Here is a 144,179-nt window from a genome sequence, read left to right on the forward strand (position 1 = left end):
GAGGTAGGAGGCAGTGAGAAGGAGAAAGAATTATTGAATAGTTTAAATTCTTCAGAAAGAAATTAATCAGGCACTTGAGATTAGTTTGGCATTCAGACTTTTTAACCTAGCTGCTACAATTATACCAGAAAAGAAAGCTACAATATGGTTCTAATGAATTCACTGCAGTTTGCCTTCAAAAGAAAACAAACTTGACCATCTGGGTTAAGTTATGGCAGATTGCTGAGTATTTTTCTTCCTTCAGTCCCACATACATGTATAACAACACCGTATTTGGCACAGCAGTAACTGGCTTCACAGCTCTTTTGAAAGCCTGCTGGTATCTGCTCCCAACTTGTGAAGTCAAATGGTATTCCATTATCGTAAAATACAGTCAAGAACAAGCTAATTTTTTATGTTCTTTTGGTTAAGATAGATGCTACTATTGCTCTTTCTTTTTTTAGTGCCACAAGATATACTTAGCAAGTAGCATCTACAGGCAAAAGAGTCAGTACATCAGATGATTTAGTGTCTAAAATGACTGTTTTACACCAAGCAGAAAAAAAGAAACAACAATAAAGACAAAACGAGTACCTGTCTATCAGATCACCATTATTCCTGAGCCCTTATGAGTGTAAAATATGCATAGTTCAGAAGAATGTCTTTGAATTCATCACACTTTCTCCACTATCAAGACAGACACAGCTGAAAGAAGGAAGAGATGAGCTGTTTCTTTCATATTAGAATTAACAAACAACATCACAGAAATGAACTCTGACAGCATATAAGAAGTGCTAGGTAGGTAAGAAAAACACAAAAGGTTTAACTAGTATCTCACTACTTCAGTCAGTAGAAGGTGTTTTCTCTTCACCAAACTTGATAAAATTACGTAGAACTTAACAGCCAGATCAGACCTATCTCTCTAAATATTCTTTAATTTTCCTTCCTGGAACAGCAGATGGATTTGCTAGCTGCTAAAAGCAGGAATTTTATAAGCAGTACCTTACCCTGTGCTACACAAAGACTTTGAAGCTTCAAACACACTTAATGCAATTTCTCAAGGTTAACAAAAAGAAATCCTGTTTGAAATACAGGCAGTTGAGACTCAAGTTTTGACCAGAGAAGGAATCCCACAGTGGTTTAAAATATCTGAGTCAGCAGAAGGTAAGCAGCAGCACAAAGAATATATTTGTTGCCTTGAGAACACAGCACAGGTCACTCCTACTTTCTGTTTACTGTGCAGTGACCCCTGAAATTTCTGGAGCAATTTGTTCAGCTGTGTCTACAAGTCATATTATACACCATATTTCATTTGGTATCTTGCTGTCAATATCCACACACAGTTTTTAATCAACGGTTGTTACACTGGAAAAACAGCATTTCTGCTTCACAGGAACTTTGTCTTATAATTGATAACTTGCAACTATAATCTATGTATCTCAGTGCTGCAGTAAAGTACATGGTGTCTAACTGGACAAGGACACAGTAAGGATTTTACAAGTGCTGAAGCTACAAGAAGCTGAATAAGGAGCCGGAGAAGAGTAGGTCTCTTAGGATCTTCCATGTTCCTTCACACTGCAGCTGGACGCATGTATGTATCAGACAGCAACAACAGTAGAGTTGAGTACTCTCAGGTCTTTGTAAATATGCAGATTGTAATGAAAAGACTGCTATCTTTTTAAATCCACGTTTTGTATTATAATCACTAGCCAAGCTCATTCCAATTAATTTCTGTGACTGCTCAGGTTATACAAAGAACTTTTAGGACAAGATGAACACAGTTTTAAGACCACATAACAGCTTTCTAGCAGCTTTGCAATTCACCCAAAAGTTCTTCTCTACAAAGTCGGTGCTGCATGTAAATGCTGTACTTGCAGTTAAAGAGAAGTCATCTCAGCTGCTGCATGGGAGGGAGTGATTTATATACAGAAGAGCTTTAACTGCACTCAAGGGTGGAAAATACAATCGTATTTTTAAGGTATGAATTCCTTCTTCATATAATGAAAGGGGAAAAAAACATGACAGGATTTTACATCCCACTCAAGACTGAGTCATACCCATGGCAGAGTTAAATTACCTTTTTTTCCCCACTACAAAAGGCTGTCTTTTCCAGTTTCTCTCATCCCAGCTGGTTATCGCTTCCAGTTCTTTTTCCCTCTGCTGTCTCATCTTCTTTCCTTCTAATTCATCCCATTTGTCTCCCACACACACCAGTCACGATGGGAGATCACACAACTTGCCATCATTAGTGAATGCAAGTTACCACTTGTCCCACGCCAGCAGTTGAGAAACACAGCTGAGCAAGGACAAGTGGAACAACAAAGAAGAGGAAGACAGTATCTCTTCTCTCAAGAGTCCTAGGAAGAAAGAACAACCTACAAATCATTCTGCCCCAAATTATTTCTGCCTGTCAGGACAATGCACAGCTATCTGGACAGCACAGCCAAAGAAGAAGAGGCAGCAATCCTTATTTCAACTGTATGAAAGCTAAAAAAGAAAAAAAGAGTAAAAAAAAAAAAAAAAAGGTCATAATGACAATGCCTAGGCACTAAAATGTGTCATTCAGAAAATGTGTGGTAACTACATACTTGGGAGTCATGCAAAATTCAACTGAATGGGCCCTAAGCTGCCCAACTTTGAATATGGTCACCTTCAGACCTAAATTTTATTTAATGATCCCATGACAGACAGGCTAAGACTTTCCAAACTAAATAAGTAACTTTAGTAGCATAACATGACATCAACACAGAGATGATGTCTCCTCCTTGGTTTTACTGAAGTGGTCATGAATAGGGGTTAGGAACCAAAAACACAAGGATATGAAGTTAAAAGGCCTACACTAACTAAATGGGATAGTTTTATGGGACAAATACAGGAGAAGTGGCTGAAAAATAACTATATTTTAACAAAGGCTGCGTTGATGTATAATTGAGACCTATAGCAGATGTCCATGTGTCATGGTTCCCTGGGTAAAGTAAGTAGAATCATAGAATCAGCCAGGGTTGGAAGCGACCGCAAGGATCATCTGGTTCCAACCCCCCTGCCATGGCCAGGGACATCTCACACTAGATCAGGCTGGCCAGAGCCTCATCCAGCCTGGCCTTAAACACCTCCAGGGATGGGGCCTCAACCAGCTCCCTGGACAACCCATTCCAGGCTCTCACCACTCTCATAGGGAAGAACTTCTTCCTCACTTCCAGCCTGAATCTCCCCACTTTCAGCTTTATTCCATTCCCCCTAGTCCTATCACTACCTGATATCCTAAAAAGTCCCTCCCCAGCTTTCTTCTAGGCTCCCTTCAGATACTGGAAGGCCACAATAAGGTCACCTCGGAGCCTTCTCTTCTCCAGACTGAACAGCCCCAACTCTTTCAGTCTGTCCTCATAGGAGAGGTGCTCCAGCCCTCTGGTCATCCTGGTGGCCCTTCTCTGGACATGTTCCAGCATGTCCATATCCCTCTTGTAATAGGGGCTCTAGAACTGGACGCAGTACTCCAGTAGTCATTTTTGGTTTTGTTATAGGCTGTTTTTCAATAGATTTCCTGCTAGGTGGTTGAATTGTTATTTAGGAGACAACCTCCTCCAACCCTTAGTGGGAAATGAAGCACACACTGGTTGCATAATATGACATTCATTGCAAAAATAACAAAATAGCTCCTTCTTCCAGTACAGCCAGGTACTAAACACTGTAGCCTCGAACTGCCAAAGCCTGAAATGGTATTTAACACTATTTCTAACTAGTTTTATCTAAAGAGGTCAGTCCTGATTTACTAATTCTTATGGAATATTTCAGCAGCCCAACTCGTTGCACTGGTTCCTCAGGAAATGCATATTGTGTTTGTGTGCAATCTCAAGACAAAAAAAAAAATCGAGGGAAAAAAAAGAGCAGAAGAACTACAGATGTTCAGCAGGCTTTTCAAATCCTCCCCATCTCTGATTAGAGACATTCAGAAAGGAAAAAAACTCCTTTAAAAAGCTAAAACTGCAAATAGAAAATAAATTACTGAAAGTAATGTCAAATTAAAATTCTTCTTCAAGAAAAGGAAACTTGATTGCTGTGGGATATTCAGTTGCTCAGAGCTGAACTTGTTCTTATTGTTTAATTTCTGTGTTCTTTCATTTTGCTTTTGTAACATGAGTTTCTTCACATTGGAGTAGCAGCAAGTTACCTCCCAAGAAGCTGGAGAGACAGCCAATAATCAGCAATGTTTTACTTCTGATTGAATGTCTTGCTTGAGGCATATTTTCAGGCTTTGGATGAGAACTTGGAAATTGCTATGATAGGCCTCAGACTTCAAAGTAGTAGTGTGGTGGGGACAACACTTTGCTATGTAGCACATATTGTAGAACATTTCAAAGCAACATGACAGAATACTATTCTGTTCCTGGCAGAAGATGACTTTGTCACTATATATGAGACACACAGAACCCCCACGAATACAAATCCCACCTTTAATGATTTCTACAGTACTAGCCCTAGAAAAATAACATTAATTTTGAATTATACTTGCCATTTTCTATATATTTGCACGTTTGAAAAGATTAGAAGGTGAAGCATTTTTAGTAGGATTGCCAAAGTGATTAAGTAAATGCCATACAATGTTCATTACTTTGTGACGCTGGCCTAGTTCTGAAACCGGAGCTATTAATTTCACATTATAGCTGCCTATGCTGCAAAAAGCAGAAGCTTCACTTGGGCAAATACCTCATCTATTTCCTGCCTTATACCTTGGTTCCAAAGTCTTCAGCATGACTGATCTACATATTTGCCCTGAGAAAAGTTCAGTATTTTCAAGATATTGGGTTCCTGAACAAGAAGGTGAAATTTCTTACAGATAAGATGTTTTCATGGGAACAGAGAGGAGGGCCACTGATGGTACATATATGAAACCTACTTTCATTAGAACAATTCCAAGCTGGCTCAAGTCAGGATGTTTAGGTCCCTGCCAAAAGCACATTATGCTTTAACCACAGTGATTACCCATCACCTAGTAGGCTAAGACCATTTCTCAGGAAATTATCAAGAGTGTAAAAATCAAAGAAGCATTTGCTTGGGTATTTGCTCTTTCACTGTCTTCTTTTCTAAGGGTCCTAATTAAAAATCAGAACAATAGTGTGTTCTGGCTTCGATGTATTTGGTTCAATAATATGTAATATTTTGTAACATGTAGTATTACACCCAGATCTCTTCAATCAAGTACAAAGCCTTGGTTTACCTTTCTGGTGTTATATCTTCATTGCTGCTCAAGTCTGCTATTCCTAATGTATTTCCATTTCCTCTGCAAATGAAAAAGTCTTCCCTGCTGTCAGAAAAATAATATTCCTTTCCAATTCAATCCAAAGTCACCTTTCTTTTCAGTAAACAAGCCCCAGATAAAGCAGTTCTTTGCCCTGGCTAAAGACAGGCAACAGAGCCTAGGTTTGCAATTCCTTCCTCTCAGGTGCTTCCAATCTGCTGCAGAGCAGTTTGCTGCAGGAAGGCAAGGGAGATGACAAATTCAATGTTAATTTAGTGGACATCTCACAAGTGGAAGCAGCCACAAGCAGTCAAACTCTTGACGCCACTCTACAAATCCCATACTGCATTTTTTTTTTCCTTTCACTTGCCTGTGGACCATCTCAAACAAGCCTGGACCCCAAGCAACACCTCATGATGGGGTTGTAAATTCTTTATTCATAAATTTATTAGCTCATCCTACTTCCACAAGAGATTTATTTATATGGTATCTTTTGACCAATATCGAACTGCTTACACCCTACTCCCCCCTAAATTTCCCCCAGCAACCCTTGTCCCAGCACACCTCAAATGCCAGCCCCACCTCCTCAGCTCCTTGCCTGACACTCCAGCATCTTCCTCAGCAGCACTGGGATTGGCTGGGCAAACTGGAAGCCACTACATAGCCCAACATCTTGCATGCATACCACTGCTCTCCCTCCAACCTGAGATTAGTGAGGGTCCACCAGAACACAGCACCTAGACCCCTCCAAACCCTTCCTGGCTCTGTCCTTAAGGCCACTCCCATCTCACAGCTCAGTACTAATGAGAAAATCATGGTTAAGAAGGAGGCTTTGCTCTTCATTTTCTCCTCACCCTTCCTATCTCAACATGACCACAATCCCACTGTAGCATCAAAAGCCCTAAGAAAGGTTGTGGTGGTACTGTATAGCTGCTTAGTCCCTTTTCAGAAAAGGAGAGCTGAAGCTTGAGTATGAGGAAAAGCTTTGGGATATTTCCTACAAAAACAAGCAGGAGAATCAGAAAGATACAATGCAGGAGAAAGGAGATTCAATAAAGCTCAGGAATGGTCAGGTAAAGTGTGTTAAAAAAAATAAACACCCAGTAGAAGCCATTGATAGAGAAGTTGTAATACCTGTGAATTGTTTCAATTAATTATCATGAATATGATTTTGGGTACAATGATCTATTCATAGCTCAAAAAAGTTTCCTGGGGCTAGGAAAAATGACACCGGCAAAACATTTGATAATTAACAAGATGCTGCAGTAAATTCAAACCATTTAAAAACATTTGGAATATTGGAAATGTGAACAAAGATGAGGAAAAACCAACAAAAAAACCCTGTGTTTTCCTACTGCGGCAAGGGAGAAGTGCTACATAGGAAGGTGTCATTAAAAAACCACCAAAGATAAGGCTAATTAAAGAATTCGTATTTAGCTTTTACAGTATGTCATTGACTGTATTACTGGAGTATGAAAAACATGGTCTGACCAAAATCAAGAGCTTAGACTGACAAAAAGTTCTTTGAACAAATTACAACAAAAGAAAGCAAGCGTAGTTTAATGTCCTAGCTTTTGCCGGAACTCATAAGCTGTTACAGGATTAAGGGTGCTACTTACAGCTTGCACATCATCTTTGGTCATTAAGTTTAGCCTGAAAACTGATTTGTCTGAGTTGTTCTCCCCTCACCAATCCTCTCTTAAACCATCAAACTATCCAGAGCAGCATTTGGTGTGTTCCAAATCCCTCACAGCAGGTTTGAATTTTTGTTCTTTCCATAACAAAGCAAGAGCTTACAATTTTGAATTTACGACAAGAAGTTTCTGCTTTGTACAAGAATGATTTGTTACTTCCTTGTTCTCTGCAGAATAATGGGCTTGGCCTCATTAAAAGCCAAAGCAGGCATACAGGTAACAGTCTTCATAATCCCATTAGCCAGGAGAAGTTGATTTTGGGGAGGCCTATCACTCAGTTTAGTTTGTTACAAGAGATGGCAAACTCAGCCAGGACAGATTTTGTGTGTCCTCTGAACAGGGCAGATTTTCTTTGGTTTTTGTTCTCTAAGTGTTCTTTGCTCACTCCAATATAGATATTGCACTATACAATCCCTCTTTGTTTGTTACTAAATGGCAAGGTTTACTTTCAGAATGCAATTAGTATATGATATCTCAGAAGATGAACAGCTACTGTAAATACGAATAAAAGCTCATGCACCAGAGTTCTTCTGTTACTGCTTTGTTTTTACAAGACACATAGCACTAACCTGCATAACTTCCATAGGAGACTCCATGTAAATATAAGGAAAACCTTTTTCTTGTGAGAACACTGGAACAGGCTGCCCAGGGAGGTTGGAAAGTCTGCTTTCTCTGCAGACATTCAAAACCCGCTTGGATGCATTCCTGTGTGACCTACCGTAGGTAATCCTGCTCTGTCAGGGGGGTTGGAATCGATCTTTTGAGGTCCCTTCCAACCCATAACATTCTGATTCTGTGAAAATGTGCCACAAATAATTTAGAAAGACAATGTTTCAACAAATTAGTATTTCTAGTCAATGTATTGTGTATGCATGGTCATGAGAATTCAAAACAGGGGCCTAGAGAGCCCAGTGACATGAAGTGCTTGATCCCCTTCAGCTGTCTTTTGAACTATGAGCAGTACCTGTTTTGCCATGCTGCCTGGTGCTCAGCCCCTCTGCCTCAGCTCTGTAAGTGGAATGGATGATTTTCTCTCAGCTCATTTAGATCAGTGGACACTAATACAACAGGAAATAAAAAAATTGAATTTACTGAGCTCCCTGGGCAGCCACCAGTTACCAAAAGACCTCAGCTGAGTTTGAAAACAGCAATGCTCTTGATTGCAAAATGTTTTTTTTCCTTTCTGCTGCCCTCCACACACTCACATTTGATCAATACATCATTCCAATTCACAAATACACATCTTCCTCAGGAGGCTCTGAACGAACTAAGTACTACTGCAAGCTCAAAGAAAATGTTGGAATTTATTTTTTATGTAGCAAACTATCTATATATTATATATACATAAAACAAAATTCCATATATCCATCTGGATTCACAGGAAAAGTCATCTCTTTTAATAAAAGGTCCTGTAAAACTGAGGTAAGGTACAAGATTAGAGAGGGAGCTCTAGCAGAAATGACAGTGGATGAAATTCATTGCATATCACACTATGAAGAACACATAGGAATTTATTTAAACATGATAGAGGTGCATTTCCTAGCAGCAATGAATTTAATGCCAAAATCTATCAGAACTAATGTGTGCCCCATGACTTTTATACTCAGCAGTTACAGAATGAATCAGCTTCATATCACTGTAGCTGCTTCAAAATCAAACATTTATTAAGCATATTCACATAGAACGAAATAGCCAAACAGCTGTTCCTACTCTGGCCAAGGCTAGATAAAGCAGAGGCAATTATCTTTTTTTTTTTTTTTAAGAGTAGCTTCATAAATTATTTTTCCATTTTGTTACTTCAATTTTCACACGTACTAACATAATTAAAATATGCAGTAACTTTTGCCCATCCATAAAATGGCATTTCTGGGTAAGGCTCCTCTTACATCTCATCTCCCATCTTCTAATGCAAAGGATCTGGGGGCAGCAAAACCAATCACTAATACTTAAGCTTCCTGGAATACACTAGCTACAAACATACCTAGGATAGTAATTTGTATCCTCCTTCAACCACACATAATACAGTCTTTATTTGGCAAATAGCAAAGTTGTTTCACACTATGCCAAAGGTCAGCTTTTGCTGTATTAATAGCTGCACTGGGAGGATCATTGTTGTGCTATCCCACATTTTTTCCAGGGCCTGGAGATGCAATTTCCTACAATCTGCAGGCAATTTCCCACCAATTTTCCTGGGGAGCTAATAGGCTGTGACAGGAGATGGAGCTAGCAAGCAGCAGGCAGCTTTAGAAAAGACAAATTGCATTTCTAACACCTAACTGGGTAATCTAGAAAGACAGAGTTTATAGCTTTGTAGTGTTATTGGGCCCCATGCTAACAGCAAATCATTCAAGCTGCTATCTGAATTTCATAATCTTTCCCTTCTGAATTTTTTAGAACCACGTATCTTTTTGCAGCGCTTTTTCTATAAATGAGAGTTAAACACAGATCATGTCTGATTACTAGTTTAGCTGCCTTTTAACTAGACAAGCCTGAGTGCTATTAACATTCAGAAACAGAAATATTCAGTCTCACCACCAAACATACAGATGTTTTTGATTATTTTCATACCTGTGAAGGTACAAAGCAGATACGTATATAAAAGGATTCATTTGTAAGCTAAATTCAAATGAATCACACAGTGCAAACTATGGGAACATTTAAAACAGCCACTACAGTGAGCATACTACTGTGTTATGACGGTCCTGCTGATGGTATATAGCACAAAATAAAAGCATTTTAATAAAGTCAAATATAACTGGTTAAGTTCTCCTACTCAAGCAGTGCTTAAAACCTACAAAGTTAAACAGAACAGCATACAATCATCTCAAAGTCATCCATATAATCATTTACTAGTTTAAATTTGTAAGGTAAAACTAGTAGAGCTCTAAGAATGGATCGCCATACCCATATTTACAGAAATAAAACTGATTTAAAGCTGTTAATCTCAACCTAAGATATTAAAAAAACCTGATGAATTACAGAACATGATTCAAAGGCACACAAGACTAGTAACTATTGCAAACTGCATCTGTAACTGTATTTCCCCTTATTATTACAACAAACTCAGGGGATAAGTTTTGTAAATACATTGCCTTAGAGAATCCTGTATATCTGTATGTTTTTCTTCAAAATCGAGAGTAAGTTTCTGATAGCATGGAGATCACTACAAAAAGTGAACAGTATTAACGGTTATAATTATCAAGATTTGTAAGGTTATTATTTTTCACACCCTCCCAATAACAACAAATCAGGTAGAGAAAATAATCCATCTAAATTATTGCTGTCCATGGGGAAAATATTAGTACTGATATATACAAAATTTTGCTGTAATTCAACGCTAAGGAATCTTTTAAAATTACTTAATGGGAAAAAAAAGGAAAATTACAGTTAACAAGTCTTGAGCTATTCTAACATGCATTTCAAAACTCTCATGTTTAAACAACTTCTCGTTAATATCCCCATTTCATAACTGTGGTTTTTAGGAAGTTACGGCTTACAACATACACTGGCTAATACTACTTATGCAGCTACCCACCAAAACAATTCAGTCAGATTATCCTGCAGTCTACATAACTGAAAACTTACTAATGCATGAGCTGCAAAGGACACAATCTGTTGTTCAGCTACTGGGAGTGAACTGGGAGACTTGGCAATAAAGAACATGGGCAAAAAAGCCACCAAAACACTGCTCAGATTTGAAAATGAAAACTAGCATCGCTCCCACACCACCAACTCATTTTTTTTGGAATTGCACTCCATGGAAACACAAATCCACCCTCTCAAAAATTAATTAAAAAAATTAATATATCATAAAAGCAGTAACTCCTTTTATTCTGAGATACAGCAAGAAAAAGCTTTGCCCTCTGCAAACAATTTTTAATTTATCCTTATTTCATGTTTGCTTGTTGTATTCAAATTTTAGAGTTTTAAAAAGTTACATAAGAAAAAAAAATCAACATAAAAACCCCACCAAAAAAACATCCACATCCACATGCTTAAAGTGTGTTCAAAGCAGTTTCTGCTGGTTTAGAAAATTGTGCAAGTGATTGTTTGAGCCCTTCTATGTAGATGAGCAAAAATTCTGATTAAGCTTCTCAGAAACTAGATCCACAATGCAGATTTTTAAAGTGTCCATTTTCTGCATACCTGGTTTCCACAGCAAAATCTACCACGTTACACTAAGTACTTAAGATGCAGTGGGACATCTAGGTGTGTGTGCTGAGGAAAACGGGATTATCAACTGCTGGAAAGCTGATTTTAAGTTACAAAAATATTAGGTAATGGGAAATGTTAAAAACTGCCTGCTATTTTAACTTTTTTGCCCCTTAGGATTCGACGACTGCTTACGGATGTCAAAACGCCCAGTTCCAATGAACAGCTCAGGTGTTCTTGAATTACTATGCAGAAATACATGAAAAACTTTGTGGAGAAATAGTGAAAATGCATTCAGGTGAATTTTATAGATTATGTTAGACTATTATTATAATGTCTATGTATGCATGTTCCCATTCTCATTCATCCCTTCATGTATTCCCTGCAATGAAGCCTTTCTTTCATTCTGGTGTTAACCAGACCTTACTCTGCTTTATCTTTATGACTCCATAATAAAAGACCTCTCACTTGATGGACATTATGACTCAAGTCTTGTACAGACCTACATTCCCACATTCTTTCTATGTACTTCATGGAGGGGAAAACCAAAATAAATTAAACCCTTCAAAGAGACAGTACAGCTGAAGCTCGTACAGCTTCTCCAGTGAAGTAGATTAAAGGGTAAATACTTCATCAGTAGTGCAAAATCTGAATTCAATACTCTTTAAGCTGAAAATATTAAAATCCACCCTTCTTAGTCATTATGATGGTGAAAATTCCCCATCAAGTCAACATTGCACCAATATAATAGAAAACACGAATGACTATCCTAACTATATGATCCCAGAGACTCGTAAGTGGGGCAGTCTTTACACACAAAAAGTCCAACCATCAAACAAACAAAAAATTACACACAAAACAAATACATTTATCAATCTGTGTTTGTTACTTCAGCAACTTAGACGCTTCCAAAAATTGTACCTGCATCACAGAAAAATAATCATATATACATGAAAGTGTACATGTGACTAGACAGATTTTACACTGATGTTTATAGTAAAAAATAACACTATTATTTTAGCAGTCTACGAACTTCGTATTAATTTGGTGCTCCCTCTTCCCTTTAAAGGAACAAAATATATTGAAATGCCAAACAAGTTTAAAGGAATTAATGAAGACGAAAATTACCTCCAAAGGACCAGCAGCTTGTGCGTTGATGTGGGGAACTACCTTTGTTTGGAATTAAAACAAAAGAGAGGTACTTTGACTCACTGACAAATGGATTGTGTGGAATAATATCACAGTTTTCTGCACAAATGACTTACAAAAGATTATGCCCAGTGCATGTATAAAAAAAATGCTGTAACTGGTAAAGGATTTTCTTCAGCAGAATTGACTATTACCAAAGATCTCCTCTTCCTCAGTTATCATTAGCACTAACATCCAATATGTAATTTTTAATGACTCCCTGCTTCTATCTAGCACTAGTGTTTGCCAGAGCAGCATTCAGACATCTCTGAACACCAAGCACCACACAGTAAAGAATGTCCCAGAAAGGGAATAATCAATTTTTGTAAATTAAATTGACCAAAAAGAAATACATTTTTAAAAAATCAATTACCCACACCACAGTTGTGGCAGTTTAGGCTGGGTGCCTCCTGTTACTGCCACATAAATTACAGCTCCTCTGTCCCAAGTGTCTAATCCAGTAAAGTGGACACAGGAAACGGCGTATTTCTACCCATAAATCCTGAGCGCTATAAATCCATCTGCAAGGTCATTCTCTTCCGCTTTCTTCCTTCTCAGCTCCCATGGGAGATGCTTCCCTATCAGGTAATGGTGGGGGAGTATCTCAAGGCCACTTAGGCCTGTCTAGTCCTAGTGCCAGGAGGAGAGCAGGGGGGCAGTCTCAAACCTGGCCAACCTGAGCCTAGCCTAGTGGGGGGGGCAGGGAGATGAAAGAGCCCTGGGGGTTTGGGGTATATGCTCAGGTGGGGAGAAGGGAAGAGTTGGAAGGTCTTTGGGTGTTGTATAAGGTCTTGAAAGCAATTTTTGCTATCAAGCGAGACAAGGTGAAAGGACCTGCCAGAGAAATCCAGTTTCTGAGAGTGCAGTGGCAAGATGGTCACCGTCACATTCCAATGGATGTAATAAACAAAGTCTCCACCATGACAAATCCTATCAATAAGGAAGAAACTCTTTGTTTCTTAGGCATAGTGGGATTTCAGAGACTGCACATTCCTGGACACAGTCAGATTGTGAAACCTCTCTACGATGTGACTTGGAAGAGCAACAGTTTCCAGTGGGGTCCTGAGCAACAAGCAGCCTTTCACCAAATAAAGCGAGAAGTAGTCCAAGCAATGGGTCTGGGACCTGTCCGAACTGGTCCAGACATTAAGAACATTCTGTACACAGCCACGAGTGACAATGGTCCAACCTGGTGCTTATGGCAAAGAGCTCCAGGGGAGACATGAGGACGTCCTCTTGGTTTCTGGGGTCTGGCTACAGAGGCTCAGAGGCAAACTACACTCCAACAGAGAAAGAGATTTTAGCTGCTTATGAAGGAGTGAAAGCTGCTTCTGAAGTGATTGGAACTGAATCACAACTTCTTCTAGCTCCTAGATTGCCAGTTCTGAATTGGATGTTCAAAGGCAAAGGTTCTTCACCACATCATGCAACAGATGCTACCTGGTCTAAGTGGATGGCTCTGATAACACAGAGAGCTCGAATGGGAAATCTCGAAAGGCCTGGTTTGGTGGAGGTGATCACAAACTGGCCAGAAGGCACAAGCTGTGCAAAACCTCCAGAGGAGAGAGTAACTCGTGCTGAGGAAGCTCCTCCTTACAGTGATCTGTCTGATAATGAAAAGAAATACGCTTTGTTCACGGTTCCTGTTGTCTTGTTGGAAACAAGTGCAGATGGAAGCCTGCAGTGTGGAGTCCAACACACAGAGTTGGAGAGGCAAGAGATGGAGAAGGAGAATCCAGTCAATTTGCAGAGGTAAAAGCTGTCCAGCTAGCTCTTAACGTAGCTGAACGTGAGAGATGGCCAAAGCTTTATCTCTACACCGACTCATGGATGGTAGCTAATGCCTTGTGGGGTTGGCTGAAAGACTGGAAAAAGAATGGATGGCAGAGAAAAGGAAAGCCTATCTGGGCTGCAGATCTGTGGCAAGACACTTCTGTTCGCATTGAGAGAATCCCAGTGAAAGTGAGACACATTGATGCTCACATTCCGAAGATCAAAGCTACAGAGGAACAACACCACCGCCATCAGGCAGATCTAGCTGCAAGAGTTTCCCAGGTGGACACAAACTCTGATCCTGATCCTGATCTTGACTGGAAACACCGAGGTGAGCTGTTCTTAGCTCGGTGGGCCCATGACTCGTCAGGACATCAAGGCAGAGATGCAACCTACCGATGGGCTCGTGACAGATCCATTGACATTTCCATGGATGCTATCACACAAGTCATCCATGACTGTGACATTTGTGCTGCTATTAAGCAGGCAAAGCAGATCAAGCCCTTGTGGTACGGTGACCGATGGTCCAAGTACAAGTATGGTGAAGCCTGGCAGATTGACTACATCACTCTACCTCGTTCTCCATCTGGTAAGCAGTATGTGCTGACTATGGTAGAGGCAAGCACTGGATGGCTGGAAACTTATCCAGTTCCTCATGCAACTGCACGTAACACCATTCTTGGTCTGGAGAGACAAATCCTGTGGAGACACGGAACTCCAGAGAGGATTGAGTCAGACAAGGAACTCATTTCAAGAACAATCTTGTAAAGAACTGGGCCAAAGAGCACGGCATGGAGTGGATATTCCACATTCCCTACTATGCACCAGCTGCAGGGAAGATCGAACGCTACAACGGTTTGCTGAAAACCACTCTCAAAGCCATGGGGGGTGGATCTTTGAAAAACTGGGAGAAGCATTTAGCAGAAGCAACCTGGTTGGTGAATAGTAGAGGTTCAGTGAATCGAGCTGGACCTGCCCAATCAGATTTGTTGCAAAAGGAAGAAGGTGATAGAGTTCCTGTTATCAGAGAAAAGAATCTGTTAGGCAAAACTGTTTGGGTATTTTCTCCTTAAGGAGAGGCCAAACCTGTCCGAGGGGTGGTTTCTGCTGAAGGTCCTAGGCACACCTATTGAGTGATGCAAGAGAATAGTGAAATTCAGTGTATTCCACAAAGAAATCTAACTTTGGCTGAAGGAGGTTAAATTCAGAGTGTTGTGCAGATACGACATCATGCCCAAGAGGAGAATCCGTGAGATCTATGGTGCACAAACCCTGAGAACCCTGAGAGCCTTGAGTCATCCGAGTGTCCCTGTTCCTTTCTCTGCTCCATCTGTGAGGAAACAAGCTGTTTTCTGTTTTTCCTGTGATTCAAACCTTTTGAATCATCTACATCTGAGATAGCCGAAATGGACTATGATCTTTATTCACTCATTTTTTGCAGACATTGTTTAGATCAGACAAATAGTAGTAGCAGCCAATGGAATTGTTTAGAAGGGGTGGACTGTGATGGTTTTAAAAACTGTCTTTTTAATTTTTCTTCTCAAAGTTCAAGCAGAGAAAGTGAAAGAATGTAAATAAATCACTACTGGGTGTAAGAAAGCAAAATAATGATTGTTCTAAACACTTCCATTGGAGAGATAGAAATGTTTAAGGAACTACTACCAAAAACAAGTACTGGCAGTGGCAGCTTGCTCGGGCAGTCTGCCTGCTTCTTGCTGCTCTTTTCTGGCTGAAGATAACATCCTGACCTTGAGAAGCTAAGTCTAACAGCTTCTCTGCTTCTTGGCTCTCTCTGCCTTCTGCCAGGGAGGTCTGGGGGGAGTCCTTCTGGCTTGGCCCCTTCAGAGGAAGCAAAGGGGGCTTGGTTGTGTTTGTCTGTTGATTGTACATATTTGTAAATCTTGTGAATAGTGTATGTTTGTACATATTCTTTGCATTTCATCATAGAGTATAGTTTTGCCTGCAAATACAGCTTCATTTGTTTCCAGACTGAGCTAGCCTGGTTATTGTTGGTGTGGGAGGGGGATTTCAGCTCTCACACTGCAAAAATAGATCACTTCCAAACGCTAGAAAACTGAGAAAGAAGCTCTTCAAAGATTAGTTTTAACCTGCCAGTTTGTGTAATCCGATTTTTTTGTTCAAAGATATCCTTCAGTTCATTTGTAGTCTCCATTAGTAACAGAAATTCTAACTGAATTACAGAATGTAGGAAATGTATGGCTCCCAGTGGTGCAATAGATAGGTTTGTCTAGCACACAGTGGTAGAACTCTGCCTGAATAAACATAGTTAGAATAAAATGTAGATGTTCTCTCCTCATGCATTTCTTCTGAGCGCACCAAAAAAACCCCAAAACTTCTAGATGCTTAGCTTTGGTAACCAACTGCTCAGCTTGGCTATTCACAGATGCCACACATTGATACAACAGTGGAAAGGATTCAGAGATTGCTCAGAAATGAACACATGGATTCTATAGGCCTACATAAAATGTGGTGCTCAAGAAAATTAATTTCAATTACTTTGTACAGTGGATTAGCTTAAAATATTCCTTTAATATTCTTACAAGAAATCAAATTTAACTTATTTAGGTTAACTCACTTCACTTGCAGCCCTGCAAGTATTTCATATTTTTAAAGTGATCCCCTGTAAAACTCACACTTTTGGTAATTTCATTAGATTTACCTGAGTATCTAAGTATAGATATCTAAGTATAGTCAAAACATTAAGAAGGAAATAGTCATTAATTACCACTTCTCTGTAAAATATGAAAGATGTAGCTTATCTAGTTTTGTTTAATCACAGACATCCTCATTTAATGAATAAAGGCTCTGATGTACTTAGTTGAAATGTAGCTTTGCATGAATAGTGTTCAGCTGGGAGAGAAATGTTAGAGAAGTCACTTCTAGATAATTGACCAAATGATTTATGATCTGGCACATATTACTGTATCTGCCAAAGAACATGTACATGGCACAGCAGAACAAACTTAAATGCACAACTTCATGAAATGTTCAATTTTTATATTTACACTATAATTAGTACAAAATTGTTTTTTAAGTTTTCTGTAGCACAAGACAGTATCTACTAGACTTGATATCCTAATATGTCAAAACAACTACTTTGCAGTATGATAAAGGAATCTAGGAAGAGTTATAAAGAATAAGACACCATTTTCAAACTATACATAGTGTTTGCTTTTGCTTCTAAAAAGGTATTTATATCCCCAAAAGTTTTTTAATTTTAAATAAGCAGGGCAGGCAGGGTGGGGAGGAAGGGAAGACTGGTTGTTGGTACTAAAGCCTTTGCTGTAATAAACTAAACATATTTACAATTTATACAAATGTTTGACTTTCAACAATAATACAAAAACATATCACATGTAAAATCAGGAAACAAGTTAATCTGAGACACCACTGCTCTACACAGGACAGAACGCAACTTGAACTGCAAGGAACAGAAAGGTATTTATCCCCCATATTCAGGCAACAAGAACAATTTGCATGAGGTCACAAAGAAGCAAAAAAATAAAAGGTTCCAACATTCTTCAGTAGACTTGGCTTTAAAAGATACGTCAAAACCCCAGGCTACATCTGTCCATCTGGCTTCTGTGTTCTGTTTGTTCCTCGTAGCCAATATTTAGTTGCTGGATGTTGCCTTCTATTTTGAAAAATCAGAGTAGTTTCATGGCAAAGTCTGGAAACTCAGTATTTTTGATCTTTTTTAAAAGAAAACACCTTTCTACTTCTACAATTAAGAACAATTTTGGCCCAGTCCAACTTCTAAAAGATATATCCCTATCATATTTTTCAGTAGATAACTTCATAGACTGTAGCCTTTTTGTCTCCAGAGCCAGTGACTATGTATTTATCATCCACAGAGATGTCACAGCTAAGTACTGATGAAGATTCTTTGGACTAGAAGAAAAAAAGAAATACATTATATCACCGGCAAAAAAAAGCAAATTTGCAACCCTCATCTTAGCATCCCATTTTGGGCAGATCATACAGGTGAAGATATCCAAGTCCATTCTTGGGATTCTGGATGCTCTGTTTTTTTCTTTACAAGCATCACCATCCTCACCTGGAAGATACTGGCTCCATAAGGAGTTCTCCATGCATTAAGAAGGTTATCTTTCCCAGTGCTCACAAACCATTTACCTAGAATATAAAATAGAAGAGCTATGAAAACATACGAAACAGATATCTAGAAGATTGTGAGTTTTCAATGCACATCGGAGAATTCTGTTAACTAATTAACATTATAACAGCTCTCACCCTAATATACACTACTTTTCCTTCCAATTAACCAACACGTGTTGCATACTAGAAAATCCCTGGAGTGTAAGTAGAAATAGCTTTTTATGCACAAATCAACCCTCAGAGCAGCCTTTAGGAAAATGGATGATTATTCGTAGGTAAGTACATTTGAATTTACAAAGTAGAAACATTTATTCATAACTTAAGAAAATGAGATACTAAGTTTTGATCACCATCATGACCTATGACTGTGCAGTAACTAATCAATGAGGCATGAATTAGAGCCTTGACCTCCAGAACTGTCTTCAGGGCAACTTACCACAGTAGGCAAACTTGAGTGACAATACACAACTCTCATGAAGGTGCAGTTGATACTTGTCTGGTTTATTTACATGTAGCACTTCTACATTGCTGCTCTCCATTCCCACAGCTAGCCATTCACCAGTGGGACAATATCCAAGGGAAAATATCTGTAAATTAAACCACATTTACACTTTATTATTTCCTATGAATTTTTTTTTCCTACAGTGATTAGAACAATTGTGAGAAGGAGAGAGAAAATGTCCAAATAAAATTTACATATTTCAACAGCAAGACTGCTGCTCAAAATTCAAAGGACTGAATGACCCCTGCTCTTACCTATTAACTTAGAAAAACAGGAAAAGAGAGCAGTGTCAGGCTATCATTTTGTTCTGAAAGCTAAAAACACAAAAGCTCCAAAATATCGTGTTCTGAGTAGCAAAAAGGAAGACAATCTGCCAGTTGCACTGGTCTCAGTCTCAGCTTTCACCCTAAATATTTCCTTCTCCCTGCAACTTCCCCTCCCCAAGCTGCAAGAAATCCAGTTACCTGTGAGGTGAAGTCATGCTGTTGTAGCTGTCTCCCTTCTCTCAAGTCCCAGGATCTGACAGTGTTATCCAAACCTCCTGTCCAGAGCTTGGTACCATCATTAGAAATGTCAATACAGCTGGCTCCATCTGTGTGGCCCTGGAATTGCCTGATAAAACAAACCAGATTGAATAATGATTTCCTGCCACAGCTCAAGGTAAACACTGTTGTAGTGTTAGTTTTGGACTCTGTACGTGTGTCTTCTCTTCTGCATCTGCTGATGGGAAGAAAATCAGGCTCTGCCTCTCAAAAACATTTATATAAAAAACATTATATAAACATTTTCTAGGTGCTACAGAAATTAATTGTGTTATGGCTAGCTGAACAAAGACAAATACTTCCTAACAGGTTTTGAAAAGCAAAATAAAAGCTCGTAGAACATTGCAGTACAGTAACTATAGTTAAAAGTACCAGCTACAGTTGAGATTAAAATGAGTGCTGAGTAAAGAAAACTCCTTCAGAAAACAGCTTTTGTGTTTCTCTTTGGCTGCAAGTCAGGATGAAAAATAATAAGCAGAGGTATTACTAGGAAGAGATCCAGGTAGACATCCAAAAAATTAAACATAGGCATTGCTGAGTTAATGAAGTTGCATTTTCCATGGCAGAAGATCACAAAAATCTAAGTTTGGTTTAAAAATCTTCTCATTAGTGATTCTCAGCTTTCGGCAACCAGAAGGTCATCACAAGTTTTCCTTAATTCTTTAGCAAAAGCATTCTGAGGCTTCTGCACTTTTCATTGGCAAGTGTTTTTCGGAAAGTCCTATGCCTCTATGTGAAAGGTGGAGGGCAGGCAGGTAAAGACAAGTAGCTTGTGAATGAAGAGGATGAATCACTAACAGCTGCCACAGAAAGCTCATATAGCACATTTTGTTTTGTCTGGTCCTGAAATTCCACCTGTTATCAAGACCAGTCAGCACATGGTAGGAACACCTACAGCAAATATTCAAAAGGCAAGAAGAGGAAGAGAGAGCACTTCTACTAGGCAAGAACAGGACAAACTGAAGATTTTATGTAACTAAAAACTTTGTGGATCTACAAGTTCAACAGGAAGTAAAATTTGCAGGCACATAAGCTTAGGCTAATTATTGAGATATGGGGCATTTAATTGAAACACAGCCAATTAAGCAGATTCTTCAGAGTTGGTGTTCAGCACTTTTAAAATATCACAGCCTTTCCCAGTTTAGGCTCTTTATTCTCATAATATTGAAAGCCATCACTACTTTGGTAAATAAGGCAAAACAGTTTCTAGCAAATTGCATCACTAGTTGCTAAAAGCCATTGCACACATGGAAGCATCTTCCTTCCTCCATCATATCACTAGTGCCAAATATTGACCTGCCATACACTTCAATCGTCTCCTAATGTATTTATTAATCAAAAGTCTTACAAAAGACCTCAGAATTAATTTACATGACATCTGTTATACTCCTTGCAGCCCATACAGTTTTAGAGAACAAATTCCCCCCAAAACTCAAGTATCTTTCTAATGAATGATGCTTTCCTTCAGAACTGAAGCGACTCACATTTTCAATCACTTTTGTAAGATTAATTTTATTACTTAGCACTAAATAAGAATTAACATTCTCTTTATTACTTAACAAGTCTTAAGACAAAAGGGAAAGTGTGGGGATTGAACAAACCAGAAAGAGTTCCCTAAAAGGAATGCTCAGTCTACATTAACTGCAAACCAGAAATGATGCTTCTATAAATCTGTAGATAAATCCAAGTAACTGAAACCAACTATAACTTTTACAGTGACTGCAGGAGGTTATGGATCAACCCTTTAAGCCCTGAAAGCCCATCTTCCAAGACTAGGTCAAAACTACCAAAACTAGTTTCTGCTCAACTTGGGTGCAAACTGTATTCTTTGGATAAGAAATACTATTTACTTTGGTGTTAGGAACCACTGTTCAGGGAGATAAATATTTTATGTAGGTGTTCAAAAAGTAACTTCTATTAATGTCTTCTGTTAAGAAGTAAAGACTCACCTGACTAGGGTCTGATTGTGCAGATCCCACACTGCAATATTCCCATCACTGCAGCAGGAAAAACACACCTTGGAATCAGGACTGATAGCCAGAGCGTAGCAGGCAGGGGCTGATGATGTCAGCTCTGCTTTTATACGAGGAGTTGGAGCTGCCAGGTCCCATATGGACAATGTGCTGGCTTCCCCACCAACTATTAGGGTGCATCCATCAGGCAGCAATTTACAAGAGCGGATGTAGTTATCTCTGTTCTGTAGAACAAAAATCACCTCAGTAATGTTAACACATCCCTGCCAATAACAACCACTAATTTGTTTCCAATTGCATCCAAGTTTTAAACAATACACTATTTTTTTCATTACCAAAGAACTGAAGAGGAACCAGCAGATCCTAAAAGGTTTCAAACACCTACTTCTCCTCAATAACCAGAGACTGTAGCTGCAGAAATTAAACTGCAGACTCCAGTTGCAACAGTCTACTCTCTTTTAAATGTGATGAATGGCAAGTCTTCCATTTCATTACACAAAACCTAAGCCAAAGACAGCATTTCTGCAAGTGTACTCCATCACCTAAGATCCCTAACAAGAGAAATATTAAAGCAAATGACCTTTCACTTGGCATTTAGGCAACCTTTTATGAAAACGCAGTTCATGTCTCATATCTTTCATGTTTTGGAGTTTTATTTTGAAAACTGTGCATTCACTTTTTAAAATTAAAAACATTTCAGTCTTCAATTAATACAATCTCAACTCCTTAGGTGAATTGGACGTTCACTGTAATAGCTACCAAATTAACATGGTAACAGATCTTTAAGAAATGGAAGAGTTAAGATCTTTAGCTCAAAACATACAAAAAAACCACTGTGAGAAGCAGTCAGCAGCATTCTTACTACTTATTTTAGTAATACACAGCAAAGGACAAGTAACGTAGTGAAAATGTTGGAGTACTTAGCTAACTGCTCCATAACTAAAATGAAGGCACCTAGGACTATGCATCCAGACACAGACCTGCCACAGAACAGAATATATATTCAACCACACATTTACTATTAGTCAACAAACATAAGGGTATCAGTAATAAAAGGTAAAGTCTGAAAAACACCAAACCAAAACAGAACAAAAAAATCACCACATTTAACTGGCTCAACAATAAAGCTTTACTTATTTTCATTCAAAAAATATTACTGTGCTTTACAACATTAAATCTTCTCAGTTAATATTTCATAGATGTCTATGTTACTTCTAATAAGAAGCAACTTTTATTGAGCAAACTTTTAAGTCAGTTTTTAAGCAACCTGTACAACCGCACTCAGTCACTTTTGTATCCTGCAGATCTGAAAACAACCAAAATGTCTAACTTGTGGATCACTAACAAAAGCATAGTAAGACTTAACAGTGACCTTGGTACCCTGTCACATTATTTCATTATGTGACTGATGCCCTCATACAAAAGAAAGAGGTCGTCACTCCTGGATTGAGTGAAACACCTGCGAAGGTTCTGTGCAGCCCTGCATAAGCCCCCTAGGGTTCATTCCTTTTAAACTCCTGTGTGAGTTTAAATGTCAGTGTGGCTAAAAGTGGGGGAGGAAGGGGAGTAAATAAATAAATAAATCAGGTACACTCTCCACTCAAAAATCTTAACTGTTATTTGACATTTAGTGATATTTAACTCTAAGCAAACCAGCACTCTTCTCTGTAACTCCACTTGCTCTGTTTTTTAAAAATATACAGCTAAATATGTAAAGCAGGAAATAGAATTACTTCCTGTTTCCCTGTAATGTGAACAAAATCCAGACTTTACTGAGTCTCAAGGAGGAGCTACCCTTACACACATGTTCCTGTTTACCTACCAGGCAGTCCAGCTGAGAGACAGGGCTCTTGTTGCCAGGCTGACTGATATCCCAGACTTTGACACACCCCTTCCCACCCGTGTACACGTGTCTTGTGGGGTTGCTGATGGTAACTGCACATACAACTTCCCCATGATTCAGAGTGTTGATCTGACGGGCATGGCGAGGGATTCCTGGACCGATGAGGGCATCAGGAGGGAAAGGAACCGGCTGCATCTGACCATCTGCAGTAACGTGAAAGGAGTAGGCTCTTTTGGGAAGGGAAAGAAGAGCGAAAGCAAGACAAAAAAAAAAAGAATCAGCCATTTAGAGTGCTATAATGCAAGAAAACCACAGTACTATTTTATTTCATTTATTTGACAGTCTTTTTCTCATAAAAATCAGAGCTTCAGTGCCCAGGCACATGAAATCTCAGAGGGAGACCAGGATTCACAATAGATATTTTCAGTTTGTCTCACCTAAAGTATTTATGCAGTGGGGAAGGATGTTAAATTCTATCTGTAACTCTGTGGACAACAGTCATAGCTACTACCCAACAGACATCTGGATGATTAAAAGTTCTTTTAGCCCCTGCTTTCTAGCCATTGTTTCCAAGTCTCAGCACCATAAGTCCTGCAGCAGTAATCTCTCACCAGACACGACTCTTTCATCTGCCTTCCATGAGACTTTCACCTGTTGCCCTATGGTAGCATGAAATAAAGTTCAACTTGCTCCCTTTCTGCATCTCATCTTTAACATTAGCACCATATATGCTCACGTGCCTCTCTTTCCAGCTGGTAATTAGCACTTTAAACAGAAAATAGAAGCATGCAAGGAAGTTGCACACACCTTTCATCAGAAAACTGTTATCCTCTCATAATTAAATTTTCTTGAAGAAGTACTTTGGAAGAGCTGAATGGTTCAGTTTTCAAAGAAATGTTGGCATTTCTGTAACATTTTTTATCTGCACTTAAAACTGAGAGTCAAGGAAGTGAATCCTAGCAGTGAATAAAAACACTTCTTGTGAAAAGTATACAAAACAACTTCTTCACGTCCACTGTTAAAGTCAGCTCCACACAAGGACCAAGGCACAAATAGCAGGTTTCAGCTGCAGCATTTTTACTTTTTTTCTTTCAAATAATGAGAAAAACACTGCTGCAGAAGTCTGGCATTTATTACACTCGTGAGCTCCTTGTTTGCTTCTTCTGATTTAAGCACATCTACAGCTCATATTTTTGATGTTGCTGTCACATCAGAAAATTTGCTGATGATACAAAACTGGGGTGGGGAGTGCCTGACACCACATCAGGCTGTGCTGCCATCCAAGGTGAGCTGGACAGGCTGGAGAGCTGGGTGAAGGCAAACTTCATGAAGTTCAATAAGGACAAGAGCAGGATCCTGCATCTGGAGAGGAATAACAGCACACACCAGGTTAGGGGTTGCCCTGCTGGAAAGCAGCTCTATGGAGAAAGACCTTGGAGTCCTAGCAGACAGCAAGTGCTCCATGGAACAACAATGTTCTCTTGTGGCCAACACGGCAAATGGTATCCTGGGGTGTATCAAGAAAAGTGTGTCCAGCGGGTCTAGGGAGGTTCTTCTTCCCCTCTACTCTGCCTTGGTGAGACCACACCTGGAATGCTGTGTCCAGTTTTGTGCTCCCCAATTCAAGAGAGACAGAGAGAATCCAACAGAGAGCCGCAAGGATGGTTTGGGGACTTGAGCATCTTCCCTATGAAGAGAGACTGAGAGACCTGGGGCTGTTTAGTCTCGACAAGAGAAAACTGAGAAGGGATCTGATCAATGTGTACAAATATCTGAGGGGTGAGTGTTAAGTGGAGGGGGCCAGGCTCTTCAGTGGTGCTAAGTAATAAGGAACAATGGATACAAACTTAACATTGAAGGTTTCACCTCAACATGAGGAGAAACTTCTTTACAGTGAGAGTGACAGAACACAGGCTGCCCAGAGGGGTTGTGGAGTCTCCTCTTCTGGATACTTTCAAAACCCACCTGGATACATTCCTGTGTGGACTGCTCTAAATGATCCTTATTTTGGCAAGAAAACTGGACTCGATCTCTGGAGATTCCTTCCAACCTTTAACATTTTGTGATTCTTCAAGAAACCAAAGGGGATACAAAATGGTGAGGTAAGAGTTTTTTTTTTTGTTGTTGTTGTTTAAACTAATGAAATTCCACCTCCCTAGTGGCAATTCCATTTTCCTAATAAATTTTTGTGTTCGAAATTGTCCTTTCTTTTCCAAATGTACCTTCCTCCCCAGGAATCTTCAGTCAATGTAGATCAATTATTAGCATTGCATCCCTCTTCCAAGGACTCAGCAATAGGTAATTCAACTTAGTTTTCTGTTCTGAGCTATGAACTAGTATTTTCAAATTATTTTATCACAAGTTTCCAAGTATTGCACAGTGGAAACAGTCCACTCATGGAATATTGCACCCTTCTCAGAAGGGTGGTTAACAGCAACTGTTACTAGCAAAAAAAAAAAAAATATAGTGCACATACATCCAATTCCTGTACATCATTCATGTTTCACAGCTGGACATGGGAGCTGAAAGCCTGCTCAAAGAATACACAGAAATGGAGAATAAGCGATTGGAAAAGATGAAAAATCTTTTTTTGTCATGGAAATGTCCGAGATGGAAAATGCAAGATAAAGGAAGCACAAAGTTTACTCCCTTTCATTTACACAAGATACACAGTATACCCAGTACACTTCTTCCCATGGGACTCTTTTCTTACATAAAGAATTATAGCAATGACAAAAGCTTAACTAGAAATCCACATAATTTCTGTGAAGTGGAGACAGGTCTACCCCAAAGTAGGTATTCACTAAGGAAAAGGAAGCAGAAGAATGGCAATAAGACTGCTGAAACCTGAAAAACTGCTCAGGTTCAAGTACAGAATCCTGGAGTTATAGCAGTTAAAATGCTGAAAAGCTGGGTCCCTTTCTGAGCTCCAGGATCAAAATCAGTTCCAGAATATCTGGTAGCAGTAAGCACACAAAGAACTGAACAACTCTGAAGTCTCAGCCTGCCCTTGCTTTTAGAGTAGATTTAAGAAAAACAGTTAAGCAAGTATTAAGCAATTTTTTCCCACAGCACGTTCAAGATGAATAATCCACTTGTATCTGATTTTATTATTTTGTTAATGGAAGGTTATGACATAAATAATTGGCCTCTGACCTATTGCTGAGATAGGTTGAAGAAAGGCAAGAAGATTTTAAGTGCTTCATGCATGCTGTAGAAATATGTCTCTTCTGCTCTGAAATTGAGTTACCCACTGTACTCTTTAATCATGTAGAACTTCAACAGAATGCCTGTGTTTAAAGTGCAATTATATAGATCATAAGACTAGTCCCTGTTTTTTACCATTATGAAGAGACATTTGTTCCAGGACTGGTTAGTCAGGACTTGGGATGGTTGAGTTTGAGGGCCTAACAGACGAAGCAGTAGTAGTTTCTTACAAGCAAAGACAGTATTTTCTACAGTGCAAGTTATCAGCAATTCACTGTGTACAGAAATGGCTGCATACTGCCGATTTGTCTGCGCTTGCCAAGACAAGCACACAAAAAAGCAAATTTTCCTGTTTGCTTGAAGATGTGTGGAATACCATGCTGACATCACTAGTCACAGCCTACTTAGATGCATCATTTGCAAGGCTGACACTGCCTAGACAAGGAACACTTTTGTTTCCAGAACACAGTACTGGAGACAGCAGTGCAAGCAACTATTTGCTTCTCGATTATTGATGTTCTTGGCTACCTTAGACCTGAAATCTCAAAGCTGACAAGCATTTCAATTGTCCAGCCTTAAAAGAGTCAGTATTTAGCAAAATTTGGTAAATTCAGGAGTTCACTACAGCTCAAAGTATTTGTTGACAAGCAGCCCTTGCTCAACCACCTTTCTCCTCAACAAATTCCTGTTGATATCTGAATTCTGTAACACTGTAAATATGTGGGTTTTGTCCTTTTAGGATGAACTTTTAGAACTGTCTCTGTATGCCAGAAAGTGCTGTTCAGCTTCGTAACAATTGTGGATTTCTACCTCAATCACAGCATCCTGCATTTTTGAAATGACTAGGTTCCGTGACTATCCATCTTTGGTCAAATGACTTAGCCCTTCCTCATGTTGGCCTAACAAACACAGCAAACACAAAAAGTTGTTAAACTGTAATTGCATTCTATAAGAAGAAATCAATTAATATGTAAATATACACTTGTAATTAGTTGCCTACCATGAAAAGAATAGTTACAGGACAAACTTGCATACCTTCAATTTAGGGAAGTGTTCTGAGAAAATATACTGCTACTTATGAAGATATTCTGAACAACAAAAAAAAAATTAGTCTTCTGCTCTACTGGGTTCAAAGACTTCTCCAACACTAGGAACGTGCAGATTTACAATACATCACTAACACAGTAGATGATACTAATACAATCCAGTTTCTCAATTTCACTTAATAATTACAGTCCTCCAATTTCCAAAGTATATAGTAAGTATCATGACATGGTAAGGAGAGTTCAGAATAATTAACTCACTGCCCAAGAACATGTCAAATCAACTAAACTACCTAACTGCCAGCTACTCAGATTGATATAATACATGCAATTCCTGCCTACTTAAAGTACCATGCCTTCGAGAAAACCAAGAAAAGCTTCTACTTTATCTTTCCAATTAAAATAGATTTCCTTAATTAGCACCAAAATACCCCAAGTGCAAAAATACAAAAGCAGACAGTTCCTTCTACCAATGAGTGCCTTTTTTACTTTCATTTCTTCTTTGTACTCCAGTTTATTTTGTTTGTGGCTGACATAGCAATGATTATTAGTGTTTCATTATATGGAATAAAACACCAAGAGATACTGATAAAAATTTGTACAGAAATAACAAAATCTTTAACTTCATACATGTTATCAGATAATTCCACCCAGAGATATAAGGGATGGAAAACCAAACGGTTACTCTACAATATAATAAAATTAACAGTCCTCTACAATATTGCTCATAGCACATTTAGTGAACAATTGTGAAGATTTTTTATTTTTGCCTTCAGCAATTCCAGAACAGCATACTATTCCCTTCCAAATACACATAAGCTTCTAAATTGAAAGAGTAAACATTTACAACGTGAAATTTCCCTTTCCTACTGAAATGAGAGCTGAAAATAAGCATTTCTTTGTCGTGCCTATGCATAACATATTGTGATTTAATTAAAATCATGTTTGAAAATAATACTGAGAAATACATTTGTCCTTGGTGCTACCACTGATTCACAATTTGGACATCTGGGAAGCAATACTATGAACATAAATCTTACCACTAAGCTTGAAAATCTGTGTTTAGTGCACAATACAACATTAGAAGGTGTGGTTCACATCAAGAAGAAATCCACAAGAACATTAATTTCACAGCCATGTATGGAAGACTAAAAGTTATGTATCTTGCTAGAAACGCTATGCAAAGTAAAACGTGATTACAGCAATACACCAGGAACTATGTGATCTAGGCACAGCTAACTGTATCAAAATGACAAGAGTGCAAGACAAGACACCCAATGTCCATATTGGAAGCCCATTCCCAGCATAAGAATAAAATAATTAGTAAGTGATGGCTCAAGCCTGTCCGTAAGGAAAAAAGAAAAACACAAACCTCACCTCACCCCCCGCCCCCAAGAAAAGACAAAGCCAAAGCCAAAACCAAAGAAAAATAAATCCAAAACAAAACAACAAACAAATATGAAGCAACAAAATTACCAAAACAAACATAAAAAAAACCCAAGAAAATTAGACACACACAAAACCCCCAAAAAAAAACACATAAAAAAACCCAAACAAAACCCAAAACACACAAAACGAAACAAAAAAGCCAAACCAACCAACCAAACAAAAAAACCCCAAAACCAAACACCACCAAAAAAACCAGAAGAGTTGCTAAGAAAAGAATAATCCACTGATGGGAAACGAAGAATACAAAACCTTTTTTTATGCATGTTCATACACACATATGCATATCAAGTCCTCGTCTATAAAATTAACTACTGAACTACAAACACCTGAAGAGTGCAAACAGTATGAAATTACTTGTACACCAAGATATCACAGTAGTAGGAAAACGCTGAAAAGCCTCACAGGAGATAAATTAAAAACAAACAAACAAAAAACTCCAACAACACAACCTGCTACTAAATGCAAAGACTAGCTCATTTGTATAATTAGGAAACTGCTGCAGACACTTCAACTTTCTGGATTGCTACCCAATTTCCCAAGTATTCCCAAGTATGTCTGTAGTACTGTTAACAAGATTAGACTCCGAAGTGCAAAACTGAAAGATTCACGTTCAGAAATATAAAAAGATGGTAGGAAAGACTTACACTTAAAATCATGAAACAAGCCAAAGACAAGCTTTCCAGACAACAGTCCCTTGGTAACAGCTAACAGACAAGTAGGAGCAGGTTCTTAAAAGGCTATTAATTTTTCAAACAATCTAGTCATTGAAAGGTCTCATAATACATAGGAATGAAAGAAAACAGAGTGCTATCAGAAACGGCATTCCTTTGGAAAGAGAAGCATTTAATTTTCTCTTGGAAGAAGAGCTGGATGAAAAAAAAAAAAGTCCATGCAGCTATGAGCACACACATATGGGGATTCAGTAGTTTGAAAATTCTCTTTACCACTTGGATCAAGTGATAAAACTCCTGACCTCATAAAACAAATCCAGCATGGTACCTTAATTGCATTCTAGGAAACAACAGAGCTTGAAAATAACCCAGGAGCACTCCCCTAGTTTTCATGAGCACAGAACCCATGTTCTCTGTAGAGAAAATAAAGGTAACTTGCCCGATATACATAAGAGATACTCAAAGATGTTACAGGTAGCAAATGGCATCTAGCTAGTTGTAGCAAATCAAGACTAAAAGAACAGATTATTCTAAAGCTGTCGATGGAAAGATAACAGATCAGTTAACGGAATTTTAGGCTTGTCTCTTTTGCAATTAAGGTACGTAAAGAAGTCACCCCAGTGAATGACTGGTTTGATGCAAGTAGCACAACAACAAAATCCATTACAGAAGACATCAAATCAAGTGGAGTGTTGGGAACGTATCGAAGTAGGAGACTTACAAAGCAGCATGAATAAAGTGATGAAAACACTAAATAAAGAGATTATTAGAAAGAGATCATTATTATTATTAGAAAACAAACCACGCACACTGTAATTTAGCTAAAAAATAACAGAACACAAACTATAGCAATATACATGTGCTGCATTTTTGCCTTGAATAGTGCAACAACTGGAACTCAGCCACAAAAATTTTCTCACTGAACAAAAACAGGTTTTCATAGCTTATAATATGAAATACTGCCAGGTGTTAGTAATAGAAAAAGTAATTGAAAGCTTATGAATACACTTGTTTGAAAGTAAAAACTTACAGTCACTGGATTATGTGATCTTCAAAAATATTTTGTAAGTATGCCAAATTGTACTAACATCAGCAAGAATGAGTCTGACCCTTAATTTGGGTTTGAGAACAAAGCCTGTTCCTTAACGTACACTAAATTTAAGTATCCCATCATCTGATGCACAACATCAAAAATTACACCATGATAGATTGCTGGAGATGACATTATGTGACAGGAACACCCAACATAAGAGCTGCAAAGTGCTAGTGAGTTTCAAAATTATGTTAAGAATCTTGAAAGAGTGAAACTACCTTAACTGCTTTTCTGTTGAAAAGGAAGACAAAACTGAATGCCAGGCGTGAAGGGACAAAGAACAAGTTCTAACAGAATGCTGAAAAATCTATTACAATTTTCTCTGCTCCACTCTCTCCAAGAACACAGATTAGTCAAAATTGTACTGTATGTTGTTTGTATCTGCATAGGTACAATTTTTCCAGAAATACTTTAAAAATAATCACATTAAGAGGTCCTACACACTTAAGACCCTACTACACATGAATATGCTCAGTCTCAACACTTTAACAAAGCCAAATAACTAAAAATATTGATTTATACCATTTTAGTTAATTTATTATATCAATAAGCCACAGCACCACAGAAGTATTCTGGCTCTATACCCTCTTCACCAACAATTACATTTTTAAATATAAAGAACATGTTGTGAAATTTATACTATATCTGCGCACCACCTGCTGCGCAACTGCTTCATCATCATTTTGCTCTCCAGCTTGCAAACTTACACAGATGATTTGAAAAGTTGCCTACTGCCACCCTAATAAAACAGGTGCCAGACAAGGAGTCTGTGAGTTCACACAACATGTTTATGCTCAGTATAGTATGATATCTAGTTTCAATGTTTTTATCACACATTTTGCCACTGTCTACTGGTCTGTAGCTCCATTAACTTTGCCCAGAATGGAGGAAATAAAAAACAAATGAAAACATAAATTATACCTTCAACAACTTTTCCTTGAAAACAGGTATATGAACACCTGTTTAGGGATATGACAGCTACCATTTCAGAGTTTATATGCTGCACCTCTTACCAGAAGAAATCTAAAACAATCTCTTGGGATTAACCAGACTCCCCTTTGGAATACTTGTTCACTTTTTTTTCTCTCTTGGTATTACACGTTACCAAAATGTTAGAAGCTACTTACGGTTTCCCCCCAGGAATTCCTGCTAGATTTGGAGGAATTCCAGGTACTCTCATGTGAGGAGGAGGATCAAACCCCACCTGGAATGGAGAATGAATTAATCTTTCAGTTTCATTCAGCAAGCCTCTTTTCTTCACCTTCAAGATACTATGCATTTAACTGAAATGTAGCTTTCACCCACAGTATTAGCCAAGTGCATGTTTTCTGTAGGCACACCTCTGCTGAAGTATTCGTATGTGAATACACCAATGCATATCATGCATTCACATCACTGACCTTAACACACACACTCCTGTGCTAGCACAGAGCTAGTCCTGGAATCAGAGGTCGTGTCAGCACACAGCCATGCCTACACTATCCAGCTCTGCAAGAACTAGAGCAGATCCATACAGTCTCAGCAGCTACAGGCCCCAGCTGAAAGCTCCGCTGAACTCTGTGGGCACATCAGCTGAGAGATCACTCATGGAGCTACGCTGCAGGGTGCAGGCCTTTTTTACACACTGCAATTCCACTAAACCTCTATATGCTCAATAAATATGTATATCAAACAGAAATGTAGTTTTTCTTCTGAATGCCATACCTTCTTATTGCTTTAGGAACCACATTTAGAACACATTATTTCCACATTTTCACATGAAAGCCCTGTTTACCAGTTTGAAAGAAAACCCCCAAAACTAAGAAAATAGCCATTCTCTACATATATGAGAAGATATGCTTGAGTCCAATCTTTCACACTTACAACTACATGAATTTCTCTGTACATATAGCTGTCATCAAGCTCATGCTTGCAGAATTGTTACAGCTGCTGTCAAGCAGAATAACCTGCTATGCTCTGTTTACTTACTACACCCTAACAGCATCTGTTCTTAACACACAGTATTACAGAGCTCCAAGTTACCTACCAACCAGCTGATGTTGATTTCCACAAAACACAAGGACAAAGATGTAGACATAAAGACTTCCCCATACTTTGAGATTCATTTGTTATGTCTGTACAGAACACAAAACTGGTTTGGCAAGAGAAAAGCAGATGTTCACCGCACCAATTAAATACTTTGCAGCTACTGAAACTACCTTTTAATTTAAAGCATTAAATAATTTTTGTCACTTATTAAATAGTCAGTGCACTGATGAACCAGAGAAAAAAGGAAAACATACATAAATACAGCAAGATTGTTTTCAAGGTGCAAATTTGTTTCTCCAGCCAAGCAGCAAAGTGAAACAGAGTGAAGCTGTCAAGCCTTTGGTGCTGTTGTAACTTGGGAATTTGACTGTACTAAATGAAGCATGTAGCTCTTCTCAGTGAACCAAAACTCACATAATTGAGACTGCATGCAACTTAATGGCCTACCATAGGAGATCTTCCATAGGCAACCACAGCAGCAGCAGCAGCAGCAGCACTCATCTGAGGTGACATATTGTGTAGACTGGCATAGGCTGCTCCTGGACTGGTTAACTCTCCATTCATGCCAGCATGAGGTACCATTCCAAATGGAGCAGGGTACGGTCCTGGTACTGCCAATGGTGTCCGCAAACCTGCAGCTACATAACAATGACATCAAGTAGTTTTATTTAAGTACTACCACATATGGGGAAGAAAACAGATGTTTTTTGCCCATACAATACTTAATCTTCCCCTGTCATATACACCCCCAAGAAATATTGTCATAATTTATAAAACAAGAAAGATATGGACATGCTGGGATGTGTCCAGAAGGACCATGAGGATGGTCAGAGGGCTGGAGCACCACAGAGGCTAAGAGAGTTGGGGTTGTTCAGTTTGGAGAAGAGAAGGCTCCAAGACAATCTTATTGTGGCCCTCCAGTATCTGAAGGGGGGCTACAAGAAAGCCGGCGAGGGAATTCTTAGGGTGTTGGGTAGTGACCAGCTGATGGGAAATGGATCCAAGCTAGAGGAGGGTAGATTTAGACTAGACATTAGGAAGAAGTTCGTTATCATAAGGGTGGTGAGACACAGGAATAGGTCAGAAACTCCATCCCTGGATGTTTTTAAGATCAGGCTGGATGTGGCTCTGGGCATCCTAATCTAGGGAAGGGTGTCCCTTCCCAAGGCAGAGGCGTTGGAACTAGATAAGCCCTGGGGGTTCCTTCAAACCCTGAGAATTCTGTGAAAACCAATATCTCTTTTCACTCGGTCTAAACAAGCTCTACTGAACTCTGAACTTGCTGTTTACCTCTAAAATCTGTTCTAACATTATCTATTTCCATTTCTGTAACATTTTCCTGTTTATATTCTATCCATTGCCAAATTAAGCAGTAAAGCTGACAGACATGTCTTACACAGCTCATGTCTAAAGCAACTATGCTGTATCAGTCTGAATAGAAAAAGTAAACTTCCTGCTGTATTTGTCAAGATTTACACTGCAGCAGATATTAGTAGACACAGAGGTGATGAAAAGATTGCATTCAGACTAAATACCAGAAATTTCTGAGAAGTCCTTTTATATTGCATTCAGTCTCTGAGTTACTTGCAAAACAGACACACAAAAGTAAACAAAGAAGGATAAGAGTCAGAAAGATATTCAAACTCTTGATAATCCAAATATCTCCTTCTCATTAAGCCCTCTCTTGATACCGAGAACAAAGCAATACATGTAGTTAACATTCATTTAGAAGTAACAACAACAACAAAGTTACTTTTGTAACCACAAAGACACGTGAGGTAATGCATTACCAGCCTGGTTAACCAGAGGGTCAATGGTTGGAGGCTTGCCAAGGCCTGGACGAAGTCCTGGAGTTGCACTAGTGCCTGGGGTTGGCACATCACTTCGAGGAGTTGGTGTGCTGGATTTCAGAACAGGCGTGCTGGCTTTTTCATGCTGGTACCATTAAATAAATTAAATGAGCATTATTTTTAATCCGGGCTGTGTTATACAATTTATCACAACAGCAGCTAGGATGCTGCGCACCTACTACCTATTCAAATCCTCAGCCAATTTTCATAAATTCATGTAATGCTGACAAAAATTAACTTGTGAGAGAAATGCTGACCTTTTTGATTGCTGCCAAAATTAAAATAAAGAAACATTAAAAGTTATTTTTCCTTCTTCCAATGGCATAAAAAAAATTAAATAAAAATGCCAGATCTAATTTTTTTTCAGCACACTGCAGTATGCATCAGCAATTTATTTTAGCTCGAAGTCATTACTGTGTCAATTATTTTTGGATACAGCAAATCTAAGTTTAAAACCGAAATACCACCAAAAAATTGTGACAAAAGGTACACAAAATCTGATCAAATTACTAGTGATGCTGCATGAGAAATTTTCAAACAGTAACAGCTTATTTAGGAGAGTTAAGAAAAGCATGGAGAACTTTTATCTATAGACCCCGTTTAATTGCTCAAGGAAAAATAATGTTTAAACTGCTCTTGTACTTTGTAATAAATTTGCAGCTCATGTAACAGCAATGTAGGAAATTAAAGAAATACAAATTAAGCAGAAAATACTGTCGAAGGGGGAAAGCATTACAGTATTATAAAGGTCTGGAAAAATAGTCTGTTTCAACTTCAAATCTTTAAAGCCATGTGTACTTTTCTGCCACAAGCAGTTGCAGAGTGTACAGTTAGACATTATAAGAAAGAAGAGTATTTATCTAGACAACAAACTGATACCTACAAGACTAATTTCTTTGGATTTAAGGGAAGTGGAACTTCCTGAAGAGGCTGTAGATGCTGGACTGCTCGAGGCGTCTTTCTTCAGCAGGCGGGTTTTATCTATACCATTTTCACGTGGTGAATGAGTGGGACTTGCCCTTGGGGAAGAAGGGTCCTAAAACAGTGGAAAGGGAAGAGCAGCACAGAACTGTGTCATGGATTGCTGCACAAACACCACTAAGGTGTCTATGAGGAAAAAAAAAAGAATTAGAAGAATTTAAGAAGTACATTCAAATGACAAGAGATTTTGTTCCATCTATAGAAAGAGTTGAAATCCCTTCATCAATTTGGAGACACAAGGAAATTCATAAAGCAAGCAATCTGATTCTATTTTACACTACATGCAATCATAAGTTGCCTCCAAGTACAGAGCTTGCAATCTAAGGCAAGTACACACAATACATTAGAGAAAGAAAGACTAACAGTAACTGCAGTTAAGTTTACACTGTTTATTCCATGTATGTTCTTCATGTCTGGCAAGTGACCACAAATATTTCAATAATCTCTTTTAGGCTGCACAAACCTCGCTTGTCTCTGTCTTGAGATGAAGAGAAAAAGATGCATGCTTTATAAGCTATGGTATCTCACTACTTTCTAAATACCATCTGCAATTGCCTTGCTACATAAATCTACAGGAAAAACTGAAATCACCTTTCAGCCTCTATTTCAGAGGCATTCTGTATATTTAGTTCAGCCAATAGCCAGCCCACCAAGCAACAATGCTATCAGAACTCCACAGGTTCCTTCTGCTTCTTTTGCTCATGAGAATAGCAGAAGGGAGGAAGCAGTCCTCACAAGAGGGCACGAACTCTACTGATTGATTATTGAGCAATTTCATTTTAAGTAGGGCTTCTAAAAGGATCACTAAAATCCCTAACTCGTACTTATTTTTTTACTTGGCTGACATAATTTGGCACCTGAAGACAGTTCTTCTGTCAGCTTCTTTCCTATGCTTTTCACAGAGCAGAAGAACCTCATCACTACTTTCAGGCTTTCTAAATCACTTTGTTTTATGAAATAAAAGATGAAGAAAGGTGAAGGCACATCCCTTCACCTTCATGCCATTGACAAATCCCTGAGTTGGAGAGGCAAAAAGGTGTCTACAACCTCTAGAAAATTTGATGAACTCACTGAAGTCAGCTGAAGTTGGAATGAAGTAATTTTAAAAAATAAACTTTTCTAGAAAATGTCTTTAACACAGGATGTTAAAATACAAGTAATTTTTAAGGTACCAAAAATGTTTGGTCCTATTATATGCAAGGTTAGGTAATGTCTTTCTTTTTCAGTTGAATACAGTAATTTGAAAACCTCAGCCCTCAAACTACATTTCACAACTCCCCCCGCTACAGAGCAGCTGTGAAAATGTTGACTGTGGAAGAAACAGACCTGGACAAAGCAGCAGAAGGAAAGCTGAGACAGTAACCAAACAAAGATCAGAGGAAGGCATATTAACTTCAATATAAGCAAAAAGAATTTGTGAATATTTTAACATATCCATAGAGGGGGTATTTTTTCTTCTAAAAATCTGCATGCAATTTGCCTTTAATTTTGGGTGACTGTCAAGACTACAAAGATGAAAAAAGTTACCTCATTGGATACATCTACAACCAAGTTATCGTCACTCTTGTCCCCATCACTGTCCTATTAAAAATAAATAAATAGTGTTCATTTCAATTAGTACATGAAGGGCCCCAATGAGAAAGACTACACATTTTCTCAGACATTTTTGTTTTTCCTAAACAATTAAGTTATTAGCAATAGTAAAAACGATGACCACAAAAAACCACCACCTTATTTCTACTCCAGTAACAAAAATCAAATAAGGCAGAACTATGTGAAAGCTGATGCTCTGACCATCAGTGCAAAATGGTCGAAAACACCTTCTTATTACCATCATAAACAGTTTTATCACTAGTCCTAAAAGAGAAACTAATTCTGTTCATATGCTAATCTTACATGTTCATCTTAAGGAAATGGCTGCTTGTGATACCTAAAACACCCAACAGATATTAGAAAGCTAGAGGTTTTTGGCATTTTGTTGATCAATCAATTTGTCAAGGTGTTAGGACAATTTTTGTTCTTTTCTAGAAAGCAAAATTTAAAATTGAAAGCTCTAGGGAAGGAAAAGCTTCAGAAATTCCAAGGCATTTCAGTATTTGTTTTAAAAAAAACCAAATGTTTTTACATTTCTAAACAGAATGGTTTTATTCTGCCTTGTCAAGCTGCATTCTGACTGTTTCACAAAAATCTGTGTTCACCTGTACTGCCCTTGTGCCTCACAATAGCTGTTACCCAAGCACCTCCTGGCCCCTATCTCCAACATGAGCTGGGATGCCCCAGGAGACACACTCTGTGCTACACAGTGGTCTAGTGACTTCCTCAGAGCAACCAGAGGGTAGTTCAACCAGAAGATGAGTCTTGTCTCAAATCAAAATATGTAAACAAAAAAAATCAAGTGTGTGTCAAAATTTTAGTGTGGGCAGTTTTGACATTTCTAATAACAATACCTTTAGTTAGAAAGTTTCTAGGCAAACAAATCAGACATAAAAGATTGTTCAAACTGTCCCCCATCTCTAGCTTTCAAAGTGTCTGGGCTATCACACTGATACACAGAAAGTAAAACACCAGTTTCTTCGTCTCACTTCAGACCATTTATCAAAAAATAAAACAAACAAACAAACAAAAAACCCCCCAACCAAACCCAAAAACACCCAACACATAATTTCAGTCGTTTCCATCTGTATTAGCAGCTGAGTATTGCTCAAAAAAAATACTGCACACATGCAATGCAAGAGTGTCACTAAAGACAGAATGGTGTCTCTGCTGCTCAGGAAGCTGTCCAACCAAAGAGTGCAAAAGCAGCTACAGCAAAGCTTCAGCCCTGGTTATCTGCTACCTCTGGAAAAGTATGAAGCACCCAGAAAGTAAGAATAGGTTAGGACACATGTTGGGGCACCATAGGCTCTTGTTTACCAGAAATATTGCCCCTGAATAGGGAAAAAAATAGCTGCAAAGCAATGATGAAATAAATGCACACACTCTTGACTTTGCCATCCTATTGGCACCATGAATATCAGAAGATTCTCCTTACTAACAAACTCACAGCTTGAAACCATGCAGGTTCTACCATGAAAATTAATCAGAAGCAAAACATTAAAAAAAACTCAAAACTTAAACAAACTGCATTTTGCACCTTATTTCTAGAAGCATCAATTTCTACAACCCATTTATCTTCTTTCTGACAAAACCAGTACTTCCTTATCCACAAAAGTGTCTTATCTAAAATGAGCTTGAAATCAGAAGCTGTGTATTTGCAGAACAGCAAACCTTTAAAAATAAAGATCATCTTCAGATTAGAATAAATCTGGAACTTTCAAATATCCTTGTTTTGCCCAATTCTTTATTTTGATTCTGCCTTTATCTGCAAAACCCATTTCAAGCGAACAGAAAATAGAACCACGCATTTAAAACACATTGCTTCTATACTGCAATAGCATCCTTCCAATTTCTTGCTGGTAGAAACACAAGAGAAACAAGTGAGGTAAACTTTTTCTTGCTCTGTTGCTTTTTGTTTTGTTTTTTTTTTTTTAATCAAATGTAACTATGCCTGATTTTCTAGTGTTTAAAATGAAAAATTCCCGTACAATCAAACCCTCAAAGCTTAGGGAGTAACATGGGGAAGTTTGCCAAACTGTTCAGCTATCAAAGATTACTTGAAATTGATGGGAATACAATTTGCAAAACTGTAAAAGCACTATACCACCACAATGTACAGAAAGGGGAGAGTAACCCCATCTACTGTCAGCAGCTCCAGGGTTATTCAGTAGCTACTCAAGAGATATTCTGGGTCCACGTGGAGAGAAACTACCCTATCAAATACTGATGAAATAAAGTGGTAACTAAATTTCTTTTGTATCCAGAAAGTAATAATTAGTGATTGGATTCATATAAACCATACTTTTTGTCACATTATTGCTATGTCAAAGATTTAAGTTTTGCTTAATGGTACTCTCTACAGTCTCTAAAGCCTGCTCAAGTATCATCCTGTGATTTGGCTGAGCATTTAGACTCAAAGTCCAAAGCCTATGTGAACCCTCCGTCATATCAAACAAAAGCAGACATGAGTAACTTGGTACAACCTCATAACACAGGCAATTTGCAATGGTAGTTATTACTTAACATGGTAATAGTTTGCATCACAAGAATGTACTAAAGCCTTCCGAAATAAAAAAAAAACCTAAATTTCCAACAAATTTGCAGGTTTTAAAGCAGTCCAGAAAGGATTTTTTGCTCTCAGAAATGTCCCAGAACACTTCTGAATTCCAAAACAGCTACTCCTGACTCATTCTGTATTGAAGAGTAGTACCTGACAACAGCCCCAAACTATTTAGTCACTACTCTTCCCACAACATGAATAATGGTCTTTCTAGCACATATATTCAGGCACTGTATCAGCCACAGAAAACACTTTGCCTTGTTCTTTACCACTCTTTGACTCCTCATACAAGCATAGTATGTGCAAATATATGAATCATTTCTTTGATACAGATTTGCTTACATAATGGCTGGAATCCTTATCATCCACCTTTCTCTTTTTGATGTCGTTGGTATATTCAGGGCCATTCCTGCGTTTATCTGTGTTTCGCAGACTGTCTGGGACCAATAGAGAATTACTCTGAAAAAAAAAAAAAAAGACTTGAAAATTTCTTTCAAGATTCCTTCATACATACTTAAAAACCTCAAATTAGACATGATGGATGCTTTAGAAAAATGATACCTACATAGTCTTGCATTCCATTTAATTCAACTCAACTCAAAGTTGTCCAGGCAAACACATACAGATTCATGCATTCCAAGAAGCTCGGCTTTTCATAGCTCAGCTTACCAAAAGTTTAGTTCACTTGTCATTCACAATCTGTTCACCTACTTCATTCAACTGAATTTATTGTTCAGAAGGCAGGCACGCTGCTTATTCATGAGCTGGTAACAACCACGTATTATTTAAAATATACAGATCCCATATAATGAAAGAGCCTTACTAAATGTAATTCCAATTGATTGCTCTTCTAGACCATCATATATAGATGAGTCTTTGGTATGTCTATACAGGCAGGCATAGAGAGATACATGTTTACTTGCCTTTAAGACTTAAAATAAATGTTTAATAAGGTTATGCAGTAATCATTTGTCAGCTTTGGTAAAATCCCACTGAATATCTTCAACAAATGTATTTAAAATAAAAATCAAGTATTTCTACTGCCAGCATAACATTCACTACTAGTGTGAAATTAAGGCCAAACTGTTGTTTAATTAGACTTGATCTAAAAAAATGAGGCCAATGCACACACATGATAGACAAAAGCAAAGACTAATCTTTTCCTCAAACTACACTAACTGCTTTCATTCATGATAAGGTATGCCAAGTGCAAACTGTTGACCCAAATAGAAAGACATTTTAGACATTTTTCAGACACCTGACAATTTGACATGCCTGTGATGGGATTGCCATTTCCATCTCCCTCCAGCTAAAGCATTAAACGTGTTACAAAGAGTTCTTTTAAGTGCATGATTAGCATATGCAAGAGGGCAATTTGTTCAGCGATGTGTTAATGCTTCGAACAATACTGAATGAGCAGAGAAAAAAAAAATCTCCTTTCACAAAGAGCTGGTAAGTCTGGTTTCTAAAAGACAAATACATGCTTACATATATATTTATGTGAGCATTTATTTAAGTAAATAAATACACATTTACAGACATACACGTCTCTCAAAAAAGCCTAATACTGACATATATATTAAGAGTAAGCCCTCAAAGGAAATAAGATCTATGCAGGAGTCATAGATATTTACTTGTAATATATCATAAATATATAGTAAAATAGCTAGTGAACTGTGCATTGAATAGCTTCCCCTTCAAAACCTGAGAACACCAGGGTAGTTTTGCTCAGACATCAACGTTTAGTCCCAAGAAGGAAAACAAAACAGGATACACAAGGCATTCTGAATCCTCTTTTTCATACTTCAGAAGGCGCACTTTAAAGCCAACTCTAAGCTGTTTTATTCATGACTATTCAAGCTTAACAAATGCCAAGGGGCTTACTTAGAGCATATAGGAGAGTCTAACAAAATTCAGTATAAAGAAGCTCAAAATAATATCTTTACCCCAATATTTTGCAGCTAAAAAGGTGGGCTTGTTGGATTACTGAACTAATTGCCTTGACAAGTACATTCTGAATTTAAACCATCTCCTCCCACATACACACAAACTCAGGAATCCACTAGTTTGAAAAAACATTAAAGCTTATCTTTGACATTTTAATATTGAATTCATCATGTCTCTAGCAGGACAAACACCTTAAGCAGCAAGCTGTCAATTCAAACTTGACTGGAGATTTGAGTACTGCAAATACCTTTTCTTAATGAGCGAAGTCTTTTAGTTAAGAGGTACTTCCCTTAAAAATAATTTTGAAAATCTGTCGTACTACTGAGAACCTTAGAATAAAACATTACAGGCAAACGGAGGAAAGTGAATAAACTGTCTCTCATTTTAAATTGCTAAAATTAAGCATGAATAATGCAAAGATGGCAAAGCAGCAGCAGCTGGGAAAATCCAGCAACCCTGCTATTTGAAGTTAGTACACAGAAGTGTAAGGAACAGCTTGCAAATTTTGGCATCAAATGTGTGTGACCTCAACGGCTTATTTTTTTCCTGGTTCAACGTAAATGCTTTGTAGACAACGTTGACGATATTCTGTGCAGTTTTTCTTGTAGAATTTCAAAACTGTGAAACAGACATAGGAGCTCCTAGTTGCACCTAGCTCCCATTGTGTTTGAAAGCCAAACAAAGGTTTAGATTTGATTTTCCCTCTAAAGACTAATGGCTTGCTTACAATAATAAACTACAGTTCTCACAAGCCTATTCCACAAAATGTCTCCCCTATGATCGTATTTGCACTTCCATTCTCTAATACCATTATACTTTTAAGCACTACTTTCTGGAATCAAAACATCCACATTAGAAGCTGTGGTAGAGCATCTGATTTCACAACAGCTATTTGCAGTTGCAAGTAAGAGCATGCTGTTATTCTGGTAAAATTTACCAGTAAACTCAACAAATAAAAAACTACTGTTTTGTTTCTCTTTGAAATACAAGGAATTGTGATTTAAACCAGGTAAAATACAATTTACAATGAAAAAGTAGCTTGATACTGTAACCTATTACCACAATTTAAATCACTACTTCTGTAAGATTTTACACAACAAGATGAAGATACATATATTTTTAGGAAGCAAATATTGTAGACACAGAACACTAAGGAAAGAAAGGAAATAAATGAAAATAAGAACTGGGAGAGGTCATTATAATCCCTGGAATACTGATATATTTTACCATCATAATGTTAATGTTCACGGAACAGTAAAGACAGCTTACTAAAAGCCATCTTTTTTCCTTACACTTCCAGTAGAGTTCATATTTGCTTTATGTTCACTGTCAAGCCCTTGCCCATAGGAAAACTAATTCCAAATTACAAGTACGTGTGCCAGAGGTACAGGCTGAGTTATAATACAGACAGACAACTCACTAGAAGACACAGCACTGACAATTAACTTTTTGATAATCATTAAAGTAACTTAACAGTATTTACATCACATCTGTGCTCATGGTTCAACTACACTTTATCCCAATTAAGACCACCCCTAGTGCTGGGTTTCGTTATCCCTCTCACTGCCCTTTCCTCCAAGGACACACACACGCTCGTTCCATGCTTGGTCATTCACTGATTCACTGAACATCCAAACCAACTGCAACCACCTGCCATTACAGCTGAAAGCTCATGTTTGCTTTGATCACCAAGTAGTGATGCTGTGTTTACTTAACGACTACTACACTGGATCTGTGCTCCTGCACTATGAGCAAATGCTGCATACAGAGAACCCATGCAGACAGGAACAAATCCCTTGCTAAGTAAGCAAAACAGGATCAAGTCTAATATCTACAACTCAAATATCAGTTGCTCAGCAGTCTGACTACTTGTTGTTAGGACTCAGTGACAGAAATGCAGTGGATGCTGGAAGACAAACTAGCACTTAAACAGCTCCTAGTAAGGTGCAAGAATATTGCAGACAGTTACTCAGCTGCAAAATCACTGGCTTCCATTTGTTGAATATATTTCTTTCGAAAACATGTCAAAAATCCTAAAGCTTACTTATAAATTCAGTAAGTTTTGTTCAAAATTACAGGTGACAGAAAGCTACTGCCTTCATCTTCTTCTTGTCCACCATCTTAAGTTACATTTAGACTAGTATATTCACATTAGAAGCAAGGAAATCTAAAAGGCTACATGGATTTAACACTCACTCTCCACATAATCTGATAATCAGGAGACATCAAGAGGAATAAAGGCCTCTGTTGATTTCAGTATTTTCTAGTTTATGTTTGTCATAATCAAGGTATTCATAACAATTTACACCAGATCACCCCAATCTTCTTTTCCATCATCAGCTTAATCTGCTACAAACTAAACTGCAACACAGCATCTCCCAGCTCTTCTGTGTAAACAATTTGTGGTTTGCATCAAGACTGTTTGCATCAAGATTGTAAAAATCTGAATGTGTTTTTAAGTTGGCAAAGCCAATAAAAAGATAAAACTGACTGAAGAAATTCACTTTTTTCAGTTACAAGCTAAATATTGGAAAAATGATACTTTCTTTGCACTAAAAAGTACCCTTCAATTTTCGTAACTCCTTATATGATTTCCCCCCTCACTTAAAAGCATTAAAGCACAAACCAAACAACTTGCATATAATACCAGCCAAAAAGTAGAAATCAATTGTGCATGCCTTCTCCAAGAGTGGGAGGGGAAGAATAGGACAGATAGCTAAGGACACAAAATACTTTTCTACTGTAAGAAAAGAGCGTTTGCTTTACAAACCAATAGCAACATTTATGCTTAACTATGAAGTAAAAAAAAATTCTTGGAAAATTTATGAGTACCTTCTACTATCTTGGAAAGCAAGCTCAGCATTTTTCATAAAGATAAATAAATATCTTTATGATATAAATCTAAAGATATTTATCTAAAAGATAAATATCAACCTTAATGCAAATTCCAAGCACATAACAAAACCAGGTTTCACTGTATATAAATTATTACTGATAAAATAGAATGCTTCAGAATATCTGCATTTCTGTGCTGTCCAAAGAGGATACTAGAGCAGTGGGAAGCACGATCCTCGCTATCAAATACAGTTTAGGAGATGAGGTGATAGAAAGCAGCCCTGTGGAAAAGGACTTGGGGGTGCTGATGGATAAGAAGCCGGACATGGCTGTGCGCACTTGCAGCCCAGAAGGCGAATCACATCCTGGACTGCATCAAAAGATGCATTGCCAGCAGATCCAGAGAGGTGATTCTGCCACTTTACTCTGTTCTGGTGCCCAGGTCTGGAGCCCTCAATATAGGAAAGGCATGGATCTGATGGAGAGAGTCCAGAGAAGGGCCACAAAAATGATCAGGGGTTGGAGTACCTCTGCTATGGGGACAGGCTGAGGGAGCTGGGGTTGTTCAGCCCGGAGAAGAGGAGGCTGCAAGGAGACCTAATAGCAGCCTTCCAGTACCTGAAGGGAGCCTACAAGAAGGATGGAGATGGACTGTTTACAAATGCCTGCAGTGACAGGACAAGGGACAATGAATTCAAACTACAGAAGAGTAGATTTAGATTGGATGTTACAACAGGTTCTTTATCATGAGGGTAGTGGAACACTGGAACAGGTTGCCCAGGGAGGTGATTGGGGCCCCATCCATGGAGATGTTCAAGGTGAGGCTCAACACAACTCTGGGCAGCCTGATCTAGTTGAGGATGCCCCTGCTTACTGCAGAGGGGGTTGGACTAGATTACCTCTGGAAGTCCCTTCCAACCCAGTCCATTCTATGATTCTAAGATAAATGATAAACTACACCTAAGACAAGTTTGAAAAATGCTGCCAGTATGTTTCCTGGAGGGAAAAAAAAAGTGGACATAAAAATTATTTTCTATTGATGTCTCCAAAACCTTTATTAAGCTTCAAGTGTAGAACTCGCTTATTCCACCTGGCTTCACTACCTACAGTCAGACTATCACAGTATCAGGGGCATCTGCGTGCCACAACATGACCCAGTTTTGGATGGTTAGAGCTGCATCAGCCAAAACTCACCTACCACTAGCTGTATAGTCCTGTAATTTAAATTTGACCAGTAATTTCAGCAGTTCATATATGAAGTATACTGCTATTACTAACTTAAACGTTGTGTGTTTCAGAAATACACATTTACAAAGAAATCCCTCTCCTTTTACTTCCTGAAACTTTAGGTTATATATATATATATATATATATATATATATATATATATATATATATATATAAAATAGAGATAAAAATGTAACCCTTCTCCCTTAGATATAGCAATAGCAAGTAAGTGGGCACTGATGACAATCAAGAATAATTAAATCACTATACCTTTCTATTCCTTTATAAACACATGAATATTACTGCAACATGAATTACTTCTAAACATGCAATACATAAATGCTCATGACTACTTATTTGCCTGAGTATTTTAAAAGCAAACTAGATCTCAATTAAAAAAATTTGCTCAAATAATATGCCATAATATACTTTAGCTCAAAGCTACTTCAAAAAAACCCCAAACAAAAAACAAACAAAAAACCCACAAAACAAAAAAAACACCCAACCAACTAAACAAAAAAAAACAAACCAAAACAAAAAACCAGACCAAACCCTGCCAAACCTCAATAAAAAATAAATAGGCAGGCAGTATAATGTAATCTTCAAACTTGCATATTTAAAGGTATCAGCTTCTACTGATGATACTGGAAGGTCACACTAGACAATTCGTGGAAATTACACTTTAGAACTGCAGTAACAGCAAATATCATGGTTAATTTAGATGACTAGCAGGCAGAATGGGCTTTGGTGTCTTGTATGATGGAAGCAAACTTTTGTCAGGATTGCTGGCAGCACTATCACACTTAAAATGTTACTCTGAAAATCAATTTCTTGTCCCAGATGTTGACCAATCTCCTGGTATGTCTTGTGTACTTGTGACATTTTTTATTTCCCTTAAAAATATTTTTTTTTACATTAGAAAGAAACCCATCAAAAATACAGGAGAATTAGAGAAGTTCAGATCACTCCTAGCTGATCATTTTAGCTGGATGTGAATTTGACTGTCACATGAATTATGATTCTGTCATTGAAGACATCACTTACTGTTAAGTCAAGATTCTAATGCAACATTGTATCTTAAGAGTTTTAAGGTAAATTTTACCTGTATCCAGCTATCAGTTTAATTTAATCACAGAATCATTATGAATCATAGGAAAAGACTTCTTAGATCAACAAGTCCAACTGTCAATGCAATATTACCATATCCACTAAGCCATGTCCCGAAGTGCCATGAGTACACGTTTTCTGAACTCCTCTGGGGATGGCAATTTCACTACTCTCCTAGGCACCATGTTCCTATGCCTGACCACCATTTCAGTAAAGAAACTTTTCTTGATATCCAATAAAAACCTGCCCTAGAGCAACTTGATACTTGTCCTATTGCTAGTTACTTGAGAGAAGAGACCAACACCCCCATCACTGCTACTTCCTTCCAGGTAGTTGTAGAGAGCAAGGAAGTCTCTCCAGAAGCTCTCCCCTCAGGCTTTGCTTCTCCAGACTAAATAATCCCTGTTCCCCCAGCTGTTCCTCGTAAGATTCGTTCTCCAGACCCCTTCACTGGCTTTCTCTGCACCCCCTACAGCATCTCAATGTCTCTATGAGGTGCCCAGAACTGAACACAATACTCAACATGTGGCCTCACCAGGGTCAAGTACAGGGGCATAAATCAATTCCAAGTCCTTCTGGACAGAATGCTTTTGATACAAACCAAGATTTGATTTAATTATTAACTATCAGGTTATGAATTATTATTATTATTACTGTTACTATTACTATTTATCATTACTATACTGAGAGTAATTGATTTTTAAGTCTAAGCTACCTAAGTCCCTTTAAGTCAAGCATAATTATAATGATGTGTTATTATTGTTAGTCATTATTATTACTATTATTTATTATTTTATTTAATTATGAAGTTTTATTCTCCATTGAGAGCAAAAAGGAACTACAGCCACCATAGTATCAAGCTCAATGTATCTACAGAGCAAAGTTCTTTCATTAAATAAAGCTTCAGATTGTTTAAAGGCTACCTGGTGGTAAACCCAACATAAAAAAAGCATACTACAGATAACCAAACAATCACAAGTTACACATATGAAGATACAAGTAACTGCAGAAATAATTTTATGTACTTTACTTAATTTATGACATATATACTAAACTAAGTAAGTGATACTGCAAGTCTCCCACAACACACAAGCTAGGTTTAATTTTTCACAGTTCTTCCACAGGCAAGAACAATACTCAGCTATAAGATGAATTCAGAATCCAAAGTTTGTAACACTGAAGCACCTGATTTTAAACTCAGAAACCTTTTAGCAAAGCATGTGATGGAGCGGGCAGGGGCAGATGGGAAGAGAGCAAGGACAGGAAACAACAGTCAAAGCAAAATACAAAACCATCACTCCCACTTGTGAACATGTGTGTGTACATGAACACAGACACGCACTGCCAAAACTCCTTGGCTCTCCAGAAAAGTTTTTGAGAATCCAGCACCTGACTAGCTTAACTCAAAGAAGTATGTACCACTCTAAAAAAATATGTCCTTAATTTTGAGGATTGAGGAAAACCCAGCTTAAAATTATTTCCACAGTAACACTAATAAGAAACTTGAAATAAAGGTTTATTGCTTAGTAATCTAGAAACAAAAGATCGTAACAACAACAGCAAAACCTCCCGAGTTTCCAGTAAATGATTGCCAAGCCCTCATATTAAAAAGAAGCAGCAATAGAATTCAGATGTTTAGTCTTGTGAATGTATCTGTCAACTTTTCCTAGTTCTCTTTTCTAATTGAGAAAAGGAAATAACACAAAACCCAAATTCATGACATCCACAAGCAGAATTAGGTTTATTACTTGAAATTACTTCGAAGTTGCTCATGCCCCTCTCCAACAGATAAATATACCAATAGCAGAAATGTTGGTACTTACTGTGCCTGGCTCTCTGTCTGTTCCCGCAGTAACCAAGAAATGCACAGACAAGCCCGTTCAGACACAGAGGAAAGAACAGAAATAAAAAAGGGGGAAAAAATTAGAACACAAGCCACAAACAGTTTTAAAATGGCTTTTATTTATATAAGTCATTGCATATTCCTAATACAGTGATTTCCTGAAAATTACAGTATTTTGTAAAACAAGATTTACAGTTTAACCATACACAAAGCCTAGCTGTATTTCATGACAGAATAAATTACTTTCTTTTCAAAAATTAGTCAAGTGCAATTCTGCCAAATATCTGTGTACTAGAATTTAAGTCTATAAACCAAAGTAACAGATGTGATTATCTAAATCTTTTGTTTGAATACATTCACTTCAAAATTTAACTTCTTTTTCCTTTTACCTTCCAACCCACCCATTTCACAATATTACTTTCTTTGAAAGAATTACCCATTATGCAGTTTAACAGTTTTTCACAATATGGTGCAGGCCACTGGTGTTACAACTAAGCGTTTAGGAGGATGTCACAATGCTCTGCAAACTATATGAGGACACATGACACCTAGTGATACCCTTTCAAAATACTGAAAAATTGTAAACTGAATTTTATTTCAGTGCTGTGTATGCAGACATTTTTAAGTTTGCAAACAGTTTTTTTTTGTCATTCTATATACCTCAAATTCACTAAAGATACATATAAGTTGCAGCAACGCACAAATCTGACAAAGTCCTAATCAGGCCTCCCATGCCTCTCACCTCTGTGGTGTTCTGCATCATGGTGCTTCTTGTCATCTTTTATTGCCAAGTGAGACTGCCCACCCAAAGCACTAGAAAGGGCAAGAAGGCCAGCACTGCTTCCAAGTGGAGGAATCCCTGGAGGCTGAAGTCCTGATGGATGTGGTGTTAGAGGCACTGGAGGTCCGTGGCCATGAGAAAGGTGTTGAGCCTGCAACTGCTGCTGCTGTTCCCAGTGGTATCATCATCCCCAGAAGAACAATGTACACAGTTTGGGAAGGAGAAGGGAGAAATTTGGTTAACTATTGAGAATCAACAGTGAATTCTTTCATTTGTTTTAAGTCCAGCATCTCCTCCTTGTCCCAGCAGTCTAAACATGCTGTATTGTATCATGCAGCAGCAAAGGACCCAGAAACTTTTCCCTTTCCGTAGAAGAATTATCTGGGAAATACACCAAGTTTCACTGGCAAGACTCTTTTAAACTCATTTCCCTCTCCTCCTCCAATCTGAAAGAGTAAGAAACTTTGTATTTTCAAACTAAAAAGACACTAAGACACTACTGAAATTCATGTTTAGTGCAACTGCGTTTATATTCATTCTAGCCAAGCCTCTGGGAAAAAAACCCACTGTGTTTAAAAACTAACTTGGAGGTTAAAATCCAGCTATGCCAGATAGTATCAATAAGGTCACGGAATTCCAACAAAGAAACATAGTACTAATTAATTAAAATACCTCCATCTGTTTCAAAAGCAGCTTGCAAGATCAGTACTGTAATGAGCGGACATACAACCCTGTAACCAATCCGGCAAAACAACATGTAAGCAATTTTAGAAACACAATCCTTATAATAAAATTACTTCCTCATATTTTAAATATTAAGATATTCTCCAGTTAAAGCTGTCATGCTTTTATTAGTACTTTGCAAGTTCAGTTAACCACTTTTATTTACTCAAAATGCTCAGCACAGATTTATTACAGAAAATTAAGCTTAAAAATCACCTTTAGCTTAGACATTGCTCCCCTTTAGTCTGCTACAGGTAAACAGACTTTCTGCCTCTTTCTTCTGCAGTTTGCCTAGGCATACAAAGAGAAGACAGAAAAAACCTCTCCACCTTGGTCAGACTCCACATCCCTCTGCTCAAAGCTTGCGGTAGATGAAGCTGCCCTGAGAAAGACCTGACAACAAACCAGGTAAAGCCTTGCCAAAACATGTTAAGGCCCAATATTAGGACTTGATTACACTGTTTCAGGCCCTTTGCCTACATTTGTCATGCACTTGCCCCCAACTAATTAGCATGATCACAGCACAAAGAGACATTCAATCCATTCTCCTTGGAGCAGCAGGTCTGCAGCCAGAGACCTTCCCTGTGGCTCAGGACACTGCCCACGGAAACCTACACACCTAGGCCAAAGGTTACAGTATTCACAAGGTACTCCGAAATAACTCACAAAAAATAAAAATATTTTATTTGCTTCCATAGGTCCCACAGCTCTGCAAGACCAACTGTCAACAATAGCAGGCACAACATCTGCTGGCATATGGAGATCTAAATTTATTACTACTTCATAAACTACTGGACCCCTGCATTTTCATTTCACTTAATTCCATCATGAAACATGCCTTGAGCCATTTATAAATGTATGCAGACACAACTGACAAACACTCAAGAACTCTCAACTAGACAAGCTAATTTTTTACTTTTCAGCTGCCACAACCGTAATACAGCCCTTGTTTACTTCTTTTTGATACAGAAGAAAATCCTTAAAAGTTACCACAATCCTTTCAGTCAATTCCATAAAGCCACAAGTTTCTTCTCATGTGACGTATAAAATACTTCATTAGTCTCACTGTATATATGTACATCTGATCACTATCCTTGCCAACATTTTGATATATTTAAAAAAGATAAGAGAATGGTAGCTCTTTTTCTTCTATTTTAATTTGCTTACAACAACCTAAAGAATAAGTACTATTTTTATTTGAAATAGTTCAAGAACCTCCTACAAAATCAAGTGAGAATTCACTTAACTAAAAAAGTATCAGTAAAGAGCACTGTAAAGTCTGACAGGACTGCAGAGTTTTGGGGATTTTTGTTGTTTTTCTGGTTCAGCCTCCAAAGAACAACAGGACATCTCCCTTCTCACAGACTGTATCAAAACTTTATAGAAGTTTCCAGCATGTTTCCTCAAATCAGGAGATAACCTCATGTGTTGGCAGGCTTCCTCAGAGAGACAGTATCCCTCCTCTGTAGACCAGTTAAAGCCCAGTCAGCCATCTGCATTATAGCCATGAGACCACAAGCATCAGCAGCAGAGTACTGCATTCCTGGCATTGTCCCCAGGTGCACTGTCACACTGGATTATCTAGCTGTGGTGTGCAATTAAGAACACAGTGATTTACATCTTCCAAACTGGTTTTGTGGAGAAAATTTCCTCCCTTCTTCAATATAAGCGTAAGTTAGCTTCTTTTGCAGTCTGGGGCAAGGGAAGGTCAAAATAGGGAAATGACATAAAATTGTTTCCATTCTTGTTCCTGCCCCGTTGTGCAGCCTGTGAAGATTTCCTTTATAATGTCCCTCTTGCTAGGTTTAATTAAGAAACAAGTTAACCAGCATAATTTCTGGAAGCAGAGCTTGAACTGTTAAGGGCATGTTACTTAAAAATTTACCTGGCTCTGCTTTGTAGCCTACATGCTATTTCAAAAGTCCCAGAAAAGAGAAACATTAATCCCCTCTAAGCACAAAACAAGAATGTCTGTCCTGTCTGACAGGACTTTATACAAACAGTGAGGGCCAATGCCCCAGTGTAGGTGTAGAAGGGAGTATGAGAGCTGTAAGTGGGAATGCATCACTCTGAAGAACAGCTGAGCACCTTTGCAAAGAAGTTACTGAGGATAGCAGAGGAAAATGGTCCCCAAAGATTCTTAAGCATTCAACTACACTAAACAGAATTAAGGTTCAAAATCACAGAATTAACCAGGGTGGAAAAGGCCTTAGAGATCATTAAGTCCAACCTATGACCCAACACCATCTAATCAACTAAACCCTGGCACTAAGCGCCTCATCCAGTCTTATTTTAAACACTTCCAGGGACAGTGACTCCACCACCTCCCTGGGCAGTCCATTCCAATATGATCATAGTATTTTAAGCCAACAAAGGCATACTGTGATTTAAGGTTTACTATGAGGCTTACTGCTTTTTAAGTCTGAAACACATTCATGTATTATTTATATATCACCTATTCATCATAAAGTTCTCCTTAACACAAAGGGTCATGCCTTTTTTTTTTAAATTTTAAATACCTGAATTGCTAAAATATATTGTATTCTCTCTAGAAGGGGGAAAGGGAATGTGTTGCACACAAAGGAAGAATTAAAGACCAGGGAGATGGGTAACAGCAGCGCTCTGCAGATGTATTTAGTAGCATGACATTTGCCATAGTAGATCCTAGAAACAATTATGTCATGCATATAATCACTTTCCTGTCATTTCAAAGACACTAATGCCTGCTCTATCACCTTTTAAGAGCTTAGCAGCAGTGAGATATAAAACAGAGTAAGTTGGCAGCAGTATCATGGTCTGCTAGGCATGTTCATTAGCACTTAATTAAAAACTAGACACCAGCCATAAGAAATGTGCTCAAAAAAGGATGAGTAGCAGGTCTGTCTTACTACCAATTACTATCATTACTTGCAGAGAAAGGGCTGTGTTCACTTTCAGAGGAAAGTGGGAATGCAGAGTGCAATGATGCATGTATAAGTGACTGCACTGAGATAATTAGCCATAGCAGTGATTTCAAAAGCATCAGTGGTTCACCGACCATTTTGTTGCAAAAGCAGTTCTTTGTATTTGCAAATGGAGAAAAGGAATAGCAAATTCAGCTCAATGTACTGCCTATATGTAGGTTTTATTGCCATGAATTTTTTTTCCCAGTATCCCCCTAACCGAAATGCAAAAATCGACATATGAAAAACATAGCTCTGGCTTCCCTGCACAAGTGCCTCTTACAAATTTTGAGAGATAGTACATAGTCTTTCACTTCAAGCATCCTAGGCAAGTTCTAGCTATAAAGAGCTCGTTAACTAGGATTTAAAAATTGGAATTATTTTCAATCTCACTTCCAGAGAAAGAGTTAGTAAATCTTGCAATCCCATCTCCCACCTTAAAACTAGCTCTGTGAAGTTCACAAACACCTAGGACTTACTTAAAAATCCAGCTTTTGAATTCCTAGGGTTAAACAGAGCATTCTTACATTCTTAAACAGATGTGTGAAGGACTATTCAGGATTTGATAAAAAGTGTATGAACAGTGGGAAACACACTATACTGAGCTGCAAACTACACTAGCTGCCTTCTCTTGTGCCCAAAGTAAATATCTGGGGGGAAAATTAGCAGCACTGGCACCAATAATATTGTCAACAGGTTCACTTGATCTCCATAGTGGTGTTCTGAAACAAATATCTGACAAGAAGTGATTTAGAGACCTAAAACGTAAAGAGCACTATTTCATGTCAACTCCTGCAAAACTGAAGTAATGGGATTTTGTTGAACTCCAGCAGGCAGAAAGACATGAGAGGAATACGTATTACTGTGTTCAATCAATCTCTTTGTCATATTCTCTACCTTCCAAAAGAGAAACCTTTGGTTTATTTGCTTAAGTATCAGAAGAAAGTGAGACCCTGTATCAAGCATGTATGGTCATCCAACAAAAGAGCCACTGTATGAGCACACACAGCTAGCCAACCAAGCAATAACCTTCTCCCTCGCTCTTTAGAAATATTCTTAAGACTAACACTGAAGATGTAACCCTCTAAGAAAAGAAACAACACATAATGATGGCCCTGTCTCCCTCATTCCAAGAAAAACGAAAAAACAAACAAGCAAGGTTTTAAATTGAAAGAGGGGAGGATTAGGTTGGACATAAAAAAGACATTTTTTACCATTCAGGTGACTAGATAGTGGACCACGTTGCTCAGAGAAACTGGAAGCATTCAAGGTCAGGGTGGACAGGGCTTTGTGCAACCTGATCTACGGAAACATGCTGGGGGATGCCTACTTAGAAAGCAGTTTTGCAGATAAGACTGTGGAGTCCTGGCAGACATCAAGCTGAACCTGAGCCAGGTACATACCCTTGTGGCAAAGCAGGTGTATAGCATCCTGGGCTGCATTAGCCAAAGTACTGTCAGCAAATTACTGCTGCTGAAACCACACCTGGAATACTGTGTTCAGTTCTTTCCAGTACGAAATGGACATGAACATACTGGACAGCATCCAATGATGCACCTAGAGAAGGCTAGCTCCCAGCTCCTCAAATGCAAAATGCTCCAGTCTTTTTAGCCCATGGCTAAATGGTCCAGTGACAGTGCAAGAAGAAACACGTACAGACTGAAACATATGAGGTTTCTCCTGAATATCAGAAAACACTTTTTTACACTGTGATAGTGTAAAACAGGTTAGTCAGGTAGGCTGCAGAGTCTCCATCCTTGGATATACTCAAAAGCCATATAGACATGGCTGTGTACAACTCACTCCAGGTGGTTCTTGAGCAGGAGTTGTGGACCAGACGACCTCCAGGAGTCCCTTCTAACCTCAGACATTCCATGACTCCACAGCTCTTACTGCTTTCTGCTTTCTCTGTTTAAACGTTAAACAAGAGGCAGCTACTACTATAATTACTTGGTTTTATATCTATCTCCTTTGAAACACCTGTATTTATATTGGTTTGTTTGCTTTCCTTACTTCCTTGTGGTGGGTTGAAAATGCCCCCCAGCATTAAATTTGCCAGACCAGCCCATCTAGAAGCAAATGAAGCTGTATTTACAAGCAAAACTGCAATCTACAATGAAATGCAAAGAAATTGTACAAAATATAAAGTATTTACAATTTTTACAGGTATTTACAACTTATAAACAGCACAAGAATCCCCCTGGCCAAAAGCAAGAAGACCTGCTAATAGCTTCCAGCTCCCTGCCCCCCTCCTTACCCCTCTACACACAAAGGGACAAGAGAAAAGAGCGGAGAGTTATCTTGTTAGACTTAGCCAAAACAATGCAGCCAAGGTGAGCAGAAGCACAAAGTTAGTACCCCTCAGAGCAAGGAAACCAAAAGAGAGACAGAAAGTAGAAATCTCTCCAATGGGATTGTTTAGAACTATCATTATTTTCCTTTTCACACCCAACAGTGATTTATTTACATTTTACCATTTTCTGTTCAAGATCCATGGAAAATTTTAAAGGTACAACGTAAAACTACCACATTCCTCTTCTAAATAATAAAGTTTTATTCTGACCATAGGAAGGTACACAATACCACAGTAAAAAATAACTTGGAAGTGTCCATCACTGCATCTCTAGCTAGTGAGCCAAAACCGGAGCCATTTGTACTATCCATTATGTGAATAAGACACAGTGTCTTGGGTGCAGGAAGAGAATGTCCCTTCAGAACACAGAAACAGTGCCTTCAGAAAGCCTCTTCCATCTATAAACAATGTGAAATGTCACTGTACTATAGAGACATAAGTCCACAGAAGGAAGTGTTGTCAAAAGCTATCCAAAGCCCTATATTTCATAAATATGGCATTGCCACACAAATCTCATGATTTTCTAAAGACCCACCTATCTATTGGAAAATATTGTTTATTCTTTAACGCTTTATTACAGAAGATGCATAGAATAAGTGCCTTTGAGTCTTACCATTTATTTTTGACTCACACCAAAACAGTAAAACAGAGAACTAATATCAGCATGAAAATATCAGAGCCAATATAAGATGAAAAAGTTAAGTTTGCTCACTGGTAATATTTCCTTCTGCAGGAACTGGCTTCAAAATAATGTTAAATTTGTGAGCAGAAAGCTCAAACTTCTTCACAGTTCTTATTTCTAGTTTTTCAAACAAGACAAACCACAGCTGACAGTCTCAATTGCTCCTTAATTTTTTGAGGCATTAAGTGCATAAATTGCCTCACATAACTCAGAAAACTGATACTGTAGTGTGAAAAAGGCAAGGTCTCCCTCAAATATACCATCCAAGAAGCCCTCTTCTCACAAATTAATTTTGTCTCCAACATAACTGAAATAAGGCTGAGAAGTTCATCAGTTTGTGTGATTATAAGCACACAAACTAAGCCCTTCTGCCATCTTATCTATTGAAGAAAACAAGCAAACAACAACAACAAAAAACAACCCACACCACAAAACATGGACACAAGACCCAAAGTACTTATGATGCTACTGCAAAAGGACATGAAGTTTATGGGTCTCAATTAGAGTCTTTTATCTGTTTTCCTTTCTTAACTCCTTTTCCACTTGGTCACTTTATCTCTTTCATCCTGCTTTGTTTCCCTCCTTTTCAGAATTCAGTTTCAGTCCTTTGGCAGTTTTAGGCTTATGCCTAGAAAATTTGTCACAGATTGAGTAGAAAGTGATAGAGTGTAAATAGATTACCATTGGATGCAAAAGAAAAATAATGAGGTCTAAATAATCCCATTGATTGGATAACTAACAAAGTTGTATAAAGTAACTGCTCTTCTTGGCTCCTTCACTCTAGCTGATACTAGCTGGTGTTTTTCCTTGACTGTTACTGACCTTGGATGTGCCCTTGTTGTGGCTAAGTACTAACAAGCTACTCTCTGCTTTTCTCTCTCTTTTTCCCTTGTCCAGGAAGAGAGGGGGAAGCTGTTGGTAAACCCTGGTTTTGTCCAGAGGGGTTCTTGTGTTGTTCATAAATTGTAAATACGTGTAAATATTGTATATTCTGTGCATATTCATTGCATTTTATATTTCTAGATTGTAGTTTTGCTTGTAAATATAGCTTCAGTTGCTTCCACTGAGCTAGTCTGGCACTTTAATTTTGGGGGGTAATTTCAACCTACCACATTCTTTAATTGTAGCCCAACATGGGGTATTGCTTGATTGACTGATCAACTAGTGCTCAGTTTAAGGAAGCCAAAATGAAGCTGTGGAATTTGGTTGAAAGCAATGTTTGGAGGTGCTGGTGATTATTGCTTTGGTTTTGTTGGTTATGGGGGATACGGTAACTTTTCTGTACACATTCCACCTGAGTTTGAGTTCACAGTCCCCATAACTAAAAGTTTATTTAAATGATTTGAATTCTATAGCCTGAATTATCTGTCTTTTGTTGCTATAAAAGGATTTGCTGTAGCTTTGTGGAGAGAGAAATGTAAAGGTAGGCAAGTTTTTACCCTTTCTGCAGGCAGCAGCAGGGAGCTTAGTTAACAAAGAAGCAGTTTCAGATCACAGCAGGAGAGGGGGAAGAAGGCAGAAGCACTGATGTAAGAAACCTTTATAAACGGAAAGAAAATGTCCAGATCCCCCCTTTCCCACTGACCCAGAAATCTAGAATCAGCAGGCAATGTGGGTTCCTCTAGTGCCTGATGTAAGACAGCAAAGCAAAAGTGGCAGCAGCACTGGAGAAAAGCCAGTGGGGGGGGCAGCTGCTAATTCAAGCAGTGGCAATGACTCCAGCACCAGCAAGCCCTGTTCAACCAGGAGCTCAGGAGCTAAGCCTGCAGCCCCTGTACAAGTGGTGGCAAGTGCATCTGTGAGCAATGATGCACAAGGTAAAAGTGCTCATCCGGATGAAGTGGAAGAACTGCACTGTATAAAATGTGGTTCCAGCAGTGTATACTGTATAAAGGTGCCAGCAGACCCTGCACAAGCAGCAATGGCAGCAGCAGCAGCAACTCTTCTGGTTCTTCAAGCCACCACAAGTCCCCTATGGGTTTCCCCTTTTGTAGCTAAGTCTTGACTCCTCTTTGGTTCTTCATAAAACTCAACAGGAAAACCAATGTTGTTTCAACTGGCTCATGAAGATTAAAAAAAAAAAAGAAAAAAAGAGTACTTCATACTCTGGTGCCCTCACTACACTTTACCCTGATGCATACATGTTTCGCTGTAAAAATTTATTTCTTCCACAGTTTTGTCATAGAACACTACACCTGGCCAGCTCTGGAGTCAAGGGTTTGTTTTTTTCTTCCTTGCAGTGGAAATTTAACTACATTCTTTAGACTTTCTAAAGTAAGGGAAGTTACCATAAAAACTTTGAAGCATAATTCCAAATATACTTATTTTACAAGGCTACAGATTCTTCCCTATCTAAAGAAAGAAAAAAACTAGCTGCAGTCATGAAGCTGCCACACTAACTTCTGAAATAAAATATACAGATTTGTTTGGCAACACTTATTTTTATTACAAATTCAAATGTAGCCTCTGAGCATGAAAAAGGCTTGGGTTCCTAACAAATTGAATTACATAGCCACTACCAGGCCACCTGCGAGTATATAGAGCAATTTTGTTGAATCACAAGATTCCATTTTAAAATTTTAATACTCTAGTTAACTCTGCAGCTGCAGAATTGAGAAACAGGTCTCCTGTGCTCCAAGACTAACTTACTAAAAATTAGTAAGTTCCCACATTAGTATAAATCACAAAGACTGCAAGGTTTAAAGCAGTACTTTATCTTCTACTTGGTGCTGTGCTGAGCAGCAACTCTGATCTTGCTGTGCCTTTCCACCTCACATTATCAGCTAGGTTTCTCAATCCTTCCTTCTGGCATTTTGGAAGGCAAGCTCAGGCTCCTAAATTGGAAAGACTAAGATGTATTACACTTCAGGACTCAACAAAAAGATTACTCTTGTAGATAGTAATGACAGATATGGATGACCCCACTCAAATGATTTTCCACAGCACCCACTGAATGATCACATCAGCTGCTTTTCCACTAAAGTGATCATCAATTAACTATGTAACAAAAGTTTAGCAATAATTGTTAAATAGTAAGATTTTTAACATTCCATTGACAGAAGGAATAATTACACAGTCCTGTCAGCATGGCTGGCACTTTCACAGGAGTGTCTGCACTAGCAGTCTAGTTACTATGTGGAGTCTCTGTGATGGTCTGAGGTTCCTTCCAACCTAAGCCATTCTATAATTCTGCGAAAATATTTCTTAATATAGAATTAATATAAGCTATGTACACCATATCATACATATTATTCTGTACATATGACATGCTGATTGCTTATACTTCACAAAAGATTAAGAAAGTTAATGCTTGTATGTACAGCTTTTTCATAAAGATATTCTTCTAAAAATATGCATATTAAAGAGCTGTCTGAAGAACAGTCCCTGTCTCAAACAGTTTATAGAAAGAAAAAAGAAATATTCCTGTGCAGGAAAACATCTTCTCCAAAGGATGCCCCAGACTCTTAAAAGAATGTAATAAATTCAAAGCCACATTCTAAAAAACACAGAAGATAACCTTAAATTCTCTTGATCCAGACAAGACAAAGGTTGGTCTGCTGAGGCTAGTTACATTCTTCCTATCATTGTCAGTGTAGGCCAGTTTGAGAACAGTGTTATTTTGATTTTAGACAACTACATATTGCTTTCTCCAAAGACTCAGACATAAGCATTAAGTCTCTGGAAAGAATCTGTCAGCACACACTGCTTCTGGTTTGCAGAAAGTGCCAGCATTTTCTTTTTTTTTTCCTGTGGCATCCATAAATTCCTATTACGCACCTTCTAACTTCAAAGATGCATTTGCCTTTGTACCTACCATTAGCACATCCCTACCATCCAATGACTCTTCAAAAACATACTCCTGCTGCCACAGTAGCCAAAAACAACTAACTCAAGCATGCACCAATTTGAAAATTACTTAATATTACCCCAGGGGGGTTTAATCACTGACATATGATTATTTTTTAAAAATAATCGTATGTTAGGCTCTTTCAGTCTCCAGAAATGTAAACCCTGCTGAACATACAAATAGTAATGAAAGAATAGAAGAACTTTTTGGTACATTAAAATCCAGAAGTTAAATATAGTATTTTATATTATGCTCATCCCTCTTGTACCAGCTACTAACTACAAAAACATTTCAGAGATAATAAAGGATGAAAAAAGTATCATAGTAACAAAAAAATCATTACACTGATTTTTATTTACTGTTCCAAGCCACAGATCAGATTCTTGGAAATTTTCTATATATTCTATAACAACTTACCCCTATCAAATTATGATTACTTCTGAGTGTGTATTTCAACAAACCACTTCTGCCAATCCTTGCTTTTACTACCTCAATAATACTGCTTCAAAGTATATAATTTGAAGAGCTACAGTTAGCCAGCACCTTAAAAATGGATATTCTCAGGAAATACAGTGATACACAAGATAACGACGTTGGTAATTCAGCAAATACTCTGAAGAACAACAATGCAGTTGCCAGACACCAGGAATCCTGTGTTTGATAATCTCTTCAGCATGTTGAAGAGTTACAGCAAAAACTGCTGTAAAAACTGTGTCTTTGCCTTGCCTTTAGTGTTTTCTGAAGTTACTCTAAAAGTCTGCACAAGGAACATAATTCACTATCTCAAAATTTGTCTTGTCCCTTCCCCCATAAAAAGCACACTGGGTTGCTTTTTTCTTGTGTATTTCTAACGTTTAATATTTACAGTACTTGTGTCTTCCCCATATTTTTGTCTAGACGCTGTGCACCTCTCTCTGCACCTTCCTACTCCCACTGACTCCACCTTTGCCAATGTCACCCAGTAACAAGAATCTTCCCTCTGTGGTTCACATCACTCCTGTAAGTGCAATGAGGGGTGACCTCAGTGTATCACAGAATGTTAGGGGTGGAAAGAGACCTTGAAAAATCATCTAGTCCAACCCCTCTCCCAGAGCAGGATCACCTACACCATATCACACAGCAATGCATCCAGGCAGGTTTGGAATATCTCCAGAGAGGAAGACTACCCCGGGGAAGCTTGTTCCAGCATTCTGTCACCCTCACAGTGAAAAATATTTTCCTCCTGTTTCCATGGAACTTCCTATGCCTCAACTTCCACCCATTGCCTGTTGTCCTGTCACTGGGATCAACAAGAAGAGGCGGACTCCATCCTCTTCGCACTCACCCTTCTACATATTTATAAACATTAATGAGGTCACCTCTTAGTCTCCTCTTCCCCAGACTAAATAGCCCCAGCTCCCTCAGTCTGTCCTCATAAGGAGGACGTTCCACTCCCTTAATCATTTTTGTCATTCTGCTCTGGACTTTGTCAAGCACTTCCCTGTCCTTGAAATGAGGGGCCCAAAACTGGACACAACATTCCAGATGCAGCCTCACCAGGGCAGAGTAGAGGTGGAAGAGAACCTCTCTCAACCTACTAACCACACCCCTTCTAACACACCCCAGAACAGCACTGGCCTTCTTGGCCACAAGAGCACATTGCTGTATCAGTATTTGCTTCACAAAAACAGATCTTAGTTCATTTCAGACCTATATACAGTAGGAGGTGCAAAGAATGAAGCAATGTAGCCCAATGTGTAGTCTTTTCTATATTGATACTGATGTTGCAGGACAACTCCAGGATTATGCTTTGCTTCATCTTTACTCATGTAACTTTTTTTTTTTTTAAATTTCACATGATGTGCATTCTCACCCAAATTTCTCTTTTTCCTGGGCCAACTGACTCGTTCTTCCCATCCAGCTCCTTCCTCATCCAAATCAACAATACCTCACTTCTTCCCAGAGAAGCACTGAAGGTCTCATCAAATTTTTAATCTCAGTCTTCTGATTGTTCACCTAGTCCAATTCTTTCGCTTGTCTCACTTCAAGTATGAAAGCAAAGCAGAAATTTTTAAGAGAGAACGTATGCTCTTGTCTTCATTTTGTCGCCTTACACTTCCTTGACAACTTTGGCAAAAAGTGGGTAACATTTAAGAAAAAGTCTTCAAACATGAAAGCTATTCTGCCTGCACATGCTTTAATCAGGCAGTGTTTTGAATCACTCTATAGGAAGTAATCCTTTTCTCTGGAATTAAATAACCTACCCTTCTGTGCCAATGACTTACATTGACAATATTCTGCCATCTTCAAAAGCAAACCCATCTCTAATTCTCATTTTGTCTGTGAGTCTTCTATATGTTCTTTACTACATCTCACTGAATACACATTTTGTAAATTCTTGCCTTGAACTGTACTACTCCAGCATTTTGACCCAATGTTACTCCCTTCCATTTCACCAGAACTATTTCTTCCAAATCCATCTGTTTAACAGAACTATATGGAGCCAAATACACAAAAGAATGAACCATCTCTGGTAGAATAACACTCTCTTCTCTTTCTATTTCACTAACCCTCATTGAAACCACATTTGCCACTGACTTTCCTGGCCCTCTGTTTACCATCACCACATACACAGGGTTTTTCTAATCTTAAAACTTTCTCCCACACCTCTCTCCTGCTGCAAAGGAGAACAACTCAGAGCACTATTCCATTCAACATATACACCCCATATCCCCAACATCTGCTTAGTAGAGAGTAATCTAGCGAGCTGGTACCAACAGTGAGCTGGTACCAACAGTGAGCTGGTACCAACAGTGAGCTGGTACCAATATTCATCTCACCCGTTTATCTCATTAGAATGTACCTGCTCCATGAGTTTGCAGATGTGTATCTTCAAGTCTGAGCTCTAACTAACCACATCTTTTTCTAGTCATCTCCCTTTCACTCCTTTCTTGAAAGGTGCTTAGCTTCACAAATTTGTAAGCATGTTCTGGGTGTCTTACCTTTGGATTTGTAGTATAAATACTAGATGAAGATGTAAGAGCCACCTAAAAATCTTTTCTTTTTGAAAAAGATCCAAGATGCAGCTTTTTCTCTTCACCCATGTGTGAAACCTTGTATGATAAAGGAGGTCTGCCCTGCAAATCCATTACATTTGACTTTTGGATGCAATTTACCCCTCTTCAGAATGACAGAAAAGACCTTCTCCAGAGAATTGTCTCATTCAGACACTACTTTCCTCTATATTATGCTTGGTTTCCCCCGTCAGTCCAGAGTGCAGAGTGGAGTGGGGGAAGGGTGCTGTCAAGTGAAAACCAAGTTGAGTTAACACTGTCTAGTCATTTGCATTTTACACAGCTTCTCCCAGGTTTTCTGGTTCAAGATGGACAAACTAGCAATAAACACTAGTAACGTTTCCATGATTTTCCTCAAAACTCAGTGGCAGATAAAAATCTGAGCATTGTTTAGGGACTGGTATTTTAAGAATATCAATCACCATACTGACAAACACCTTTTAGCTACCTTTATAGACTTAAGACACTTTGTATTCTAAAAGCACCTATCACAACAGAATCCTAGCATATCATTAAGGTTTCTCTGTTTCTTCAAAAAAAGCAAAATGCAAAGAATGACACAGGATGTTATCATGTTGCCGCACAACAACGTCCCTATTGCTAGAGTTTGGTAATTTTGATTTGAGATTAGCTAGTTTGTTAAAAGGGAGGACATAGTGTGTGCCTTACGCTAAATAGATTTAATTACATTTAATTTAAAAGAACTAGGTAATTTCCCCTCCCTCAGTACATAATGCAGATCACTGCTGAGGAGGATCTAAAGTAATGCTACAGCTGCTTAGCTTTTCCCTTGCACTAAATTCTGTGTTCATTTCTGCTCTAGTCTGTATTTCTATTTTATACTGAAGCACACAGCCTGGTTTTCTAAGGATTAACTACACACTCATAAGAATAAGCCCTCAAGAGGTTAACCTCATCCTCTTAAGCTTCACGCACTACAATCCCAGAGATAGATGGCAACCACAGCCTGGAAAGAAAAAATAATCCCACATTTTGCTAATCCTTTAGCCAATCACCTCATGCAACAGAGGAGAGGCCCTTTAAAGGCCTACAAGTGAATCTGTCTCAAGAGCACTGTCAGTCCAAAAAATACACATTCCACAGAAAGATTAGCAACCTACTTCTAAAGGCAAAATAAGACATATCTCCTTACTCATTGCTACACTGAAATTGTGTATCTAAAATGCAGCACTAAAACAGATCTCCATCTGGTGCTTCTATTTCCTGTATTTGCATGTCCTACTCATAAAACAAGCACTTCATTTATTTGTTTGAAAGTAAATCTTTGTTTACAGTTAGATAAGTTTAACTGTCCTTTATACTTAAAGCATGAACTTCATGATTATCTTTGATTTTCCAGCTGGATTGTATCTGAAAATTCTGCCCTCTTCCCCACTCCCACCCTCCACCTCCCCCCCGTCCCCCAAGAAAAAAGCAACAAAGAAACAATCAAACAAAAAAACAAAACAGAAAAAAACCCACACACCAAAAACTCAACAACAAAAGCAAAAAGGAACACCCCAACACACCCACATCTACTGTCTGGGTTATTATGATCTGGATTCTCCATTTACCATAAATGCTGGCACTGCCTGCAGATGCAGCTGTGCCAAGGAGTTAACAGGTGCACTTATCTTTTAAGTCAGATGTTTACTACTTACCTGGCAAAACTGCTACTTCATTCAACTTTAATTACATATTAAATGGTGCACTTTCGAAAAAATGGGCAAAGAGGTTGGTTCAGCCACAGCTGCCCTATGGCTGAAAGTTAAAGCCTTTAAGAAAATGGAGAAAAAGCAGGCCAAGAGGTATGACTGTTAATAACCAAATATCACCCATGGTTCTTTCCTGAGGCGAAAATTCAGTCAAAGGATTAGCACTGCTTACAAGCTCACTGATTCCAACTATATTACACTGTTTTGTGTGTATGTGTAAATTCATTCTCTCTTTTATACATGCTTTAATATACACCAATTACAAAGCCTGGATTTTGACTTTGTAAGTTAAAGCCTCTGAAAAAAATCTCAGTCCCATGAGACTACACATCCCTATCTTCATAGCCTGTACTCCAACAGGTTTCCACCCTTTTACTGGTAAAAAAAAGTATTAAATGAAGATACTTCAAAATCATCTTCTATTTCAAAAAGTTGTTCCCACTAGTTAAAGCCTTTGCTCCCTTCAAGAATTCACATATGGCCCAGGAGCAACAGCAATTGCTCCAACTCAGTCAAGCCAGTTGGGAAACTCTTGAATCAGGAAACAACGGCCTGTAAAGAGGTTGAACCTCAATACAACCATTGATTTTTCATCAAGAGAAACTACCCAAGTGAGTATCAGCTAGAAAAAATAAACTTTACTCCTATCTTCAAAAGCTGTTGTATGTAATTATACTTGATGCCAGAGGCTACTCAATTGCATTTTCTACTGTGACAGATTGCTTTAGCCTATTTACATTCTGAAAAGAAGTTTCGTGATCTTTCATGATCATAATTGATGTCTAAACCGTTAAATTACTATTTCTTTTCCTATTTTGAAAGACACTGAACTTTAACAGCATGGCCTTTACATTGTCCTTTACACTAAGTTGGGTCCCTGAACAATACTGACAGCTGCTATCAAACTGGGCCACGCTCACTCTCAGTGCAGCTGCCGCTTGTAGGAACAGAGAAGCTTCTGACGTGTCCTCCCCTCTAGGGAGAGAGCTTGACATATTGTATACTCAGTGACAGGGGGCAAAGGTCCGCTGAATTGTCAACCCAATTTTATGCTATTCAGATTTTCCAGGATGCACATTGTCCCCTTCAAACAAAATCAAGCATATGTCAGAGCATGAAACTTATTGTGCATTACAAGATAATTATTGATCATGGAAGACAGTAAAAGATCACTGTAACATACATCGAATGTTAGAATTCTCTATTCATGCATCTACATGGTCAAAGAAATTTTGCACCAAACATTAAACTTCCTCACTCACAGGCCTGGATTTTAATAGCATCCTTCAGGACTTTTTCAGAAGACACATGAAAGTATCACTTCTGGTGAAATTTAGGTAATTTAAAAAAAAAAAAAAAAAAAAAGTGGAGGCTTCTACTCCTGCTTCCAAGGAGCTTACCCCTTAAAAAAAACAAGTTTCAGTTGCATATAGTAATATAGATGCTATTGCTTTTAAAAGGCAATATTGTTCAGACTTTAAAAAGTGGTAGATGACATGCCTGAGACAGCCGTATTTGGTTTGGCTAAGTAGCACTATCCTAAGTCCAGCAAGAATGTTTTTACATATATTTTGAAACATTTCCATTTACTACATTAAATACTTTCCAGTTAATTTCAAAAGATTTTTCCATTCCATTTTAATCCTAAATGAGTACATTAAAAAAAAAAGCAAGAAAGTACAGTTCTCCAATCTTTGCTAATCAAATACAACAAATATGTGCTGTATTTCAAAGATCAGATCAGGTATTCATAAAGTAATTCATTATACAAGCAAGGCACAGAGGAGATAGTGACAAATACAGATGTAATTACATGGGTCTCTACGATGTGATTAGCAAATCAACTAATAGTCAAACGAAGGTAAAAAATGTGCTCATTTGAAGGGGGGGCATGTTTATCCAAAGCTAATCTGTCAAGTCTAATAAAGCAGCCTGAATAAAATTTAAGCTGAAAATCCACTGAAGCTTCCCGTTTCAGGGAGGAAAAGCTATTAAAAGGAAATGAAGGTCACCCTCCCAGTTTATTTCACTTAATTGATTGCCAATAGCTTACCACAGGCAAACTGACTGCAAATCTGCAATTGAGAAACTGATTAAAGGAGAGTTTTCAAGCTGAGGCTCATTCTTTTAATCCTCCCTCACTCCTATTTTTCCCCCCATCTCCAGTTGGGATGTAATTTTAAGCACAGATGGATTAACTAGTTCCATTGTCTGTAGACATCATTGGACTATGGCACTGTTAATCCGTACAGCAGCATGTCTAATTATCATTACAAAGTGTCTGAGGAAACTATAAAGACCAGCAGGGCATCTTCTCACAAGCAATTAACATAAATTGATAAATGAGTAATTTGAATCCGCTCAAGGCGCTCATATATGAATAAAATCAGAAAGGACAGGTTCTTGTTTCAGCTACTTCTTTCACTTAGTCTGGAAGGGCAGAAAATATGAGAAATATTCTAGACTTAGTGGCAAAGAAAATGTAGTGGAAGGAATATATGGTTGAGAAAGTTCATTAATACAAAGCAAATGACTTGTGATTGACAACCAGTCACAAGCAAGTAGTATTAACTTATTTCAGCACATTTAGAAGCACATACTTGGTGAAAGGCTATTAGAACTCTGTGTCACACAATTAATACTATTTCAAAAGCAATTCAAAAGTTTCTTGTTGGTAGCTTGGTAATTTAAAATTCATGAAAGATTTACCAGAAAGGGAAAGAAATAAGAATGAATACTTGTATGGGCTCCAAGAACTCAAATGTCACAAATAGCATGAGGCAAAGGTAACTAGATCAACTGACATACAATACCTACAAACAAGCAACTCTCCCTTACCATATTTCTTGCAGGAAAAGTTTTGTTATACACAGTGCGGTTGCATGAAATGGTGTTCTAACAAAGTAAATAACTTTATTCCTGCTTAAAAACATGAAGCAAGACAAACACTTCAGCAACACTGGGCATCAAAAGAGTGTTAGATACCAAAACATTCAACTTATTTTTTAAATAGTAAAGCAGTAAGATATGAAAGCAAGTTATACACACTGTAGGAGGTAGACCTGGAAGGCCACGTACCCCGATGATGGCATTCAGTTCAGCCATGGTCACTTGCTTGGCACGTTCTACAGCTTGGGCCACTTGCTGCTGATGCTGTTAAAAAAATGGGTATAGGGAAGAATTTGTGTTAAGATATTGACCACACCAAATCAAGCCAGGATCACAAACAGCTGAACAACATGTTTGTTTGCAGAAGTCCAGGCTACCTATTGCAAGACATCTTATGCTGGTAAAAGGTAGCAATGGCCTATTTCTCCCTTGTTCAAAAGCAAACTAGAACCCTGAATGCAGCTAGTTTACCTCTTCCTCCCATGCCATTTCAATATGAATTTTCTGGCAAACGAATAATCAGTTTCTAATTGAGTTGAAAGGATGATAATGCCAACTTCACATCAGCATCGATTTTAACATTTATATACTCTGTGCCCACACAGCAAAATGGAAAATTTCAAACTGGATGAAGGGCTCCTCCACTTAACAAGAATTACAAATACTCATTATAACTGTAGAGTTTGAAAAGATATATCCAAAGTAACAGGCTTTAAAATTTACCAGTAGATGCCCACAATATGCTACCATCTGTCATTTACACCAGATACAGGCTGGTAACCTTAAACAGCATTTTGCATCTGAGCTAGCTACTCATCTTTTCTACTAGAATTTCATACATATTATGTAGACAATATAAGAATGCATATTTCACTAGCCTCATATTTGACAACCAAATACCAAATAAGCAATCATCATGATTAGAAATGAAAGCATTTTCCTACATTGGTAATGTTTTAGATTCCCACTCTCCTCAAGAGTTGAATTGAGGCTGAGCCATTGTCACTAGTTTGAACTCAGGTTTGTTAGACCAAATTAGCAGGGGGTTTGCACACTTCAGCTATAACAGATGTTTGCTACACTTGTGTCTTGTTGTTATGCTTGATAAAATTAACATCTTAAAACTAGCTAATTTGCAAACAGAAAAGCAACATAACTGCACTTTAATACCTGAACAGTTTTACTTACTTCCTGAGACAAAAATGGGATGACTTGTGCACAAATTGTATTCAATCTCTTGGCGATTTCTGTCTATGGAGGAAAGGTATTTTGATTAAAAATGTGGTTTAGAATTGTTGACATATTAACTAGTGTACAGGATTATATTAAGTTCACACTGTAAATAAAGTAACAACAAATTCACATCTTCACTCCACTGTAAATGTAAATAGTTTATATATAAACACAGATGAGGATGGAGACTTAGCTACTCTAAGACATCTGCCATGTCTAAAGCACTTAATCTGTATACACACTTATGCACAAATCTGGTCCTTTCACACAGCTCATTAGCAAGTAAAACATTTTTGAAATCCATTAAGTCTGAGATAAAGCTCTTTAAAAGGTAGATTTATTATTACTCCAATTATCAAGCAGCATAACATGAAGGTGACAGGCATGGAAGAAAAATGTTTTTCATGATCAATTTTATATGCCTATTAGAAGGTAAAATTAGTTTTGCTGACAGAAACACACTATGAGAAGTACAAAATACCAAAACAGAAGCAAGGATGAATGGAAGCAAGAAGTACAGACTTCTAGAACATCCATATTGAGAGCAAATCAAGGTAACGCAGGAAAGAAACGTCATAGTCACAGTAAATTAGTGAAACTGAGTAACAGAAGAATAATAAGGCTAACAACCAGCAGAGAACAAAACGATCCTTCACTGTAAGCAGCAGAGCAGACGGCACAACAAAGCGTTCGAGTTCCACTTTGACAGCTTTATGTATCTCCCACTTTCCCATTTCCCACTTTTGGCATGTCACCCTTAACACAGGACTTCTAATAGAGTACAGGGATCTTTTCCTCAAACAACTCAGTCATATCTGTGCTTACGAACTTTTAAGATCTATGTATTTGCCCATCATTATAATTAACCATTATGGTACTTGCACTAGATATTCTCTGACAAACTCTAACTCAGTCACTCTAACTCAGACGCAAAAAACCCCAAAATAAGCACCAGATGTGAACACAGCCTACGTATAAGACACTCTCAAGAGCTTCTGTCATCCTCTATCACTAATCCATATAGATATTTCTTGGAGTTTTTAAGATAAGAAGAAAGAGATCCCTGCTAAGAATTGTTAGGCCTTCCATGAAATGACACACATAAACCTAAGTGAAGAAGTAGCCAGATGAAAACATTGTTAACTCATCTGCAGAGCCTTTCCCTAAGCCTTCAAATCATCCTGAGTTAGTTTTTTTTCAGTTGGGTCTTTTGTGTTTGTTGGGTTTGCTTGTTTGTTATTTGTTTTGGTGGTAGGTTTTGTTTGTTTGTTTTTGGTTTTTCCAGGAAGACTCTGTGATGTGTTGATCTTATGCATCAGTCAAGCAGCAATAAGGACACAAAAGTCACCCTCCACTTTTATGTCGCAGGAGACTGGTGATTTGGGACCCAAATACAATTGCCAAACTTTAACACATCTTTGCCCACCTCTGACAAATAAAGGGAAAACACTTCATAGCACTAGAGACTAGTGAGACACCTTTCTCTCTCTGATGTAAACTGAAGTCCCCACCTGACCAAAGTGTAGCATTTGACACATCTATTCCAAAGTTTTTTGAAGACAAGAGTCTCCAAAGTCATTCTGAAATGGTATCTTCCTAGGACAAAAAGGTTGCCCTGAATAAGGACAATGATACAACAGTGGCTTCACAGCACGGCTTTCTGACCCTGCAACATGAGGATACCTGTTCTCACCAGAAATTTCATACAGTACCACAGTAATCTGTTTCCACTTTGCTTGGGCCATGACCATAAATAACCATCATTGTGCGTCTGGCCTTTAGTACTGGTACCACATAGATAGTAGCGAAGGCTGAGGACACTACCAACATAACAGTTATCAGACAACTATCACAAAATCTGATGGCATTTTCAGTGTCTGCTAACAAGAACAAAAGAGAGGGGAAAAAAAAAGAAAGAAAAAACATAAGATTGAGAGACAACTCTGTACTAAAAAGAGCATTTTTCCACATACCTAGGATGCTGCTCCAGAAAACAAGGTATATAAACTATAGATAGACTGTTACGTATCAATCTGGTTGTTTTAGGTTTAGCTAAAATGTTTGGAGTCAAAGAACTTAACTGCCCTAGGCCAATGGGACTATCTTTGAATTGTCCTAGCTTCTGTCCTGAAAACACAAGAAGATGGTAAGGGGGTAAAATAAGAAGCAAACTTTTGGTCTCATGAAAAGTTCTTTGGCTTGTACGGCCTACACAGAAACCTTCCTTTAATACCAAAATAACTACTCTTATTGTAGCTGTAAGATGTAATTAAAAAAAAAATCTATTCATTTGCAGTAGAGTCTGTAATTCAAGCTGTCCATGCTGCGCAGCTTTCAGATATCTGAGCTTCACTGTAATGACATAGCACACAGGATAGCACGCAGTAAGTCACGATAATGAAACATGCAATAATTACTAGTCCTAAAACAGAATGATTATTTTTTATTATTTTTACTGCTTTTCCAATAAAGTGGGGTGAGGGCATAATCAACATTCCCCCTTTCTCAGTCAATCTTACTTTCAAATTGACTCAACAATATTATACCTGACTTAAGAGACAGCTACACTGAAAGGGAATTGAAAAGATTATCCCACACTTGATAACATTTAAAAGGCAGTTTGCATACTAGCACTATTTCTCCACACACAATGAAGTGCTTCAAATTTTTTATCCATTATGGTATTTCATCCATCCTTATTCACAATTAAAAGTATTTTTGTTCTCTAGCAGGTTGCGAAAATTATATTTTAATGCACAGTTCACCTAATTTTGCCCATCAGGAGTTGCAAGGGATTGTTTACAAAACTGAAGGAACTTTCACTACTTTAAATATAAATCTAGCTGTTAAGACAATATATGTTCACCCTTCAGAGTGAAATATCATTCTGTACATATATATACAAGTGTGCGTCTGTATGTATATAATACTTGAAAAGCAAACTTTTTGAAGAAGTCGAGGAGAGCTTCATTAATGAGGACTAGACAGCATTAATTGGTGGCATTAGAGTAAACCGTATATGCTCATGCATTTGAAAATCTTAAAAGAAAGCTACTTACCAGTTACTTCTAGAGGTCTTTCAATACAACAGCTATTATCTAGCTGCTGATCTTGAGACATAAGGCAATCAGGAGAATGAATAAACAAAAGAAAATGCTGCAGAAAGCTGCTCAAGCATAAGACAAACATGACTAATTGCCTGTGTTCTTTGGCTCCTTGGAAAAGCAGACTGTAGAAGCCCTCCTAGCTCTACAGCTCTTAGTAAAGCATCTGAAGTGCACTTAATTGTGTTCTTAATGCAGAGCCTCTTGAATGTATTCATTTTTAATAGAGGACTTGAGTGTGGGGCCTATCAAAGAACAAAACTACATCATTCACTGTTTCTTGCTCTTGTAATGATTGCCTTTTGATTTATTTGCAAATGACAAGCTTGTCAGACCCCTGAATGAAGTGCTATCGCCCTTGCTCAAGCATCATTAAAAATTAACATGAAGGAATTCAGCTGCATTTTGTAAAATTAAGTTGAGCTGACAGACTTTTTCCTCCCTTCACTCATGTAATTTTTTTCTTCTGTTCCATTGAAGGACTCAAATGTTTTGACCTAACCACTGAAAAACTCAAGTGTCTGTACTTACATTTGTCTCTCACTAAAGTGAACTCTTAACATGACAAAGAGGACAGCTGGACTAGTCACTAAATACAACATTCATTTATAACAGTCATTTTACTAAAGCAGTTAAGAAAGCTTGCATAAACAACCGCAATTTTTTTCCTTCTTCGTTTTTACAAAAATGTATTCAAGTGTTTTCCTCTACAGTATTCTACTCCAGATCATTGTCCATTTTGACAACCAATACTTTCCAAAGCATCATGTATGACATGCTTAAACCAACATGATTTCTCAAATAACTAGAGATTTTTGTTCTGGAATGAAAAGAACTAAGTACTAACACACCTAACACTCATGTTTTTTACCACTGATACTGGAAACGAGTATGACAGGAGCCACCACTCTCACTTCAAAGTGAAGAATACAACCTTCCTCTGAGGAGAACTAATCACCTTGCAGCTTCAGAGATTTCAACAGTAATAATTTTTTGTTCCAGTCCAGTGTCTACCATACATGTGCTTGTACTGCCCTTACCTATACCATTTGTAGTGATCTAAATAAAAAATGTAGTAACAACTGATTGTATTGTGACAATTCCTTCAAGTGCTGAGGCTCCTCAAAGCTGTACAGAAACATTAAAGATGTCTGTTGTACATCAGAAGTTTGCTGTTCTTTCCTGCAAACTACATTTCATACATTACAATGTTATAGGAGTATTTGAAAACACTTATCACCAGATTTATCTATTCTCATTTATGACACTTACATTTACTCAGTTATTTCCATTTTGAGAATCATATTTCTCATTAGATTGGAAAGAACACAGCTTAGGAACATGACTAAAAGTAAAACAAGAAAATCCAAAGTTCTGATGACACCTAAAAGAGCCTGTCCTAATCCATTCTTTTAAGCAAAAGAATCAGAGAACTAGTCTTTAATGCAGAGAAAGAATACTCTGAAATCACATGCAGAAAAAAAATTTAGAAGGCAATTCTTAAGTACTCTACTTCCACTTACACTTTCAACATGTAGAAAGCCAAGTACAGCACTGAATTCCTTCTGGAAGAACAAAACAGACTTCCTGCATGTAACAGTAATCCACTAGGGAGTAAGGTCAATGTTGCACTTTTGGTCATTATTCAGTCAATTATCTGTGGTAGGGATGAGACAAAAATTGAAGGCTATGAGAATGCTGCAAATGGCTTGACCTCAGACCAATTTTCATCTCTATTAGACATATGGATAAAAGCCCTATTTATGGGACTTGTGTGATGATTTTTAAAATTCCTGTTGCAAGGCAGAAATGTTAAATACTGTGTTTCAAAAGTCCTTAGGTAAGAAACTGCATGTGTGCATTTTAGTCCTGAGATGAAGTTTAGTACCCATTTTTTAATTTTTCCAGCAGAATCATTTAAACAAGCAGTACACTCAAGTGATGTAGCTTTAATTTTTTTTTGTAGTTGAGCTCTACGATACAAAAACACACACATTTGCAGAGCAATTGCAAAAAAGAAACATTTCACTGTGCTTAGCCCTCTGCATGCTTTGCTACAGAAAGACTCAAGCACTTCAAAAAAATCTGCTGCTAAGAATTCATGGGGTGAGAGGTATAATTAAACCTCAAAACTTAATATTCAAAAGCCTCAAATGATTATAGCTAGCACTCTGTGAACTTTGCTGTTCATGAGTTATTGAATCCACACTGATATACACATAAACTATTAATGCTCTTTTATTTAAAACTAATACACTACACTCTGTTTCAGCAATGGCTGCAAAACAATAAAAAGTAAAGCCAATATGCCATTCAAAAATTTAGCCCCCCATAGTATATCAATGTCAAACGGTGTGTCAACCAAAGATTCAATTCAGATAAGTGCCACCACCAAATTGTCTTGTTCCCAAACGTGCTTTAAGATTATCTTATTGCTTAAAATTTAATTTGTTCCAACTCACATCTCCATGACAACGTTGCCTAACCCTGCAAATCATTTGGGTAATTGGATATCTTATCTTTCTATTGCTCTCAAATCAAATGATTCTGCTAGAACTGCAGCAGCCAATCAAATTTACAGGCCTCCTGAGTAATAGACTCGCACAAGTAGCCACATTCATCTCCCCTTTACCGCTGTATTAGCCATGCTGCAACAGACTCTGGAAGTTGGCCTTCAAACTGTTTTAAATTATTAACACTGCAATTACCAATAGGAAGGCATGGGAAGGTTTATTCTCAACAGCTGCCTGAAATTCAATCTGACAAGCGGCAATAGGTAGCATTCATTTCAGCAGCTGTAACAAACTCTGTATTTTGAGTGTAAATAGTCAGTTTAACATAACTTATTAACAAATACAGCTTTTCCTCTGCCTCACATTTGTACTACTCATTTTAATTGCAAGGTCAGCCATTATAAGATTACATTAAAAACCCAGAAGACTGGCATGAAAAATCCTTAACTATGAAAAAAAAAAAAAACCAACAACCCACAAACACAAACAAAACCCCACACAAATACCAAAAAACACAACACACCACCATACTGCAAGTCAGAGTGGAAGAAGCAACAGAAATGTTGATAGACTAAAGTCTCAAGATGATAAAGCCACAGAATACCAGACAGCTTCCAATGTGTTTGTTTTTCAAATTTTTTGTTTAGTTTTTTTTTGGGGGGTGGGGGTTTGGTTGGGGTTTTTTGTTTGTTGGTGTTTTTTTTTTTTCTTTTTTAATTCAATACCTAAACTATACTTATCTGAATCCTCTTAGAATTCAGTTTAAATTACTGAGAGGCCATGTTAATTTCAACAAACTACACAGGATGCACAAATCAACCACTACACTTGCCAGACATCTAGTACAGGTTTGAACTTCGTTCAGCCGTAAAGTGAAGTGGCTAAATATATTTCAGATGTTTAATTTCAATGTTTTCTAAAATAATAGAGAGGCTGCTGTGTAGCTCTCAATAAACCACTGTACACAACTGCCCATTACTGTTTGCAGCTGTAAATGCTGCCGAATCCAAGCCAACAGGCAACAAAAAAGCTGTTGTCACACAATGGTAAAGCGTTCCTTTCACAACACCTATGTCAACACTCTTGTTAAACTTGGCTAAACAGGACAGTTACCACATTTCTCCTTTAATCCAACTTTAGCCAATCTTGCTTAAGCACTCACTACTGCAAAAGGTATGCTTATCCAAATTTTAGTTTCACAGCTTATTTTCCATGTCTAAGCTAATCTTCAATACACAGCAAAGTAATTAAAGCTCTGAAGTGAGAGCACAACTTTATTTTACTTTCAAGTTGTTTTCCAGCACACACCTTTTCCACTTACTTAGATTCCATGCAATGTTGAGCAAGTCAGAGGCTGATTCCAAATCTGACAAGGTCTTACCACTTTTGGTTCCAGTGGCAGACTTTCATCCAATCATCCAACCATCTTAAACAACTAGTCAAGCAGAAAACATTACTGAAATAGGAAGGAAAGTACCAGCCTAGCACACCACATCAAGTTAAATGGGCTTCATAGGAGATATCCATCATGCAACAACCCAGAGTACCAGAAGAACCAAGATGAGAGCAGAGGTTTTGGAGAGAAGCAGTTAGCTATATGATGAACTCCCCTCTTCCACAGGACTGCACCCTCATATGCTCTTACGGTACTCTAGAAGAAGCAAAATTATCCAAAATTATTCAAAATTATCCAGCATGCTTTGCATTATTACCCTTAAGGACATTACAAGTGAGCAATATACACTACACAAGAACAAGGAGAAGAAAAAAAAAAAAGAGAAAAAGAGATAAAAAAGTGATATACCTGTAACTGCTACATCTCTGTAATAGAGCCTCATTGCCTTTTCATTTGGTATAGGACATTTTAATGCTGCTTCCAGGTTTTTTTCTCACTTCCAGAAGCCACATCCAAATTTCTGCATATGTCCCTGCCCTGCCACACTCACTCACTTTATTCAGACAGCAGAAGAAAGTAAGATCTCTTGCATAGCTGGAGAAGTGCCTAAAACCATGCAACTTTGAAAAACTAGAGCATAAAGTTCCTCCAACCCAGAACACACATTTACAGCATGCAAGTCAGTATTCAGTCGTAATCAATATTCAAGTAAAACTATAAGAGCTGTAGAATCTGGACTGGACTTGAAGAGTAAGCATGTCATCTGACATTAAAAAAAAGGAGACTCTTCAGAGGGCTTGAAATATTGGGGGGTGGGGAGTATCACATGCTGCATTTCTTAGTACTTTAGAAATAATTACCAAATTAAACTTAACAAGTAAGTCATATGCAGTTTTGCATCCTAAATAAGTTTACCATCTTACAGTACTCAGTATATTCAAAGATCAGTTTCAAAACACTGTGAAGTCAGAAAAACAATTTAAAGCTTCAAGTGCCATCAGGTGACTCACTAATGAATAACACATTAAAAGGACTAAATGTTTGTTAGCAACTAGAACAATGCTCCACCACCAAAGATTATGAAAGAAAGGTGAAAATAATGGAGATTTTTATTACAGGGGAAAAAGTTTGGAAATTTTTCAGCAACACTCTGGGAACGTGTCAGTAACTTCTTTCCCTCCATTTTTTTTTTTTAATATGTATTCTCTTCCTCACAGAATAGAAAAACTAGTAACAATACTATCTAGATTACATTCTAATAGAGAAAAATGATTGAAACTGTTTGGAGAAACTAACTGGAGATTAATAATCATTGCAGAGCTTATCATTGGGACAAGGAAGACTGAAAAAGCAAATAAGACTTTGAGAAAGCAAATGCCAACTGGTAAGATCAAGTTCATAGAACAGGTTACTAGAGGGAGATAAAACAGCATTAAGAAAAGATGCCATTTCCTTTATGAAACAATATTAGGGACATGTTAATACATCTCAGAATGGAAGAAGGGACAGAGAAAAAGGGAAGTAATTGTGCCAACAACCTAAATCCTCGATTTTTAATTGACTTCATATAAAGAGCAAAACATATGGAAAGTAGAAACTAGGTCAGGTGAGGTAGTATGAACATGCACAGCACAAGCATGTATTTTTTAACTGTACCACTAGTAAACAACACTTAAAGCTACGGCTCTACAGATTAGAGTATTTAGAGAAGAACAACAACAACAAAAAGTTCAATCCCCTCAGAGTTCCCTTGATATGGTCACAGCACACTTAGAAAACCAGGAAGGCTATACTTTTTTCCACTTGTCTTAACTATACAAGAATCATTAACAACCACATATATTACTAGTTACATTAAGGTCAACACTGTAGTTTAAACAGAAAAGCAACAGATCAAAGCAAACCAAGTAAAACATCTTCAAACTGACTAGTCCTCATGAAATAAAGAAAGCCCATTAGTGAAGACTGATGGGCTAGTGTACACCCTGCAAATGTCAAGTGGATAGGAAACTATAAAAGGACAGCGCCTAATAGATGGAAAACAGCCTATGAAGGAGCAAAGAGACTCCAGCCTCATTACTATTCCTGAAGTTTAGAATACTAAAAAGCCTCTTATCCATACATTTTTAGGTGAAACAAAAATATAAATCACAACTCTTAAGTATTTTACAGCAGCAAACGTCATCTGAATTATTCAGTGTCCAAAAGAGTAAAGTAACTATGGCTGAGGGGCAGACAATGTTAACATCTTCACTAAGAATTTGACACTTGTAGCAGTGTTAAGAGCAACACAAACAGCACAGCTAAAACTTCTCAGGAGCAAGTATAAAACTGACAATTAAACCATATATGAATAAATCCTTCTCTTCTCCAAATTACTAAGTTCCTCATACATGATGGATCCAGTGTTTTTAAGTCTATCCCACTAACAAACAAAGATCTCTTCCTTTGTCCTAATTCTTAATTTGTAGAGAGCTTCAAGCTGAGAAAGAATATACTGCAGAATAGCTTCAGAACTCACTTTGGACTGAATAGAAAAATAGACTACAAAGGAAAAAGTCCAGGGATAAAAAAGGATAAAGACCCATAGCATGCCTATACAGGAACATAAAGGAAAAGGAAACAATGGGCCAGGAAGGAATCTCTCAGTCACAGGGATCAGAAGCTGAACACAAGTCAATAGCATGGTGTTGCAAAAAAAAAGGCTGCCACCAGAGTAAGCCATGCACCAAGTAAACACTCTATGCTGTTCAGCATAGGCATTTCCTCCCCTGGAGTGATGCACTTTGAGCACTGTACTTCAGTTAGGAGGCATTCAGAGAATTAACACTAGACTGTAGAAGCATGCAAAATGGTTCTAGAAAAACAGAACACTACCTAAGGTGAAAAAAAAAAAAAAAGAGTCAAAGCTCCAATGGGAAAGACTGAAGCTGTAACAGATGAAGTACTTCAACAGTAAGAACAAACACTTTTTGCTACCTAGAGAACTTGCCAGTCACCACCACTGTTGAGACTTTGCTAACAGTTAGGACAAGCACCCTATCAGCAATGACACTGGAAATAGCAAGTCCTGCTATGACACGGGAGGCACTAGGTGCTTTTCAGTGCAGCCATTCTACAGTTCCTACTTTGATTTAAAGAAACAAGCTATGAGTTTTTTATTGGTCTTGTTTGATTTTGTATTTTCTTAGCTGGCAATTTATGTCCACTATTTGACATCACAGACAGTTAGTTGTCTATAAAGCCTGGAAACCTTATAACCAGTTGCAAAAACTCAGAATTACTACACCCTAACTCATACACAAAGAACTGCTTCTTAAAAATTTTGTTGTAAATGCAAATTGTTCTGGCAACACTACAAAAAATGTTTTTCTATTAGTTATTTTTCCGAAGAAATCACAAGGTTTTCATTCTCTCCCCAGCTCTGGGATTTAATTCAAACTTCTACATCTAAAAAAGTTGGAATCATCATAGCACCAAGCAGAGAGCACAGCAATTCTGGGAGCTTTAGAAGACTTACAAATTCCATAAACAGGCAGATCATAAAAATGACCCCGTTTCAGACATCTTTTCATTTTCTTGAACTAACAAAAGGAGGTTTCCTCAGAGACTTACTATCGAATTCAGATGAAGCTGAACAAGTATACCCATTCTTACTCCTCCAAAACTGAGAGCTATCTTTTTGGTTTTGCTTGCTAATCCATAGAAGCCTTTAAAATGGCACAGAGAGGTGGCAGCTTTTTGCACTCTAAATCAATTTTATCCTGAGCCATCAACTGCACGTTCCAGTACAGAGAAAGAACAGTCCTTCCCTTCTAATTCAAAAATCCATACTACCATTGCCCTTGCAAACTGCTAAACAAGCAGTATCGGCAATTCACTTGTGTTCTGTAATGTATTTACTGCAAATCCCAACAGCTTGCCTCCTAATGCAGCTTTGTATTGTGTCTGTTTTCGTCAATACACTGACTGGTCAGCTTACAAGTAAGTTGCTTTGACTAACTGTTTACACAAACATCAAAAAGCTTCAAGAGGAATAAAGAAAGACTGAACAGGGAAAAAAAAAAAAGAGAAAATAACATCCATACTGATAACAGAGAGAGACCAAACAAAAAAACACTACATGCAAAGGCAAATGAACTTCTGATTTGCTATCACATAGCTAAAAAGGCTGGCTAGCTCTTCAGATCACCTAAGAAGTGCAAAGTATTTCCAGACAAGCAGCCCTGAACAGAAGTTTAACTAACACCCCTCAAAGAACTTTAATCTGTAATTTCATCACCTATGTTAATTTGTACACAGCAAAGAACATGCAGAAAAGGTGAGAGCAACTCAGCCAATCCTAGTGGTTGAAGGAAGAGAAGGCAGAAGGGGGAAATATCCAGAAAACAGATGTAATAATATAAATCTCTGGTTCATCTGCACCTGAGGAATTGCATGTGATTCTAGTCCACTCATTTCATAAGCCATGTTAAAATGATCAAGGTTAAGGGAAAAGCAAGGCAGATGATAAAAAAAAAGCCACACAACTATGTATGTTGACTGCCTAACAAGGAGGCAACACAAATGGGTTACAACAGACATAGAAAATTGAGTGCACTGAAAAAGCAGCTAGGAATTAACCACTTAGCTATTTTGAAAGTCATGGATCATCACATGAACACAGTGGAAACCAGGTTCAAAGCAAACAAAGGGTAGTTTTTGTCCTGCACCTGGGACAACCTCCTCCTCATCCCACCACAACCAGGGTTAGAAAGCAGTTCTGCAGGAGGGCACAGGTGCCTGGGGGATAAGTTCAATAGGCATCAGACCCACACCCTTGTGCTGGAAGAAGGCTACATCTCATATTGGGATAACAGCACTACTGTAATCAGCTGGCTGATTCAAATACATTGTTCTCCTTTCTGTTCCCCTTACTAGGCAAAAAGGAAGATATTGCCAAACTGCAGCAAGTCACTAAGTGATGCCAGTAAGATGATTAGAGAATCAGTGTTATGGTAGCAGGAAGAAGTTGCATTTATTTAGTTTCAAGAAGAGGAAGAAAAATGGGACAGGAGAACCCACTACTGACAGAGAGTATTAAGCCACATTCTTCTTAGAGGGGGCACAGCAGAAGAACAGAAGGCAGGCAACAGCAACCAGTGCAGAAATGCAAAGTTTTAGTTAGTGAAGGAAGAAAATTAATCACAATGAAGATAGATCAAATACTGGAAAATGTTGCCCAGAGATGTCACACAAGATTACTTGCACAAAATATTTCAGATGGAAATTTCACACTTGCAAAAGCACAGGCTGAAAGTTCAGGCTGAACAAGAGACCAGCTTTCAAGTACTTCAAGAGCCATTGCCTATAAGAAGCATAAGGGCGGACTGTTAAACTAGCTGTTTTGACAATTATGTTCTGAAACCAGGAATTTTCCCTGTCAGCTGTTGTTTTTCTCCCTTCTAAAAAGAACTATGCGAACAACCACTATTGCTGAGCTACACTCACAGTCTAAGTGTGATGCAAAAGACTAAAATAGTAATGTCTGACATAATTGCCATCAGATATCCCTAAATCTTACCTCAAGTGGAAAAATAAACTCATTAGTTCCACTCAAAGCTGTTATAATTTTCTAAATAACATTACTGTGCAGTCATCTGATAAGCACCAGTTAACCCAAATTTGTTCTTAAAGGCTTTTATTATATGCCAGCCTGCTATCAAACATGTATGACCCTATCATCCATTTTGCACAGAAGACACCATGCAATTTTACCCCTATGCTCTCAGAGCAGGGTAAGAGGAAAGGCAATTCAAATACTCAGCTTGGTTTGATGTAACAACCAGCACAACAAGGAAGAGCGTTAAGCTTTGTCTCTGAAATCTGTTGTGATAGAAGAGCATTGCACAAAGCATTTTCCTTCTTCCCACATCACAAAATAGCAAGATGCTTTTTTTGCTCACTTTAACCAATCCATAAGGCACATCAGAGATTCGTCTGCCTATGTTCCAGCAACGGAAGGTTAAGTTCAACAATGCAGCTGGTAAGAATGCATTTTCTTGCTTCCTCTACAGTTCTGTGGAGAACCTGAAATCTCATAGACGACGTCTAAAATGTTAGTTTATCAGGCAATATTTGACATATGTAGAGTGTTTACACTGTGATATACTTCCACATTAAGTTGTATATGGATATGACATAATAGATGGCATCTAAAATACAGTTATCTAAAAGCTGCATGGAGACGTATTTTGCATAGTGCTCTAAGACTGTCAGCTAATTCCGTCACAGTAATGCTGGCCTCAAGCTTCAATGAGGTCTAAAAGTCAAGAAAGCTGAAATCTAAAGACTGCTCAAGCTGGACACTCTAGTTGTGGTTGAAATGGCTGCACCAGTGATACAACAGTACTAATTTAGAAACCAAGTATTTGTCAAATAAGTATAATTTTGAGTCACGAAAGTATCACATCCATATGAAATTTAACATTTTATTTTTTAAATAAAAGCAGGGTTTGCATGTTCTATGTGGCAGTGCCAGCTGCAGAATGTTCTTGTAACACTCGCTGCACACCACAAATCCTTAAGGATTAAGTTTTCATTCCAATAATTAAAATGCAAGTAGGAAAAGGAGAAAAAAAAATTCATCTTTAAATCTCTTTCAACAGCACAGACATCCTACTCAGGTGTTACAAAGAGCTACCCAAACTACTTAATTCCTTTCTATTTAACCCACTTCTGAAAACTAACATTTCAACAAGGTATCAGCAAAAATTCTGTCCTTTGCCAGAGTATTAGAAATTATTTCACAAAGCAGTCCAAGCTAAAAGAGATATCTAACTCTTGCACAAGCAGTTTGGAAGTTTGTACACTTTTCTTATTAACAACCTGGATGAGGGGATTGATTGTACCCTCAGCAAGTTTGCCAATGACAGAAAACTGGATAGGGGTGGCCTTTACGCTGTGCTCCCATCCAACGAGATCTGTAGCCGTCATGGTAGGGCGAAACAGGCCCAGCACAAAACCCGGAAAGACCCTGATGTATCTAGATATGGTCCCCCTGTCCCCTCTCCTTCCTGCAGAAAGTCAGGGCAACGCGGGAAAAAGAACGAAGGGGACAGGACCACGCACATCTGGTAAACAAGTTTGTTTCTGGGGTAAGAGCAGGTGTACTGGCCACTGCTCCCAGACCAGGCCTTTGTTTCTGCCTTTTATGGCTACAGCCTGGCAGAACCCTTTCCATTGGGTAACTATGCGCTGGCTTCAGTTGCCCTATTGGCCCAAATAGATCTCAGGCAAGATATATATACAGGCCGATTTCTAGTTGCCTTTCCCTTGCTCTTAAACCTTGATCAAGCCTTGCTTGAACCTGCTTGGACCTATCTTTCTTGAAGTTGCCTCGAGTTGCCCTGCCCTGCTTCGAGTGCCCGGTCCAGAGCCTCGGATAAAAGCCATGAGCCTACACTGCAAGCCAGAGAAGCCACAAGCTTAGGAGTCAGAGGAGTCAGAGCCAAGTCTGCTTCCCCTTGCAACCAGAAAATTGCCGTGCCTCAGTTTACCCAGAACAACACAAGTACCCGTCATGAAGAACATGTCGCAAACCACCCACTGTCCACTGAAGCCAAATCAGCTCTGGGACCACGTGGCACCCTTCTTGCCAGCAATCTGCCATGCCTGGCATACAAGAGAGCCCCAAAACCTCATCAGCTAATACACAGCAGCAGCACTCCCCACTTAGGTGGAATCAACTGTAATTAATTCATTGCCTCTTCTTAAAGTTTCTTATCAAGTCTTCACCCCTGCCCCACTGTGATTGAGCACCATTTTCGCTCCCAGGGTTCCTCTCTTTCCATGTTATTTCCTCCCAGTTTGCATAGAATTATCGTTGCATTTGCCTAAAGACAGTACATTCCCATTGTAAATATATATTCCAACTATACAACAAACCTATTTAACGAGTTTTTGGCAATTTTCCATATTAATAAAAAGTTATTAATATTTTAATTAATGTCTGTTTGCCATATTGTGTATTAGTTAAATACAATTCCTTAATATTAGTAGTTCATATAGTCTGCTATAACTGGTTCAGCAGTGTTGAATTTTTCTTTCTTTGGCTGCCTGCCACTGAAAAAAAAGCTAATCTTGCATCTAAACAATCTAGGCATTAAATGCACAGAAAGCCTTATCTTCTCACTTATGACACAAGAGGACAGAGCTGGTGGAAATAAAGAGGTGCTGCCCTCAGCTTTTAACACCCAATCAATTCTACATCTTGGCAGTAGTAGTTGATGCATCCACAGATGTCACAGTGGAGAAAATGTGACTTGGACAGTATAACACACTGGAAAAACATAAGACCACACAAAATATTTTTATTCTGTTTCGACAGATATGAAAACAATATCTGAATGAAAGGCATGCACCCTAAATGAATCCTGAGGTACTTGTTTCTGTTTCAGGTATGCAAATTCTAGGAACTACTTACTTTAAAATAATTTCTCTGAAAACAGTATAAGAATTCACACACAACATCCTCCATAGAACTAACCACTTAAAGTCTTTTTTAAAATACTAAAAAACCCTATGTAGAAACAACAAACAGAAAGAGCTCAACCCACAAGCCAGCCACAAATATGCCAAAACAGATTGTTCCCTGACCACTGCTGGAAAAAAGCAGCAACTCGATTTAAGCACACAGTCATGCAATTAAACACTACAAAGAACCAAAGGTCAAGTTGTGAAGGTATGAAAGAAGCTTTCCCATAGCTCTTTCTGGACTTGTATATGACATATTTAAGTGGAAAGCTCTGTACTACACCTGTTTATGTACGGAAACTCCACCTTGTTTATAATAACAACATTCAAGTCCTGACTAACTCTGTTTTAGTCAAATTATAATAGATCAAATTAAATGAAGAGGGAACTGTTGATGCAACCATAAGAATTCAAGCCTTTCATGTGCAGGCAAAATGCAACCACTTTATTTTATTGAAGAGATCCTACCACACTGCAAAAAGGAACACTGTTTCAGCACATTTTTTTTCCCATCAGCAGACCAAGCACTCAGTCTGAAGAGCTTCACACTGAGTGAGTCCAGCATCCACATAAGAGGCAGGCCTTAAAAACATTACAGTGGAAAGTTTCCCCATCACCACATTTTTCAGTAACAAAGACATTGGCAGAAATGACAATTTTTCCTGTCCTCTGATGATGCCTTGCTAGCAATTGGTTATAAGCCACAAAGCAGGAATAATTTCAGCCTATCAGGAGTTCAGCTAATGCCCAGTTTCCCCCTAGAGAGAATTCCTGTCAAATGTAATGAGAGCGCCAAAGGCCCTCTCGACAATGTAACAAGCGATTAGGCCATACTGGTGATCAGCCAGCAAAAAGCATGAAGATGAGCCTGGCTACACCCTTGGGGCTAAACATCACCAGTTTTAGTAAGAATTATGGTTACCATCTACCAAAAGCTTCCAGTGAACTTATCAGCAGTGAAAATTCAGAAGAATGTCATTGGTACATTTTGTTTCCTGTAACCAAAGACCATCTACATAGCGAACTTAACACCATTATGCATCCTCATTGAAGGCATCTACATGAGTCTTTACATGACGGTGATACTTTTATTAGAAATTAGAATAACTTAAAAAGCATAGTATGAGAGACTCCTATTCAAAGAAATGTATTTGTCTTCAAAAGCTTATTCTTTCCTTGACAGCATAGAGAGAGCATGTTCTACTCTCTCTGGCTAGAACCAGCACAGATAAAATGCTGTTTTAAATTTTAAAATACCTGCCTACTGGGTATGAAATTATAGTTGCCATACATAAAGAATACTAAGCTTTTCAATACACAGATGGTAAGGTCAAAGCATAACCTCAGCTCTGACACTCTTTACTCTTGTGGACTTAACTGATTTTACATAAAGTTGATTCCTAGTATATTTAACAAGTCACACATTCATTTTGCACCAAGTGAGAACTTAAGGAGAAATTCTTCACTTTGAGGATGATGGAGCACTGGATAGGCTGCCCAGAGAGGTTGTGAACGCTCCTCTAGAGACTTTCAAAACCTACCTGGATGCATTCCCTTGCAACCTCATCTAGGCTTCAGCAAGGGGCTTGAAATAGATGATCTCCAGAGGTTCCTTCCAACACCTAGCATTCTACAAAAACTTTTAGGAAAACAAACAAAAAATCCCCAACAAAAATCAAAGAAAGAAATCTCTAAATAACAAAGCCTGTAAAAGTCACCTCACTGGAAAAACTAACATTCTTCTAGAACAGAAGACTAATACAGCTACAGGACAGAACCAAGTTAAACACTACTTTAGTTTTTTCTGTCTACCTGTTTGGAGTATTACTTTTTTAATTAGAAAAAAACAAACAAACAAAAAAAAACAAACAAGAACAACAACTTTTCTTATTTTTACCAACACTTTGTAACCAAGTAAGAGTACCTCTAAAAACCAAAAGAACAGAGAATACCTACCCAGCTTTGCAGACAGGACGTTATCTTTGAATTATTATAATATAACCTTATCAAATATAGTTTTTAGAAAACAAAACAAAAATAATCGAAGAGTTCAGAGTTACAAAAGGAAAATTCAACTCTGTAATTCACTTGTTTAATCAAAGTCTTTGAATATACTGAAGACCCAAAGCCTGAACTAATCGATTTCCTTGCTATGCCCTAGTCAGTCAGCCATGCTCTTTAACTTAATGAAACAAGAGTTTCAGATTAAATAGCACATGTGCATGAAGAAAGAATTGTACTGTTGCACTTTGAAATGTGTCCAACTGTGCAACTTCATCTAATGATAATTTTTTTCAAAAGGCCATCAATTTCTGAAAGACTTATTGTACCAGCATCTTGATGAAAGTGAATGTCAGCTATCTACAGAATACTTACATCCTAGCATTAATGCATTATTTGGCAGACAATGACTACTCAATAGAGGGTCCTCTGGGCTGAGCAATCATTTAGCTTTTCTTCTGAGGTCCTTAGTGTCTTGTTCCAGTTCAATACTATTTTTATTCAGCATTATAGCAGTAGTAAGTGTGAATTTTATGGAAATTTGCAAATTCATAGTCGTAACTAGAGCTTTCCAAGTCACTAATCTTTTCATACCTTTAAATGGCAAAGACTCGAGGAACTATCACTACATGTGCTACACACACATAAAACCAGTTCTAAACATCAAATGCTCTACCACTAATAAAACAAAAACGCATAAAGCACTGAATTATATTTTTGAAACCACCAACACAAGACCTTTCCTATGTTTGCTAACATCATTCAGGACCAATAACAAGAAAGCCTTGTCACTAAACCTAAATTGTACCTCATGTGACAGCACACAGGCAAATGTTTAGTCATCACAGTTACAAATCAGCCTACTGATGCAAATACACAATACAATCACCCAAACAGAAATAGAACAGCTACTTTTAAATGCACTAGATGGACTTCAGATTTTGTAGTTTAGAAAACAAAATACTTTACCTGCTTGTGCATTTCAATGTTTAATCCATACGACATTTCATAATACTGCAAATAAAGAAGCATACATTATTCTCTCATGCTGACTTACTTTGTACCAGGAGATATTCACTGATGAATAGAAAACCCAGTTATACTTACCATCACATAGTGCCTCTGCATTTCTGTCTTTTCGCTTGCCAGTTTCTCACATTCCAATTTAAGGCTATAAAATAGATCACACTTTAATATAACTTATGTCAAACGTTTTGACATTTACACACTTTATTTGCATTTTGAGAAAAACAGCTAATTAAAAATCTTCAGACTAGTATGAAAATAAGGCTTAATTCATATTTTAAATACAAAGGCTAAACAGGAACTTTACAAGATATTTCATAAGTGCTGTATGAGACCCAAACATATCCAGCCTTCATGCTTTGACAAAGAGCTCCTATGAAGTGCTACAACTTTTAAGCAAGAGTTTCTTCATAGTTCTTATTATTAATAAAACAGAAGTATTTATTTGTATATGACATTATTGCCAAGTAACACCACTCAAGTTTACTATTACAACTACAGTAGGCCTGTAATTCTTAACTGTAAGTATGCTCTAGCTAATGCTATCTTGCCCACAGCTTGAAAAACATCGGTAACCTTATGACTATTATTTACAAGCAAGCTTGTTTACTATATTTGTTTTTATAAATTAAAAGTTGCATTTGGCACTTGCATATCTCTCATCAGTAACCATGGTTTAAGTTCGACTACTTTCACTAAAGGCAAAACCTCAACATTCCCTGTATTACCTGGCAAACTGCTTTTAGACATAGGTAAACATTCTTGGAAACAATTAGTATGTAAACCACTAGTTTTTTGTTTTTTTGTTTTTTTTTTTTTACCTCTTACAGCTTCATTATTGAAAGTTTTTAGTTTAAACTGCATTTCTACAGTAATAAACGTCTCAAACGAGTCAACCGTTTTAAGACTATGACTGCAGTATCATAGGTGAGAAAAAGGAAGCCTAATCAAAATCAAGCAATTTCTAATAGGAAAATATGTAAAATTTTTGTTCCTATCCAGACCTTGCAAACGCATGTAAGTACCAAGTTAAGGATGATTAATGCCCTTGATTGGCAATTGCCTTGTGTACATTAGAATCTATACCCTAAATCTCCGTAGGGACTTCTGCAGCAAGCACAAACACAAGAGCGTCTAAAGAGTATCTCAGCAATCAGAAAGGCATGCCACAGCTTCAGTAATCACATCAACTTTGTATACTTTTGTACTCGTGTGCTCATGGTTCTTTAAGCACCGCACGCCGGCATTTTACTAATCTTTGCGTTAACGCTACACACAGAGTAAGCACGAGAATAGGTCTCGTTAACGCTCTGTGCCACAGAATTAGCGCAGTTCTTCTTTCGAAATACTTTTCAAAAAATTATTCTACGTACGGATCCCTAACACCTTGGGAATTTAAAACTCCACACAAGCGTCGAATCGCTGCAGCTTCGACAGCACCATCCTCTCCCAACTGCCCGGACAGCCCGTCGGCAGCACGGATCGGCGCAGGGCAGCCCAGTCGTGAGCGCCCTGTCCTCTGGGCACACCCCGCCACTGTTGGGAACCAGGGCCCCCCGCCACCGCCCCTCAACGACACGGTCAGCAAAGAGCGACGATGCGGGGAGGGCCGGCCCTGCGGCCGGGCTCAGCCGCGACACCGCACGCCACCGCCCGGTCGCGGCCGTTCAGTGCAGTCCCCCGCGCCCGGCAGAGGACGGGGCAACGACCCCCAGCCCCGAGGCGCTCACCTGTGGTACTGGGCCTGGAGGAACTGGAACTCCTCCTTGATGCGGTCCAGCGACTCCGGGATGGTGAATTTGAAAGGCTGTCCCGCAGCCTGATGCGGGGTCTGAGGCGGCGGCCGGCACGGAAGAGAGAGGCACGTTCAGACACAGCGCGGCCGCCGCGCGCGGGGGCAGCCGCAGCCGGGCTAGGCATGGGGGGAAGCAAGGGAGGCAGGCAAGAACGGAGACCCCAGCGCACCCTGCCCGACACCGCCGCGGGACTCTGCGCACTTCTTACCCACCTTCCCGTCCCTCATCTGCGAGGGGGCGAGGCTAACCGCGCTCCAGGAGCCGCTCCGGTCCCTACCTACCCGCTTCTGCCGCCGGCGTCTACACGAAAGCGGGGCGTGCCGGCTCCTCCCCGCCGACCCCCGCCGCGGGGGCACGGCCGGGACGCCACGATCGGCGGGGAGGGCGATGTTTCCCGGCCCGGCAGCCAACCTTCGCCGTCATTCCCAAGGCAAGTAAGTTACCCATGAAACGGAAGGGGAAGGGGGCGCAGAGAGGCGCGATGCACCACTCCAACCTGAGGGAACTTCGGAGGGCGCCCGCCCAGCCCCTGCCGCGCTCCCCACCAACCCTGTACCCCTGCCACCACGGAGCGCCGGTCCAGGCAATACTTACGGGGTGCCGGCTCTGGGGAAACATGGCTCTGGCCGCGGTGGGGCTTCCTCGCAGCGCGGTTCTCGCGACGAGCTCCCACCCTCTCCTGGCTTCACAACCGGGGCGCCGAGCGGGTAGGAGCGGCGACACCCGTCCTCCGCCTTCCTTCCGCCGCAGGCAACACTGGGGGCGAGGCGCTGCTCAGTGTTCCCGCCGCGGGGACATCCTTTGGCCGCGCCGTCCTTTGTTGCTGTTGTTACGGGGAGGACTGTGGGGTATCCAGGGGAGGCGGACGTGCCACGCTCGGGACGGTAACAGCGCTCCGCGGTGCCGCCTTCGGCAGCGCTCCGGTTTGTGAGCGGCTCTCACAGAGACCCTGATCGCGCCGGAACAATACCCGATGGGGCGGGGAGAGCCGTGGCCACCCCGCCGCGCGAGCGAATAACCCTTCTCGGTCTCGCAAGTTGCCGATGCAGTCGTAAAGCCGGAAACCCTAGATATTGACGACTCCTCTCCCCACTTCTGCCTCTCGCCAAGAGGGTAATATCCACCCGGGGTAAGTGGGACGCGGTGTCAGCGGAAGGACCGTCGCAAGCTGAGGGGCCGAAATAAAGTCTCCAGGGAGTGCCGCGGTGCTCCCGGGCGTCGGCGGAGGGGCCAGGTCATTGGCAAGACGCGGAGCGATGTACAAGGGAGGAAGGCGGGAGGAGGACGAAGGGGGCGGAGGAGAGGCTCTGTACCGCCGACCCCGATCGGAGCAGCTCCAGTAGCACATGCACGAAACGTAGGAGGGCAGAGGGGGCACCACACACGCAGCAGAGGTGCCTCCGTGACTTGCAGAGAGGTCCCTAGGACAAAAGAAAACCAAAAGCCCTCAAAATGTCAGCTGACCCGATCGGCCAGGCCTTCCGCTCCGTCGGGGGATGGGGGATAAGAGGAAGGATAAAGAAAAAACGATAAAAGCGTCCGTATCAGGCCTAAATCTGACGGGAAGCTTCTTCGTGCAACGGCACCAGTGCAGCCTCCTTAGGATGGGCGCACATGGGAGAGCAACGCGTCTCACCCGAGCGCGGTACATCGTGGAGGCATCAGCAGTAGAAGCATCCTCATCCTCCCCCTCCTCTTCGTTACCCTGGGGTAAAGTTTTCGGCGGCTGAAAAATCTGGACACAAGCGGCCGGAAACGTCGGCGGCCTCCTTTCTCCCTGTTCTCCGCGATGAGGAAAAGGGGCAGATGGAGTGGGCCGGCGGGAGACACTCGGCGGGACGGGCGCGCGGCAGCGGCCGAGCAGGACGCTCTGTCCTCACCCGCGCCGCTTACATTAGCACGCGGTTTCACACTCCGCCAGCTAACCAGCCGCCCGGCTCCACCTACGCCGCCGCCGGAGGGTGGGCTACCGCCGCCGCTACCCAGTTACCAGCTCTGGAACCAACGTGGGCCCGTGACGGAGTGCGGCCCCAAGGACCAATAGCGAGAGCCCGAGCCCCACCGCCACTCAGCCTTTCACTGGGAACCATTTCGGGCCGAGCGGCAGAGGAGCTGCGAGCCGGCCAATAGGACGGCGCGGAGCGGGCAGAGCCGCGAGGAGGTGGGGAAGGTCTGTGGAAAGGAGCACGGGGAAGCTGAGTTGTCAATCAAAGTAACGTGGGGCTCTCGGTAACGGGTGGGGCTCCGGGGCTGCTGGCACGTAGTGCGCGCGACGCCTGCGCACGCCTTCTGCGTGTGCCGGCGGTTCCGCAGCGGCGCGGGGTCCTCTCGTCTACCCGGTGTTCCAGGGCTTTTGCCAGGGCTCGTCCAAGGCCTGGCCGTGCCCCTTGAGCTCACCAGAGGGCTCTTTCCTAAGGGGTTCTGCGGGTACGTGCGGCTCACCCGGCGGCTGGGAGCTTCCCTGAGCATCGCGTGTGTAATCTGATGGATGCTCGCATCTGCTTCTGTCATCCCTTGCAGCTAACTACAGGGTTGCGCCGCTCGGCCGCGGAAGAACTTAAATTTCCCTGTCCCAAGAATCTTATTCTTAATTCAGACTGGCGGATACAGCGTTTTTCCTCAGCTTATTTATGGGACCACACTAATGCATGATACAGCACCTGCTTACAATGTTCTTAGCTCTACAGAAAGTACCACAAGGAAGGATAAAACATCATCCTTGCCTGCATCTTTCAAATAGACCAACGGGTTAAAATCTCTGATCAGACAGAAGTTGTCCTTTGGGGAAAATTGGCTTTTTTATAAGAAAAATCTGCTGCAGGAAAGCCGTCAAAGATTTTACTGTTCTAAATGGTTTACAGGCCCACTTGAGGTGGATAAGGGTCAAACTTTGTGTGTGACTACAGCGAAGACAAATGGTGACACAGCTTGCAGTGGGAAATAACCATCACAATATATCCTCTATTAACAACCAACTTATTTGTGGAAACATTACACAATGAAGTGTGGAATACTGCTATCTTCAGACCTAAAATAATGTCTGAAGACATATTTATGTTATTGATGTACCTGTATACTACCTAAAAAGAGGCCTTAAAAATGTAGCATCACATCACTTAGGCACATTAAAGGGAATTTTAGAGCTTGCATTTTCTTACAATTTCTCATTATTTAGTGGATAATTAGTAATTTAGTAATTCCTCATTGCACTTATTTAAATGGATACTTTTGTTTAAAATTGTGTTATGCTTCATCTTGTATCCTGTTTAAATACAAGATATGATTTGTTGCAATATCAAGATATAGCTTACTCACTGGGAGTGCTCATTTCTGTCCTACGTTACTCCCAGCTTTACAAAGAAATGACCAAGGGAAAAGGAACTCACTTGGTCTTCTGTGGTGAGGTTTGGAATTAGTGCCAAGACAACAGAGTTTTGACCCTGAAAGCGGATATATATATATGTCTTCCTGCATGTGTGTCTCTGTGCATGTACGTGTGTGCATTTATCTGTACCTGTAGATGGCCGCACCTATACATATGTATGTTACGTTCATATTTCTAATATATATATGCATATATCTTTGTGAATTCAGAAACAGATGTGAAGACTTGTAATGTTTTTAAGACATGAGCCAAAGCACCCTTACTAATAACCTTTGCTGCATTGTGGTTCCCAGGACAGGAATGTAAACTTGTTGGATGTTCCATGTGCAAAGGTAAAGCTAAAAAAATCTTGGATTCTCTTCCCAGCTCTTCCTTTGGATAAGCCAATTCACTGTTCTGTACTTAGATCTTCAGATAAAAGATGCCATAAAAATGCAAGCTATTATTATGTACTTTGTGTGTGTGTACCTGTTAACTACGGAGTCTCTAATAACATAACACTTCAGTTGTATATTGCTTAACCTGCTGACACAAGTTGTTCATGAGATATTAACAGAGATGACATTAAAAAAAACCCAAAACACTATGTTTTGGAACATAAAAGTTTTTCTTTTATTTAAGTGCTCACCTACATGAAAGTTGAAAAGTCTGGCAACCTTTATTTATCATCATTAAAATGTCCAAGGCATGTTTTAACAGAAACACAAAAATTCTCTTTTCCTGATTGTTTGTTTGGTTTTGTTTGATCAGTTTTTAGGTTTATTTGTTTGTTGTTGTTTGTTTGCAAGATTTTGGTTGGTTGCTTTAGTTTTGTTTGGTTTTGGCAACTGCCTTTAACCTACTTAGATTCTGGAATCAGGTACTTAAAGGCATTTTGAATTTTCTCTGTTATAATCAAGATAGAAGAGCTATGAAAGTCTCAAATCAAATCTGATTTTTGTTTGTTTGAAATGAGAGCCACTGACATTACATAGTATGAACAATAACCAACATCCTCTGATGTTTATCTGATTTATAATGCATTCTCATTGGCTGGCTAGACTTTAAAAAAAAATTCCTTTTTGTTAGATGGATACAAATCTGTATTAATGCCAGAAAACTGAAAACCCTTATTCAATGGCAATGATCACTGTTTACACCACTGAAAGACAGGGCAAATATGGCTAAGCATGTTGTAAAGAGTTGTGTTCAACTCAAGGTAGTATTTTATACCAGAACAACATGCCACAATATGGTACGTAGTCCACATAATTCTCAAACTGGATTAAAAATAATTGTGCTTCAACTTTTGTCTTGTGTTTTAAAAATACAATAAAAAGATTGTCTTCAGTATTAACCCCACTCCAACCATGCTGCTTAATCATTCATTTGACTCTGCTGTCTGAAATCAATTGTTTCTCACTGTAAGCATTTTAATGCAGTGTTCATATCTCTTAGAGCAAAGGGCCTAATCCTGCACTGACTATGTATTGAAAACTCAGACTGTAAGCAGTTGGAGCTTTGAGTTAGAAAAATCAGTACTGGGTTCAAAATGTGGTTTGAATATACTGAAAGGGTTTCAGATGTAGCATCTGTTCTTTAGGGAAATTATGTGTTGTGTGATGTTCTATTTACCATACTGTTTATATTTATTTTGCTTTCTTTCACTGTTAACAGTACTATTTACAAGCAATATTTTTAACTTCCCACAAACTGGCACATGTAATAAAAGTGTTGATGATGTTAATCAGTAGGAGTTTGCTGCAGGTGGGTGGGAAAGAATTTAGCAAATTTGTTATTTATCCCACTGTTCTACTACCTATGTAGTGAGAGAAAATCAGTGGGAGAAGCAATTACAGAATCCAACAGATTTCATATTTTCAGAGTTTTAGATTGAGAGATCACTGTGTTTTCAACTAAAGGAGAAACAGATATGTGCATGCAAGGAGGGGATTGTACTATTCTTACTGTTTTTAAATGGCAGGAAGATGGAACAGAGGAAATAGTGTCCAAGTCACACAGTGTATGTGGTATAGTAGTGGCTACCTATACAGCTGCAATAAAATTATGAGGACACACAAAACAATATCACTTAGAATATTTCTTTATTTATGAAGTGCAAATTGTATGAGCAGGGTAAAGCAATTGCATTTCTAATTAATCATTATCTTTTGGCTAATAGCCATTGCATACTGTCTTTGTTATTTGATTTGTTTTTAATCAGTAGCTTTCCTCGTAGGCAAGAATGCTCAAAAGGTTGTGCTAGGTCGTTTTGCCATCATGACTGTATTCCTTTCTCCCATTCTTTCATCCTTAAAATGTTCCTGAGCTGAATTAAAAAAAAAAAAAAAAGTCAGTAGCAGATCATGCAGCAGTAAAACCTCAAATAAAATCAGTTCCAAAGAATCCCTTGTGGTTTCACACAATATGGTAAAATGAGAGATTGCAGGAAACCAACAAAATTAAACTGGGAACATTTGGAAAGAAATGGACAGGCTTTATGAAAATAACACACTGACTGGCCAGTGTGATTTTTTTATCAACAGTTTCTTTGTTGAGGCATAGATCAAAGAAACTGCATATGTTTTCATTTTGTTCTAAGTCTAACTAGAAAATTACATCCAGATGTTTAATAGGCATTCTGCTGGGGTTTTTTCTGCATTGATTAGATATGTTGGTACTGTTTGCTTACAAGTGTAGCCGGATCATTAGCTAATGCAAAGAAATGTTTGTAGCGAGTTGCTAATTAGGTCTTTTGGAAACTCTCCATACTTAGGAACAATTTGTACAGTGGCCAGAAAAACTTGTGGTACTTGAGAAGTCACTTTCCCTTCTGTGTCTGGGAAAAAACAGTCAGTTGCTTTCCCTAATCTTTTTTGCCTACAGGGATTGCAGCTTGATCCCAGTGGGTTGAAGTGCAAATAAATTAGGAAGAGACCACACACATGCACAGGCACACACATACCCACTCCCCACCCCAATCTGCTCTTCCAGACAAAATGTAGTTGTAGCATCTTACAAACAGCTGACCAAAACGAAGCTATTAAAAGTAAAATGTGCTAAATTCTCAACCTTCGTCTTATCAAATACACCACATTTTTGAGCATACTGTAGAGACAGATGGGGAAGCCCTTTATGATAAATAAGTGTACTTGAATTCATTACTGTGGTACTTAAAGTATCTCTTTCACAACTTCGCTACGTCTGCAGGGTACTCAAGACAAGGCTTAGCGGAAGAGTGTACATGGATCATGGACGAGTGAAAGAAGTACAAAAGAACTTTAATCTTACGTGTTTTTTTAAGACTAAAAAGAGGTCAGAGATATTACATGTTGACAATATTGTCAGAGAAGTTGTTGTAGGCTTCATGGCTCTGGCCTGATAGCCTTCTAGGTGCAATGTCATCTTTCAAAATATGCTTGACAATGTCAATGACCTTTCTAATAAGGACCACCTACCAGTATATCATACTTCAGTCTGTTGCAGAATGAGGTCTCTACTACAGGAGATTATAGCAAAGAGAGCAATGTGTGTGTATTTTGTACAGTAAAATGGGACATATGCTCATACCAGCTCCCTTATCCTGTCAACACACACATGACTAAGTTTACTCCTGGAAATAGTCCCTTTGAAGTCAATTAGAATACTGACATGGAAAAGAATATCTCTCTGTTGGACTTTACCAGATCAGGGCCAGCATACAGAATGCATAGATTGTCCGTGACATATGCAAAACATGTGTGTTTATATCAATAAGGCTACGAAAGTGTGGAAGACTAGGTTTTATCCCCTTTTTTTAGGAGTTGCCTGAAAAGGAAGGGTGTCACAGAAGTACAGTTAACTGTTTCACTTAAGTGGACTACTCATGGTACACCGTGTTTTCTTGACCTGCAAAATCCTAAAACTTTTCCAGCAAGTTTTGGTTCCCTATATGTTGTCTTTCAACATGAATAGTACAATTCCTATTTTTTTTTTTTCCTAAGCTGTCAATAACATCTTTAAAGAGTCTATGGATAGACTTAAAACCACAGGGGAAATAGCATTCAGACAAATAGTCTTGTGGAAATGTTGCCTTAACAACATTTGTTGAAATGAGTAAAAAACTTTCATCTTAAAAAGAAGAGGATTGTCAGAGAGGGAGAGATATGTCCAAATGCACTGGTATTTTAGGATTAAGAACAGCTGCTTGCTGCTCCAAAGGTACATGAAGCCCTATCCTTTACCCTAATATCTGTTCTCTGTGTATGAAAGCAACAACCTTGAGACACCAAAAATTTTAAGTATAGATGTGATACAGAAATACTGTGTGCAAAATCATGACTCTCTGTCAGCTAATAGGAATTAGGTTAAACTGAAAGTCGTCTGGAGTTTGGCAGCTGTTTCTCTGATACGTCTGCCGCAATTCTTCAGAATTTGAGCTTTTACCTGCATTGAGGTTATAAACCCCATAGGAACTACTCTCATGCTAACCTTCTACTTAAGACCTCAAATTTCAGTCTGTTGGCGTCTGGATGAGAGCAGATTGTGCTGTCTTGCTGTCTCTTCATAATGTGGATGTTGTAATATGCTGGCACACTACAGTTGCAACATCTGTGGAGATGTGATTCCAGCACTGGTGGTAGAGAGGTGCTAGGTACATTTCCAGCTTTTCCCATTCCATAAAAGCTCTGTTTCCTGTATTCTTGAGGGAATGAATTTGCCAATAAGTCTTTTAGGATCTAACAATAAGTAGAGAGATTATGAGAAAGAAGTTACTGGACAGGAATAGTGATGGGGAGGAGAACTTAAGAGAAGGTAAGGAGTTATACAGATAGAAAACATTTCAGTGCCAATGTGATAAAGTTTCCACAAATGTGGAAATTACACAAATGTGGAAATTTACATGGGAAAATATGACTGAACAAGACTGTAAATATTTGCAGTGCAAAAAGAAAATAATTCAATGTCTTTGCCATTCAGCACTGTCCACTTCCCTGTTTTCTCACTCTGAACTTAGTGCCATTCCTCTGTTCTCCTGAAGGACAAATACATAATAACACCTTTGATTATTAGTAGAGCATATTCATCCTCCAAAATATGAAATAATAAATTCTGTAGTTTGACATACACATAGAACTATCATTAATATGGTCCACCCACTCAGCACTCAAGTGAATGCTCAAAAGAAACATCTCATCAAAAAGACTTATCTTGCAACTGTTTATCTTTTCTGATACACTGGTATGTTTGTAAACAGTGGCATCACCCAGATAAAGAAGAGGAAAAACAGATCCATACCATGTAATTCCACTTATTTATTGCTGCTACACAAAGGTTAATGAGTACACTGTTGATGGGATGCTGTACGTTGAATTTCCTGGGTAGGAAGAGGATAGCTGCATGAGATTTTTCTTCTTTTATTCTTTTTTATTTTTTTTCCTTTTTCTTTTTTTCCTTTTATTTGTTTGGTTGGTTGGTTAGGGCTTTTTGTTTGGTTGGGCTTTTGGGGGGGGGGGTTGGCTTTTTTTGTTTGTGGGTTTTTTTGTTTGTTTTCTTTGTTGGTTTGTTTCTTGAAGTTTTTGTTTTGTTTTGTTTTGCATTTTTATGGTTTGTGTGAGAGTAAGTTGCCATCTATACATTTGAGCTCAAAAGCAGTAAAAAGTATGCACTTATCCATTATTTATCATAATAAATTCAACAGCTAGTAGTAAGATATTTTCTATCCAGTCTCTCACTTTTTCTGCTGTAGCTTTACTCTCTGTTAGTGGGCTTATGTACTCAGGTACTCAGCTGACTGTGAATCGCTGTCCACTGGATCACAGCATGAATTCTCTCAGTGCATATCGTACAGGACTAACTATAAGAATACCAACTGTCTGGATATCTGGAATTCAGCAAAATCCCATTCACTTCAACTGAGATAGGATTTCATCCCAGGTACCTGACATGTAGTAAAATACACTAAACATACTAAGACATACTGAGAGTTTTCCTGCTTGGCATATGTAAGGAGAGGTAAAGGCAACCATCCAGAATAATCTATATTAACCTAATTGTAAAGCGTAGCTTGCTTCTCAGGAAACCTCTGCAACTGTAGAAATGTTGCTAGATGTAATTTGCAGAGTTTTACTACAGGGAGTATTTGTCCCTTCTTGTCCACTTGTCATTATTTTAAGTGCTTTCAGAATGTTGCTGCTCTGTGAATGCCACCTTCTTTGTCTGCAAAGGTTATATAGGATTTGTTACTTACTTACACAGAGAAGTGCTAGAATGTAACTATGTTATGTATTATCTGGACTACAGTACTAGAAAGTATTATATTCACCACTGCTGAGTTCAGAAAAAAAATACAACTTTTCCTAGATAGCCTTCTTTCACTTAATTCTGCCTTTTACATTTTTATATTTCACAGAATTTTTAACTTCTAATGCTAATATAGTGGAACTTTAAAAATAGAAATCTTCAAATTATTCAGCTTATTATGTTGGCAGTCTCCTAGAATATCATTATATTGTTGCAAGACTATAACTCTGCAGTAAGTCTCCAGTAAATGCAAGGGGTGCAATTATCTCGATAAGTATTTGAAAAGCATGAAAGAGTGGAAAAGCAAATTTAATTTATTTTTAAGTGCTGCTTTAGGTATTTGCATTGCTAGGTTCTTGGGTCTTTTTTGTTGAGACATTTGAGAAACCATTACAGGAATTCTTTGGCTTAGTTAGATATTTTCTTCATAAGTGCAAGGCTATCATAAACAGCTAGACTACTAGCATCTAGACCAGACCAGGAAGATTATTCTTTTGTAGAAGATAGACTGCATTGCCTTGAGTCTCTGACTTTTTATATCTAGTTTGTGACTAATAGTTGCCCACTCATAAATAAGAAGTATGACTTTTAAAGTGTTATTTGAATGAAAATGTTAGACTTTTACTTTCCCAAGTTTTCTGGAAAAGCACAATTTTATAAGTGTCTAGTTCAGATAAAATAATAGCAAAAATGCATAAATGTTACTGCTATCTTTCTCTTATGTCGATTAAAAAGAGAGTGAGACTCACAGGCACTATTTAGTGCACCTAGTGTATACTAAACGACAGATAACTATGTAAAGGCTTGTGCAATACAAGGTATAGCTTTGTATTTCCTGATTGGGGGAAAAAAGAGAGAGAGAGATTCTTCAGCAAATTGGGAAGTTATTTGTGCATATATACATATATATTGATAGTAAACATTACACATACACCTGTGCATATACAGCAGCACTGAATCATAGAATTGGTTTGGCTGGAAAAGACCTTTAAGATCACGGAGTCCAAACATTTGAAGGCACAGCATTCACTGAACCCAAATGGTTGGGGAGAGAGAGATCTTGATCTGGGGTGTGAAACTTTCAGTTTGTGCTGTGGTTAATTGAAAGTCAAACCAAGTTACTTCAACTCTTTTTTTTTTTTTTTTTTTTTATTATCTTTGTTCCAAACAAGTATTCAGAATGTAAACAGAATGCTTAAAAATATCCCTGTTAAAGCATCAGATGCCAAGGAATGCTGTTGTCTTCTGTTTTCACCATTTTATACCTTCTGTTCCTTCATATAAATGACAAACTGCAAACTGCAACTGGCACCTGAGAAAGTATTAAAACACACTGCAAGTATCGGGGTAATGTTGATATATACGAACAGCCCATTTGAAAGAATATCACCTTCATTTAGGTTATCTGTTTTCACATGTGCCTATCTGTGAAAACAAACATGGTAATGTAGCTTTTACCACCAAATCAATACTTGGAGAATAATTTAAATTAAATCATAAATATCTGTTTATAGTTTAAGAAGAAGAAAAGCTCCTTAAGACAATTCTGTAAATAAGAGTCCAAAAGACCTCAACTTACTATCATATGATTAAAAATTACAAAGTATTCTTCTTGGAATGTAAGAGTTTCTGTTTCTTTTTTTTTTCTTTTCCCCCCAAAGTTTTATAACGACATACATTTCTTCCTTTTCTGTAAAGAATATGGTTTTATTAAATTCAAACTCACCTGTAAAAATGTCACCATATTAACCAATTCAAAGTTGTGCTTTAGACTATTTTGTTTTATTACTGCACTTTCATTCTAGTCTGTCTTTTTCTGGGGCAATATGCTTCATTCTTCATATGGGATTCAACATTCACATTTTTAAATATGAGAACATGTACAACTTTTTATCTCCTTCCATATGCACATGTACACGCCCACACACATTTGTATATTCCCCAAAACACATGCAACACTAGTCAAAAGACATTTCATGATTGTGAAGGTGGAAAGCCACTGAGATTTGTGATCAGTGTACGCAGACTACAAGAAATTATAAAAAGTATTTGAATGTATATGTATGGCAAGGATTATTCTAACTAATATATGTGCTTGGTCCTTTGACTTATTAGGTGGAGCCTGGTATGACATCTTACATTTATAGATGGAAAGCAAATGAGCTGTGACCTTCTTTTCATCCTTGAGTCTGGAGAGCATGAGAGTAGTTGTACCTTTGTCTGCATACAGAGGGTACGGTTTGCACCCAGTTTGGTATGCAAGAGCAAAGTGACTGCCTGCTGCATTCAGTACCAGATTGAGAGTTTAGTATGGTGAAGAATTACACATTAGAGCTCATATGGTGTGGTGATATGTCTACATTTCCTTTGTTAATTTTTGAACTCTCAGATTCTGGTTTTAGAATACATGATTATTCTGAGATGACACATTTTCAGTTCCACACACCATTCCCTCATCTGGCATTTGCTTTATGTCTACTGCTTACTGGTGAGAGGTGGGGAAAGACTTCTTGCAAGGTTGCAGAGCATTGCAATGGGATGTGCTCAAAACTTGTGTCTTGCCCTCTGTCTGCTGTAACAAAATGAAAGAGTCAGTGGTTCATTAGGGGAATTTCCATTGTGGCATACTCCTCTGGTTTTATGAAAGAACACTAGACACTATCAATTCAGAGATTCCTGCCCTGCTTTATGTATGTAATTGTGTTGGTTTGGTTGCACAAAACCACTGATAGACGACTTTTTCATGTGACCAAACTGCTCTTCACAAACCCTATGCAAGATTCTACTTCCAAATATAAATATCAATGCTTATAGCAGCTGTGGAAAATTAGATTTAAAATACAATAGGAAGCATGCTAAGATACAGTAAAGTGTTAGTTCAGAACCTGTTTTGCAATTAGTGGTCATGGCTAGGCCACTTGCGGTGTCTATGATACCTCATTTAGAGCTCCTTCATTATCAATCATGTCCTGAATAGTTTGGTGGAAATTAGTCCTTTGAGCTTTTCTGCAAGAAAAAAATGCTTTGTGACAGTTTTTCAGTACACTGACTTACCTTGTGGAATGAGGGTGAGGTAGTCAACCCATTGCAATGGGGAACTAGCTGAAATAATCACAAGGCTGAAGAAATGTGACTGGACGCTAATATATATTAAAATACTTTCCAAAGAGCACACTGGGAAAAAAACAGCAGTCAAAACAATATTATTTTTGCTGACATAGAGGAAACAGTAACTTTACTGATCAATGCAAACTACTGGAATGACAACAGCACTACACAATAATGTGCCAACACAAGAGATGAGCAACAGTAGCCATTGTGGACCTTGGCTTATCTTTCCACAGAATATCAGGACAGCAAGAGGAGAAATTTGAGGGTTCAAATCAGAGTGGCACCCATATTCCTTTCAAAGGAACATTGCATGTGGTTCCCTTCTTTTGTCATGGGGAGTGCTGTTATCAGATACTTGGACTTGATAGCTGCATGACAGTGTTTTCTGATGTGGAAAGGTCCTGTGCAGGTCATTCTCTACTGCCACAATTTCATTCTGCTTATTGAATTTTTTTTGGTGCTTAGTCAGATATGATCACAAAAGTATCTCATTTCTTGTCATTTTGGTTTTTATTTGTTTGATTTCATCAAATATTTCCTTTGAGGTTTCAGACAAAAAATCAGGATAGAAAATAGGTGCAACTCAAGAAATAGTAAAATACAGCTGAGGCACCCAGAGATACAGCAACAAAGACAACGTGAGAAGAAAGAACTCCAGACTTCATGTATCACAGATTTATACTCTTGTACATCTAGATTGAATTGAGGTGTGGTAACTGCAAAGCAAAGGAGATATATCAGCAGACGTAGATTTCATGCTAGCAGCCCATGTGTGGCCCTATTTTCTTTCTGGTGGATTTACTCCCAGTCTTTGGCCAGAAAGAACTTTAAAACAATCTTTTGTGGGAACTCATAGTAATTTGAGTAATATAAGCAAAGATTTCTATAGAGAGTGCGTGATTTGGTTTAAACGAACGAAAACAAAGCCCTCTGTAAAATATACTTAAATGATAAAAAATAGGGAAATTATGGAAAAAGAGTAATTTATCTACATTTTAAATCAAATGTATGTTAAACTTTCTCATAAATAGCAAGTCACAAGCATTCCTACATGTTTATATGTAAGTTTGAAACAATAAAGATCATTTAATGTGAGTATGATTCTCTTTATGCTCTTATTTAAGTCCTGTATTTAAAAAGTGATCTTTCAGACTTTTTTTTTTAATATTATCTATTTTACAAACGTTGACTCAGGTTTCTCAGACCTTTGATTCATAGTGGGAACTGATAAGCCTTACTTAAATGAGATGGAAATCTTACTTAAATAAGAAAGTAAGTTGCAGTTATGTGGGAGAAGTAAGACTCTTATATTTCAATTCTACAATTCTCTGTCTACCAAGCACTGTTTCAAACCTCTGCCAGGTGTCCTTCATTTAGATTCTCACATCTGAAATCCAGCATAGTGAGGAAAAGTAAAGAGGTAGTCTGTCACTAAGGATGTCCTGCTCTTTCAAATGGGAAGAAATACCTCTCTGGCAGTCCATGGATGATATCTCTTCAGGATCAAGACCTACATTTTCATAGTGCTCTGGAATTAATAGACCAATCAGCAGATGACCACAGCTTTCAGTATTCAATGACCTTGACTGCACTTCCTGGCATATTATTGCTATTACCTTAAATTTACTTGCTTGTCCTTTAGAAATCAACTACTTTGGTTCTTTTATAAAAAGACTAGTAGTTTGTTATAGAAATGCAGGTGTATCCAAATTGCTTGGAAAAGGAGACATTTAATTTCTGCATCTTGTAATATTGTGTCATTGTTTCTTTATAACATACTCCCACTATGACTATCAGCAGATTTCCACATTATGGGATTGAAAACACAATTTTAAACTCGTATTTAAAAATATCTACTTTCCTAGATGAAAATCATAGGATCACAGGATATTAAGAGAAATTATTGAGTCCAACCCCCTGCCGGAGCAGGACCATAGAATCCAGCACAGGTCACACAGGAACACATCCAGATGGGGCTTGAAAGTCTCCAGAGAAAGAGACTCCACAACCTCTCTGGGGAGCCTGGATTGAGAAAGAGAAGCTTCTGTTTGCCCTCATTAAAAAAAAAAAAATACTTTTTTATTGAAATGATCTAGTAAACTTTTCAGAAATTTTGATGTTTCCTTCAGTCATATGCTGTTTGTTGAATGTAATGTAATTGTTACACATCAGTATGTGAAGTCCTCAAAGAACTTATTAGAATGGAAAAGTCACTATTTTTTGTTGCATACTAGCCCAAGAAGGACATTGACTGTTGAAAGATCTGCATCATGACATGGGCTAAGTTTTCTGAAAATATTTTGTTTGCAAATGTAGATTATTTCTATATCTTCCATACCTCCTTAAAGGATTTTTTGGCCACTGTTCAAGGTTTCCAGCTGAAAAGAAGACTCACTTTCTTTAAACTTGAAAAAAAAGTCTGGGTTTGGTTTTTTTGGGTTTTGGTTTTTTGGTTGTGTTGGTTTTGGAGTTTTCCCCCTTAATATTATAAGCAGGGCAAAGCGCTTAGAAGTGACAAAAGAAGAGTGAAGTAAGGTATTTATGAGATAAAGCACCATCTTTGTTTTGCAGCATGCTGTATTCAGTCTGATTCCAAGAATCACAGATACACTTAGGACAAGTTTTATATCTTTAGCAAGTGGGAAATAACAGTTTGTTCCAATATGTTTGAACTAGGCTCTAATTTCTAGAGAACGGACTTCATCATAACATTATGTCTTACAAGACTGTACTATTTCATTATGTCTTTTTCTGTAACAGTTGATTTTGCCTGTGAAGAGCTAAGATATGTATAGGATTCCAGAATACTTTAGAAGTGCTGCAAAACTATTCACCAACTAAGAACCTAGAACAACTTCTGAGTGTTCCTATGCCAGTTCCTACTTCTGCAGATCCCAGGAGGGAAATCTCTGTAAGAATTTCAAATCAGTGGCTCTCAAGAAAGAGGATTATGCAAAATAAAATGCATTCCTAAAATCTGTAGATTTTTGGTTGCTTATTGGGCAATGTGCTTCCACTTCTTTAGGCCTTGCCTGTTAAATGGAACCATTCATTTAAGAAGACTTAGAAGGGTTTGTGCAGAGAGGGCAATCGAGACCTAAAGACTAACTATGTAGACTACATAGGCAGGCTTCAAAAGTAGAACTACAACAAGAAAGTGACATGATATCTGAAAAGTCCTGGCAGTCAGGTAAAGCCTCTAGTGACTGAAAAAAGGGGAAACGTTACACCCATTTTTAAAAAGGGTAGAAAGGAGGACCCTGGTATTGAGCAACCTGTCAGCCTCAACTTGTGCCTTGGAATATCGTAGAACAGATCCTTCTGAAACCTATGCTAAAGCACAGGGAGGATAAGGATGTGATTTGAGACAATCAGCAAAATTTCATCATGGGCAAATCCTGCCTGACCAACCTAGTGGCCTTCTACAATGGATTAACTACATCCGTGGACAAGAGAAGAGTTATGAATGTCATCTATCAGGACTTCTGTAAGGCCGTTGGTATGGTCCCCCATAAAATGTTTTTCTCTCAGATGGAGATTTGCTGGGTTGAATATTTGGTGGGTAAGGAATTGGATGGATGCTTGTACTAGAAGGTAACGGTCAATGAATTGATGTCCAGATGGAGATCAGTGATGAGTGGTGTCCTTCGAGGGTCTCTTACTATAACCAGTGATATTTTATATCTATCAATTACATGGGCAATGGAATCAAGTATACCCTTAGCAAGTTTGCAGATGACAACAAGCTGAATGGTGTGATTGACATGTCTGACAGATGGGATGACATCCAGAGGGACCCAGAAAAGCTTGAGAAGGGGGCTTGTGTGAAGTCCAGAAGATTCAAGAAGGTGCCGCATATGGCTCCATGCCATTCTCAGTATCAATGCAGGCTATAAAATAAAGAGATTGAGAATAGCCCTGTGAAGAAAGACTTGGAGGTACTGGTGGATGAAAAGCTGGATGTGAGCTGGCAATGTACACTCATAGCATAAACACCCAAGCATTCCTGTGCTGCTTCAAAAGACATCAACATCAACCATGGACTTTGAATTCAAGAATCAAGAATCAAGAAGGTTAGAAGAGACCTCAAGGATCATCGAGTCCAACCTGTCACCCTATACCTCATGACTATCTAAACCATGGCACCAAGTGCCATGTCCAATCCCCTCTTGAACACCTCCAGGGATGGTGACTCCACCACCTCCTTGGGCAGCACATTCCAATGGCCAACCACTCTCTCTGTGAAGAACTTCCTCCTCACCTCCAGCCTAAACCTCCCCTGGCGCAGCTTGAGACTGTGTCCTCTTGTTCTGGTGCTGGTTGCCTGGGAGAAGAGACCAAACCCCTCCTGGTGACAACCTCCCTTCAGGTAGTTGTAGACAGCAATGAGGTCTCCCCTGAGCCTTCTCTTCTCCAGGCTAAACAGTCCCAGCTCCCTCAGCCTCTCCTCATAGGGCTTGTGCTCAAGGCCTCTCACCAGCCTCGTTGCCCTTCTCTGGACATGCTCCAGCAATTCAACATCTTTCCTAAACTGAGGGGCCCAGAACTGGACACAGGACTCAAGGTGTGGCCTAACCAGTGCTGTGTACAGGGGTACAATGACCTCCCTGCTCCTGCTGGCCAAACTATGCCTGATGCAGGCCAGGATGCCATTGGCTCTCTTGGCCACCTGGGCACACTGCTGGCTCATGTTCAGGTGCCAGTGGAGTCAGTGGAGGTGATTCTGTCCCTCTACTTCACCTTAGTAGGACCCCTCCTGGAGTACTGCATCCAGATCTGGAATCCCCAACATATGAAAGACATGGAGTTGTTGCAGCAGGTCCAAAAGAGGGCATAAAAATAACTGGAGGTCTGGAACACTTTTCCTATAAGAAAAGGCTCAGAGAGTCCTGAAGGGTCAAACCCAAAGACATGCCCTAACCCAGATAATGGGTTAGGCACCTATGAATTGCTAACCTGTACAGTTCCTGGGGGCCAGATGGTCAAGACAGATGTGTAACATGTGTAATTAATCTTGTAGGAACCTGTGAATGTGCAAACTTGGACACTTGCTGGGGTCCAGATGGTCCAGATAAACATGTAGTACATGTAATTAAATTTGTGACACAGTTGTGAACTGTGTGTGCCCCAGGTCATGTTTGAATATGCCCCATTCTATAGGTCCAGTTATCAGGTTTCTCTGTTACCAAAGGGCATTAATTGTCTTGGGACAGTATTTAAACCAGATGAGAAGTCAGGCAACTTGCCTTGTTCTCACCCAGACAGTAACAAGAGCCAAAAGCTGCTGGAGTAGCAGCTGAAGGGCTTGCCCTAGCAGACCAACTACACCTGGGCCTTGTTCTTGCCATGAAAGAGGCAAGAACCAAACACCGCCGGAGTAGCAGCTGAAGAACTTGTCCTAACAGGCAGAAAGTACACCCAGGACTTCCACCTGCACCAACACAGAAAGGGGAAAAGGTCCAAGAGAACTGACTTGCAGAAGAGCCATGGAAAGACTACAGCCCAGTAATGGAGCACACAAGAGAGTGTGGCCCCCATAGCCCTCTCCAAACCAAGGGCAACTAAAATTATAGTCACAGCATCTGGGAAGATACCGGACAGAGGAGCAAGTCGTGAGTACCCAGCTCATCTGCCACAGAATAGCATTTGTGGGAAACTGCAGATTGCAGCACCTTTATTTCCAATTCAAATTGCTGTATTGGAAATTCTTAGATAATGTGCTTAAATCATTTAACTGTCTTTATATGTGGAATGTATCACTCACAACTGAATAACAGAATCTGTAAATATACTTTGTAAATAAGTTATGGTGGTGTCCAAAGATACCTCTGTCCAAGACATTAAGTAGTAAAATATATAAAAACATATATTTTATTACAGAGAGTTGGGGTTTTTCTGCCTAAAGAAGTGAAGGCTCCAGGGAAACCATACGACAGCCTTTCAGTACTTAAAGGGGGCCTATAAGAAAGATGGGGACAGTGTCAGGGGCTGTTGCAACCTGACAAGTGACAAACTGAAAGATGGTAGATTCAGACTATATATAAGGAAGAATTTTTTTTACAGTGAGGGCAGTGAAATACTAGGACAGGTTGGCTGGTAAAGTGGTAGTTGTCCCATCCCTGAAAACATTCAATGTGAGGTTAGATGGGGCTCTGAGAAACCTGATTCAGTTAAAGTTGTTCTTGCTCACTGCAGGAATGTTGGACTGGATGACCTTTAAACATTCTGATGTCATCAAATTTCAGGTCTAATATCAGAATAAAAGGTAATGAAAAATCATGGCTCATATCTTTGGGAAATATTTAGGAGCAACATGAAGCCATATGAGCATATGCTCAAGCACATGCATGCCTGACAGAGAGTCTTAGTTTCTTTGGTAGACCTTGAGATCTACTGAACAAGGGGATTGAGTGCACCATCAGTAAGCCTGCGATGACATAAAGCTGAGCAAGAGTATTGATCTACTTGAGGATAGGAAGGCTCTGCAGAAGGATCTGGACAGACTGGATCAGTTGGGCAAGAGGAGAGGTATAAGGTTCAACAAGGCTAAGTGCTGAGTCCTACACTTGGGTCAGAGCAGCCCCACGCAACATTACAGGCTTGGGGCAGGCTGGCTGGAAATCTGCCCAGCAGAAAAGAGCCTGGGGATGTTGGTCAGCAGGTGGTTGAATATGAACCAGCAGTATGCCCAGGTGGGCAAGAAGGCCAACAGTATCCTGGCTTGTATTAAAAATAGCTTGGCTAACAGGACTCCTGCACTCAGCACTGGTGAGGGGGTACCTCAAATGCTGTGGGTTGTTTTGGTCGCCTCACTACAAGGAGGACACTGAGGTCCTGGAGTATGTCCAGAGAAGGGCATCAAAGCTGGTGAAAGGTCTAGAGTACAAGTCTTATGAAGAAAGGATTAAGAAACTGTGGTTTAGTCTGGAGAAAATGAGGCTGAAGGGAGATCTTATCACTCTCTAGAACTACCTCGAAGGAGGTTGTAGCAAAGTGGGTGTCAGTCTTTTCTCCCAAGTAACAAGTGATAGGACAAGAGGAAATGACCTTGAGTTGCACTGAAGGAGGTTTAGGTTTGACTTTAGGAAAAATTGGTACACCAATAGTTGTCAAACATTGGAACAGACTGCCTAGAGAAGTGGTTGAGTAGCTAGTCCTAGATGCATTTAAAGGACATGTTGATGTGATGCTAATGGACTTGTCAGTGCTATGTTGACGGTCAGACTCAATGATCTTAAAGGTCCTTTCCAACCTGAAAAATTATATGATTCTGCATTTAGAGCTCACTAGAACATTTGCACAAGAACAATATTTCATCTCAAAATGCTAATTCTGAGAAATAATTATAAAAAATAATTATGAGGACATGTTGCCTTTGTTGTAAGGCTGGATGGATGCCAGGCAGACAGGTAGTCCAGGATAACTTCTGGGAGGGGAAAATTTTTATGCATAAATTCAAGCTATGTGGCTAAAATTCCTTGGCCTATGGAGCTTAAGGTTCATCTTTTCCTTGAAACAGAAGTGCATTGCTAACAACGTGTTCTACAAAATACTTCCTAAAACAAAGAAAAAAATGTGAGAATACTCAATGATCAACAAAACTTCTGCAAAAGTCTTCCAGTGGAATTTCTTATCTCAGAGTGTCCTTCTGTAGGTATCTCCATGAAAAGAAAACTTATCCATTTTTGTATATAGATTAATCTCACAGTTAATGACAAAGTAGTGTATTAAGTAAGTGATGAGACATTAGGTCTTCAATAGGTTAAAGCAATGCACATGAAAAAAAAAAAACTTAGTTGTACATATTGTGGATTAGTATTAACATATTCCATATTATATCAGTTCTAGCCTGACCGATAAGAAAGCAAGCACATTTTTTTGATAGCATGGTTCAACTGATTTCAACAATTTATAAATCATACCATGTTGAGTTGAAACTGCAAAATAGCTTCTTTGGAGGTTTAGTACCTGAAAATTTTGGCTCAGATTCTGGGGTAGTTCAGTGGAAGTGATTGCATTTTACTTAAAGCAGAAACGTCTACCCATAGGCAAGCAGGCAGATGTATGCACAGCAAAACCAGGAATGTGGACTCCATTCTGTTCCAACCAGTAAGTTAGCTGTAAGAATTTGTTTTACTAGCTAGACTATCACCTTATATCTTTTGTTTATGGCATGTGTAATATGCTGTTTATATAGAATTTTTTCTTTCAGGTTTTCAGGCAGTGATAACTAGGGTATAATTCATCTTACTAATCCTCTCTTCTTCCCTTGTTTACAAGACTAATGTTCCTGCATCATGCATGTCTGACACCAGCACATGGCTCTGTTGTCTCTTTGTCTTCTGCATTAAGCTTAAAATCAACAATCAGCTTTCTTTCTATTCCCAGTCTTGGATTTCACCTTACATGCCACTTGGATTTTAGCAGGGCATGTAAAACTCCTTTGGAAGCAAAGTAGGAATTCATGTTTATCACTGAAAGAAACAATTACATGCTTCTCATTTCTAGTAATCCACTTCTTCATTAAAAATTCTTTCTAAAAAAATGCCTTTATAGAATTTTCCTTACTGCTCAAAGTCTTTTATTAGTAACATTACTTCTCTGTTTATATTTTTTGTACCTGTGTTACCTTTTACTTCTGAAAAATAAGGGGAGAGGAGAGGAGAGGAGAATATTTCCCTGTTCTTTCACAGAAGATTATTAATATCTCTTTATTGTTGCTCACTCAGGTGAGGCTTGGGTTCCCTTTGTGATACACACAACATCAGGAAAAATAAGATACTACTTGTCTGAAAAACTCACAATCTGAAATTAGACTTTTCATCCCTCTTGGAAGATGTTTTGTCATCTAACAGATAAAAAAAAAAATCTGATCTACCTCATTTGTGGACTAAGTCATCATGAAAAATGCAGTACAGAAAGAGAAAAGGGAAAGGTGGGCTCTCCTTAAGTGTCTTTCCATTAACTCCTTGAAACAAATGCATAGCAAAGTCCTGGGAACTGGATGGCATGCATCCTTATTTCATGGGCAATTCAGAAATGCATGTAATGAACTGAGTAAGCTCTTTAGTTGAATTGGCAATGCAATTAATGTCCAAATGGATCACTTTTATGAAATCCAGTGGAGAAATGTACAAATGTATAATAATAATCTAATTAGGAAATTATTTATTAAAAACTTTATAGAGGAATGGAATTATTTAAATGAACAAAAGTAAGAGAGGAAAAGAGCTTCTGAATTATATCTGTTCTAATTTTACATTTTGCTGATTTTACAAAGTTGGTCAGATACTGTATGAAGACTAAAGCTCTGTCTATTGCAAAATCATTGCTCTTTTAACACCAGCTTTTACTGTAACAGGTGCTGTGTCAGAAGTTCAGGGCCTATACAGTCAAACATCCAACGAATAGTATACCATATAACGAATAATATCCCAAATTATTCTTTCTATGTCTCTTTTCATTTGCACAGGTATGCTCTTGCATTGTTTAGAGATCCAGTTTAAGACTGTTGAGGAAATTTTTCTTTTGTTTAGCTTTGATTTGAGTCAGCATGTAGAAGAGCTGTAGTTTCCTAATTTTAATTATGCTTAGTTCAGGGTTTAAGATAACTTTTGCAAGTCACTTTACATTACAGAAAATGTGGTGGTAGTCTTATGCAAGACAGAGAGAACAATAGTAAACACTCATTCTCAATAGTGTTATTATAAGGACATTCAGGCCATGAGTTGGAGACCAAACATCGTAATTTTCATTTCTGTTTGTATGTCAGCAGCAGTGCTTGCCTTGCTGCATAATATGTTTAGAAGAGAAGCAGCAAATGAAAATACAGCTCTGAGACAAAAAGCTGACACCTGGGGCTGAATTTCTAGCAGATACTAGATATTTATAATTTTCTGCAGGCAAGTAGACTTTTGTACAGAGGAACAAAATTCGAATTTCATTGTGTGCATTTCTCCAATTTTGTCACCATAAGCACAGTAATAATATTACACATAAGACTAATTGTTAATATTTAAAATATTCTGGGATTTTTTTCAAGGTAATACACTGTTACACTCCACCAAGACTGCCAGATGGTCATTTTTCACTATGATGAGGCTAATCTTGGTTCTGTGCGATGTCATGCTTGGTGTTAAGATGAAGGCCACAGTTACAGGGATTTGAAAAACAGGAAAGAGAATGATTTAAGGAGTCTTCTGTGTAAAGAAATTGTTCCCACATTTCAAGCAAAACTGAAACCTCACTTGTAGTGCAGCTTGATCTTTGGTTGACTTCAGTTAGGTATATGGTGAGGCTATGAGCTGAGACCCTGGGGATTTAGGACTTTTGATGACCCATGTTTTTGGGCACTTGTCCCTCATATTCCATGATATGCAGGCCTTTCTTTTGACAGCTGGTCAAGACAGATTCTCTTAAGTGCCTTGAAGTAATACAGGTGAGATAGAGAGGAATTTCACTCTTTTTTTCTGGCATAGCACCCTGTGTCAGATGAGTGCTGGTCACCAGAGTAGCCTCTCCATCCCACAAAAAGAGTTCAGCCTGAAGAATTTAAAGATATTTTCATGCAAGTATGATATTTGGTCTTTGCAATAGCATACATAAAAGGCTTGTATGACACATTGTTCAGCAAGTTACAGAGTACAAAGGAATGTGCTTTTTCCCTTGCCAACCATTAAGTTATGAGACTCCACTCACAGTGTCTATTAGGCATTTATAAATAAGAAAAGCAGTCACAAACTTAAAAAGTAACAAGGGACACCATCATGCATGCAATGAGAAACCTGACTTGGAGTTTAGTGACTTTTTGGACAGATGGAATTTCCACTTTAATGCTTCTGTGTTATTTTCAGGTATAATTTTTATATGTATTTTATTTTACCTTGCCTTTCTTGGAGTGGGTTAAAAAATATCCTAGCTACAGCTCAACCTTTCAAAGTATTTATACATCTTCTGAGGAAATATTAATTCATAAGCATAATATAACTTCTCAGATATCTATTACCGTTCCACAAATCAGAATATATTTCAGAGTAATTTTCTAGTTTGCGTGGCATCTGACCAAACAAACTATTGTAACAAAACTAATGAACTATTCTTTTACTAGTAAACTGTTACTTTGAAAGTGCATTTTACTCTAAGCGTCTCATTAAAACTTCGACAAAACTTGTTTAATGTCCACATATTCTCAAGTCTTCCAGTATTTCAGTAATAATGATCGCATGGCAAGCCCAATTACAAGGGTAGTGAAAAAAGTACTCCTTCAAAAAATATCCTTTAACTTTCTTCATGTGCTTCTTTATTTTTTTTTAATAGCTGTAGAATCAACCAAGAATCATGTATGCTTATTAAAACAGGGAAGTACATACAGAAATCAAACATCAAACCTCATGTGAGAGGTATAATGTCACTGACTTGTATTAGGGCTGTGTTTGCCCTGAGTGTGTAAACTTCACGTGAATCATTAGCTCCTAGTAATTGGACTGATAGCTTTAAAATCAGCTCTGTCCTACTAAATGTGAGTAATACCCTTGCACTTAAAGGAAAATAGTTCTTCTCTTTTCCTCCTGAGAGCACATTGCCAAATCAGTACAAATCAGTTTGTGAGCTTTTACCTGCTCTGAGTAATTTACAGGCTTTTCTCAGAACAAGACACTGAAGTGCCAACAGATTTTATCCAGTCTTGGCTAAATTTTAATGATTTGGAGGTTTTCTGACATCTCTTTTTAAATATTACACTGATAAAATACTTCAACAGAAGTAATTCTGTGGGACTCTGATCTCGTAACTGTCCACACTTGAATCAATAATCTTTAAACTGGTGATTTGTCGTGTGACTACACCTCTGAACAATGCAGCACCTTAGAATTGATATATCTTGTTTGTCACTTGTAGACTCGTTTCCGTAATTGATACTGTTTAGCTATTGGTAATAGCATAACAGTACGGTAGATTACAATTAAATATCCTGAGCCATTTTCTTCACCTTTCCTTGTGTTGAATGATGCCATTATTTTTAAATAGCTCCTCTAGTAGGATTATCTGTAAAGCAGAGAAACAATGTAAAAGGAAGGAAGAAAATAATATTAAATACTCACTTTGAAGTAGATTCTACAGGTAGGTTAAACTACTCTGGGGGGGTTATGTGTTATATTCTGTAAAAGAAGCTATATTTTTACAATTGAAGAATATAGCTTTTCCTTCCTCCCACCCCCACAATGCATTTATTGATTGCCTCCTAGAGACACTTGCTGCTTACATGAAGTACTTCATCATCTGTGTTATTAATTTATACTCCGAGCTTTGTTAAATCCACAGGTAAAGGCTGCACTTCATGTATGGGCACTGTATAGTATAGCTGGGAAGTGAATCTCATTCCTCTTACAATCAAAAACTATCTTTGTAACTATCTGCTTTCTCAAATTACAAGAAGTGTTTATGCTGCTTACTTATTTTTACATGTAAAACGGCACTGATGCAACAAAGGGCAAAGGCTTTCCTCATGAAAAACTTCTAGAAAACTTATTATTTCTAGAAAAGATGAACTGCAGAGTTCTGTATTTGTGAAGAAGAGCAAGGAGCAACTCTGAAAGAACTGTTCAAGGGAACCAACAAGAAAAACATGTAACTATAGGAAAGTGAATCATCAGTAAAATATATTCTGAAGATACACTTGCATTTAACATGATCACATTAAGTCGTGTTCAAATGAGACATAACATTAGCTTTGGTTATAGAGTTTCAAACACAACCAGCATGAAATAACCTACAAGCCTTTATAGTTGTTAAAGGTTTAACTGCGGCTTTTCAAACCTGGCTGTGCACATGGGGGTGTGGTCATATTCCACTAAACCTCTTTATAGAAAGCTCAGAGGCATGATACCTTCCACTGAGGTGCCTGTAGACAAAAGCTATATCTCTTTCTATGAAAGGCAGAGCATGGTGCAGAGTCCTCTGAGGGATGTGACTGACAGTAAGAAGACTAAACCAGAATGAAGAATTGCTCCTGAAAATCTCCATTTATAAAGCAAACTTCTCAGAAGTCTGCCACTTTATGCCATAGGGTTGCCAGAAGTGGTGTGACTATTTTCCCATTGTTAGAATCATAGAATTCTTAGGGTTGGAAGGAACCACAAAGATCATCTAGTTCCAATATCCCTGCCATGGACAGGGATACCTCACACTAGATAAGGTTGCTCAGAGCCACATCCAGCCTGGCCTTGAAAACCTCCAGGGATGGGGCTTCTACATTTCCCTGATCAACCTGTTCCAGTGTCTCACCACCCTCATGGTGTAAACCCTCTTCCAATCTGAATCTACCCACTTCTAGTTTTGCTCCATTCCCCCTAGTCCTATCACTACCTGACATCCTAAAATGTCCCTCCCCAGCTTTCTTGTAGGCCCCCTTTGGATACTGGAAGGCCACAATAAGGTCTCCTTGGAGCCTTCTCTTCTTCAGACTGAATAGCCCCAACTCTTTCAGTCTGTCCTCACAAGAGAGGAGCTCCAGCCCTCTGATCATCCTCGTGGCACTTCTCTGGACACGTTCCAGCACCTCCAGATCCTTCTTGTAATAAGGGCTCCAGAACTGGATGCAGTACTCCAGGTGGGGGTCTCACCAGAGCAGAGGGGGAGAATCACCTCCCTTGACCTGCTGGCTATGCTTCTCTTGATGCAAGTCAGGATGTGGTTGGCTTTCTGAGCTGCAAATGCACACTGGTAGCTCATGTTGAGCTTCTCATCCACCAGCACTCCCAAGTCCCTTTCTTCAGGGCTGTTCTCAAGTCAGTCACTGCCCAGCCTATACTGGTACTTGGGATTACTCCAACCCAGACGTAGGACCTTGTATTTGGTCTTGTTGAACCTCATGAGGTTGTCATGGCCCCACCTCTCCATCCTGTCAAGGTCTCTCTGGATGGCATTCCTTCCCTCTAGTGTGTCTGCTGCACCACACAGCTTGGTGTCATCAGCAAACTTGCTGAGGGTGCACTCAATGCCTCTGTCCATGTCGCCAACGAAGATGTTAAGCAAGACTGGTCCCAGGACTGATCCCTGAGGGACTCCACTTGTCACTGGCCTCCACTTGGACATGGAGCCATTGACAGCAATTCTTTGGGTGTGGCCATCAAGCCAGTTCTTTATCCAATGAATGGTCCATCCATCAATCCTAGACTGCACCATCTTGGATACCAGGATGTGGTATGGGATACTGTCGAAGGCTTTGCTCACATCCAGGTAAATGATGTCAGTTGCTTGGCCTTCATCTATTAATGTTGTGACCTGTTCATAGGAGGCCACCAGGTTTGTCAGGCAGGATTTGCCCTTGGTGAACCCAAGGAGATTGTACCCAATAACCTTTTCATTATTCTTCTGTCTCAGCAGTGCCTCCAGGAGGATCTGCTCCATGATCTTACTGGGCACAGAGGTGAGACTGACTGGCCTGTAGTTCCCTGGGTCATTGTTCTTTCCCTTTTTGAAAATGGGAGTTAAGTTTCCCCTTTTCCAATCAGTGGGGACTTCGCCAGACTGCCATGAATTTTGGAATATAATAGAGCAACCTCATCTGCCAGTTCCCTCAGCACCCCTGGGTGTATCACATTGGGTCCCATGGATTTGAACACTTCCAGGTTCTTCAGATGGTCACGAACCTGATCTTCACTCACAATGGGCACTTCCTTCTTCCAGTCCCTGTCATTATCTTCCATGATCCCGGGAGTGTGGTTGGAGCCCTTGCCAGTGAAGACTGAGGTAAAGAAGTCATTGAGAACCTCAGCCTTCTCCATGTCGCTTGTCACCAGCCCCCCTGTTTCCTTTCTGAGGGGGCCCAAACCTTCTATAGTCTTCTTTTTACCATTAATATACCTATAGAAATTTTTACTGTTCCCTTTGATCTCCCTGGCTAGATTTAGTTCTAACTGAGCTTTAGCTTTTCTAACCAGGTTTCTTGCTGCTTGGGCAGCTTTATTATATGCCCCTCATTCTATCTGTCCTTTCTTCCACTCCCACTCCTTGTAGAGTCTCTTTTTGTGTGTCAGCGTGTCCAGGAACTCCTTGCTCACCCAGGCAGGTCTCCTAGCATTCTTTCCTACTTTCCTCTTTGTGGGGATACTTTGCACCTGGGCATGGAGAAGGTGATCCTTGAATACTGATAATCTGTCCTGGGCCCTTCTTCCCTCTAGGGCTTTGTCCCATGGTTCTTTGGCCAGCAGATCCCTGAAGTGATCAAAGTCTGCTTACCTAAAGTCCAGGGTTGTAATCCTGGGATGTGCCCTCCTAGTTGCCCTGAGGATCTTAAATTCTATTGCATCATGGTCACTGCATCCAAGGTTATCCCTGATCCTCACCTTGGTCACCAGCCCTTCTCTATTGGTGAGAAAAAGGTCCACCACAGCACGTTTTCTCATTGGTTCCTCTACCATTTGGAGGAGGAAGTTGTCATCTATGCAATTCAGGAACATTCTGGATTGTTGGTGCCTTGCTGTGTTGTCCCCCCAGCAGATGACAGGGTGGTTGAAATCCCCCACGAGGACCAGGGCTGGCTTGTGCCCGGAAAGCCACTTCTATTTGCCTGTGGCCACTTTTATTTGTCTTAGCTTGCAAGTGAGCCTGAGAACATAATTCAAAAATGTAACAAAAATAAGAGCTTTGATGAAGTCCAACACCCTCATTGCTTCTAGAAAAATTCAAGATGGATCTATGAAATTATACAAAATATCATTCTGAACCATTTATGCTGCCAATGAGCTCCTAACTAAAATCCAGTCAGAAATGTAGTCAGTGTAGTCAGTTGGATCAGAAAGTTAATGGCAAACTATTGTTCTGAATTGGTCATTTTACTGTCCAATTACATTGAAAAGTATTATATTGCAAAATCTGTGTTTGCTTAGATCAGCATCCATTATTATGTGGGCTGTGCCTGTTTATTTTTCACTTAGATAAATTTTAGAGGCAAATCTTTTTAACTAGACTTACTGTCTATGGCTGTATAGAGTCCATGAGCAGTATACATTTCTAACTGTGACGTACTTTACAAGTTACTTAATGCTAAAGTTCAGAGTCATTTGAAATGGAGATTCTATTTCTTTGGTTATTGCTGTAAAGGTTAGTGCACACATAACCATGTTAGGATATAGAGAATGCATTTTAGTAATTTTAAAAACTCTTAGTTATGTCTTTTGGTAACTCTCGTTTTATATGCAAGTTTTTGCTTAATTCATTTAATACTATGACAATTTCTTCCCATGTACTATCCCTTTAGGTCATAAGGTGCTGAAAGGAGCAGCAGGTCCATTTTCAAAGAAATAAGACAAGAGGTGTCTCTGGGTCTATGCAGACATCTGAAAACCTTTATTAGTGTTCCCAAAGTCTGAATTGTACAAGTTTTTTTAAATGCTTCATTACAGTTACTCTGGCAATCATTCACCAGAATGCCATATGTTGCCAATAAATAAGTCTCCACTAGATAGCCGTTGTTCCCTGTAACAGACATAAATGCTTGTTAATTAAACCTCATTAAGCCAATAACATATATATTGGAACAACATGCTGACCACTTTGCTAGTCAAAGTTAGACTGGCCAAGTCTTCAGCTTTTGGCAGATTGCTAATATCTCAAAGCCATTTACATTAATAAAAAGGCTATTAAGAAGATGGACATGAAAAAGGTTTGTGTACACAGACACAACCTTCATGCCTGTACGGATGTAAGGCTAAGTTTCTCTGTGGTCTGAGAACCAGCAACACTTCCAATTCAAATAATTCAGTTCTGGAAGTTTCTCAGAGAAAAGAGAAATCACATGAAACTTTGTCCCTTTTTTGAGGGCTCTGTACAGGAATCGCTGGTGGATATATGGCCAGAGGAAGTGTTGTGCCATTGCAAACTCATAGACACCCACGTTCCATCTCCCAGCTGGTTTCGCAAATACTGCAACCTGTCCACAGGACACCAAGAGTTCTTATAAACTAAATCCTGGTTCATGGATGTCTGTCTATGTGATTTCAAGAGCAGTAGCATGTAATTTTCTTTTTTTTTTTTTCATAATTACATTAATACTGTACCAAGTCCGTCACCATTTTATACATTAGCAGGCTACTGTGATGTGAGAGACAGTAGGGGAACAACACATAAAGCTATGCTATAGCTGTCATTCTGCTTTAGAGTTAGCACCTAAAAATTTCTACACTTCAGTTTTTCCCGTCCCCCTGTCCCAATTCACCTTTTCAGTAGGTCTAGTTAATGTCTTCTTCATCCAGATATTTTGACTACTACTTTTGGAGAAAGTCTGCCTGACCTTTATCATCTGGGGTCATCAGTGCAGAGGACACAGGCAGTCACCCATGGCACAGCCTACAAGCAGTGGCAAAAAAAGGCTGCCTGAAGTGTTAGTCCATATTTACTGTTTAAAATGTTAGTGACATTTTTAGTTTGATAATGAATCATAGCATCATAGAATGGTTTGGGCTGGAAGGGACCTCCAAAGGTCATCCTGCCCAATGCCCCTGCAGTGTGCAGGGACATCACCAGCTAGATCAGGTGTGCTGAGAGCCTGAATATTTCCAATAGTGGTGCCTCAACTACCTCCGTGGGTAACCTGTTCCAGTGTTTCACCACCCTCATGGTGAAGAACTTCCTCTTAATGTCTAACCTAAGTCTACTCTTCTCTAATTTCAAACCAATCTCCCTCATCTTATCACTACAGACCTTTGTAAACAGTCCCTTTCCAGCCTTCTTGTAGGCCCCCTTCAGGTACTGGAAAGCCTCTATAAGTTCTCTCCAGAATCTCATCTCTCTATCTGGTGGCCACACTTCTTTTGATACAGGCGAGGATGCCATAGGCCTTCTGTGCTGCAAGCACGCATCATTGCCTTATGTCCAGCTTCTCATTCAGCAGAACTTCCAAGCCCTTATCTGCAGCAGCTGTTTTCTGTTACCTTCTGGCCCAGATGCAGAACCCTGCACTTGCTCTTGTTGAACTTCATGAGGTTCACCTGGCCCACCTCTCCAGCTTGTCCAGGTCCCTCTGGATGACATTCTGTCCCTCTGGCATATTGACAGTGCCACTCAGCTTGGTGTTGTCTGCAAACTTGCTGATGGTGCACTTGATCCCACTGTCTATATCATTGATAAAAATATTAAGCAGCACAGGTCCTAGTACAGACCCCTGAGGGACGGGACATGTCACTTTTGTCCATCTGGACTTCAAGCTATTGAGCACTACCTCTCGATGTGACCCTCCAGCCAATTCCTTATCCGCTGAACAGTCCACCCATCAAATTCATATCTCTTCAACCTGACAAGTAGGATGTTGTGGGACACCATGTCAAAGGCCTTGCAGAAGTCCAGATAGATGACATCCACTGCCCTTCCTCTGTCCACTGGTGTAGTCACTCCATCATAGAAAGACACTAGGTTCATCAAGCAGGACTTGCCCTTAGTGCAGCCATGTTGGCTGTCCTTGATCACCTTATCTTCCATCTGCCTTGTCAAAGCTTCTAGGAGAATGTGCTCTGTGATCTTCCCAGGCACAGAGGTGAGGCTGGCAGGTTGATACACCCTTTTTAAGAAGGGGTGTAATGAAGAACCTGATGGTTGCAATGCAAGTGTTTCTAACAAAGCATACAGTACAAAAGAGTACAGTGATCTAAAGTTTTCATAAAGCTATATTCTTACTTTAAAATAATTCTTACATTGCCTAGCAAATTTACCAGTCTCATGTCACACCTGATGCCTTTTAGAAGATGTGAGCAGCAATATACTACAAGCAAGCTGAGAACATAACTTTCAATGCTGATACATACTGAAATAGAGACATGTTTAGGAATGTTGACAGGAAAAACAAGATTTTCTTGCCTTTAGCTGCCAACCACTACATTTCTTATCCAGAGATATTTTTTATACAGTATAGATTGTTAATAAGACTGACGAAGAGCAACATGATTATGCATGTTCTGATATTCATAATTACCTTGATCTTCCTGCATTCACCTTTCCAATGTCTAGTACATTTAAGCTCTAATGCAGTAAAATGAAACCATCTTTGTTTTTTTATTTAATTCAAAGCAAAATTTAATTCAGGTGTCTCATATGCAACCAAATATTTGTGTGAAATATCCTGCATTTATGAATATTATATTAGTAACATTTATTAGTTGGTGATTTAAATTAACCTATATTTACATATGCAATATTAAGCCACAAAATTGCCTAAGTTTCCAATTACAAGACAGAACTGATATTATTTGCAGTGTTTAAAGTAACAGCAGGGAAGTTATTGCATTGGAATAATGGGAAAAGAACTGGATTTTAAAACATTGTAATATCTATCAATTCCTTAGAGGACTGATTTGCACATAATTGCCTTCACTCCGGAATCAAAAGAAATATTGCCGTCATTTAAAGTTTTAGAATATAGTGCCAAGAGATGGTGATGATGAATTATATCTCCGTACCCCTCACAGAGAGTGATGGAATTTTGCAGGGAAATATGCAGGCAATTCTTCCTACTGGAAGTCTTGTGAATTATTTCCCTTCCATGTACAAAATGAAGATAACAAAAGCATCAAATATTTCTGCTAATATGCTAGGTGTCTAGAAGCACTAAATGTTTGTGCATACTTCAAGAAAAATTCATTTGTTACCAGTATTGATTTACCTCTCCTGTTGTTTGAGAAGCATCAAATAAAATGAAATAAAATTTCCAGACTATTTTTTTCCTTTGGTAGAATGTGAGCAAGGACAAGATTAAGATGCCAGAATACACATTTGAGGTAAAAGGGAAAACCTCAATTCTTGTTTCTTTCTGAATAAATTTGGGGTTGCTTTTTCTCAAAATGGTAAGTGCAAAATAAATCCTTAATCTCAGCTATGAGGTTTACTCTAGGTCTAAGGAAATCAACATTTGGCATAGGCAATCTAAAATAGACTCTGTACCATTAGTAACTAGTTACAGAAGTTAGTGGCTTGTAAGGTTCTTGAAACAGACACATCAGATTTTCTAATGAATCTTCCCTTGAATTGAATATGAAATATTAATAAGGCAGAAATATTATAAAATATTTATTATTATTAATATTACTAAAATGTCAAAACTTATTAACAGTTATTAACACCTTTTAAAGGTACAGGTGTATGGTCGTGGTGGTAATCTCCACAAAAGGGTACAGGCAACAGTTTAAACAATAGTGGCAAAACTAGAAAATGCAAAACAGATGCTCAACTAGAAAAAGAATCCACGGTGTAATATGCCACTTGCCCATTAGGGATAGCTTCGGCAGGCACCTTGCTGGTGGAAACAGTAACAAGGAGTCAAGGCACAAAGCTAAAGGACCTTTGCAAAGAGACTTAACAGGAATAAATCAATTTTACTCCCAATTTATGACTCTGGAGGTTACCAGAGCTGCTGCTATTATAAACCACAGATTACAATAGCACGCAAGCAAGGGCAGGGATTTTTAACAAAACCAAAATGACATTAAACATCTGAACACTGAAAAAGTACAGTTTCACTTGTGGCTGTTTCCTGGGCAGTTCCTCCTAAGGGCATGTGTGGAGGCAGCTCTTTCCCACAGTTGAGGGGTGCAGCTTGGGTTCTGAGGGTGCACTCACTGCTGTTGAAGGTGGCAGTCTCCTGGCTCAGACTGTAGCCAGCCCTGCACTCGAAATGAGCAAACAGTGGCCAATTCCTCTCAGCTGCTGCTTTTTCCGGGATTTTCCTGGTGCTGGCAGTTGGCACGTCCCAGTGCTAGGCTCCTCAGGGCTGTGGAGCACTGTGGCTTACAGTCAATGGCTCCTTTTCCAGTTCAGGTAAATCCCAGATTAGGCAACTTCCAGATCTCTGTGGACAGGGCTGACCACAGACAGCGGCAACCATCCACGCTCGAGTGAGTGGGTCTCAAAGGGTTCTTGCACTTGGTGCTGCAGGATCAGTCGCTTGAACTTGTTGTGCTGCAGTTTGCAGTGGTCATGATTAGAACTGCTGAAAAGGGTTTGGGCAGGTTCTCTGCCAGCTGGTGGGGCATAGATTCTCTTGCAACTCAGTCAAGGTCCTGGTTCTTCCCAGGGCTTGTCCTCCCAGGTCTCTGTCCCTTCTGCAAGGCCAGGCAGCTTCTTCCTATCAGCAGGACTCGTACGATGAGTTGCTGCAATGGGATCTTTGCTGATTCTGGATAAACTGAGGCAAAGCTTGGTTCCAGGTTTGCAGGCAGGCATGAAGTTTTTCCCAGGTTGCAATCAAGATTAACAGGGCTTCTTTCTGGACAGCAGGCAAGGGCAAGGTGGTTTACAACTTTTCTAGTATTTATCATTTCCTCAATGCCTGAATTATCCAATGGCAAAACTTGGTAAACACACCAATTAACCTATAGCAGAACATTTGGCCAGAATTCTTCCATACATGGAAGTAGCATAAGCACAAACATAAGCATCTCACAAGCTGCATGCATGATTCTTGTTTACCCCAACTAGGCATGGAGGGGAAGAAGTCTAAACATGTTGGTGGTTACCCAGGCTAGATGGTGCCTGGCCTTTTGTCTTCAGCTCTAGGCTAAAATGCCCACTCCAGAAGGGAGGGGGGAATAAGAGAGCGGTTGAGCAAAACATGAAGGGACATCTGGGCATATGCGCCCTTCTAACATATCCTTGAAGAGCTATCTGATTTACATTGTTACCTATCACTGCATCATATGCTTACAGAGAGTATTTTAAAAGTAAATGTCTTTATTTTAAAGTATTTCTACATTATGATGCATTAGATTACATAAAGGTTCTCTGTGTCTTGTGCAAACTATGTATATGATTAAGTTTATGAATCCCAGAAACTGGGCTTGCAAGAGCACAGATCTGCAGATATAACAAGATGTGATTACAACTATATGCTTTACCTGACCTCTGAAGAGTTTATCTAATCTATGCTCCCAGGAAATCATTTATTGCAAGCAGGTGCAGGTGAAATGCAGCAGCCTTCATCATGCCATTGATGAAATGTCCATTACAAATCTCTGAAGGACAAAATTGAATTTTCATTAAAATAGAACATTTTTCCTCATCTCTGTCATTTTCACTTTGAATCTGAAGATTTTTCATAGAAATTTTCATAGAAAATTTGCACAGAAAATAGTCTGATTTTCAAGTCAAAATGACCATTTGATGAGACACTTCTGTATCAATCGCTCAGAACATCCGCATGACCGCAATCACAACCAGTCAGTCCCTGTAACTTTTTTTTTTAATTTGGTGACCACGTTGGGCTTTCCATAACCAGGAAGATCAGAGTGGCAGGCAGCCCCTGGCTGGGTTCCGGTTTCTCTTACAAAAGAGGTGGGGATAGGTGTGGGCCAAGCTGCAGCCACTGCAGGCTACTTAAATGCCCCAGGACACTGAGCAAGGCCAATCAAGGGTGAGTCATCCTGACATGTCTCGAAAGCCTGAGAGGTCAGTTGCTCATAAACATCTAGCCATGGTTATAACTTGGCCAAAAGCTGTTGTTAGAAAAATCGTGGGTACCCAAACAGACGCCACACACAAACATGTACGTGTCCAGGTCCCTGGCTGCAGACAGTGCTGGAGATGGCACTTGTAATGGAGGGGGGCTGAGACAACACCTATGTTAGTTGTGAACAGGTGAATGACCTGCTCAGTCTGGTGGATGAGCTGAAGGAAAAAGTGACAAGACGACGTATTATAAGGGAATGTGAAAAGGAGTTAGACTTGTGGGGGGTTGGACTTGATGACCTCTTTGGGTCCTTTCCAACCCCTGACATCCTGTAATCCTGTGAACAAAGATCTGCGGACATCCCTAGTGGAGAGAGGTGTGTGGTGAAAGAAGCCTATGCCCAAGGCTCTATGCTTAAAGTGGTGGGACATGGCCTACGTGTTCAGCTGGAACCCCCTCTCCCCTCTGGAGTTGGGGGGGGAAGTCTGGGCGCCACTCTGTCTGAGTAGACCATCTCACTCAGGCGACATGCCCATGCTGGCTTTGTTCAAAAGTTATGTTCACATTATATTTGGTGAAACATCAGTTCATTGGTCAATTGCTCTGTTTAACAAGGATGCTCACTGGACCAGTGTCCATGGAGCAAATGTTAAATAGGGGTTGTTTTGGACAACTCGTGTTCCGTGTTCCGTGCCCGGTATCCGTGTTCGATGCTCCGTGTTAATACCCGCGCCTGTTCCCGTGTGCGTGCCCGTGTTCGCCTCGTGCCTTCTGCCGCCGAGATCCGCCTTGCCCGGGACTCGAACCCGCAGCTTTCGAGTGCATTGCCGCAAATCGCCGCTTCTGGCCAAAGGACCGGCACCCTCCCCAGCCGATCTCCGTAAGATCGCGGAAAAGGTCGCTCCAGCTTCGTAGAGGAGCCGCGTTTGGCCGTATCCTGCGGCCGCATCGACAAGTGTTTTCCCCTGGAGTGGCAAGCTTGTTTACACAGCGCACCCGGCGAACTGACTTGCAAAGCCTCCGGGAATCACCGGTAATCTTCCAGGACCCTTTGTTCCGAGAGAAGCCGCTACCACGCGGCATGGTACCACGCGGTCGGTGCCATTTGTATCACATTATTAGGATACATCCGTGCTACGATTTCCGGGACTATAAAACAGTATCAAGAAAAGGACCTCGAGAACTTTCTTCAGTTAGTGAGTAAACTGAACATTTCTCCACAGAGTTTCTGGGGCAGTTTGTGCAAACTGCCTGTTCGTGGGCTTGCCGATTCCCGACAAGCACTCACGCCCCCCCCCCACCTCACTCCAATTTGGTTTCACTTTCTAAACATAGATTTCCTCAAACTATTCAAAGTGCCTATATATATACATTCTGCAGAATTGATTCTTTCCGACTGAATACTAGAACCTGTAAATATCAATTGTATATCACTTGTAATATAGTGTTAATAAATATTTATTAAACCTTTATAAATATCTCCGCCGCTTATTTTCGGCGAGAACTTACACTTCATAACAAGGTGACCCAAGAAACGGGGGAAATGGATACAGGTTCCTGCTAAGAAAGGCAAGGGAAACATCTCCTGGCCCCCTTCACCCTGCCAGTTGCCTTTGCACAACAAGTATGGGGCACTGAAAGTTGAGGAAGAGGCAAATGAGAATGCAGAAGAGATACCATCTGCAGGGTTGCCTGAAGAACAGCAGTGTGCCCCACACATTAAGACTTGTGCCCTTAAGAAAAAGACAACTGTAATTGTTATTGGTGATTCCCTTCTGAGGGGAACAACGGGCCCCATATGTCAGCTGGATCTCTTCCACAGGGAAGTCTGCTGCCTCCCTGGGGCCTGGGTTAGAGATGTTACCAGAAAGCTGCCTAGTCTGATATAGTCCTCTGATTACTGTACTTTATTAGTTATGCAGGTGGGAAGCGATGAAGTCAAAACCAGAAGTCCAAAAGCAATCAAAAGAGACTTCACGCCACTGGGGAGACTGTTGATGGATCAGAGACACAGTTTTTTCTTAAATACTCTCAGTAGCAGGAAGGAATACTGAAAGGAACAGCAAATCACACATTAATAAGTGGCTCAGAGGCTGGTGCCACCAACAGAATTTTGGGTTTTTTTGATCTTCGAGTACTTTATGTAGCACCAAGTCTGCTAGCAGCAGATGGAGTAGATCTGTCCAAGATGGGGGAAAAGATTCTGGCACATGAGTTGATAGGACTTGTTGAAAGGGCTTTAAACTAGGCTCGAAGGAGGAGGGGGTTAAAACCAGGTGTACTAGAGATGAATCTAGTCTTCAGTCTGCCATTTCACTTGAAGTGGGAGATGGTGACAATATATCAAAATTGTCTGTGTCTTCAGTCTGCCATTTCACTTCAGGTGGGAGATGGTGATAATATATCAAAATTGTCTGTGACAAGTGGCAGGAAGACACACCATATTTGGAAGGATGGGGTGATAGTAAGGACCTGCAACCTCTTGCCCTAAAGCATGCCATGAACACTTTTGCAAAGAGGTAAGCCAGGGGCCTCTGAGGTAATAGGAGACACAAGGGTAGCTCCCATGAAACACCTTGGGGAAATAATGAGGTAACCTTCTGTCCCAGGTTACACCCATTCTTGATGGGGGGCTGAAAAGAACCCAGCCCCCAGGTGGACAAAAGAAACCTGACCCATGTGGACAGAGAGAGAGAGAGACTTGGTTTTCCCCCTCCCAGGAGGAGGGGTCACCTGGGTCAAAGCTCTATTCTACTCCCCCTTCCTGTCCAGCAAGCTTATTTAAGGAGAGACACTTGGTTCTTTCTCTTTCCCCTGCACATTGACTGCTTTACAGACTTTGCTGCTGCTCCTGCTTCCTACTACCGTGTGGCAAAGCCTACCTCCATGCGGCATCCACATTTCTAAAGAGCTGCATCCACTTATGTCAAGGGAATCCAATGCCATCAGGGCCTGGTTTTGTATATTTTTCTATTTACCCTTTTCCTTATACCTTTGTAACCTTCCCTGTTATTCAAATGCTATATATTTTGTCAAAAAAATACCTTTTTTACTTCCAAACCAATTCCAGACCATTTTTTCAAGCTCTTTACAAGCTCTCTAGGAAGGACAGGCAGGGAAGGAGAGGAGGAGGTGTTGCCCTCTATGTCAGTGACCAGCTGGAATCAGTGGAGCTCCACCTGGGGAAGGATGAAGAGCTGGTTGAGAGTGTATGGGTTAAAATTAAAGGCAAGACAGGGGAAGGAGATGTTACTGTAGGGGTCTGCTACAGGCCACCTGACCACCAGAGCCAAGCAGATGAGGTCCTCCACAGGCAAATAGAAGCAACTTCCAGGTCACAAGCCCTGGTCCTCATGGGTGATTTCAACCACCCTGACATCTGCTGGAAGGACAACACAGCAAGGCACCAGCATTCCAGGATGCTCCTAGATTGCATAGATGACAACTTCCTCTTCCAAATGGTAAAGGAACCAACAAGAAAAGGTGCTATGCTGGACCTTGTTCTCACCAACAGGGAAGGGCTGGTAAGCAATGTGAGGCTCAGAGACAGCCTTGGCTGCAGTGACCATGAAGCAGTTGAATTTAAGATCCTTAGGGCAACCAGGAGGACATATTCTAAGCTTACGACCCTAGATTTCAGGTGTGCAGACTTTGATCGCTTCGAGGATCTGCTGGCCAAAGTGTTGTGGGACAAAGCCCTAGAGGGAAGAGGGGCCCAGGACAGCTGGTCAGTATTCAAGGACCACCTCCTCTGTGTCCAGGAGCAATATATACCAACAAAGAGGAAAGCAGGGAAGAATGCTAGGAGGCCTGCCTGGATGAGCAAGGAGCTGCTGGACACACTATCACTTAAAAGGAAGCTCTACAAGGAGTGGAGGAAAGGACAGCTGCAATGGGGGTATATAAGGAAGCTGCCGGAGCAGCAAGAGCCCTGGTTAGGAAAGCCAAAGCACAGTCTGAATTGAATCTAGCCAGGGAGGTTAAAGGGAACACTAAGAATTTCTACAGGTATATTAATGGTAAAAAGAAGACTAGGGAAGGTGTGGGCCCCCTCAGAAAGGAAACAGGTGAAATGGTCACAAGTGACCTGGAGAAGGCTGAGGTTCTCAATGACTTCTTTACCTCAGTCTTCACTGCAAGGGCCTCCAGCCACACTCCTGGAATAGTCATGGAAGCTAATGGCAAGAACTGGAAGGAAGAACTGCCCATCATAAGTGAAGATCAGATTCGTGATCACCTGAAGAACCTGAAAGTGTTCAAGTCCATGGGACCCGACGGGACACACCCATGGCTACTGAGAGAACTGGCAGATGAGGTTGCTAAACCCCTCTCTATTATATTCCAAAAGTCCTGGAAGTCTGGGGAAGTCCCCACTGACTGGAAAAGGGGAAACATTACTCCCATTTTCAAAAAGGGGAAGAAGGAAGAACCAGGGAACTACAGGCCAGTCAGTCTCACCTCTGTGCCTGGTAAGATCATGGAGCAGATTCTCCTGGAGGCACTACTGAGACAGAAGAATAGTGAAGAGGTGATTGGGTACAGTCAGCATGGGTTTACCAAGGGCAAATCCTGCCTGACAAACCTGGTGGCCTTCTATGACAAGGTCACAACCTTAATAGATGAGGGGAGAGCAACTGATGTCATTTACCTGGACCTGAGCAAAGCCTTTGACACTGTCCCGCACCACATCCTGGTCTCCAAACTGGTGACACATGGGTTTGATGGGTGAACCACGAGATGGATAAAGAACTGGCTTGATGGCTACACCCAAAGAGTGGCTGTCAATGGTTCCATGTCCCAGTGGAGGCCAGTGACAAGTGGAGTCCCTCAGGGATCAGTCCTGGGACCAGTCTTGTTCAACATCTTTGTCAGTGACATGGACAGTGGCATTGAGTGCACCCTCAGGAAGTTCTTGATGACACCAAGCTGTGTGGTGCAGCAGACACGCTGGAGGGAAGGGAAGCCATCCAGAGAGACCTTGAGAGGCTGGAGAGGTGGGCACAAGCCAACCTCATGAGGTTCAACAATCCAAGTGCAAGGTCCTGCATCTGGGTCGAGAAAATCCCAAGCACAAATACAGGCTGGGCAGTGACTGGCTGCAAAGCAGCCCTGAGGAGAGGGACTTGGGAGTGCTGGTGGATGAGAAGCTCAACATGAGCTGTCAATGTGCATTTGCAGCCCAGAAAGCCAACCAGATCCTGGGCTGCATCAAGAGAACTGTGGCCAGCAGGTCAAGAGAGGTGATTATCCCCCTCTACTCAGCTCTGATGAGACCCCACCTGGAGTACTGCATCCAGCTGTGGAGCCCCTATTACAAGAGGGATATGGACATGCTGAAAGGTGTCCAGAGAAGGGCCACCAGGATGACCAGAGTGCTGGAGCACCTCTCCTATGAGGAGAGACTGAAAGAGTTGCGGCTGTTCAGTCTGGAGAAGAGAAGGCTCTGAGGTGACCTTATTGTGGTCTTTCAATATCTGAAGGGGACCTACAAGAAAGTTGGGGAGGAACTTTTTAGGATATCAGGTAGTGATAGGACTAGGGGGAATGGAATAAAGCTGGAAGTGGGGAGATTCAGGCTGGAAGTGAGGAAGAAGTTCTTCACCATGAGAGTGGTGAGAGCCTGGAATGGGTTGTCCAGGGAGGTGGTTGGGGCCCTATCCCTGGAGGTGTTTAAGGCCAGGCCGGATGAGGCTCTGGCCAGCCTGATCTAGTGTGAGGTGTCCCTGCCCATGGCAGGGGGGTTGGAACTAGATGATCCTTGTGGTCCCTTCCAACCCTGACTGATTCTATGATTCTATGATTCTTTCATGATTCTACCTTTGTTTTCTCCTGCCTAATTTGCTTTTACCCTACGGAAAAAAGGGGAAAGGGGGAGGAAAACCTAAATCTGTTCCTTTTGGGCTTTTGGTCTCTGGAAAAGCTTCAAACCACTACACCCTCTAAGAAGATGACATGCCTGGCAACCCAGCTGAAGTGCCTTTACATCAATGCATGCTGCATGGGCAACAAACAGGAGGAGGTGGAAACCATCCTGCTACAGGAAAGCCATGACATAGTGGCAATGATAGAAACTTGGTGAGATGAATCCTATGACTGGAGTGTGGCTATTGATGGCTACGAGCTGTTCTAAAGGAACAGGAGAGGAAGAAGGTGTTGCCCTCTATGTAAAGAAGTGGATAGAATGCCAAGAGTTGTTGCTAAATAGCCACGAGAAGGTTGAAAGGTTATGGATAGGTATTAGGGATCGGGACAACAAAGGGAGCCTTGTGGTAGGAGTCTACTACAGGCCACCTGACCAAGCAGAGCCTATTGATGAAGCCTTCTTACTCTAGCTTGAGAAGACATCATGATCACAGGTTCTCATCCTTCTAGGGGATTTTAACCACCTTGACATGTCTTGGAAAAGTAGCAGAGATAGCTGTAGACAACCCAGGAGACTCCTGGAGTGCAGAGATGACAACTTCTTGAGACAAGAAATTAGCAGCCCTACATGAGGGGATGTGTCATTGGACCTGTTGGTCACAAATGCAAGTGAAGTCATCAGATATGTCAAAGTCGAAGGCAGACTAGGCTTCATTGATCAAAAGCTAGCGCAGTTCACTGTCCTAAGGGGTATGCAGCCCATGAGAACCATAGTTAGGACTCCAAATTTTAAGAAAGCAAAATTCCAGGTCTTCAAGGAGTTAGTAAATAGGACCCTGTGGGAAATGGCCCTCAGGGACAAGGGAAAGGAACAGAGCCAGCAGATCTTTAAGGATATTTTCTATAGAGCAGTCCCCATATGTTAGAAATTGGGCAAGAAAGGCAAGAAACCACTATGTCTGAGTTGAAACCTGCTGGTCAAACAAAAGGGCAAGTTGAGACTACACAGGAAATGGAAGAAGGGACAGGTATCCTGGGAAGAATATAGGGACATTGCTCGTTTGTGTAGAAACAAGGTCACGAAGGCTAAAGTGCAGCTGGAATTGAACTTGGCAAAGGATGTAAAGAAAAAGAAAGGCTTCTACAGGTATGTAAACCGGAAAAGGAAGGTTAAAGAAAGTATAACCCCCCTGATGAGCAACAGTGGTGAACTAATAACAATGGATGAGGAGAAGGCTGAGATTCTCAACAACTTTTTTCCTGTCTTCACTAGCAACCCCTCTTCTTGTGGCTCACATGCTGATGGCCCACAAGACAAAGACCAGGGAGACAAAGTCTCTCCCACTGTAAGCAAAGACAAGGTGCATGACCATCTGAGGAACCTGAAGATATACAAGTCCATGGGACCTGATGAGATGCATCCCCAAGTCCTGAGGGAATTGGTTGATGTGGTTGCCAAGCTAGTCTCCGTGATATTTGAGAAGTCCTGGCAATCAGGTGGAGTCCCTGAGGACTGGAAGAAAGGAAATATTACACCCATTTTTAAGAAGGGTAGAAAGGAGGACCTTGGGAACTACCAACTTGCTAGCCTCACCTCTGTGTCTGGGAAGATCATGGAACAGATCCTCCTAGATGGCATGTTAAGGCATATGGAGGACAGGGAGGTGATTGAAGACAGCCAGCATGGCTTTACTATGGGCAAATCCTGCCTGACCAACCTAGTGACTTTCCATGTTAAAGTGACTATGTCAGTGGATAAGGGATGACCTATGGATATGATCTATCTGGACTTCTGCAAGGCCTTTGACATGGTGTCCTCCACAACATTCTACTCGCCAAGTTGGAGTGATATGGATTTGATGGGTGGACTGTTCATTGGATAAGGAACTGGCTGGATGGCTGTATCCAGAGGGTAGTGTTCAATGACTTGAAGTCCAGAGGGAGAGCAGTGACAAGTGGTGTCCCTCAGGGGTCCATACTAGGACCTCTGTTTAATGCTTTTATCACTGATATAGACAGTGGGATTGAGTGTACATCAGCAAATTTGCAGATGACACCAAATTGAGTGGTGGTGTTGATACACCAGAGGGACAGGATGTCATCCAGAGGAACCTGGGAAAACTGAATAGGTGGGCCCAGGTGGACCTCATGAGGTTTCACAAGGCCAAGTGAAGGGTTCTGCACCCAGCCCAAAACAATCCTCACCATCAATAAAGACTAGGAGATAAGATGATTGAAAGCAGCCCTGTGGAAAAGGACTTGGGAGTACTGATGGCCAAGAAGCTGAACATGAGCAGACTATGCACTTGCAGCCCAGAAGGCCAATTGTATCCTGGGCTGTATCAAAAGAGGTGATTCTGCTACTTTACTCTGCTCTGGTGAGACCACACCTAGAGTACTGTGTCTAGGTCTGAAGCCTCAATGTATAAAGGACACAGAGCCGATGGAGAGGGTCCAAAGGAGGTCAACGAAAACGATCAGGGGATTGGAGCACCTCTGCTACAAGGGAGCTGGGGTTGTTCAGCCTGGAGAAGAGGAGGCTCAGGGGAGACCTAATAGCAGCCTTCCAGTACCTGAAGGGGGCCTACAAGAAGGATGGGGAGAGATTGTTTACAAAGGCCTGTAGTGATAGGACAAGGGACAATGGCTTCAAACTGGAGTAGATTTAGATTGGGTGTTAGGAACAGGTTCTTTACTGTGAGGATAGTGGAACACTGGAACAGGTTGCCCAGGGAGGTGGTTGGGGCCCCATCCTTGGGGATACTCAACGCGAGGCTCGACAGGACTCTGGGCTGCCTGATCTACTTGAGGATGCCCCTGCTTACTGCAAAGGGGGTTGGACTAGATGATCTTCAGAGGTCCCTTCCAACCCAGACCATTCTATGATTCTATGAATCTATAAACAGAACATGCATAAATATCTGGATGGATAATCAGAGAAACAGAGACTAATTTTAAAGTTTTAACAGATCAAATACTAGTATTTTTTCTTCAGATTTTTGATTCATAAACATTTGCATAGTTTCTATTTTACATTCTAAGATGAAGGCAAACAAAGTCAAGCCTTTAAAATTCCAGTGAAAATTTCTATTCCCAGCACTATGCAGAAGTTACACTATTCTCCACAAGAATTTTCATTGCTTTTTTAGACATGAGAGATCTTCCCCAGACTGACTATTACATTTCTTCAAGTTTTCATATGCAAAAATTCTATATCAGCCTTTTTACTCTGTAGGCTGGTTGAGGATCATAAAAGGTACGTTCACCACCATACCCTTAAATTTAACTTGGTCTCCCTGCTTGTCAGCAGTTTCATCCATAGAATAGAGTACTAAGGCTATATTTTGTAGATGTTTGTAAAAATTTGGTTTAGTTATTATCTCTTTGAAGATTTTTTTTTACACTGTGCATGTAAATACTATTCACCTGTAAAGCCTAATCTTCCAATTTCTTGCTTAACAAATAGCTTCCTGAGGAGGATCAGATTAAGCATAGGCTCTCTCTTACCAGTGAGTTTCAAATAGTCTGGTAACATTTTAACACTATGCATAGGTAGGAAGGTCAGCTATCTGACTGCCAGGAATAGGAATTTCACAAGGAGGAGAAGGAGGTATGTTTCCTCTCCAAATGTGGACAATGTTTCTGTATTAATGTGTTTCTGAAGCAGACCAGTGAAAGACAGACATAGCACTTAATGTCATCCATTACTTCTTTACAGTTTAGGTAAATGATAGAAATACTTGAACCAGACTGATAGAGACTTACGGATTGCAAAGCAGTGTTTTGAGTAGGTTTTCTGTTGCTTTTTTCTTTGGGATAGGAACTGTAGAGAATCAGAATGCATTGAAAAAACAGGAGTCCTTCTGAGCAAAGTATAAGGCCCTTCCTTCCTTCCGAATTCCGAATTCCTTCCTTCCGAATTCCTTCCTTCCAAATTCCTTCCTTTCTTCCTTCCTTCCTTCCGAATTCCGAATTCCAAATTCCTTACTTCCAAATTCCTTCCTTCCTTCCGAATTCCGAATTCCAAATTCCTTCCGGATTCCGAATTCCAAATTCCTTCCTTCCAAATTCCTTCCTTCCTTCTGAATTCCTTCCTTCCTTCCTTTCTTCCTTCCTTCCGAATTCCTTCCTTCCAAATTCCTTCCGAATTCCTTCCTTCCTTTCCTTCCTTCCGAATTCCATCCAAATTCCTTCCTTCGTGTTGTTGATACTATTTATTGACTTTGCAACTCCATTAAAGACTTCATTAATTACATTTTGAGATTTTGGAGAAATTTTATAGTTGTCAATTCAACCCCAAAGTTGTTTGTCTCATGATATGGCCATACAGCAAAACTGCTAGGTTTTGCAATGCCTTCCTCATGAGTCTAAAAAGTTTGGCTTCCATCTCTGACATTTAGTGAACCTCGTCTCAACAGTTTTCTGTTGAAATACTCCTTTTGTCTTATGTCTTACAGAGATTCTGCATCTGGTTGTTTGGAGATGATAGTCAGAGCCTAAATATCAGCAGCTCTTATTCTTCTTCTGATGCCTGAAAAGTGGAAATAAAACATTATTTCTTTGGAGGGACGTGATACAGAAAGGTGTAACGATTAAACAAATCTCACACTAGATCCATTCTGAAGATACTACTCCTCTGAGTTCCAGGAAAGGTAACCTTGATTCTGCTGTCAGATTCAAGGCATCCCTTCTGTTTATCCATTCGCTGCTAGTAGGTACCTGCTATGGGAAGTTAAAACACCTTGCCATGCCATGTCACATGTTACCTGGTAATTGCTGGCTGCCAGCAAAGTCAAGAGTTGTTACAAGGACAAAAATAACACGATTGCTGTAGGAACCACGTTTTCTATCGGGGTGAAGGGGCGGTGGGAAATAAGGTCAATGTGGGCTTGAAGGGTTTAGTCTGAATTATTTTATGCTTGTGAAAGCTAAGCAGATGAGAAACACATTAAATAAGATGACAGAATTTAGCTTATACCTCTTCCCCTCCTCATGCCCCTACTTAGTCTTTTAGCTGAGTGGATGAATTCCTTCCCTCCATTCCTTTTTTTTTTTTTTCAATTTGTTAAGATGCTGAAATCTGCTTTGTGTGATTTATGAAGGAACTTGAAGCGATTAGTTTCACAGTGCATGAAAATTCCTCAGGTTCAGAGGGATGTCCAATCTGTTACACCATGAGCTGTTGACTGGATGAGAACATGAGCAGCTCGAAGCCATAAGGAGATTGTGTTGAGTTATTAAACACTTGTGGCAAAGCTGCTTTTTGTTAATTCCCCAATGTCCTGCTGAAGTGATTGGATAAGATCAGATCGGATTAGATCAAAGAGCCTGGGAACCAGCCTTTCGAGCAGATTCATTTAATCAATAAAGAGGGCCTCCAAAGAGAGAGAAGCAGTACCAGGATCACAAGAGATTAGAGCAGGGAAAATAAGAAACAACAGATTATTTCTCTCTTATTTTTAAAATGTAATTCTGTAAGCCAAAGCATGATTTTGTGTGTGTATATTTATGTGTGTGTGAAAATTACTGTAATTAAAACAGCCCGAAAGGATATACATGCTCCCTTAAAACTTCATTGTCAAGCAGATAGTTTAAATCCAAGTATTTTCTAATACAGTAATACTTTAGAAGCCAAGAGACTGTAAAAGTATTATTAAAGCAATCAGTACCATGAAATAGCTACTGTGAAAAAAAGAACTATTAAGAGTGTTTCAGCAGAAGCAGTTTTTGCTTTAATGACTTCCTAAGAATAGGGGGTTCTGGGGTTAATCTGCAGTTTCTGATCTTTCTTTCAAGAGAAAAGATGAGAGCAAAACTCAAACCCAATAACAACAGTACCCCATCCACCCACCAATACTGTGTCAAGAACACAGTATTAAATTAATAACACTGTTATTGATATTCAATTAATAACAAGGTATTTATTTAATAACAATTAATATGACTAATTAATACATTAATGAATAATATTCTTGTTTTTACTACAGTTCATAAATTAAATGTTCAGGAATGTGCATTGTTGTAATATGTGTAATTACAGTACTACTATTGCTGCTGTTAATGTTTATACAGAACCTTGCTAAATCTGCACTAAAAGCTAGGAGCTTTTGGTAAATTATTTGAAAGTTAACCCACAAAAGAAGGGAAAAAAATAGAAAACAAAAACCAAAGAATCAATTGTTGATTCATACAAAGCCATTGTATAACTGCTTTCTGTTTCTAGAGCAGAATTTGGCCCAAAATAATTTGGAAAGAGAAACACACTTCCTTCAATGATTGTTAGCCATAATAGCATCATAAAAACATTAAAGTTTTACATGTTATAATTTATATTGAGAGTTATATAAGAATATGTATTAATAAATTCCATCTTTAAAATGTAATTTTCCATCAGGATAGGTTGATGTCTTCAGGCCCTGAACACCTTTACCAATTGTTAATTACTACGGGATGCTTTAATACTATTTTCCAAATAGCATGCATGGATAAAATGACTGCAATCCAATTTGACATATTATTAGTGATGATTATTGTCATAGATAAATTAGATTGAACGGAAAATAACCTTCATCCTTAGCATGTTTTAACTCTCAGAATTAATGTGATTTGGTGAACACATATAAATAAATGTCTGATGAGTCCCTGCTGACTGCAGGGCCTGCTGGTGCTGAAGTGTATCAATTTCATGCAGATGATGAATTCCTTAAGCATTCAATGATAATCATGCTTGATTTGACAAGACTTTCTCATGGTATTTTAGGGCCTTAATTTTCTGTGAGATTCTGTCAAGTGTTCATCAACATCCACTTATCTCTGTATCTTAACCTGGCAACCAATCCAAAGGTTGCCTACCAATGCTGTTACCAGTTCCAGACCATTAATATTCTTGCTACATGACTGTCCATGGAGAGAAGCCAATCAATGGCTGATTAACATTCAGGTCACAGGATGCCCAAGGAGAGTAAATGAGTTACACAGTAAGACATCAAACAAATTTTCATCTTGAAAGAGTGATTGCTTTTTCTGCTGCTGTGATGTTTGTCAAATTCGCTCTACCCTTGTCCAATTAAGCTCCATGAGCTGAATGACTAATGAAGAGATGGCAAGACTGTGCCAGTGTGACAGCTATGAGAAGTACCACTGAATAAAAACTAAAATAATAATTAAAAAAAATCCACAATGATTGAAAAATCACATCTGGATAATGGGTATAATTGCCTTTAAATTTCAGATGCTGTTTAGAAGTCTCTAGTGAAAAAAAAATAAATTATAGCTTGCTGTATAGGATATATGTTTTTTATCTAAATTTCCATTTTCCTGTAATAAAATTATTTTTTAGATTTTAAGCAAATATACATTAACTGGATTATTGCCAGCAAATGTGCTAATGGACTTTTGCAGCCTGCTCAAGACACATTGGTGACAGAAAATCCAACCTTAAAGCATCAGCCAGGATGGATAAAACAACTCTTCACTTTATGAAACTGGGTAGAAAAAAAGAGAAAAATTAAGATATTTAACAGTTGAAGTGGAGAAGGGAAGCCAGTTTATGTGGTGGACTTCAGAAGGAAGTAGCTTTATATGATATTGATTTGAATACTGGGTGACATACTTAAATAACATAACTTGTCATAACTCCATTTGCATCATTTGAGAAGCTGATCCAGTATGGATTGATTATTTTATTTTATTTTACTTTATGTCCCTGCTATATACTACTTGCTAAATAAAAATTCCTCCAGGAAACAAAAAATGTTTGAATAAAATAATAATCCTGCTTAGCAGAAAGCTTTTAAAGTGGATATCGGAAACTACATTTTGGGACGTCATTGAAAGTCTATTATTCAGAAAGTCAATTTCATTTTAATGCTTAGACTGTACTAAATTCTATTGACATGTTTAGAGTAGAGACCCTAAGACTAATAAAGCTTTCATCTAGTCACTGAAAGGAGTTACAGTCACCTAATGGATTAGTGAAGATATGAAAGTGTCAGATCATACTTATTAAGTTCTAGCATGAAATTAGTTAAATTCCCAAGGCATTCTGAAGCAATATTTTCAAGTTAGCTTAATAAGGGTGTTAGAGCATGCCAATTAACTGGCAGCCTGAAATAAACAGTGGTTGGAGGCATAAGACAGTGTTTATATCTGCAAAGTTAATAATGTTTTAAATGCTACTTCTTGGCACAACAGCTCAAGGTGCTGTAAGGAGGCAAGATATGGAACATTATGTATTCAAAAGACCATAAGCCAATTCATGGCTCTGCTAGTTAAGGATGGAGACTTAAATAGACAAGCAATGAATTTTTGTGAGTCAGTGAGACAGGAGACAATAAGGTAAGGGCTAACAGTTCAGTGAAAGAAGAAGTGGGAGTCAGGTGGATATTGGTGTTGGAGGCAACTTGTGGTAGGTGATTTGGCCAAATGCCTGCCTTTAAGCCATCACTACAAAAGCACATGATGCAAGAGACTATGTAAAGGAGGAGGCAAGGCGCAAAAGGGAAGAAGACACTTAAATAGCCATATGGCATACTGCTTGTGTAAAACATTGTTCATAGTAACATAGAGCAGTAAACTTCAGAGCTCAGCAATGCCTCTACATGAAATATTAGGTGTTAGATTACTGTTTTACTTGTTCTTGCTACAGCCGTGCCACAGAGAATTCACAGGCTTTAAACCATTAGCTGTTCAAACATTAACAAGAAATGGTCAACGTTATTTCAAGTGACATCACTTGCTGACACCTTTAAATCAACAGTGGAGAGGGTGTCTAACTTTCTGTCAGTCACATTAGGTGGTTATGAATTAAAAAATCTACTTTCTGCATAACTTTGCATAATTAATAGATTTTCTTACAAACTATTGTTTGCCTTAATTGTTGTTTCAACAGCTGTTTTCATTAAATTGTAAAGCTCTTTGTGCCTAATCCTTTGAGCTGCACTATCGATAACAAGAACATGCTGGAGCTAGCTTTAGAGGAACGAAGTCTCTGCCAAGCTGGAAAGCAGTCATGAAGTTACTTGAGAAATAAAACCCTACAGCATCCCTGGTTGTGTAGCTAATCCATTAGTTTTTTTCAAAAGGAATTTGCTCTGCACCCTGATGGCTAAATTGACCCAACAACCTATCAATGCCTTTATTTGCTGAGTGGTTATCCATGAAAGGTCTCCATGCTGGATCTAAGCTGTAATCAAAGCCTCCATCAGCACCAGAGCCCTGATGACACAAATGGCCAAACTTTTGATGAGGCTGTCTGGCTTCCAGCCACACCATTTTGAAGATACAAAGAGGCTGTGTTGTGCTGTGGAATTCATTTTCTTGTTTACTTCCTACAGAAACAAGAGCATAATCAGCACTCTGTGCATCAGATCAGACCGCTGAGTTGTTGACAGGGGCTTGGAGAGTCTTGCCAGTTTTCCACATGAAGCACTGGCTTTCTTCTAATGCACTCCCCACCGTCTGTGGCCCTGCCAATTGTAGCACATCAGAGCAGCCATTGAGATAATGACCGTGAAGTCTCATGATACACTTTGATGAAGTGTAACATTTTTTAAAGGATTTTTGTCTGTGCCAAAATGGTAGAGACAGCTGACTAAAAACCACCCCATCAAAATCAAGGCTGATGAACAGCAGGCAAAGGCATGTGCTTCCACAGAGAAAAGGGGCAGAATTAACAGCCAAAGACTCTCAATGACTATGTGTACTGAAGATTCCTTTATTTTGCTTTTAAATGATCCTTTGTTTCAAATGAATGCATGTAAATTTGCCAAGAGAACCCTTTCCCCCAGTTTATTTATTTATTTATTTGTTTGTTTTAATTGTAAAATTATTCAGCGTTTACTTTTCATGATGTTAAATAAATACCTATAATATGCAGGCTCTGGCAGTGGAACAAAGACTTTCTTTCCTAGCAGTAATTTTTGCAACCTTGTAAAGTAATGTTTTAGAATAGCTGGGATTTAAATATCTTCCCCACCACTTTTAAATTATCTAGTGCAAACTGTCCGAACCAACTTAGACTATTGTAAAGTAAGTGCAGATGTGTTTTCCACACAAACCACAAGGAAAATAAAAAATAAGATGGCTGCTTAAATGTTTACCCAGCTTACATCAGTCCGCCATATTTTTCCTAACAGGAAATTCATTACTAGCAGTGGATTTGTCAATGCACAACAGTGCTAAGGAACTTGGGTTTGGAGGTTAGAGAAAAGCTGCAGAATTTCATGAACTGGTCATTTACTATAAATCTAGACAACCCCACCATGTTGATGGAAGTGTGGTTAGGAAATCTTTGAGTTGCATCAATTTGAGTTGGAATTTTCCCAGTGTATCACAATTACATAAACACCTGTGCCAAATATCTTTGAGCTGAATTAATGGCAGAAGGGTGCAGGGGGAAGGAAGGAGAGAAATGGAGCGGGGAAAGGAAAGCTGTTTTCAGTAGCCTTCGACATTTTCTGTTTGCAGAACGTTGTTTCAGGAGACTGTATTTGAGACTACCTTTACTGTAGCCAGTACAAGAGTTCATGTATTTCTTTTTTCGGTCTCTTCAGTACTGTAGGCCTATAACAATTCTCCTTAAAATCTTACTGTCTTTTGCTATATTCATATTAAAATACATTTTTGCCAAGCAAAAATGTATAAAGCAAATGGGAGATCTACACAAGAAAAGAAGAATGTAGTAGTCTTCTGGAACAGAGCAAAAACAATGACAAAAGAACAAAAGCACAAACACTTTGAACCCACGTACATGGCATGTTGCAACTAACGTTGTAAGTGTGTAAATGCAGGAGTTTCCACAAGGTATATGTAGAATATACATAGCTTTTATTGTTTTGTTTGGGATTTTTTTTGTTTGTTTCTTTCAGTTTACACCCCACGTTTGGAAAGAAGGAAGGAAAAAAGAGGGGAAGCTCTTTTGCAGTGGGGTTTTATGGATATTTCAGTGGTCTTGACTACTTTCTTGGAAATGCCTTATTAAAGAAAGAAGCACTCCATCAGTGCAAGAGGATGTTTATTTCTATTACAATTCTGTATAAGCATGAAAGCCATACTGGCATTTTGCTTTCTCTGAAATCTGCCTCTTTCCTCTGCTTTTTGTCTTGCTATAAAATATGATACAATTGCATGCCAATATGTGGTTTCTTTTCATATCTGGAAAAAACGGAACTTACTGGGTTTCATGCAGTTTTTTCACAGCAAAACCATGCAAAATTTCTCATTTTGCTACTCTCTCTCCCAACAAATAGGAAGCAGCTCAGATTTGCTAAGTAGTGGCACTGATTGACAGATTTGTCTGTCAATGAATTTAAATAAACCAGGCATTCATACCTCTACATTTCTAAGCAGGGCTTATATTGTGTTCCACTTAAGGGCATGTGCTATTCACTTCCATGAACACAAAGAATCATAGATATTTTGGACTGAAAGGGACCTTTAAAGGACATCTACTCTACCCTTCCTGCAGTGAGCAGGGAGATTTTTAAATAGACCAGGTTGTTTGGAGTCCTGTCCAGCCTGGCCTTCAATGTGCCCAGGGATGAAGCATCTGCCACATCTCTAGGCAACCATGTTCCAGTGTTTCACCACCCTCACAGTAAAAAATTTCTTCTTTCTGTCTAATTTAAACTTCCCCTCTTTCAGTTTGACACCATTACCCTTTGTTCTACTGCAAAAAGCCCTACTAAAACATCTGTTCTTATCTCTCTTATAAGTGTCTTTTAAGTATTAAAACACAGCAATATAGTCTCCCTGGAGCCCTTCTTCTTCAGGCTGATTAACCCCAGCTGTCTCAGCCTTTTCTCACAGGACAGATTTTCCATCTGTCTGATTATTTTGTGGGCCTTCTCTGGATCTGTTTCAACAGTTCATGTCTTTCCTGTACTGAGTAATCTAGAGCTGGACCCAGTACTCAAGGTGGAATCTCACCAGAGCAGAGGACCAGAATCACCTCCCCTGATTTACTGCTGACACTTCTGATGTAGCACAGGATAGGTCTGGCCTTTTAGGCTGCAAGCATACATTGCTTTTCATCCACCCCTATGTCTTCTCCACAGATCTGCTCTCCAACCCTTTTTTCTCCTAGCCTGTATTGATACCAATGGTTGCCCCAACCCAGGTGCAGAACTTTGCAGTTGGCCTTGTTGAACCTCACCGGGATCACACTGACCCCACTGTCAAGCTTTTCCAGGTTCCTCTGGATTGGCATCCCATTCCTCAGGCATGTCAACTGCACCACTTGGATTGGTTGTCTGCAGACTTGCTGAGGGTCTACTTAATCCCACTGTCTGTGTCATTGATGAAGATATTAAACAGCACTGGTCCCATTTTTGATCCCCGAGGGACACTACTTGTCATCAGTCTTGATCTGGACCTTGAGACATTGAGTGTTGTTCTCTGGAAAAGACCATTCACCCAATTCCTTATTCCCTGGACAGTCTATCCATCAAATCTATATCTCTCCAATTTAGAGAGAAGGATGTTATATCTGTGAATACACACTGAGAAGGCGAAGCATTTTCCAGTTACTGTGTGTTTTAGATTGAACAACTGATTAAGAAGTCTATCCAGGAGTCTTGTGGAAGCATTCACCAGCATGTACTTCAAGTGCCTTCCAATCCATTAATGGCAACAAACTTATTTACATTATTATTGCACTTGAAATACTGTGTCTGTGGAAGTGATGGCCAAATGTTTAATGATGTGGTTAAGTGGTGTTAATACAGAAATTTCGTATCTTACAGAAGAAGCTAAAGAAGCAAAAAAAAAGAACCATTATTAGAGAAAGTGATGATATTGCACTGACATTGTGTGTATGTGAGCATGAGTGAACCAGGCACTATTCATACAGGTTGAGAGTCTTATTTACCCTCTCCTTTCTTTTCTTGGCTGAATGTCCTGAGAGTATTAATTTTGGAAAGCAGTTCAAACAATAAGGTTATTCAAGCTGGTGTTATTTTTGCTGGCTTGGTGATGTCAGTGCACATGGAATAAGTACATTTCCAGCATACTGGATGGGAATCAGAATAATTAGAACACTTAAATGGTTTGTACCTTGGAGGCAAAAGTTGTCATCCTCCCACCTCCATTTGCATTCATGTACTGCAAAACTAGGTTGGAAAGGAAGGACTATGTTTGGCACGTTTGCATCTCTGAGTGGGCATCTGTCACTGATAAACAGTTTTGAAGGAACTTCGCTGCAGGGAATTTTCAACAGTAATATAATCCTAGCTATACCAGTGAGTTTATTCATTATGGATGCCAGCATGAGAAAGCTGAATAGAGTCAAGGGAAATGAAGAAAAGGTTGTGGGGAGAAGAGGCAAGAGAAGGAAAGACAGTTAGCAGTATAGGTACATATGTTTCAAAGCTTCTTAGATTTCCTGAAACTGAGCCTAACTGAAATTCAAACACAGTATCATGACAATCTAGGCATTTTGGAAACCCCATTCCCACAGAGTCTTTAAAGACTGCTTGATGTTGTGGGTTGTGGTTGGAAGAACTAGCATCTGTTGTGTTCATCCAAAGCATGGATATGATTCCATCTTTTTTCCCCCTTGTCTTCTAATGATGATTTTCCTTTTATTTGTTTTGTACGTATTACATTAAGTAAAAAGAAAATAGAATACATTTCTTTATTTCTAGTTTTCTTTGTAAAAATAAGCTCACAATTATACAAAATAGAAATTCAGGAGAGGGAAAGAATGAACCAGGTAATATTAAGTGATTGTAATTTCTACAAAAGGGACACATACTTCAACACAAAATATAAAGTTGGTTGGGAAGCCTACTATGTTCTGCAGCTGTGAGTATCCACCCAAGCCAGAAACATTTTAAAAAGAAATGAATATATGTTCATGTGATTTTATTTTTAGGTTTGTTAAATGTACTGATTATTTGTGTTGTTTTGGTTGGTTTTGTTTTAATTTACCGATTTTTATGCATGGCAGTAAGGAGTCATATGGAAGCAATTCAAAGTAAACCCAATTCAAGCAACAAATTAATATTTATTGCATGAAAATAAACCCCATTTTTTTTTCAAAATCACAAAAAATATGCTACCATATTCAAAGGGAGTAACAAAATTTTCTTCTGACTTCTCCATCCCA

The 144,179-nt window shown here is 39.3% G+C and overlaps 1 protein-coding gene across 8 annotated transcripts; it reads right to left on the bottom strand.

Moving 5' to 3' along the window:
- Window positions 1–17,117: 17,117 nt before the first annotated feature.
- Window positions 17,118–89,642, bottom strand: LOC128979196 (transducin-like enhancer protein 1). 8 transcript variants are annotated; one of them, XM_054397358.1, is made up of 20 exons: window positions 89,619–89,642; window positions 88,959–89,059; window positions 87,310–87,373; window positions 87,172–87,216; window positions 68,630–68,692; window positions 67,631–67,705; window positions 49,199–49,400; window positions 48,437–48,453; window positions 39,840–39,956; window positions 36,869–36,922; window positions 35,244–35,396; window positions 34,301–34,445; window positions 32,958–33,148; window positions 31,610–31,686; window positions 22,999–23,248; window positions 21,153–21,400; window positions 19,126–19,273; window positions 18,596–18,746; window positions 18,101–18,177; window positions 17,118–17,934 (listed from the first exon to the last, which is right to left on the bottom strand). In XM_054397358.1, exons 1-20 carry the CDS (start codon window positions 89,640–89,642, stop codon window positions 17,827–17,829), a joined length of 2,310 nt encoding a protein of 769 aa, XP_054253333.1. In that variant the 3' UTR covers window positions 17,118–17,826. The 8 variants fall into 8 exon arrangements, with proteins under 8 accessions (XP_054253333.1, XP_054253336.1, XP_054253332.1 ...); XM_054397361.1 differs by having other exon boundaries at window positions 34,346–34,445; window positions 49,199–49,403; XM_054397357.1 differs by having other exon boundaries at window positions 49,199–49,403.
- Between the last annotated feature and the right edge of the window lie 54,537 nt (window positions 89,643–144,179).

This window comes from Indicator indicator, chromosome Z (genome assembly GCF_027791375.1).
Source record: "Indicator indicator isolate 239-I01 chromosome Z, UM_Iind_1.1, whole genome shotgun sequence".
Taxonomy (NCBI): Eukaryota; Metazoa; Chordata; class Aves; order Piciformes; family Indicatoridae; genus Indicator; species Indicator indicator.

What these genes read in the sequence shown, in the direction of transcription:
- LOC128979196 (XM_054397356.1), bottom strand. Translation starts at nt 89,642, where the DNA reads ATGTTTCCCCAGAGCCGGCACCCC. An exon ending in TTGTAGATGTATCCAATGAG is followed by an intron (nt 35,397 to 36,868) that starts GTAACTTTTTTC and finishes CCACTGTTTTAG; the next exon opens with GACCCTTCTTCCCCAAGGGC. An exon ending in AGCATGACTTCACCTCACAG is followed by an intron (nt 18,747 to 19,125) that starts GTAACTGGATTT and finishes TTTAATTTACAG; the next exon opens with ATATTTTCCCTTGGATATTG.